This window comes from Clarias gariepinus, chromosome 9 (genome assembly GCF_024256425.1).
Source record: "Clarias gariepinus isolate MV-2021 ecotype Netherlands chromosome 9, CGAR_prim_01v2, whole genome shotgun sequence".
NCBI classification, from domain to species: Eukaryota; Metazoa; Chordata; class Actinopteri; order Siluriformes; family Clariidae; genus Clarias; species Clarias gariepinus.
The window spans coordinates 3,904,893-4,023,880 of record NC_071108.1 but is presented as its reverse complement, the minus strand read 5'-3'; the positions used below and the strand labels follow the sequence as shown (position 1 = coordinate 4,023,880).

The 118,988-nt window shown below is 39.0% G+C and overlaps 6 protein-coding genes and 1 long non-coding RNA gene across 10 annotated transcripts in view; 3 read left to right on the top strand and 4 right to left on the bottom strand.

Moving 5' to 3' along the window:
• Nucleotides 1-269: 269 nt before the first annotated feature.
• On the top strand, nt 270-10,063 carry fzr1a (fizzy/cell division cycle 20 related 1a). 2 transcript variants are annotated; one of them, XM_053504365.1, is made up of 14 exons: nt 270-474; nt 2,354-2,481; nt 3,364-3,492; nt 3,613-3,676; nt 3,756-3,886; nt 4,692-4,774; nt 4,870-5,053; nt 5,152-5,217; nt 5,321-5,423; nt 5,822-6,006; nt 6,109-6,342; nt 7,951-8,055; nt 9,329-9,421; nt 9,530-10,063. In XM_053504365.1, the coding sequence occupies exons 2-14, from the start codon at nt 2,413-2,415 to the stop codon at nt 9,569-9,571; spliced, it is 1,488 nt and encodes a 495-aa protein (XP_053360340.1). In that variant the 5' UTR covers nt 270-474; nt 2,354-2,412; the 3' UTR covers nt 9,572-10,063. The 2 variants fall into 2 exon arrangements, with proteins under 2 accessions (XP_053360340.1, XP_053360339.1); XM_053504364.1 differs by having other exon boundaries at nt 3,753-3,886.
• Nucleotides 9,931-22,118, bottom strand: haus5 (HAUS augmin-like complex, subunit 5). Its single transcript, XM_053504363.1, has 20 exons — nt 21,837-22,118; nt 21,600-21,736; nt 21,444-21,506; nt 21,296-21,328; nt 20,204-20,228; nt 19,955-20,087; nt 19,611-19,770; nt 19,182-19,257; nt 17,866-17,948; nt 17,702-17,756; nt 16,675-16,802; nt 16,143-16,224; nt 15,505-15,653; nt 15,070-15,232; nt 13,455-13,535; nt 12,216-12,361; nt 12,034-12,127; nt 11,134-11,272; nt 10,867-10,999; nt 9,931-10,428 (listed from the first exon to the last, which is right to left on the bottom strand). The coding sequence occupies exons 2-20, from the start codon at nt 21,689-21,691 to the stop codon at nt 10,326-10,328; spliced, it is 1,938 nt and encodes a 645-aa protein (XP_053360338.1). The 5' UTR covers nt 21,692-21,736; nt 21,837-22,118; the 3' UTR covers nt 9,931-10,325.
• A 1,675-nt stretch (nt 22,119-23,793) lies between these two features.
• Nucleotides 23,794-36,541, bottom strand: wdr13 (WD repeat domain 13). Of its 2 annotated transcripts, none has more exons than XM_053503444.1 (10): nt 36,423-36,541; nt 35,905-35,966; nt 33,377-33,608; nt 32,367-32,476; nt 30,625-30,755; nt 30,217-30,524; nt 28,849-29,029; nt 26,291-26,432; nt 26,015-26,133; nt 23,794-24,400 (listed from the first exon to the last, which is right to left on the bottom strand). In XM_053503444.1, the coding sequence occupies exons 1-10, from the start codon at nt 36,528-36,530 to the stop codon at nt 24,216-24,218; spliced, it is 1,578 nt and encodes a 525-aa protein (XP_053359419.1). In that variant the 5' UTR covers nt 36,531-36,541; the 3' UTR covers nt 23,794-24,215. The 2 variants fall into 2 exon arrangements, with proteins under 2 accessions (XP_053359419.1, XP_053359420.1); XM_053503445.1 differs by lacking the exon at nt 36,423-36,541 and adding an exon at nt 36,133-36,275.
• Nucleotides 36,542-41,601: 5,060 nt separating this feature from the next.
• On the top strand, nt 41,602-89,256 carry asic1a (acid-sensing (proton-gated) ion channel 1a). Of its 2 annotated transcripts, none has more exons than XM_053503448.1 (10): nt 41,602-41,613; nt 62,317-62,512; nt 79,554-79,701; nt 79,923-80,050; nt 80,412-80,562; nt 81,534-81,590; nt 81,898-82,051; nt 82,399-82,490; nt 84,596-84,675; nt 87,799-89,256. In XM_053503448.1, exons 2-10 carry the CDS (start codon nt 62,414-62,416, stop codon nt 87,913-87,915), a joined length of 1,026 nt encoding a protein of 341 aa, XP_053359423.1. In that variant the 5' UTR covers nt 41,602-41,613; nt 62,317-62,413; the 3' UTR covers nt 87,916-89,256. The 2 variants fall into 2 exon arrangements, with proteins under 2 accessions (XP_053359423.1, XP_053359422.1); XM_053503447.1 differs by lacking the exon at nt 41,602-41,613 and adding an exon at nt 57,362-58,696.
• LOC128529878 (uncharacterized) lies at nt 49,002-50,233 on the bottom strand. The gene is made up of 3 exons (XR_008361090.1): nt 50,088-50,233; nt 49,803-49,970; nt 49,002-49,279 (listed from the first exon to the last, which is right to left on the bottom strand). It is a non-coding gene; the product is annotated as an uncharacterized LOC128529878 (long non-coding RNA).
• An 8,899-nt stretch (nt 89,257-98,155) lies between the features above and the next one.
• On the top strand, nt 98,156-109,490 carry gpd1a (glycerol-3-phosphate dehydrogenase 1a). The gene is made up of 8 exons (XM_053503450.1): nt 98,156-98,231; nt 101,244-101,421; nt 101,530-101,670; nt 102,001-102,139; nt 104,472-104,584; nt 106,326-106,562; nt 107,980-108,086; nt 108,261-109,490. Exons 1-8 carry the CDS (start codon nt 98,188-98,190, stop codon nt 108,355-108,357), a joined length of 1,056 nt encoding a protein of 351 aa, XP_053359425.1. The 5' UTR covers nt 98,156-98,187; the 3' UTR covers nt 108,358-109,490.
• An 8,965-nt stretch (nt 109,491-118,455) lies between these two features.
• Nucleotides 118,456-118,988, bottom strand: part of mknk2b (MAPK interacting serine/threonine kinase 2b) — a 15,319-nt gene continuing 14,786 nt past the window's right edge. The window contains exon 14 of the mRNA XM_053503449.1: nt 118,456-118,988. This exon is cut by the window's right edge and continues 3,470 nt beyond it. The gene's annotated coding sequence lies outside the window, so the exon portion shown is untranslated.

Genomic DNA, 118,988 nt, shown 5'->3' with positions numbered 1-118,988 from the left:
TCTGTAAGAACCGATTCAGTGAACCGAACGCCCCTGAAATGATTCACACATTAAACATTACATTTAAACTTCGCTTTTACGCAGTTTTAATGCTCATCATCAGGTTCAAAACCGCCTTTAAATAAATGTCCTTTTTACATTTTATATAATATGTAAAGAAAAGTAAAGAGAAGTTTAGTGCAGTATCCATGGTAACGCGACATCCTTTGTTTTGTTTCAAAATTTCGTGACGTCACCATTTCAAATTCTGCTGACCCACAATCCTTCGCGACGGCGTCAGTGAGAAAAAAAAAACACAGAGCTAGCAGAGCTAGCGAGATGCAAAGCGAGCTTTTCTAGCTTGGTAGCAAATTCATAATTTTTTAAAAATATATATATTTAAGAAACGAAATTCTTTGGAGGAAGAAAATATTTTCTGTGAATATTAATCGAATTGAGAGAGAGAGAGAAAGAAAAAGAAAGAGAGCGCGCGAGGTGAGTTGTGTAAAATGATTAGCTGAATAGATTTAGCGTTTAGCTTAGCGGATTGATTAGCATTAGCACTAGTTTGTGTTTAATTATCTATATAACTGTTCATTTAATTATTTTATGGTTGTTTAGAATTATTTAGCTGAATAAATAAATACAATTCCCAAAATGTCTTAGCATTGCTAATAACCCTGAGCTAGCCCAGTAAGAAAACCGGTTTTAACAAAAGAGCCGCCGGGGTTCGAGCTATTTAAAGGGCTATCTTAGCTATTCAACACTAATTCGAGTTGTTTAGTCATTTCTGATGATAACATAAGATTTAACAGCACACGATCTGATTTATTTATTTTCTAACCGGAAACAGCTGTAGTAGAGAAAACATTTCCTTATATGGCACACATTAATCAGCTTCACACTCCTGCTGTCAGTTTGTTTCTGCTTCATTTCTTATACACTGCATCCATTTCAGCTTCGTCCTGAAACAAACAGCTCTTTTATGTATTTTAATTCATAATCCATATCAGTGAGTGATTTGAAGCAGCCAGGCTGAACAGTTGTTTTTACACTGTTTATAGCCTGCTGGAACAGGTGTATGTGTGTGTGTGTGTATGTTCGTGAGAAAGAGAGATTGTAGCTTGGGTTTGCTTTATAGCTCAGAGCTCAATTTAACCCTCCATATGTATTTCATATGCACAAGAATAGTTCTTACTGACAGCGAAAACCAGCTTTGTGAATTAAGGTCAGATGTAAAACCTGTCATATGATTTTTTGTTTTTTTGTTTGTTTGTTAATAGGTGAGATCTTAAAGTTGAACAACTCCATAAGACACATTCAAAATATTATTATTTCTGGTGCTAATTTGACGTTTCTATGTAGGTGATTAAAGCATTAATTAAGACAAAGTCTCATTTAGGTTCTTTTCATGAATCTTCATTTAAGAGCTTGTTATACTGACATCTAGTGGACAACCTTTGTATAGCAAATATCCCTAACGTTGAAAGAAACTTAATTAACATAGACAGCTGCAAGTGGCGAGACGGTGGCAAAGTGGTTAGCACAGTGGTCTCAAAATCTACAGTGTCAAGGGTTTGATTCCTGCCTCGTGGTCTATTTGCGTGGAATTTTCATGTTATCTCCTTGCTTGGTGGGTTTCCTTCGGGTACTCGGGGTTCCTCCCACAGTCCAAAGACATGCAGGTTAGGTTAATCAGCGGTCCCAAATTTACCGCAGTGTATATGTGTGCATAAGATGGATTGGCACCCTGTCCAGAGTGTGTCCTGCCCCGTGCTCTAAGTCTCCTGGGATAGGTTTTGTACCAATAATTGGTATAGACGATGGATTAATGCCTGAATGTTAAAGCTATGCTGTGCAAAGTTCAAAAAACAAAAGCGAGGTTCAGGAGTATCATAGTGGTTTACGCACTAAGGCCCTCAGTCATTAACTGCTCAATGTATAATGAGATAAAATGCAAGTCGCTCTGGATAAAGACATCTGTCAAACGCCGTTAATGGAAAAAGAAATAAAACCTTTGACTTCTTTTAATGTTTTTGTTGTTGTTGTTTTTTAAGTTCATGACTCGCGTCACTTTAAGTTTACAACTTATGTGCAACTTGCTTCCATCTACTCTCATGTATGACTCATGACATCACTTTGCTCACCATGATGAGCGTCATATTAATGAGAAATCCGGCGTAGAACTGGGGGAAACGTCAAACTCCCAGAATGCAAGTGGGCAAGCATTGAGCATGAGGGTTGAAGTGAGCTGATGAGGGAGTTCATAAAGATTAATCCTCATGATGTTCAATACAATGTGAATGCCTTCATCCAGTGTTACTTGCAGATCTTAATGATGATTATTTATTATGTATTTTAAATCCAAATACAGTTCGGTACCAGAACCACAGCTGACCTCCTTCTTCTTCTCCTCCCTGACGGATCTCCTAAATGGATCAGGACTACGAGCGCCGCCTTCTGCGGCAGATCAACGTCCAGAATGACAACTCCAGCCCCATCGTGAGTGTCATGTTTTTTTTTTTTTTTAGTTTTTTTTACATCCCTTCAGATTCGACACAATCTTTTTAACGATAGTTAATCAGCAAAAATGCATGGCTCAGGTTGTTTTAAGTTTTCCAAGCAACCCTGTTTACGTGGTTTCTGATACTTTGTACCGCAGTGGTATTGAATTCCTTAATCTGATTGGTCAGAAGGTGCTGACATTGTTACAACTAAAGCTTTTACAAATATTGGGTTTATATGAATGTGCTTGTTTAGCTGCATCTTAACCACGGATAAACAAGAATGTGTTCAGGGCGGACAAATTTCTGCACCCCCACCAACCCCCCCCCCAAAAACAAACAAAGAAAACACCCATTACACTTGCATGAAGTTTACTGAAAAACTGCAGTCGTATGAGAAGAATAAATAATTTGCTGTAATAATATAATCAGCTTTCCGGGTATGTAGCAGTATCTCTGCTTCTTCACACCATCACATTGTTGGTTAATTTTCTATAAAACTTCTAAAATCCTGTTTTCTTTCCTGATTTTTAAACACACTAATCTATAACAATGGGCACAGCGAGGCAAAATTAACGTGTTCAACTCAAAGCCAGTGTAGATTTTTTTTCTTTTTTAAAACCAAACATGTTTTCCTTCCTATAGACGCGAGTGTGTGGTTTAGATTTTTGTGTTTCTTGTTTGTTATAAATAAATTAAAGTCTACAATTTTCTCCCAAGCGTATGTGTTGGCTTCTTGCCCTAGGAGAAAATTGTGGACTATAATTTATTTATTATATTAGATTTATAATATATATGTTATTACATATTTTAGATATTAGATAAAGGTTACATATTATTGTAATTTCTCATGGTATCATCTTATTCAAAACACATATAGAAAGTCACAGACGTGATCCGTCACCTTACACCCACAAAGTCACCGATGTCGTCGCCGAGCAAGCACGGAGATCGGTTCATCCCGTCGCGAGCAGGAGCCAACTGGAGCATCAACTTTCACAGGATCAATGTAAATGCTTGGTTTCTTTTCTTTTTTTTAAATAGATTATTCTTGAGTTGAAAAAGAACTCAAAAAGCTTTTTCCGGTATCTCTTTTAAATTTAAATTTTTTCTTTCATCTTTGTTGCAGGAAAACGAGAAGTCCCCAAGCCAGAATAAGAAAACCAAGGACGCAACGTCAGATACCGGCAAGGGTGAGTATTTTGAACGGCCTGACGTCGAATCCCGATTTTAAATTAGATCCGTTATTGAGTTTCGGCGTCTTTTTAGCAGCGGACGGTTTGGCATACTCGGCGCTCCTGAAGAACGAGCTGCTCGGGGCCGGGATCGAGAAAGTGCAGGACCCTCAGACTGAAGACCGGAGGCTGCAGCCTTCAACACCAGAGAAAAGAAGTCTCTTTAGCGTAAGTCTCTTTTAACCTTTTATTCTTATTAGTTTTCTAAACATGCAAAGTGTACGATTTCATTATGATGGTTTCTGAAATGTAGGTTATTACTAAAATAAGCTCCATTGACTATCCTTATAAGCTAAAATCTCTGCTATTATGCTTTAAATATTGTGTAAAGCAGTGCAGATGTTTTCTAGCAGGCTAACAGTAAAAACTTTGTTTGTTAGATGATCTTAGGCAGGATCTTGTGGTAAATTAACTCACCAGAGGATGATGTGAATTTGGAAGGAGTCACCAGTGTTACAGCTTTGTAAAACCCCTTTTTTAGGAACGGCTGGCGATGAATTGTGTTGCTTTAAAAGGATCTTGGAAAATATTGGAGTGAAATAATCTTACAATATCTTATAATATTACAAATTTCAGCAGATTTATTATATTCTGAGTATGAATTGTTATCATCAGACAGGAGATGTAGAGCTTTTAAATGTGAGACCAGTCGTCTTTCGAAGCGTTTCTTTGTTCCTCCCTTGATAAGGGTGCTAAATAAATAATGCATCTTATATGCAATAGTATCATGGACAAAGCAATCAGGATGTCCTGTACAAATATTTCTACTTTTTTACATCTGTTTTTGCTATTTGCTGTTTAAAAAAAAAAAAAAATTATTATTATTCTCAATACCGTCATTAATGATTACAGTTCTATGAATTCTATGGCTTCTCCAAAACTTATTTCTCCTCTGGGACAATAAAGTATATTTTATCTTATATCATCTTGGGAAGATCTCAGAGATTTTATTTTATTTTTGTTCTGTTTGCAGTATACACTCAGCGCCAAGAGAGCCACGCCCGACGATGGAAACAACGTCTCTCCTTACTCCCTGTCTCCCGTCAGCAGCAAAAGGTGACCTTCCAAACACCACCCGAGAAAACTAATAAAGCATAACGGAGTCCTGGCTGTTTAAATTAATCCTCCCTCTTTTTTTTCTTTTCCTGTAGCCAAAAGCTGCTCCGATCCCCGAGAAAGCCGACTCGCAAAATCTCCAAGATCCCTTTCAAGGTCTTGGATGCGCCAGAGCTGCAAGACGATTTCTACCTCAACCTGGTGGACTGGTCGTCTTTAAACGTGCTCAGCGTTGGACTGGGGACCTGCGTCTACCTGTGGAGCGCCTGCACAAGCCAGGTATGTCGTCTCGTCACGGAGGATTTCTTTCCGAAACCTTACCGTCTGTCTCTGAACCGAGTTCGTTTTCGGGAGTATTAAAAGCGTTCTCTGCGCAGGTGACGCGGCTGTGCGACCTGTCTATAGAGGGAGACTCGGTGACGTCTGTCGGCTGGTCAGAGAGGGTAAGCAGAACTGTGAGAACTCCTTCCTGATAGAATTCATATGGTGACCGTTCCGAGGTATTTGTGTTTGCGGGCGTCTCACCGGGGTTTTTTTCCGCTTCAGGGAAATCACGTGGCTGTGGGAACGCACAAAGGGTTCGTGCAGATCTGGGACGCAGCGGCTGGGAAGAAGCTGTTCACACTGGAGGGACACACAGCCCGAGTCGGTAAGATCAAACAGATCAAAACCCGTGAAATACCCCAGAGTTACGTTTCTAGAGCATCCATGAAATGTGGAAAAAAATGCAAATTTAGGATGTGGTAAACAAACAAAAAAAGAATTGTTTTTAGTAAACAGCGTAATACATTATTTTAAAAACAAAAAAACAGACTATAAAGGTAAGCCCTTGTACTGTACTTTTTTTTTTTTTTTTACAGTTTTTTTACAAATTTAATATTGCAGATTAAATTTAATGCATTTATTCTTTGGCAGAGGCTCATTCTGTTGAATATAAGATTCGAATGAGTTGCGTATGTGTTGTCTGAAGAAAAGTTTACATTTTACAGAGTTTAACAGATCTGCTTACGACGGTGTGGTAATATCCCCCCCCTTTGTTGTCGTCAGGTGCGTTGGCGTGGAACGCAGACCAGCTTTCCTCAGGCAGTCGGGACCGCATGATCCTACAGAGGGACATCAGGACCCCGCCGCTGCAGTCCGAGCGCAGACTGCAAGGTCACAGGCAGGAAGTGTGTGGCCTCAAATGGAGCACCGACCACCAGCTGCTCGCCTCTGGGGGAAACGATAACAAGGTAGCAGACGTGAATGAAGTGTAAGAAAAACATGTCGACGCTGTCTCTCTGAATGCGTTTTTAAACACACACACACTCTCTCCTTCTCTCTCTTTCACCCAGCTGCTGGTGTGGAATCACTCGAGCGTGGCGCCTGTTCAGCAGTACACTGAGCATTTAGCAGCGGTGAAGGCCATCGCGTGGTCTCCCCACCAACACGGCCTCCTGGCGTCCGGAGGAGGAACAGCCGACCGCTGCATCCGCTTCTGGAACACGCTCACGGCTCAGCCGCTCCAGTGCATCGACACCGGCTCACAGGTCTGCAACCTGGCCTGGTCCAAACACACCAACGAGCTGGTAAGATTGCACACACCAAGGCACACATACACACATGTCATCTTCAAAAAAAAAAAAAAAAATGTAATGAGTCATTTGTGTACTGATGCCAAGGTTTAGTGACTACAGGAATCAGTCATGTTATTGCAGTTGTTGTCATTTGGTGTGGGGTCTGTGCATATTTTGTTTTTAATTCTAAATGCTCAGCTAGACTGTGTCGCGTCCTCCTTGCTGTTTTCTTTTGCTTTTACTCAAACAGCAAACAGCAGGCCCGTTTGTCGAGCTGGATACAAACACACTCGTTCTTAAAGCACGTACTATATATGATCTTTTAGATAAGAAATGTAGCATTCATGCAAGTCTTGTAACTTCCAAAAGTCTTTAGATCTTGCTCATGCTCCTGAGTGTATGTGTGTAACTTTACACATAAAGATGACTAACTAATCTTCTGAAATCTTCTGAAAATCTAAATCTTGACTTGATCCATTTCAATTTATATCAAACCGGTTATGATGATGATTATGATGTGTACAGTGTTTAGCATTAGATCAGGAGGAGCATCTGTAGCCTTTTTTGTAAGGAAAAAAAAACTGTTTATATTATTGGTTTTAAATAAGGAATAAGGAAAAGAGAGAAGCCAACACAGACTCAATAAATTAAAATAGAAATAGTTATTTATCATTGATAGGACTAAACACTTTGTGCTCCTGGTCAAACATGCATCTGCAGCTGTCTAAGTTTCTTAGCTCTTCATAAGTATTATTAATATTATACAATATATGTTATAAATTATATGTGTACGTAAGTCTAAAAATGTTTCCTTCTTTGAATGGTCTCACTGTCTGTTGTTTTTTCGACTGATCAGTTAAGGAATATGATGTTAATGGACAGTATTGGGGGACGTAACTAATTACATTACAAAATTACTGTCATTAAAAGGTAATCAGTTACATTACAGCGTTACCTTTTGGTAAAAGTAACTAGTTCGAGGACTTTTTCATTGCAGAAAATGTAAACTCCTTTGTGATTCCTCATGCATGTTGTTTTAGTCAGGACCTTTTATAATTATTCTACCATCATCACTCCGTGAAGTTTGGCCCATAATCTGTACTAATACCCCTATCTCACCTATGCGGTTTTGCGCGGTGGCCGTAAGTACGGGTCATCATGATTCACCGCGAGTTTTGCCGCTGTGATTGTTTCCATCTTTCCGCGTGTCGGTCCTCAAATAGTCAAATCGCATAGGTGAGATAGGGGTATAACAGCAGGAATAACAGAGGGGGGCGGGTTATCGGGGGCGGGCTTGTAGGACGACACACACACACACACACACACACACACACACACACACACTAGGGGATTGGGAATGACTGATGTCCGGCTCATTGATTACATAAATTGTCTGAATAATTACAAAAATACATTTAAAAAAAACTAAATAACTGAGTACTTAAATGGCGGACCTAATGCGTTAGATTACTCGTTACGTCAAAAGTAATCCAGGAACTCTAACGCGTTACACTCAACACTGTTAATGCAGTACAAACAGAACTTTTCCTAAGATGGTTTACTCATTCTTCAGTAAGAGTGTGATGATTTATTAATGTGTGTGTTTGTGATCCTCTTTAGGTTAGCACACATGGCTACTCACAGAACCAGATCCTAGTGTGGAAATACCCATCTCTCACTCAGATAGCCAAACTGACTGGTCACTCGTACAGAGTTCTCTATCTGGTAAGTATCTTCTCCATCGACTGTGGATTAAGAAGATGTAGGAGTTTGTTTTAATCAACATTTGCAATTGAAAGAGTCTCTTTGTTTTATTTATCAGTTATAATTTTTTTCTTCTTCAAAAGAAAGTATGTTTAGAATGTTTATAAGGCTTTATGCTTTTTTTAATTGGTTGTGACATGAAAAAAAAAAACATGAAGATCCAGACTGACTTTGGTGTAGAAATAAAACGTGTTATGACGAGATGTTCTAAGAAAATAACACGATGGTGTGGTGTGACCCAGTCCAGTACGAAGCAGTGTCAGTCCTTAAATCTAGGACTAATTACAGAAAACTTCACACCACATCAACAAATTACACCTACAAATCCTTGTGCAAGTCGTTACTATGGAAACGCGTGCATTAGCTGTGATTTCTAGCCACACTGCTGTACTGTTAGAGCCACTGTTATACCCTGCCAGGACAAAAATAAAGAAATATCTCCTTTAGATTTTATTACAGCATGCCGTGGGGTGGCTAACTCGTGTGAAAATGATTCTTCATGCTCCCAGAATCACTCTTTCACAATTGAAGTCCTGGACCGATTAAAAACCACAATCGCTTATATGGGAGGTCCTGTGTGGGTTAACAAGGAGGCTTCAGACATCACACTGTGCATTCTGGGTTTTTGATATGTCATGTAGAACCAAAGTCATCATTACTTTTAAATTGTGCTGCTGCAGGAGTATGGGAATGACGCCGCAAAAATGTTGAACTAAAAATGCGCATATTATTATTATTATTATTAGGTCACAGAAACAACTAAAATATACCATAAAATCTCACGATCTTATGAATGTGCTTTTTCTTTGCCTATGCAACATTAAAAAAAATTTTTTTTTTTTTTTTACTAAGTCATGTATGTATTGTTGGTCAAAATTATTTGAGGTTATGCTGAACAAAAAAAAAAAGGATATGCCACAATTTACAATGTTTCAGACCTGCGGAAAACACTGACAAAGTTTCTTCTAGCTGTGTTTTTTATTTTTTTTTAGAATGCGACTTCACCAGTCATTTAAGTTCTTTCTTCAATGTCGACAGTTCAGCTTTATCCTTCCAGAGTTTTATAATGTGTTGGACAGTTCTTAACCCAATTCCAGTCATTTTAATGTTTTATTTGTTAGATGCAGGGGAATGTTTTTTTTTTTTTTAAGCAGTATATAAAGTGTATTAACACCTTTTAAATAAACAGACTTGAATTCAGTAGCTCAGATTGAGGTTTCTGTTCCTTTTCTAGGCGATGTCCCCAGACGGTGAGGCCATCGTGACCGGAGCGGGGGATGAGACACTGCGTTTCTGGAACGTGTTCAGCAAAACCCGATCAACAAAGGTAACAATTCAATTCCAAGAACATGTTTACGTAAAAACACTGAACTAACGCATAGCAAGTATGTAATCAGTTAAAGCTTTGCTTAAACAAAATTCTGTTTGCCTTCAGGAGTCGGTGTCCGTCTTAAACCTGTTCACCAGAATACGATAAAGGCATCGCCGCATCACATCGTTACATCCTCTTCACAGAAGGAACTTTTTTTTTTCTCCCCTCCTCCAGCGCGGGAACCGCAGAAAGCCGAGGAGGCCGTGTAAATCTATCATTTGTACAGTTTGGGACTTTCAGAACTCGCTGCGGCACTGCCATCTCTACCGATCTCTGTGTCGTCACCATCGTGTTTTAGTTTTATGTTCGTTGTACAGTTTAGTTCCTGTTTTTATGTTACCATGAAGTGTCTAACGATGCAAGGCCTTAAGATCATTACATACTTTAACTAAATGTCCATGAGGAAAAGGGTGTAAAGGAAATAGCATTTGAATCACTTAAAAAAATCAGCATCTCAAAGAATGTCTAGTGAATTTCATGATCGTTGTTTATTGAGCAGGAACATTGTAAAAATGTGTATTAAAAAAAAAATCATGACTGTACAGTAAGATGATGCTGGTAATAATTAACAACAATACAAGACACCCTGAAAGAGCACTAGTGCTGCGTGTGTGATTATTTTCCTTTAACACCACAACCCACAATGTGTTACATAAGCCTACTTCTTTTCCAGCCCCGCCTTCTTTTTCCTAAAAAGGAAATTGACAATACAGAAAAAAGGAAACAAAACCGAAACACAAGATTAAAAATAATTACAACATGGTGGTATACTTTAATGTCGTTTAAAAATTACTCTTAAAAAGGGTACACAGGTTCGGATTAAGGTGTGTAGTGATGTAGATCAGGAACCGGCATGAAGTTAAAGTTCCTTCGTGGCCAGTTTCCATCTCTGCAGCCACTGCTGGAACGTCAGTCCGTCCTGCTGCATGTCTGGCAGAGCAAACTGAGCCGGCTGCTCCCACCTACAACACACACAATTACTAAGGCTGTTCACACTGGAAGAAAGCTGTTCTCACACCTATTTTCAACACCTCGGAAGAGAACTCGTCAACTCGTGCTAATTACAATCTGACGCTTGGAGAAGCTATAAGTGTTTTAACAGCTCATCAGTGCAGGAAGTCAATCTGCTCCTGTTACTTCCTGTATACATTTAACGATCCAGATACAAGATGTGTGAAGATGACTGTTATATTTAAATCGTGGATAGTTATTGCTAACTTTGTACACAGTTTCACACCACGGGAGAAGAAAAACTGGAATAAAAATGCATTTATTATTTACAGATTATTCAAAGAAAATAATGCAGTGGCATTATATCATTCCTGTCTCTCAGCTTTAACGTACCACAGATATAGACGAGTGTTAAACATTTAGTGTTTGAGTGGCGGTTGTTTCCTCACCAGTGTGTGATGGCGGTGTCGACCTGCTTGGTGTAGGCCACGCCCTTAGAACATCTCTGTGTGAGCTCCTGGACACGGGGCAACAGAGACTGCAGCAGCTCCGCATCCTCTGCCTTCACACGCTGCAGCAGAGCTGTTACACACACACACACACAATTTTAATGTACTATCCAGTCATCACTTAAAAAAAAAAAACGTGTTTCACTAATACAAGGGCAGTTAACAGTTATAAATATAGTGCAGAGAAAGGTGTGTGTGTGATGTTACCCTGCTGGTTAGGAGCAGGCAGCTGCGCTGTTCGGTTCTGCACGTCTGTTAGACAGTCCGTGCGCAGCTGCAGGAGGCGACGGAGGAAACGCAGCTGCAGCTTCTGAGACACCGCCTGAGAGAACAACGACTCCGCAGCCTGTGGGACACAAACACAACCGTTACCAGTTGTTTTTTGTTATAAAATACAACGACGAAAAAAAACACGCATTGTAGAGACAACTTAAATCATAAAATAATCCAAATATGATCAATTTAAGTAAATATGAATATTGCTTTTCATGATGTGGAAACTGATGTGCTTCAAGTTTTGCTGTAGTAACTATATGAGAGTGTCTACAAAAAATAAAGAAAATTACAATGTTGTCTGTACGTTGGTCAGAACTTGCTCTTTTAATCATCTCTTTATGTTTCATACGTTGGAGGACCAGAAAAATTTTTGTTTGACAGAATGTAAGGAAACTTTTGCAGTCCTTAGATATCTGTCTGAAGTTTAACCTGCACCGTAAGTGAAATATAAATGTTTATGTTATGAACAGTTGTGTGTGTTAAACACCTGCACCAATAGATATTAATTAGAAAAGATAAAGTGAATATTTTTGACTGGGATTAGTTCATATCTTCACTTTGGCTGAAATAACAGCGCTGAAGTGGTATAAGTGAATTTTAACACGCTGGAGTGGTTTTAAGACATGATGTGCGTGATTTCTTTGTTAAATAAGTTAGACAGAGAGTTCCGACGTATAGAAAGACAGACAAACATGTACGTGTGGCTTCAACCTGAAATAATAATATCAGTGACTACATTAAAGCTCATCAGATTATTTTTAGCTTTAACCTTTTAATATAATCCCGGGTAAAGAGTTTGTAGAAAGAGTTAAACTAGTATAAGAGACTCGCCATATAGAGCGGAGTGGACAGGCTCTGATGGATGGCGTGCAGTGCCGGAGCGTTCCCGCGGTACATGGAGAGCTGATCTACAGGCGTTCTCTCGCTGTAACACACAATAACGTAGGATAAATGAGGAGTATTCCAGTGTGAGTGATGATAATATAAAGTAGTGCAGCATCTGGGACGTGTACCCTTCTATAATCCTGCGGTCCAGGGCAGCAAGACACACCGAGTTGAACAGCTTGGCTTCCTGGGACACGGAGTTTCGGAGTTCGCCGGCGGCCCGGATCACGGCCCCGAACTGTGGGCTGAGCTTCTCTCCTACAAACGCTCTCAGCTGAGATGCAATGAGAAAGGAAAGAAAGAAAGAAAACAATCACAGCATTCTGTTTGTACAGAACTTTTAACAATAAACACCGTCAAAGGCAACTCAACTTAACACACAGTGCTATTATCAGGGATTGGTAAAATATACAAACCCTGTACAAAATCTATGCTAAAGTAGAGATTCCCTGGAGCAAATAAGACTCAAGTAGAAGTCTTACATTTTAGCACAAAAGTCTTCACCTTCAAATATTAAAAGGTACAACACTTTTTGTTTTTTGTGAGTATTAGCTCACAATAGTGTTTCTCTATCTCTCTCTCGTCTTGTAAACATGCTGTTTAAAATCACCTACACCCATTTTAAACACCTGCTGCTTTATCAGGTGTGTCTCCAAGGGAAGGCAAGTCACGCAAATCCACATAACAGTCAGCAGATGGAGGAATCGCCGCTTTACACGAAAATGTAGTGAAGTAAAAGTAGATATTGTATATTTGCTGTAAATTTAGGTGGAGTTAAAGTAATAAAAGTATCCTCTAATAATAGAACTACTCATGTAAATAACAGATACATGAAATATATATTTAAGTACAGAAACCTAAGGCTATTATGAATCATTCCCCTTTTTTAAAATGTTTAAAATAGTGCGACTGTGCAGTTGAGTTAACTGCAAGTTTACATTAAAGGAAGAAGAATTATTTCTTGACGCGTCCCCCAGGCCTAAATACACTTGAGTATTGATGAGTGATAAGACCACGGCTTAATCTGTTATGTTTTTATGATTCGTTTGAAGTTTGAATAAAAATAAATAAATAAATCTTGATTTCGTTGATTTAAATGCAGTTTGTTAACAACCCTTTACGATCACTAGGCATATCATAGAAAAATATCGCGAAATGATCTTCTAGGTCAGATTGCCCCGGCCCTAGACTGATCCAGGATCCACTATTGGTTCCTTCTTCATAAATACATCAACGTTCTTTAAAAAGCTGTGCAGCCGCTTGCAATTTTTGTAGTGAACCTGAAAGAATGTATTTGATTCGAGGACCTATGCCTGTAAGTAAAGAAACGTTTCAGTAAAGAGAGGAAAGCATGCGGGCGGGCGTACCTCTGAGTGAACACGCGTGAGTTCGGTCTTCATACTGGAGTTTCCTACAATCAGACTCCGTATCTGTTCCTGTCTGACATCCTGCATCACACAGAGAACACAATCAGAGGCGTCTGGAGTCATGAAGACAGCAAGCGTGGCAAGATCTTTTCTTCCTCAGCTACATTTCTTACAGGATTTTAAAGTATTAAGAACTACTTAAATCAATCTTCTGCTCCGCACTCCAGTACAGTAGGTGGTGGCAATGCACCCACCATACACAAACTCAAAAGAAGAAGAAAAAAAATTATAATCTTACACATTTAAAGTACAAAATCTGTTGCATATTTTCAAGGAATTCAGCAAATTTAACCTTTGGGACACTCGGAAGTAGGACACCCTGTACTATCGTAAAAAAAGACAGCGCAGACTCTGCAGTAGGATAGGCTCCAGTAGGACACTCTATAGTACTGTAGTAGGACACCCTGTGGGACTCAAGTAGGTCACCCTGTAGTACAACTATGCAGTAAAACAGAACATGATACCATATTAGGAGACCTTGTAGAAGGACACTCTACAAGTAGTAGGACACCCAACAGTGAAACACACTTTAGTAAGACGCCTTCTAGTAGACAACCTGTAGCAGAAAAACCCTCTAGTAATACATCCTGATATAAGACACCCTCACAGTAGGACACCCTATACAGTGGAACCTCGGATTACGAGCATAATTCGTTCTGTAAGCGTGCTCATATTCCAAAACTTAACGCAATATAAATTTTCCCATAAGACATAATGGAAATTCAAATTATTTGTTCCACAGCCCCAAAAAATTGAAACATAAACAAAAATACATACACAAAAATAATTAACAAAATATAAAGTAAAAATAAAACAAATTAACCTGAACTTTACCTTTAAAAAAAGTTAAACTAAATCCCAACAGATACAAAAGTCAAACTAAATCCCAACTGATACGCGTTTCCTTTTATGCGGTGTTATAATGAACAGTACACGCATGCACGGATGTTGATTATAACAGCAAGAGACGCACACTAAGTCCGAACTGGGGAGAAGATTACCCACAATTCCATAGCAAAAGAGAGACAAAAACTGTTGGGTTAGTTGTGATCAACTTAGCCAACTTGAAAACAAGAAGCCCATGCGTGATACATGATACTCGATACCTCGTAAACCAAGACTTGCTTGTTTTTCAAGTCAAAATTTATTAAAAATCTTTCCTCGTCTTGAGAAACACTCGCAAACCGCATTACTCGCAATCCGAGGTTTCGCTGTAGTACGATTTACCACCCAGAAATGCTACATTGTTCACCTTAATAAAAAAAAAAGAAAAAAAGAAAGAAGAAGAGGAGACGTGTGAATCGTCACGTGAATCTGGCGGGAAAATTAACATTAGCTCTTCAAAATATAATGGAGCCAGAGCTGCGTCCTGCTTTAATGCAAAACACTACAGCTTTAACACCAGCACCAGGTCCTAGATACTCGAGTGGATCGTCTACAACGTGATAAAAGAGCAGTGTTGTTTGTAAACGCACTCCTGTTCTCCTGCCCTCTCCCTCGTCCCGCTTTTGAGTTATTACGGACACGGCTGGGTTTTGCTGTCGCTGCCACGTACCACGAGCTGCCTGAAGTCCATGATGCTCTGCCACTGCGTGTGGAGGCTGCGCAGAGCCTCACGTTTCTCTCGGTTCTCCTGCTGGAGCAGCGTGACCTGCTCTCGCACGCTGTCTCTCACCGCAGTCTGTCGCACCGCCTGCATCTCCAATTCAAACACACTCCTAAAAATTTTTTTAAAACGCACACGCACAAAGCACGACAGAAAACATCAGTCACACCTGAGTGGTTTTATAGCTATACATACTTCATCATGCTCGATCCTGATTGGTCAGAAAGATGCTCCAGAATGTTAACTGTAACTATACATGTATGAGCTTTCATTTCAGCACACCTACGTCTGAGTGTTTTTATTCTTTACATGAGAATACGTCACTCTTTTACTGCTGACATCATCACAGAGTCAGTGTTTGAGTGCCGGGGAGTGTGGACGCACCGGGCTGTGGGGTTGACGAGATCATCCTGTCCCAGAATTCTTAGCTGGACCTCCTTGGTGAGCGCGCTGAGCTCAGCGTGCCGTCTCCGAGCTGTACTCCGTGCCTCTGCCAGGCGCACGTAACACTGTTCCACCTCCTCCCACACGGACTGTACAGGATTCACACAAATTTAAAACACATTTAAAACCTTTAACATTTTAAAAGAAGGTGTTTATTTAGCATTTAAGAATTTTTCTCATTTACGTTTCATAATTGAAAACAAGACAAAGATTTCGTTTAGAGTTCTTTAATCTATAGGATGTTAGTGTTTGCTGATTGCTTCGGTATAAGTTAAAGTTAAATTAATCAGCGCTGTTAAGCTAAATACTTATAATAAACAGGACGACCTCAAGTGTTTTATTTTTTAAATAATGAAGACTCAACATTACTGTCCATTCTGATTTTAGTCCCCACTGGATTAACTCTCTCCCATGTTTATACCCATGCTGTATACGTGTGAAATGTTCAATGAGGCTTTTCGGAGGAGTCGAGCTAGCATAGCAAGAAAATCAGCGCAAAAATAAAGCTTCAGTACAGAAGCTCTGAGGAGCATACGAGGCGATCATCTTTACAGTGCTGCCTACTCACTCCTGCTCACCTGTAACAGACTGCGAACTGGCGGCAAGTCCTCCTCTTCCTCCATGGACACGTCCAGCAGGTGATGGCTCTCGTACCGGAACCTAGTGCCGTCAAAAAAAAAAGAAGAAAAAAAACCCTGATAAAAAAAAAAAAAGTGTCTCCAGAGTGTGTGTGTGTATGTGAGTGTGCGCGCGTAAGTGCGTGTATGTGCATAAAGCAATAACCAGAGAGAAAAAATATTCACCCTTTTTTTTTCCTTGCCATTTTTCTATTTTTTCTATTTCTATTTTTTTTCCCTATTGTAACCTCATATAAGAAACTGCCCCTCCCCCGGCTCTTTGCTCAGCACTGCTTTTCTTTTTTCTGGTGACAGAAATGCTGAAGGAGAGTGTAATGGAAGGACTTAGTATGAGGTAAGAAAAAAATAAATTCATTATCTAAGACTGGTTTTAGCTAAAAGCATTAACACACACACACACACACACACACAAACACAAGAAGCTCTAAGATCTAGAATAGTCAAATACAGGTCCTTTAACTAGTTGTCATACCCAAGAGCAGAAACGTCACGTTCGACATCCAGAGCTGCGGTTTTCTCCTCCAGCGCCACCTGCTGTTTGGAGGCCAAAGCCTGCAGAGCTGACAGGACCTGATTCGGAGGGTGAGATCGCAGCACATCCTGAAACACCCAAGAAAGAAGCGGATTATAAATAATCTGAGACCTTAAAAATAAAGTTTTACATCTACATCAACAATCTGTTTATCCAAAAAATAGTGCCAAAACACAGTAAAAAAATTAAATAAAATCATCACCAATAATGTTGTACATATTTTACAAAGAATGTGTGTTGGCCAAACAAGCTACTTCTGAAGTTTATGCAACATGGAAGTGACCAATCTTGTTTCCCTGAAAAAAAGTTGCTACCTTCAGCCGTTTTGGAGAGATGATTTTATATGTTCTGCAAAAACGGCCATTTTTCAGCGTCTCACTTCAAACAATAACCATTTAAAAGGCAATTGATTAATATTTCTTTGAGTAGTGATACTGAAATTAGTGTAAGCGTCTGTAAAATTGTTGCTTAAATTGAAGATTTATTGTTTTCTGGTAAAAGTTTAAAAAGCAAAAAAGTTGTAGTGTCAAATTCATGATGCATTATCTTAATTTTGCATTTGAGTATAATAAACTTTTTCACTTCATGTAAAATCTACATGAAGTAGATGAAATCTATGTTCCATCTGATTGACAACTAAGATCATTGAGTAATTTTTTTTTTTTTTTAAAAAGTTACGAACACTACAGACATAAAATGGCATAAAATTGTGTTTCCAGTTCCAGCTAAATACAGACATCGCGTTTGCGGCACAGGGGCGTGTCAGGGGCGTGGTTTTGCAGTAGCGGGGTCTGGCTCAGCGATTAACGGGCCATGGTTTGGCAGTAGCTTATTTACCTGGAGTATTAACACACACACACACACACACACACACACACACTTTAGGGGATCTCTTTGGAAGCTTTAAGTTTGAAACGCAGATTGATCTGGAACAAAACGCTCAAACACGCATACGTGCATGCCTCACCTCCACAGCACTAATCCAGTGCCTATAAGCTGCGTTCCTCTGCTCAGGAGTAAATCTGATGAGAAATAAACAGTCAGTGTTATTTAACAGAAAAATAAAAAAATTATCTACAAGAAGAGGGACATTCTTGCTGTGGACTTTTGTTGACGTGACGTTGCTCTTACTCCGGAGTTGTGGACTTCAGCATGCTGTCCTGCAGAGACTGGAAGAACAACACTCGCTCCATGCAGAGATCACGGACGTTCCTCTGGAGAGGGAAAAGACAGAAGTGACTCAAACACGTAGACTAAAGAAACTCAGCATGTTTTAATATAACACCTGGCTTTTTACTGAAACGGTGTTCCAGCTGTTAACCTGCACACATTAAAATACTTTTAACACACACAAGGACATGCCTATTTGGTGTGTGGTTAAAATGTAGGTTTCTAAAAAGGTTGTGTGAACAATATCCTGCAAGTCCGCGACTTACAAACTTGCTCCTGGAACGGAACTCATTCATAAGTCAGATTTGTTCTTAAGTCTAACAAAGTGAGTCTTATATGCCCTTGACGCTAATATACTATGTAAAGCACACCAATTTGCTTGACTAAATCTCTGTCCACTTTTCCAACACCGCCATCACATGGCCAAAAACCATAACTGCATGTAAACCTTTTTAAACATGCCTAATTAGTACTTAATCTCACATACGTGAAATGTAACGGTGTTGTCTGTGCGCTTAAACCAACGCCATTTTGTCTCGGAGTGGTTTTCCACTGTATTGGACTGTCAACTCTGTTTTGTTAAGTATTTTCTGAAATTAGGATTATTCACCATCAGGACAGCTTTAAAGCACAGATATTTTCTATCATCGTGCTCCTGGACTGATTCATTGAAACCGGTGAGGCCGACTCATTTCTCCTGCACCCCTCCACACACATGCACACATACAATACATCGGACATTCTATAATTTTTACATTCACTTCCACATTGAGAATATTGTATATAATTGTAAATATTGCTATCTGGTGCATTTTATGTACAACACATGAGCTCCTTACATGATTTGTTCACATCTACAAATGTTCGATTTTGTTCGCATCTATGGAAGTTCGTAACTTGAACGTTTGTAAGTCATGGACTCTGTATAAACAGATTACACAATTGTCTACGAGCTGTCAGACTTCACAGTAAACTATAATTACTGGTAAACTGCTGCGGGGGAATAAAACACTCTAGCAAGTGCAGTTAGAGAAACGTAATGAACTTTAATCATTCTCAGTGATTATTTAGCAATTCTTTTCCAAGAAAACAGAGTATCTAGGATTCTAGGAAAAATAGGAGAGTATTTTAGTCCATATTAAACAGTCGAAGCCAGAAATCCTGATGTATTCCGCAATCCTGAATAACACACTGTTAGAATAATCTCACAGGCTTTGACTTTTTTCGGGAGTCAGATCTGGCACAAAGGATTAGTCACGCAGCGCATGAGTTCTTACTAAGACCAGAGGCTCCGTGGATGTGCCGCTGTCTCCGTCGTCAGATCCCCCGAACTCTACCTTCACCTCAGCTTTCCTGTAAAAACAAGGACGAAACTAAATCAGAATGATTGAACGTTTCAATCAACATCTAAAGCAACAGAAATTATGGATCCTAAAACACCATAAAAATCAGATTGATTTTTTTTAACATTGCCTTCTTACCTCTTTTATAAAGATGAATCATATGTTTACAACTATTTTTTTTTGTATTAACAGCACAAGTAATTTTGGGTTTTGGGGGAAAAAAAAAGTGCTGCAGGTAAAAATAAAAAATATCAGTATCAGTACGTGAAATCGTTTCATGTTTAATGCCAGAATCCAGCGCCGGCTCTCTCTGTGTGACGCCGTACTGATGTTTGTCAGATGTGCGAGATGAAGTGGGCGTACCTGGCGAGCCGTTCTAAAGCCTGCCTCTGGCTGCTGATGGTCTGCGTGTCATGTGTGAGAGCGTCTCTTTCATCAGAGCAGCGCAGCCTGAACGAGTCCAGCATCAGCTCCCGAAGTCTGCTCTCCTCATACTGAGCGCAGTGTCTGTTCACACTCAGCTCTACTCCACAAACACACACGGAGAGACAGATCATGGCATGGTGAATGGACATGTTCAAAAAATTCGGGGCGAATACTTATGCAATGCATCACTTAAAAATATAAAAAAGTGTGAGAGATGTGGAACAGTTCTTCTGCACTGATTGACTACATGTGATGTAAGCTAAGAAAAAATAAATCCTCACCTTCGTTCGCGAGCTGCTCCTCGGCCGTGCTGATTTTCTGCTCGATGTGACCGAGTTCGTTCTGCAGCTCAGAGATCTCTCTCTGCAGCTCCACACGCCGGGCGTCTTTGTTTTGTCCCTCCACCTGCTTCAGCTGCATGGGCACGCGCGCATACATATACACACACACACAGGTCACTTAATCTCACTGCAATCTAATGCATTGAAAAGTCCAAGATACAACAACCAAGCATTTATTTCAAACCTTACCTCTTTATCCTGTAGAATTTTGTACCTTAGGGATTGCAGCGTCAAGGAAAACTGATAATTAAGTTTGTGTACGATACATCACGTACACACAAAGGATTCATCATCAGTGCTAAAGCTAGGAGGAAAAAACTGATCAAAATACTAATGACCCGATTCCTGTTCACTCGTTGCACCCTGACGTCCACGTCTAACGTACGAGGGTGAGTCAAAAATAATTCGCACTCTGGCTGTAGGATTTATAATACACATTCATGCTTTTCGATACACACTATTCACACTATTTTCACACTATTTTCGAGACACTATAAGAGCGTCTGCCAAATGCGTAAATGTAAATAAAAAAAGTTTTAAACCGAGCTGTGAGCCACGAATGCACCGCCGTCTTCAATTCATCATAGGACTTCATCAGGGAATCAAACAAGTGAAAGTCTGACGGAGTGAGATCAGGACTACGCTTTAACATCTCAAAACAGAGTTGACAGTGTGGGCAGATGTGTGCGGGCGTTCATCATCATCCAAGATCACGACAAAACCCTTAACAGCAGTCATAAAGTATGCATTTAAAACCAAGTTTAGGCTTCAGCTCTTCTTTAACGAGCACTGCTGATTGTTGAACCTTTTTCCTGATGATGTTCCAATACTTCTGGCCCTTGAGAATCTCAGAAAACTGTAAGCATTGATGAACGTTTTGACTTTTGAACTTTTTCTCAGTCGGCGATGGAGGATGTTTCTGTTCCGTACTCTAGTCGTTTACTCAGACTCCTAGTGATGGATCCGTGTCTCGTCATCGGTAATGATTCTCTTTAAGAAACTTTCACCTTCCTCAAGAAAATTTAAATCCAAATTCTGTTTGCAGATATCCAAATGCTTTTCATGACTTGTTTCGACACCAGGTACACCCCTCAGACCACAAAAAAACCAGGGGGCAAATGGGGCGTCCGTTTTTGCTCGCACCACAGTTGCAAACAAACGATGTAACACGTTCACACCTGGGGACATCGACCGCAGAGACAGCAGACTTTAAAGAATTGACTCAATGAAAAGCTTCAAATCTTGAATCATTAAAAATGAAAAGAAGTGCAAAAAGGATACCACTGAAGATTTCCCCGCATGAGTCGCACCTTCCTGTAGAAGGAAATTAATAATAAATCACATGTATATACAGTAGTAACGTGGAGGTGAAAGTGTGGTTGTGATATGAGAAGACATTTACATTAACATTACAGTAACATTACATTACCTCTCACTGTAAACATGCTGGATGACATATTTCCAGATTGAGGCTCCTGTACCAACACATAACCTTAAAACAACAATTACAGCACCGTTAAGTAATACTACTATAAATCTTATCAGATACAATAACCCTGAGTTATAATAAAGACATTTTATTCACGTTTTAATGTAGCTGTCGTGTGGGAGGCTGTGAGGAGGCAGGTCCAGCTCTTCTGTGGCCCAGCGCTTCACCTCCTGCACCAAACTGCCCATCTGCTCAGCTAATACCTGCACTAACAAACACCTCTCACCCCAAACCTTTATGAATTATAAATGAGAAGAGAACTGTAATTAACGTTAATCCGAAAAAGCAGGACAAACGAGTCGCTTAGCTGTAGCAAACGTTATCCTTGAGCACCCGTATTCTGACGAAATCCCGCCTCTAGAAAGCGCTGATTGGCTAGAACCGAATCAATTCGCGCGCGAAACCACGACAACCAGCCTATCAGAACAGCCTACCAGATCGAATTATCCAATCACGAACCATTCGTCGGTATACGGGTAGGAAATATATAATAATAATAAAAAAGTTAGCTAACGGCTAAACGAGTTCTAATACGAAATGTTAATTCAAATGTTAACCAAACTAAAATCATGAAATAGCATCTTATTTAAATATGGAGCGTATTCGGAAGTTAATTTTTTTTTTCCCCACTGGACGTTCGATTCAATTTTATGTTTCAAATTCGCACTGCGTCCCGGGTTTATTTTGACTTCCGCCTACGTCATACACGTCATCGGTTAAACAATTAAATTGACTTAAAATACAATTTAGTCTCGTATATATAGTTATATAATATAATGTCAAAGATTCGAATTGCAATTTTATTTTCCAAAAAAAATAAAATAAAAAAAATACACAGTCATCCGGCTATCCACAAATCCCGCCTCTTTAAAGCTCCTATTGGCTAGAAGTTCGTGCTTAAAAACCAGCCAGCCTATCAGAATGTGTAGGAAATACATCATTTAAAAGTTAGCTAGAGCTAAAAAGTTAAGTCAACGAGCTCTAATACGAAATGTTAACAAAAAACAAGCATCAAATATATCAAATATAGAATCAAATATATAACATATTCCAATTTGTATTTATAAATGTTTATACTCAGTCATTGGAATTGACGAATAAATTGACTTCAAATAAATTGTATTTGTGGAAAGAAATAATTATAATTTTATTTTACAATCTTTTGTGTTCAGATATTATAATTTTATTATAATGTGATTAAGAATCTTTTCTTCTAAAAAAATGCCTTGTTATCCGTCCATTCTGATTGGACGAATATAAAACATGAGTAGAAAATATACGAAGAAAAACCACATGGAAAGTTTACAGTACACTGATCAGAAGCTTATATGAGACTGGTATAGCAGAAATGTATTATTATTATTATTATTATTTTCGTCAAGCTACTGTTCTACACTTCAGTCCAGCAGGTGGCGGTAATGCACCTATAAACTCAAAAACCTCAAAGAAGAAGAAATGAGAAATTAGTTTATTTTGACCCGAGTGGCCTGGCACCTCCAGGGTCCGGTTTCGATTCCCACATCGAGGTCTGTGTGTATGGAGTTTTCATGTTCTCCCCGAGCTTAACAGGTTTCCTCCTACTGTCCAAAGACATACAGATTAGACTAATTGGCATTCACAAGTTGGCCATAGTATGTGAATAAGCGTCTACGTGAGTGTATGTGTGTGTCCTAACTCTCCTGGGATAGGCTCCAGGCCCCTCATGATCCCGTATGCAGGATAAAGTGGTTATATCTGATGGGTGAGTGAGTGAGTGAGTACGTAAGTGTGTTTTAGTTCACCAAAAACATCTTAAGTTGTTAGAAAATTAAAAAGTGTAAAGAAGAACAAATAAATTTAGTGTCAATACATGAAGTGGTTGTTTTACTTGCACAACCAACTTTGTTACCTTATTTCAAAATACTGCGCAACCAGATTATTTACCCACATACTTGCTTACTATCAAGTCAACTCAATTAAACAAATAAAACTTCAGACTAATTGTAGCCCTTCTGTTTTTGTGCATGTGTTAGCTCTAATCCCTTTTACCGCATTTATCCAAAAATAAAGCTTAATTTCACATTAATGTTCGAAATGAGTTATCGTTTCCATAGAAAGAACTTGTTCACTGAGACTAATACTTAAATCATCCACTTTATGACGCCATCCCTATCGTTGATGATTTTCCTCTAACAGCATGACCAAGAGTGTTTTATTATTATGTGAAGTCATCACACAACCGTTACTTCTTCTTACTTCAAGTAAATTGTATCATTAACGACAAAATATATAAATAAGAAACAGAATCAGATTGTGGGACAATGAAATTATTTACTTCATAACAAGGCATAAATACAGTAGTGTCATTTTGTAAGCTAGCATAAGCTCATCAGTGTTAAACATTAATTTAATTTCTCTTTCACATACACACACATCACATCCACAGCATACCAGTATTAAATACTCGCTCTCTCTCTCTCACACACGTTGATCTCTTCATCCATACATTCTGAAACTTTTTCCTCAAGCAAGTGTCCCACTCAGTCTAATCTAAAAGTGTCACACAGGGATGACGAATAATGAAACATCAGACGCAGAGAAAAAGCTTGGTTTCGTTTTTTAACAATTCAGCACAAGACGAGACAGCAGACCGACTCTGTAATGGCCGGGTATTACATTTCTACATTGCACACACACGACTGAAGCAGCTGTTGCACTTGGAAGCTTCTGCAGTTATTTCTGCTCGCGTCTCCAGATGATGACCATGCCCGTGGCGTCGGAGGAGGCCAGCAGGCTCTCGTCACAGTTGAAGCTGACGTCGAGCACGGGGCCGCTGTGACCTTGCAGCTTGTTTACGATGGCCTTAGTGTTGCGCTCCACGTCGAAGAAGTAAACGCAGGCATCCTCGCTGCCGGTCACTGCGTCGAGAAGAGAATAATTAACGTGTAAAAGTTGAGCACAGAATGTAATGGCGTAGTATACGGTTCCTTTATTATCAAGAGAATTCAGCTTAGAGGTACACATCGCTCCTCCAGAGCACATTAGGTGATAAAATTTGTTTAACCCTCATGTTCACATATCATCATTATGGCTTACACTCAATGTTCCCGGTCACTTTTGACCGGAGCATTTTATGTCACTATAAATCGACAATAATGCATATGTTATCATATAATGTTATAATAGATTTTTTTTTTTTATCAACTTCAGCTCTTGTGAACATTACAAGTTTTGAACTTGTATTTGCTCTGTGTGCCCTGAAGGCCTCATTTGCCTGAACTCATACCAATTGTTTTTTAGGGGGGGAAAAACCTTATATAAATAATATTTTGATTAAAACAAATACTCGGATGGAACCTATTTACCTGTTTATTACAGAGCACTTCACTGAAATGTTTGCCCTGTATAACAACTTTTGTGCTCCTGGTCAAAACTGACTGATGTGATTTATTTATTGAAAACAAAAGCCCGAATGTACACAGAGAAAACTTAACTACATTACAAATATAATGCTTAACCAATGCACTGTATTTACAATTTTAAAAGTAACCTCGCTGTCATTTCTAGGACCCTCCCACAGCCGGTTTGTCTGCGTACACTCGCATGTTCCAGGCATACCATGACTTCACATCACATGCTGCTGTGCATACTTATATGGCACCGCACAAAATCAACACACCCACGTAGGCTTCCATATTCACAGGGTCTACCTCTTTCCAGGTGTTTCCATAAACCCCTCCCCCCTCCAGGATTGCCACGATCATGTCAATGGTTACAATGGAGTCTGTGAGGTAAAGTTAAAAACCGGACTTGATGTCACCCACTCGGGATACGGCATATCGGGTTAGAGTTTGGTTCCATTTTTTCCAAAACTTCAGCTGGGTCTTCCTCCTCGGGTTAGACTCTGTGTCATCCTCAACCTCGGACTCTTCCTCCTCTAAACCCTCCTCACTGTCAGCCTGGCTTCTCTCCTCCTCATCACTATCGTTGTCAAATATAATCCAACAGCTTCATGTGCAGTTTATCTCTTGAATGCAGGTTGCCATAGTGTGTGTGTGCGTGTGTGTGCGTTTTTTTGGTGGCAATTTTTATTAAAATAGTTTAAATGTATTTTATGTATCAAATGCCATGTGTGTCATCGAGCCTCATGAAAATGGATGAAATGTACTGCACATTTTTAGAGTGGAAACATGTAAATCGGTCAGACTTGACCGGAACACAGCATGAGGGCTAAAGAAAATGGAAATCTGTCTCATCCAAAGTCCTTTCTGCAAATAAACCTTGTCGAGTTCTTAAAGTATTCTATAAACATGAGCCAAACTTCATCATCTGTTCAGCCACTTGAACATTATGGAGGCTAAGCTGGAATGTCATCCATTATGCCAAGATCTTACCAACGAAACAGAAGCATGTGTTTGAGTGCAAGTGTAAATAAAATCCCGATGGAAGGACACAGCTAAAGTGCTCCAGTAACTGGACAGCAGAACGTGTGTGTGTATTGAGAGAGCTAATAAAGGTACTTTAGTCCTTACCGACGCAGGCGCCCTGCCTGAAGGACATGAGAGGACAGAAGATGCTGTGGAGATGCTGCGAGCCATGCTGGATGGGGAAACTCCTCTTCATCTGAAGAGTGCCTTCATTATCCACGACCCTGCAGAGCCAGAACCACATCTGTCATCCCAACAAACACCACCGCTACGCTGTTTTATTTTATTATATGCAGAATTCTCTGTGTGGATAATTATTTTGTTATTTCTGGTTTAGAGGACTAAATGTGTGAATAAGTGTCTGAGTGTGTGTGATCTGACCTGTAGAGCAGCAGCTTGTTGACGCAGGCGTTGATGAGCAGAGACGGGTCACGAGCCTCCCGGCTGATCCACGAGCGTGCAGAGATGCTGGAGATGGGGCTCCCTTCACTCACCACCAGCCTCTTCGCTTTAGTCAGCTTCCCTGAAAGACAACATCATATGACTTCAGCACACACACGCACACTGAACAGATAACATGCAACTAACTCGCTATCAGGTGACTCATTTTATATTTGTAAAGCCATCGCCACTTTACTTAATGACATTTTTAATTACTTCACTTCATTTACTTTAATTAATTTAATTTAATCTACTGTCACAATTTCTTCTTTAGCCCTCTGAAATAGCTCACAAGATACAAGATAATAGTCAATCTTATAGATTATAGATAATAATAGATCTTCGTCCTGTAAATATAATTTGGTTGGCTTCAAATCATGTACATAACTACGTAGTTCCTTTTAATATGTAACATATAACACAGAAATTTAATAAACATTTAGTGAAACATGACCATTCCACATTAATGACTTAAAAGAAAGAGAACCCAAAGACAAAACAGATCCAGATCCATAAATTTAGACAAATAAGAAAGCCTAACTAATTAGGACAAAAGTAAAATCTTCTAAACAGTAGCTCTTCTATTGAATCGGACTACCCCGGTCAGCCTTCAGTTCCTTCCTCAGAACGCTTTTGGTAGGTCTTGATCACTGAAGACCAGACTCTTGTCAAATCCTCACGCTTGCCCATTTGTTCTGTTTCCAACACTTCAGCTTTAGGGACAAAATATATTGTATCCCACCCTCTTACAGGTGCCAATGGTACAAAACCATCACCGTTACTCAATTCACCTCTCAGTGGTCATAATGTTATGGCTGATCGGGGTTTATACACACACAGTATATACTGAATACGCACAATGACTGTATCAACAACACAAGTGATGCAGCGTTCCAAAGTACTTTAGTAGATTTAAACACTTCAAAACCTTCAACACATATTAGACATTTATAATGACTTCACCTTACTTTAATTAATTTAATTTAATCTACTGTGATTCACAGCTCTAGAGATTATAGGAGCCGATTCAGTGCAATGGCCGAGTTGCGTTAATGAAGACATAGGCTATGTTCGCACTGGCTGAAGACACTCTTATGATTTTTTTTAACCCAAATGTGATTTTTTTTTTTGTTTGTTTTGGGCTGCCTGACTGCATACGGTTTTGACGATTCGTTTCGTATGTGGTCGTAGATCAGACACATATCTGATACGCGGTGATACGACTTAAATGAGAAAAGGCTGATCAGCGCATGTGTGGGATGCTGACGTTCACAGTCACCCCCAAAGTTTTATAGCAGCGCTAGCAATAAAACCGCTGAAGCGAGGTGTCTTCTTTCTTCTGGACCTCAACAAAGACAGACACGTCCACATTAGAGTCCATTTATAGCATTAAGCAGACCCCGTTATTTCACTATACATCAGAGCACTTGAGGGTTAAGGGCATTGCTCAAGGCCCACACAGGGACAACTTAGTGGTGGTGGGGTTTAAACCTGTACTACTAACCGATCAGTAGTTTAATGCCTTAACTACTCAGCTACAGATAAAAGTCACTTGTAATTATGAATGTGAATCATCATGACATGCAAATCCGATCTGACCAAAATAAATAAATAAAAACAGAATTGAGTGATGTGAAATTAACTTGGTAGATTTTGCCCCTTTTGTCCTGGTGAGCTTTGTTTTTCATGGCATGTTATGGGTGTGACTATAGGTAAAAAATCTGAAGTGCTACCCTATGACATCAACATATACACACGCAAAAAATTAAATTCAGTAAAGCCTTCACGAACATGGCAATATTTTTCACTTGTTTTAACCCGAACTTTACTTAATGATCAGTAAACAAAATCCACGGTAAAGATCCTCTCGATGTTTGTCTCCTTTCTGAGTGCGGATTTCATACTGTTCCGTCCTGCAGAGACATTATTGACAGTTCTCAAAGAGCTGAGACACTCTGGGTTTAGGAGCGTGGCTCACGGCTGTTATTAAACCCCCGACATCCTGCGTGTGTCACTGGCTGTTTCAAGGATTTAATCTCGCTCGAGATGCCAAAATCCAATCGCAAACTTGAAGAGTTTGTCCTAGAGGATGTTACCAGGAACTTTCATTTTCTATGAAAGAAATATAACCTGTCAGAAAGGAATGGAGTCCTAAATCATTTCCTTCCGGCGATAACCTGGGAGTTATTACCGAGCTCTGCAGAGACTCCGGATCTTATACAAGACAGTATCACTGTAGCTATAGCACACTGCAGAGAGAGAATAAATACAAATCCTTACAAGATCTGAAGAAAACGAGTGTAAGAAATGTTAATATCCCTAAAACACTTGTACATATTTATAAACACTAGTTGTTAAAATATTAACAATGAGTTTGAATTTGTTTCAATTCACTCTTTTTCATACCACACTGAATTCTACCTACATTTACAGTGCTGCATAAAAAGAAAATGTCTGGATCACCAAAATCATGACGCTTAAAGATCAGGTGTCGCTACCTGTGGCCATGTCGAAGAGGAAGGAGAATATGCTCCCTCTGTCATCGCCGGCCCACAGGATCCTCCCCGGGGCGTCGAACGACAGCGACAGCACGCGGCCGGTCAGTTTACTCGAGCCCCCTTTGACCTTTTTTCCCGTGGAGATGTTTACCACCTGCAGCAGGTGCTTGCTGTTTCCGACCTACACAGAAAACACAAGCGTGTGTAGACTTTTGCACACACACACATGGGCCACAGCTTTAGCAAGTCGTAGGAAAAAAGAAAGTACACCCTCCTTTAAATCCAGGTTTAAACTAGGTTTACGACTATCCTACTTCTACAGTAATTCTCAGACAGGTTTTTCTAAAGAAATGCACAGGATTGGTTGGAGGTGCGAGTACCTCAATAAACCATTTAAAGACTCTTAGGGCGTTTTTCACATTAGGCATGATTGATTTGTATCGAGCCCAGGAACGATTGTTTCCGAACGTTCACATTATGTTTGTTCTGATTTACACTTCAATACAGCAGGTGGCAGGATGCACCTACTTGGTTTGTGAGCCGCCAAGAGAAGAAGAGGACGATGAAGTTAACCTTTGCGCTGTGTCTGACATAATTGATAGTCTGGGAAACAAAAATGTATAGATTAACAATCTCGTGCCTTCTTACTTTATCAGCTATGGCTGTGGAGGTCAGATGATGGAGATTGGCGCGTGCTACGTGAACACTGAGATTTCGGAGGGCACTGATGCTGACGTTGTATTTAAACAGCGACTTCTACTTCTGTTCTTATATACGACTGGCTTCAATATCCGATTCGATCTGTCCCTGCTGTAACGTTCTCGAAACCAACTCTTCGAGTTCCGGTTCTCCAGCGCTGGACGACTGTGTTCTCACTGAGGAAAACGAACCAAAATTTTGTGGTCAAGTATTGCCGGAAAGCACTGCGGGACGTTAATGTGAAAACGCCCATAATGCTCAGCGATATTAAGGAGAACCCAAGAAGTACATCTCTGAACTATAGTTCTATGTTAGCTTGTTAAACGTTCATGTAGTCCAGACCTCAAGCCTAGAGATGCTGTGGCAGGATTGTAAGAAAGCTGTGCATAAAGCGTGTATCCCTACATTTTCCCAAAAACGAGTTTAGGGACTAATAAACATTTACTTCAAGTCATTGACTAAATTATAGGGTGTACTTACTTTTTATAGGGTGTTAGACCATACAATTGTTATTTCGGCCTTGCTAAATAAAAACAAAGTGAACTGAAAGAGGGTGTAATTTCTTTTTTTTTTTTACATGACTGTAAATTGTAGCAAGCTAAAACAGACTATTTCCTTTATCGCGGAATCCATACAGCTAAAAGCTCGCGCCTGAACTTGGGCACGCACCACGGTGAGGTTGTTATTCATGGGCTGGAAGGTGCAGCACAGGAGCTCGCTCGATTCCGGGTCGGCGACCTCGCGGATACATCGACCGTCCTCCGTGTTCCAGATACGCAGTGTGCCGTCCAGTGACGTCGACACGATGATGTCGTTGCTGAGCGACCAGGCGAAGTCAGTCACGGGACCGGCGTGCCCTCTCAGCGTCACTTTTACGGTCGGCGGAGGCGGGGACAGCGTCATGATCGACAGGGTCCCGTCCAATGAGCAGCAAGCAAGGAGATGCTTGTCGTCGTTGGCGAACTGCAAGCGAGGGACTGAGGAGGCAAAGCGGGAGCGGACGTCAATAAACGTTATAAAATAAACAGTTTATGAATCAGGGTAAGATACGACTCCGACACGTCTGGGGTTATTTACCAGCGGAGTCGACGTGTTGGTCGAAGATGTGATGCATGCCTGCGAAGGCGTAATTCTCGCTCAGAGTGGTGTCGCCTGCCATGGCACGACTCGCCTCTGCCACAGAGGTGGGCACCAGGCTGCCTGGAGGCCTGAAAAACAAACAAAAAAAAAAAGAATTGAGAAGGTTCTGTAGTTTATGTAACAGTGATAAGCAATGTGATGATATTCACTTCAACTTCAAGAATGAAGACAAAAGAAAAGACACTGGGTGCATAGCAGGGTTGCAAATCTCATACACTTTTCCTAAGCTATCAGTTAGAAAAAAAAAAGTCTCTCTTTAAGTATTATTTAAACAGCTCTATCAGCACAATCCAACAACTTGGTTATGTGAGACACATTTATAAAGGGCTTAAAATAATACTTCTCTGGTCCCTCTGTCTTCATTTAAAAACCAGTCCAATGCCAAAGTGTAATTCAGTGAAACCTCGGATTGCAAGTAACGCGGTTTGCGAGCGTTCCGCAAGACCAGCAAAGATTTTTAATACATTTTGACTTGGAAAACGAACAAGTCTTGGCTTACGAGTACCGAGTATCATGTATCACACATGCACTTTTTGTTTTGATGCTGAGCGTCACGTGATCATAACTGAGCCAATGGTTTTTTTCTCTCTTGCGCTGCGGAATTGTGGGTAATTGTCTCCCCTGCTGGGTCTTAGTGCTCCTCTCTCACTGGGTTAATCAACATCCGTGCACGCATGTACTGTTTACTATAACACTGTGACCACGTGCGTGTGTGTAAAACATATTTTATTTTGTGTTTGTAAGCGTGTGTGTACAGAGGGCGTGTACTGTTTCTTATAACACGTGTGCGCGCGTGTAAAGCAAAAAAAAGTCTCATTAGAAGATTAAAAATCCATTTTCTGCCTTTCTGTTTCAGCCAATCATTATGTGCGTATGCATGTGTAATTTGACACACTCACTTACACACACACACACACATACACACACTCTCGCCTTCAATTCTAAATAGCAATTAATCATTAACATGTCTAGTGCATAGCAGGTGAAAACGAGAATAGCCAATAAACAGAACCTGTAAGTCTAACTTTTAATCATGTGTAAATTGTTTGTAAACTCTGACCATTGACACTTTTTTTTTTATCATTTTGAGCTGAAACTCTTCAGTGGCCAACATTTTTTGATCATCCCTAAAAATATACAGTAATTAAATATAATCTTGTCTAATTTTAGCTGACATGAACATTAGGAACACTCGAAAATAAGCCTCTTTCAAGCAGGAAGATCGAGTCGAGACGATTGGCGGGGGGTGGAGCTTATACAGGGCTTACCTGTAGTTTTTGTTGCTGAAAAAAAAGAACAAAGATTCACGAAGAGAAGTGTATATTTGAGTGACTTCTCTGTAGCTGAATACAAAATACAGAGCTCATGTATCCCTGGTTATTATTATTCCTTATTATTCCTAGGTTTTAAAGTTTAATTTCATTTGGATTTTTTTTATCTTCTTGATACAAAAAAAAAACCCCATAAGAATACAATTATTTAAGGATACTGTACAATACAATGCAATTTAAGACTATAACTTTTTTGTTGAAAGGTCTTTATGCATCCATGGTATGATTTTTTTCCCCACATCACCTATTTTTCTCATACATACGGTATATCATACCGTTCTTAGATAAATTTTGCTACGTTCCAGTGAAGGCAGAACTCATTCAGGACACATTAGAACAGGACCGTACCTCTCCTCATACACTGCTCTGTTCATCTGGGCCTGGAGCTGATAGGAACCACGGCTCACTGATCGACGGTGACCTCGAGCGCCCTGAGCCCGGGAGTCTTCCTCAAAGTCCTGAAGTTACGATACAGAGAGAGAGAGAGAGCGAGAGAGAGAGCGAGAGAGAGAGAAAGTAAAGAGAGAAACAAACAGACATGGAAAGTGTAGATATGCAAATAATAAATAAGCTAGCAGACTAGGCTGGGTGGAAAGAGAAGCTTCATAACATTAGGGGAAAAAAAAGGTTTTCCTATTTGCTTGTTTATTTTACTGCTTCATTCTCAAAGAGCAGAATTCTAGAAAGCAAGTTGAAAAAAATATTCATAAAAAATTCTGTGGCACATAATATTTACGTTAACTTGATAGATAGCAAATGATAGAAATGTTACTCACTACACCAGAGCTAAAACTGCTAATGACAAACACATACACAACCCATGCAAAATCCCAGAGCGTAAAGGGGACCAGTCGCGCTTGGCTAATAGCTTTGTGTTTCATTGGGGTAAGGCTTTCAATCTTGACATTCATATTAAATGAATGCTTGGGAACAAATCTGTAAAAGGAGTAAATGCCAAAAAACATCAACTATCATGGTGTGCTCTGTTGATCCCTCTTTTGTCCTCCATCCCTCAATTGTTGCAGTTCTCAGACTCTTCTCTCCCTAGTCAGTCTGTATAACAGCTCAGGGACACTGACAGTAATGCGTGCCAGGTTTGTAAATGCATCCGTCAGTGTGGTTTCATCATCAGCGTGACTGTTCCCCTTTAATGAGGTTACACTGGACAATCATGGACAAGCTGCTGCACTTTTCGCTCAATAATTGAATCAATGTAATTTAACTGGCTGAAAGAAAAATTCTGACACCGAATTGACTGTGTTAATTAGATCGTATGTGTTGGATTGAATCTTTTTTTTGTTTTGTTTTCCTGAATGAATGCTTTGACGGGTTCTCAGTGAGACCCTGAGGAGCCTAACCTCCATGCGGTCCAGTGTGGTGCGGGAGCTGCGCACGCTGCTGGCTCTGAAGCTGCTTTGCTCGGAGAGCGGGCCGTAGCGCAGGGCGAGCAGCTGGCTGCGCAGACGCAGGTACTGCCTGCGCAGCACCGGCTCAAAGCCACACTTAGCGTTCTCACGGAGCAGCTGGCTACGCCGGCGGATGTACTGCGTGCGGAACTGGGGGAACGTAGGAGTGCGGTAAGCATTGTACCTATATTGGGGAAGACCGAGAAAGAGAAAAAAAGAAAGAAAGAGAGAAAGAATGTAAGCAATATATTTTTTATATTAGTGTATTTCCAATTTATACTCATAATAAATATTTCAATACATGTAGTGTGTCTCAAGGTACAAGTTTTCTCCAGATGAATGTTTTGGTGATGTCATGTAAATTTAGTCCAACTAAAGACTCCAGTAGAGTTAAACGTCACTGAATGTAGTCATTAATTAAACTAGAATTTAGACTTTTAGAGCTTTATTTTGGAAAATGTTTGAGCAGATTTTAGCAACTGTCTTGCAATCAATAGGGCTTTCAGTTTACATTACAGCTGAGTGGAGAATCAGTGGACTCGCCAACAGCGAGACAGGTGTAAAGCCTGATATGTTGTGCCCACAAGAGACTACATTCCCATTCAACAATCCCTCAACTATCATTCCTTCAATTCACCACGCCGTGATTTATTATTTTTCCAACTAACAAATCATTGATCTACGAGGGTGAATCCAAATTTATCCACAGTCATGTCAGTAAAAATAATTTTTCAACAGGCTTTAGTAAACAAGCGTTCGTATTCCCTCATTAAATTTTTTTTATTCTGAGCTGTGAGCCACAAATGCACCGCTATCTTCACTTCTTCATCAGAAGTAAGTCTTCATCGTCGTAGGGCTGCTTTTAGGGGACCTGATTGAGTGAGATCAGGACTATAGGGAGGAGGCCTCCAAACAAAGATTGTCGACAGTGTGGCCAGATGTGCATTGTCATGAAAGTTCACGGCGCTATTTTGGTTAGCGGTCCTCCGCGTTTAATCCAAAGTTTAAGCATCAGCTCTTCAATAAGCGTCTCACTGTAACGAGCATTGTCGATTGTTGAACCTTTTCTTCCTGAAGGTAATTTGATACTTCTGGCCTTTGAGAATCCTGGAAAACTGGAAGCGTTTCAACTTTTTCTCAGTTGGCGTTCCATACTCTGATGTTTACTCTCAGACTCGTGATGATAAATCCGTGTCTCGTCACCAATAATGACTCTCTTCAAAAAACTTTCACCTTCCTTAGAGTATCAAAATCCAGATTTTGTTTGCAGATATCCAAACACTTCTGTTTATGCTCTTCCGTGAGTTGTTTCGGCACCAGGTACACCCTCAGACCACAAAAAAAATAATCACTGCTTCTTTTTGTTTTCTGCAGATCACAAGCCGGGAATAAATTTTTGCTTGCACTGCAGTTACAAATGAACTGATGTAACACGATCACGCCTATATCAGTGACTGAGGAGACAGGAGCCTTGAACGTAAAGCGCTGATAAGACAGCGCGGCTGGGAGAAGTTTGAATAAAACTGGAGTGCGGATTATTTTTGACTCACCCTCCTATCATTCATTCCACTGACCAATCCCTGGCCCTAATTCCTCGCCTTGACAAATCTCTGATCACTGCTGATTGAGCTGCCCTCGTATTTTTTTTGGTTTTCCATTTAAATGTATTTTTATGATTAAGTAATCTCTGTCTATTTATCTATCTACTGTGGTACCTCGGCATATGAACACCCCACCATATGAAATCCTGCAAGAAATTCGCTTCTGCGTATGAAGCATTCGGGGGTACGTCCGGGAGCCGTTTAAAACTTGTTTGCATCAGTGGAAAGCCAAGTGAGTTTACATGTTTTTTTCATGGGTGTATTTGCATTTTTGGCAAGATTTCGTCAAGACATACTGTAGCTCCATGGGTCCCAAGAATGTTAGCAGGGAAGATAACAAGAAGAAAAGAGAGCTGCTTTCAGTTTCATTTTTAAAGCAGCAGGTGCCGGATCGTAAATTAAGGTTAAATGAGGTTTAATGTCTATTTATTTCATATTTTCATATTTATTTCATTTGCATTTCTTTTCTAAATGTTTTGATTGTTTTTATATGCAAAAATATGTTCATAGTGTTGAAAAATGGTAATATAGTTAATACTTTTGGGTGGCTGTAACGAATTATCAGCATTTACATTATTTCCTATGGGAAAATGCGTTTAGCAATATTAAATTTTTAGCCTTAAGAAATATTAATGTGTAATTATGTTTGTAAACAAAAAATTTTACATATCTTATCTGCATTCTTCTTTTGTAAACATGTACAAGATTTCTTCTATTGTTATTGATCAAACGTTTGCATCTAATCTTTGGAAATCATCATCCTCTTCCTCCGTCATTCATCCTGATCAGTTACTTGATGTGCAAATAATCAGGATTTTATCTGGTTTTGTATCAAATTCCAGTTATTCCACCCTGATGATAATGATGATGTCATCTCACCTTGCGTCCACAGCCAGCACCTGCTGCCACACTGCAGCCATTCCACACACACTCAGGGGCACCTGGAGACAAACAGGACACACACAAGCTCATAAAAAGACATACTGACTGCAATAAATAATAAACAGGCTAACTGTTTCTACATGTCTTCCGAATAGGGCAGGGCAGCTAACGCAGTCTAGCACAGTTTATCTCAGACATAAAGAAGTAGCTTTAGTTTGGTCATACACATTGCAGTACAGGTGAGTCACCCATGCTGAAGGAGTAATTCATCCCACTGACGCTGTTTTAATTCGTCTGAGAATCTCATAAACAAACCCAGCGATGCTCTGAAGCTAGTCTTAGCACAATGCTAAGGAAAGCTAACTAGCGTTAGCCGCTGTTTCAGACGGAAGCCAGGCGACTACATGATGTCAGCACGGCAAACACACACCATGACATCACTGCGGTTTTTAGAGATACTTTACTCCCCACGAACCTGAAAAACATCCATTTATTCCGTGCTAATAAACACCTACCTTCAAATTCCTTACCGGAACATTTTTCCCTTCCGGAAAGGAACTACCGGAGGAGGTCACGTGACGCGGACGGACCTTCCTTACGCCTGGAATTACGCCGGTCACCATGGCAACGTCCACTCTCGCGCACTGCCGTGCTAAGGCGGAGTGTTGCTTTACACATGCGCACTGATTGTTATTATTATTATTACTATTATTATTATAACTGCGCGTTAAATATGTAATATTGTAAATAGGAAATTGCGTGAAAAATATTACAAAACTACTTGAAAAAGATAAAAATCTTAAATAATAATAATAATTATTATGATTATTAATAATATTATTATTAATGATAATAATAATAATTATTATTATAAGTGTGCATTAAATATATATAGCGTAGAGAATATAACCAAAAAATCTGAAGAAAGTGCTTGAAAAATATTACAGAAATATTTTAAAAAGATAAAAAAATAATAATAATTTATAATAATAATAACAATCATAATAATTATTAATATTATTATTATTATTATTGATGATAATTATTATTTTTATAAGTGTGCATTAAATATATATGGCGTAGAGAATATAACCAAAAAATCTGAAGAAATTGCGTGGGAAATATTACAGAAAATTTTGAAAAAGATACAAATCTTTAGAAAATAATAATAATAATAATAATAACAAAAATGATAATAATAGTAATTATTATTATTCTAAGTGCGCATGAAATATATATAGCGTAGAAAATATAACCAAAAAATCAGAAGAAATTGCGTGGAAAATTTTACAGAAAATTTTGAAAAAGATAAAAATCTTTAGAAAATAATAATAATAATAATAACAATAATAATAATAATAATAACAAAAATGATAATAATAGTAATTATTATTATTCTAAGTGCGGATGAAATATATATAGCGTAGAAAATATAACCAGAAAAAACAGAAGAAATTGCGTGGAAAATTTTACAGAAAATTTTTAAAAAGATAAAAATCTTTAGAAAATAATAATAATAATAATTATTATAATTATAATTATTATTATTATTATTATTATTATTATTATAAGCGCGCATTAAATATATATATAGCGTAGAAAATATAACCAAAAAATCAAGAAATTGCATGGAAAATTTTACAGAAAAATTCAGAAAAAATGTGAAATGTTTAAAATTGTATGTTTTGTTTTTATTATAAATGCATGTTAAATATATAGTGTGGAAATAGTACAGACAAATTCAGAAGACATCATTATAAAATTTAAATGAAATAAAATTAATTTTTTTATTATAAGTGGGCATTAAATATATTGCGAGGAAATATTAAGTACAAATTCAGACAAAAATTTTAATCTTTAAAATGTATTATTTTTTTCCTGATAATGAGAAAAGATCTAGCTCATTACTCATTTACACACTCATCATCATCATCATCATCTATCCTGCTTTATTCTATAAGATCATGGAGGGCCTGGAGCCTATCCCAGGAGACGTAGGGCACAAGGCAGGGTACACATTGGACAAGGTGCCAATCCATCACAGGGCAAACACATACACACTTATTCACATACTATGGGCAATTCGGGAATGCCAATTAGCCTAATCTGCATGTCTTTGGACTGTGGCCCCAAGAAAACCCACCAAGCATGGAAGAACATGCAAACTCCATGCACACTGACCCTGAGGCGGGAATCAAACCTGGAACCTGGAGATGCAATATGACAGTGCTAACCACTAAGCCACAGACCTAGCACATTACTATTTGTAAAATAGAAAGTACACTTTTTAGCAATTTTACTTCAGGTATTCCCTATATACTGTATATATAAGGTCTTTATATATACACATATGGTACTTAAATTTTTATTATTATTATTATTATTATTATTATTATTATTATTATATAAACATTAAAATAAGAGATCTACAGCAGCTGATACGAAAAAATCAACCAATAAATAATTGTTTATTATGGAGTTTCATTTTCATAAAAAAATGTTTACTTTAGTATTTTCAGTACAATATATATGACTTAATACTGTATTGTGTAGTTTAATTAAATATTAATACCATATTCCTTAAATAGTAAAATAAATCAAATTAAATTAAGAGGTTAAAAATCTGGTATTAAATTACAAATCCTTTTCCAAAATTATGTATAATAATAATAATAATAATAATAATAATATTTATTATTATTATTATTATTATTATTATTTTTAATTTTTATTATTGTTGTTGTTGAAATATTTATGCTCCAATCTTGCTTTAAACTAACTAGGGGGAAATGTTAAATAAGCACTAAAACACACTACACACATACCATTTTTGTTATGTTCATGTATTTGTACAGAACTGCACTGCAGGTTCTTTTTTGCATAAATATGACCAAAAACCTATGAATTATATGAGAAACATTAAATGAGTCATTAAAGCCTACAAGTGATTAAAGGAGCAGTGACAGATGATTTGATGTTATTATGCAGGTCTGATAGAAAATAAAGAAGATTTAGAAAGGGAGCAGCAGTTATAAAATTATAAAGCCTGAATCACCCCGAACCCCCCCAAACATCTACATTTATTGCCCCATTACACTGCAGTTACTCGCTGGATCACTCCGTAAATTTGTCACCAGCAGGCTGTTAAACAAGCTGTAAATGAAGGAGGGAAAAAACAATAATGTGAATAAACACTACAAGCTCAAAGCATAAATATCAAGAAGGAAAATCTAAAAAGGAGAGAATCTTGGTTATTAATGATTGTCCGAGGATAAGCCAGACATTTTATGGCTGCTTTTAACAGTGTTTACTATCCGGTTTGAGCACGATGTTTATCATCCAGTGTCATGTTTTTTCTTTGTGCTGGTTACATATGAAATGTTTTCTGGGTAAAAATGTACATTTTAATTGGTTAGTTTACCATAAAATGGAATTCAGTGATTAAAAAAAAAGGCCAATTGTTTGGCTGATTTCTTGGAGACAAATAACAATATATTTTTTCTTTTAATATAATTAAAATGTATGTCTGTTTATACTGTAGATATTAAATAAAGATAAAGTACCATGCATTATTTCTTTTTAGTTTCTGTAGTCTAATTAGATTTTTATTTAATCCTAGAAATTAATTACATCACTGCTAATTCCTGCATTTTTTGTAGCTAAACTTCTTCTTCTAAACCTCTTTCGGCTGTTCCCTTTCAGGGGTCGCCACAGCGAATCATCAGGTCGTCCCTCTGATGAACTTATTCTTGATCCTATCATGAGTACTATACACACGGGTGAAAGTAGGTCTGTACAGTCCGCAAGTACTGGAAAGAAGAGACAGCAGCTGCCTAAGTAATTCCGAATTGCCTCAGAAGCACTTGCATTGTGTTTCGAATTTTCATTTCATAGTTAGAGTCCGAGCTTCGGCCAGCGTGCTGCCGGGTTCATTAGTCCGCTCACAGGTTTGTGCAAAGCTAACATGAGCTACAAGACCAAAACTAACTAACCTCTAATACAAGGCTGAATCCCCAATCCCTCTCTAACCCCTGATTAAGGGCACTACTTGGTGTGTGGAACAAGGGAGTTGGATACACCCTATATACTGCACTAGCTTTACATTTAAAGAAATTTGGGATTCAACCTCGGAAACATAAAAGTTTCTAAAAGTGATATTCCAAAGTGGAATAAGTGGAAATATAAAGCAAATCTTGTAAGTTTCTCAGGACTGTCCACCACCTTTTGGCTGCATAGTAGGCGACCATTAAGAATATACGTAGCTCTTAAAACCCAGACCATTTTAGCCTTTTTTTGTTTTTTAAATTTAATTTTAATAAGCATACAGTATATACGGCTCAGGATTGTGCAGTATAGAGTGACATATGCCTTTTTCCAGCACAACCTTGGCAAAATGATAAACTGAATTTTATTACATTTTAACCAACCATACAAACATGACTGAGCAAAAAATTTAAAAATGGGTCACATAGGCAAAAAAATAGGACAGATACACACGATCACGTTTTTATGGTTGTTTCCGGTTGTTTCTATGAGCAAAAATATTCCAGAAATGGTAAAATTGACACGTTATGAAAGTAATGGAACCTTCCGTTCGACATATCCGAAAACCCAAATGCACAGTTTGATGTCTAAAGCCTCCACACTAGCAAGGCTTCTATATCAGCACATATTTTTTAATCGTCATTGACCAAAGCTATGCAGAATGTGTACAAAACAAGCTACTTTCTGTTATTACTGGAGTTACAGCAGCTATAAATATTATAGTAGTATAAGGTTTACAGCTTTCACCTTTAAAACCGGAGACTCCAGTAAAAAGTTATCACTATAGAAACGCTATTATACTGGAACAAGTGAATTAATCTAACATTTGCAGTTGGAGTTGTGGAGATCGATATTTTGTGCTCTGTTTTGTTTTTTCAGTACAATGTGAGCGATAAGAACAAAAACATCCGTCATCTTAATAACAATAAAAGAGATTAAGTCTACAATAGTTGGCTGGCCGTGCAAGGTTTCACCTGAGCTCAGCAGAGGAAAGAGCCAGGGCCTTTCGTGCCTCAGCTGACAGAGCTCTTTGATTTTTTTCCCCTGTGCTTTTTCCCGAAGGGGCCCCTGGAGCGGAGCCATTCACCGTCCGAAGCAATAAATGTGCAAAGCAGGTCAGGACTGGTACTGCATTTTCAAAGAGGACGTGCGATCATTGGAGTAGAGCCAAAATGCCCAAGAAAGGTACACTGGGAGATCATTTTATTTATAGCACGAGAAAACTCTTTAAAACGTTTTATACGCATTTGTATATTTTACCCCGATTATGATTAACAATCTGAGATCGGGGCCGTTCTTTTTGTTTTTTATATTCTTTCCAGGTAACAAGTCAGACAAGAAATCCACCACCAAGGTAAACAGCTCCAGGCTCTTAAACCTCTCTGCTCACGCAGCAAATTCTCTCTAATAGTTCATCACCACTATAGTGTTAAATTAATCCCCAGACCGCTTTAGAAGGCATCTGTTCAGAGTCAGCTCTTTTCAGCCAGCCATGCTAAACACCCCCATGTTAATTCTGCATAATTATATAACAGAAAAGTTTATTGGAGACACTAAATAGCAGCGTGCGTGTCGTTATTTTCACTGCATAGCCACCTCCGAGCCCTAAAGATCAGCCGAAGAAAGGTGATCAGAAAGGAGATGAGAACAAGAAGCAAGGAGGTGAGTATTGGCTGCTCTACAGCACATCCGTACTAACTGAATCTGTTTCATTTTATTTCACTTCATTGATAATATAATATGAACAAAGTCACACAATAAACAAGAACGTTGCAGATCATTCTAGGAAAATATGAAGCCCATAGGTTTTCAGGAGAGTCAGACTATTTAATGCAGATCACCAATAAGAGTTGACTCACTAGACTCAACAAATGATTTGCAGCTAATTTGCGATAACAAAGACGATGCAATTTCGTTATTTCGTGACCAAAGAGGAAACAAATGTGCTGTCTGGGCAGAAAAAGCAGAAAAGAAACAAAAGTGACATCAAACATTAAACTAAAAGTGAATGAATTGGCTTTAACAAACATTTCAGATGTTAGAAAGAGGTTTTCTGTGCCAGCATTTGGATTTAATTACCCTCCAAGAACAACAGATTTGCCTACATCTACAAAAAAACAAGAAGAAAAGGATGGAACTCATACCATTTCAGCATTGTTATGTCAGCCGTGAAAGTATAAACTTATCCCAGTAAAAATTTATATCTAATTAATATCTATTGGTGCAGGTGTTTGTTTACATTGAACAAGTCGCTTATATATAGTATAGTAGCTTATTTATTAAGTAGATTATTAAATCCGCCACATAACTGTTCATAACACCGCTTTTAGATTTAGATTTTTTAGAATTTAGATTTCACTTACTTGAGGCAGATATCTAGTTACTGCAAAAGTCCGGTGGTCGCTTTAAGACGCGCCCACAGTTTGACGCATGCAAAGTATACTGTCAAAGCTCCAATCCAAAAATGGGTCACATAGGCAAAAAAATAGGACAGATACACACGATCACATGTTTTTATGGTTGTTTTCGGTTGTTTCTATGAGCAAAAATATTCCAAAAATGGTAAAATTGACACATTATGAAAGTAATGGAAGCTTCCGTTCTTCCTTGATATATCCGAAAACCCAAATGCACAGTTTGATGTCTAAAGCCTCCACACCGGCAAGGCTTCTATATCAGCACATACATATTTTTTAATCGTCATTGACCAAAGCTATGCAGAATGTGTACAAAACAAGCTACTTTCTGTTTTTACTGGAGTTACAGCAGCTATAAATATTATAGTAGTGTGGCGTGGGCGGGGCGGCGGCTGACGACCAGCATGCCTTGCGGGGATGTCGGTGTGTGTTCACCATGTTGGGGAAAGGTGTTTGGGTTGGTGGCTTCGGCCCTGTTTGTGTGAGGGGTGGGTAACGTGTGAAATGTGCTCCAGTTCAAGCTAGTGGTGAATTGGATGTAGGCTCCTGAGTGAAGGTGCTGCTCATGCCTTACATGCTGTGTGCTTAATAAAGTACTCCCAGCCATTGCATTGGGTAGCAAATAAGCTCACTCGTCTCTCCAGCATTCTTCTCGGCGTAAAAACGCTACAGTAGTATAAGGTTTACAGCTTTAAAACCGGAGACTCCAGTAAAAAGTTATCACTATAGAAACGCTATTATACTGGAACAATTGAATTAATCTAACATTTGCAGTTGGAGTTGTGCAGCGGTCCAGCGGTTGCTTTAAGACACGCCAATAGTTGCGCATGCAAAGTATACTGTCAAAACTTGCGGTTTTTAATCTGGAACAAAACTGCTAATGACTCCAGTTCTACTCTGCATTTTGAGTTTAATTATGGTGCAGGTTTAAATTCAGGCAAATACCTAAAGACTGGCAAAGTTTTATTAAATTCTGTCTAGCCAGGTTTGTGTGATGCTGTGACAAATTCTGGCTGGACAGACATACAGACAGACAGACAGACAGACAAAAAGGTTTCTGAGATTGGTTTCAGGCCCTGCAATGTATAAAATATAAAGATATCATTGAAAGAGCGAGTTCTGACCAATGTACAGACAAAAACTTGTGAAGTTGCGAAGTATAATACCATTTTTTTAATTTCTCATTTTGGGTGTTTAGACAGCTAGTAGTAACCTCGGAACTAGCTACAAACTATTCATGCTAAGTTAGATAACTAGCTAACTTGTTGGTTATATACAAAATTGTGATTATTATGGTACTGAATGCTTTAGATTTAGCAGTGTAGCTACTGATAAATAGATTTCTGGCACTATAATGATACCAATAGAGACTTCCTCTAATAAGTTTATTAGCATCGAACTAGCTAGCTAATTCCATGCTAATGTTACATGCTTTAAATTTAAGGTGTTTATTATTCATATATTGTTAAACACTGTAGTAAAGGTAAATAACTGGACGCCCCCTTTAAAATACATTAAAAAATTTAACGATTTTGTTAAATCCATGGCATCAGAAGCTTCTAATTTATAGTTTCTCAATTGATATGCATCAATATTTCTTTGAGAAGCCAAGAAGTAGTGGAAGATGGACGATGCAAACCAGCAATGCAATATCTCAGCCGAAATTTTCTCAAGCTGTCAGTGATGCAGCGATTATTTTTTTTCTTCGCACCTGCTTTGTGTTTCCAGTGAAGGTATCTGTCTTCACGTCTTCTCTCACAGGACAGCTGAAAGGAGAGAAGCAATAACTTCCAGGCCTTCGTGAAGCTGGCCTTGGAGACGCCTTTGGGTTCCTGTAACCGCAAACACTGAGGCCCTCGGGGTAGACAAAGCTGAAGCGACAAAATAAGAACTGCATTTCCTACACATTTCAGCTCTTAATTGGACCCTCTCGGTCCCACAATGCCTGCTGTCATGGGTTTCAGAGTTGAACATTCATACGGTGTTGACACCATCCGAGATTCTACACTTTTCTAGCCGCTTTCCCGTCTCATCATTTCACACTCCGCCCACGTGATGGTCCTTTGTTTTGTATATAAATATAATGAATTACCTGACTTAATAAACATTATTAAATTATAATATCATACAGAGGTTTGTGTGCTTATTTGCTGGTTTGAACTGCTCTGAGAAGTCATATCACATATCTGATCTCATTGCTCAACATTTATTGCTTGCTCAATGTATAGATTATATAGTTAACCACTCACGAGAACCTCAGCATGGACGGAGCAGGAATGGATTGTTCTCAGCAGGGCAGAGATAGAACCTTGCGGTCTTTATCTATTCATGACCAGAAGCTTGTTGTTGGAGCAATAGTTTATAAGCATTGGGTTGGTAGGTGCAATGCCTCAGGATATTGGGTGGAGGAACCGATGGCCTTGAAGATGGTAGGTGGGCCGGGGGTAGCTCAGTGGTTAAGGCATTGGATTACAGTTTGGAAGATCCCAGGTTCAAACCCCACAACCACCAAGTTGCCACTCTTGGAGCCTTGAGCAAGACCCTTAACCCTCAACTGCTCAGATGTGTAATGAGATAAAAATGTAAGTCGCTCTGGATAAGAGTGTCTGCTAAATGTAAATGATCAAGTTTGTGTGTTTTAGAATGAAAGGATTAGAAGTTTGTGGGCCTACGGATTGTATAACTTGAATCTCATGGTTTAGGATGGCATTAGCAGGAGCTTGTGGGTCTCAGGGTAGAAATTTAAGGGGCCTGAAGGTGGTGGGAACGAGAGCATGTGGGCTTCACAGTGACATGATTAAGAGGTTGTTAGCCTCATAATGGTGGAAGCAAAGATGTAGCAGGTTATTATAGATAGAAGAACTTGTGGGTCTGAAGATGGTAGCAGCAGAAGCTGGTGAGCTTTGGAATGTTTTTGTTGACCTTGTAATAGAAGTAGTTAGTGTGCCACAGGATGGTATGAGATAGGACGTTATGGTCCTCACTTGCAGAGACAAGAGTGTGTGGGCTTGAGCAGGTGTTTGTGGGGGACTCAGTTGAGAATGTGTAGAAAGTTGAAGGCCTGAAGATTACAAGACCAAAAGCATGTGTGCCTCAGAGACTTTTGGCCTTATAAGGGTAGAAGCAAAACGCTATTTCTTTCTGGGTGGAAGAAACATCAAGATCTTCATGATCAGGTACATCAGAAATATAACTTTTCGGTATGAAGACAGTACGTGCTGGAGCTTGTGGGCTTCAGGATGGGAAGATAGGTGTTTGTTTACACCTATGATGGTACACAAAGTGATTTCTATGCATTAACTGATGGGTGTCAGGATGGAACGAAACCAGGGGTCAGGGGCCAGTGGTAGCTCAGTGCTTAAGGCATTGGACTACGGTTCAGAAGATCACAGGTTCAAACCCCACAACCTCCAAGTTGCCACTGTTGGGCCCTTGAGCAAGGCCCTTAACCCTCAGATGTGTAATGAGATAAAAAATGTAAGTTGCTCTGGATAAGAGCGTCTGCTAAATGTAAATAAATGAGCTGGAAATGTTTTTTTGTTTTTTTAGGATGATATGAACCGGCCTTCATTGGCCTCTTAGTGGCAGGACAGGTGTGTGTGGAAATGTGAGTAGTAAAAGCAGATGTTTATGCACCTCTGGATGGTAAGATGGTGGGATTTTGCACGCACAGTGACAGAAGCAGAATCTGGTTGTAACATATGGGACTCAAAGGGAAAACATGGATCCATGTGCAAAGATCTAGATACAGGAACAGAGAAGATGAATGCAAAAAAAATGAGGTTCAATGGTGAGACACGCAAGCAGCAACACAATCAAGGCCAAATGATAATCCAAAGGGTTAATCAACAAAAATAAAACATGGCACGTATGGCAAGACTTCACAATGAGTCATAAGTCAAAAGCACAAAAGTGATAGCTGGGGTTGTACTGGGAATCCAGTGACTGCGACCTACAGTATGAGCATGGGGCAGGAAGGTCTCCCGGGTTTGTTCAGCTGTTTGAAATTCTCATACTTGTGGTAGTAAGAGATGAAAAGCAGCGAAATCGTTCCCTGGCAGGACCACCTCTGTTTGACAACCCTCTGTTTGCATTATGTAAAGGCAATCTAATCTTTACTCAGACAATTTAGTTTATTCTATAAAGCAATTTTTTAGACAGTTTTATCACTGATTCTGTAACTAAAGATAAGCACACACTGTATCCTCCTTCCTTTCTGTACTGCGCTGACATTTCAGATGTCCTTTGTGTGTTTGTTTGTTTGTGTGTGTGTGTGTGTGTGTGTGTGTCTGAATACGTTACCCTAAATCATGTGCTTGTGATGCAAGGGCTCGTCCCGATTTTGCATTTAAAGGCAGTTAGCATAAAAATTTAATGAGACTTAATGAATATTTCCTAACACTGCTAAAGGCTGAGCTAGTTTATCATGCTCAGTGACAAAAAGTTATGCGAGGTTAAATGGAAAAGGGAATAGGATAGAAGGCTCATGAAGCAAAAGTCAGTTAAAATATTGGAATAGCTCCAGATGGGATGCGTAATTTGAGCATAAGTACAAGAGAATGCATGAAACACACACATACTGTATACACCCACACTACCAATCAAAAGTTTGGACCCAGCTTCTAAATTCCATGGTCTTTCTTGATTTTTATTTCTTTCCGCACTGTAAAATTATGCTCAAGATGTGCAATAATCTGGTGGTTAATTGGTGATCTCTGAGGCTGGTGACTCTACATTTACATTTACATTTACATTTAGGCATTTGGCAGACGCTCTTATCCAGAGCGACTTACAAAAAGTGCTTTAATGTTTACAACATTGGATACATACTTACACTGGGTTAACTAGGTTAATAACTAAGTACCATTAGTCCAACACAACTGAGTAGTTTTTTTTTTTTTTTGTTTTTTTTCGGGGGGAGGGGGGTTAGTCCAAGTACTGGAGAAACAGATGCGTCTTGAGTCGTCGTTTAAAGATAGTCAAAGTCTCTGATGTACGGACATCTAGAGGAAGTTCATTCCACCATCTAGGTGCCAGAACAGAAAAGAGCCTGGATGAATGCCGCCCTCGATCCCTGAGAGATGGTGGGATGAGGCGAGCAGTGCTGGAGGATCGGAGGCAACGTGGTGCAGTGCGTGGTGTAATTAGCGCAGAGAGGTAAGTGGGTGCTGGGCCATTTTTGGCTTTGTAGGCAAGCATCAGTGTTTTGAATTTGATGCGGGCAGCTACAGGAAGCCAGTGCAGGGAGCGGAGGAGTGGGGTGGTGTGGGAGAACTTGGGAAGGTTAAAAACGAGTCGTGCTGCTGCATTCTGGATCAGTTGCAGAGGACGAATCGTGGACAGAGGCAGGCCTGCCAGGAGTGAGTTGCAGTAGTCCAGTCTTGAAATAACAAGGGACTGAACAAGCACCTGAGTAGCCTGTGAAGAAAGAAATGGGCGAATTCTTCTGATATTGTAAAGAAGAAATCGACAAGAGCGAGTAAGGTTAGCGATGTGTGGGGAAAATGACAGATGATTGTCCACGGTTACCCCAAGATTGCGGGTGGTGGTTGAGGGAGTGATTTGGTTGTTGTCCATGGATATCACAAGGTCTTGACCTGGAGATGAGTCACAAGGGATAAACAACAGTTCGGTTTTACTGAGATTGAGCTTCAGCTGATGAGCAGCCATCCAAAATGAGATGTCTGCCAGACATGCTGAGATCCGGGTGGAAACCTGAGTGTCAGAGGGAGGAAAGGAGAGGACAAGTTGGGTGTCGTCTGCATAACAGTGGTATGAGAATCCATGCGATGATATGACCTTACCAAGAGACCGGGTATAGAGGGAGAACAGAAGAGGACCAAGTACTGAGCCCTGCGGGACACCAGTAGAGAGTCTACGTGGGGCAGATGTAGATCCCCTCCATGTTACCTCATATGACCTATCTTTAAGGTAAGAAGCAAACCATTGCCACGCTGTTCCACAAATTCCAAGGCTTGTAAGAATAGATAATAGAATCTTGTGGTTCACGGTGTCAAATGCAGCTGACAGGTCCAGGAGGATGAGGACAGATGAAAGTTTAGCAGATCTAGCAGCATGGAGCTTCTCAGTGACTGACAGAAGGGCAGTCTCTGTGGAATGTGCCACTTTGAATCCAGATTGGTTTGGGTCGTTAAGGTTGTTCTGTGAGAGATAAAGAGACATTTGATTATAAACCGTTCTTTCAAGAATTTTGGAAATAAAAAAGAGCAGTGACACCGGGCGATAGTTGTTAACTTCTGATGGGTCCAGGCAGGGTTTCTTGAGGATGGGAATAACCCTCGCCTTCTTAAAAGCGGCAGGAACATGACCAGATGATATGGATTGGTTGATGATGGCTGTGGTGAAGGGAAGGAGGTCTCGTGAGATGGCCTGGAGCATTGTGGAAGGGATTGGGTCTAATGAACAGGTGGTGGGGTTAGATGACGAGATGATCTGTTGAATCTCGTCAGATGACAAGTTGGAAAATTCTGCTAAAGGAGGGAAGGAAAGGTCCTGAGGTTCTGCCGTAGGACTTTGGTTGAGAGCGAAGGACTGGCGGATTGCTACAATCTTCCCATCGTAGAATGTGGCAAAATCGTCGGCAGTCAGAGAGGAAGGGGCAGGAGGAGTCGGTGGGTTGAGTAGTGAGGAGAAGATGTTGTGGAGTTTGCCAGGATCATGTGCAGACGCTTCCAACTTTTGTCTGAAGAAGGTAGTTTTGGCAGAAGTCACATCACATGAGAATTTGGAAAGAAGAGTCTGGTAAGAGATGAGATCTGCATCAAGCTGTGATTTCTTCCATCTTCTCTCCGCAGTTCTTAATTCTCTCCTGTTGTTGCGCAGTACATCAGATAGCCAAGGAGCAGGACAAGATTTCTTCCTTGGTTTAGATGACAGCGGGCAAAGGAGATCTATGGATGAGGAGAGAGAGGAGAGGAAAGTTTCAGTCGCAGTCTCTAGTGGTAAAGAGGAGAAGGAGTCTGGGTCTGGGAGGAATGATAGGGTGTATGAAGACACAGAGGAAGGGGAGACAGAGTGAAGGTTTTTGCGGGTAAAAGAGACATTTTGGTGGTTAGGTTTACATAGAATGGGAAGGGTTATAGTGAAGGATACCAGGTAATGATCAGATTTATGAAGAGGAATAGTAGTGATATCTGTGACTGGGGAAGGGCGGCAGAAAACAAGGTCGAGAGAATTTCCTGCCTTGTGTGTAGGAGGGCAGCTGTTTAGGGTTAAAGAGAAGGAGTTAAGGAGAGGGAGAAGGAAAGAGGATTGGAGTTTATCAGATGGAAGGTTGAAATCTCCTAGAACAGTGAGAGGAGTGTTAGCAGAAGGAAAAAGACTAAGAAGTATGTCCATTTCATCTAGAAAGTTTCCTAGAGAGCCAGGAGGACGGTAAATAACCAAGATGTGGAGGTTAATTGGAGAGGTTACCTTAACTGCATGAAATTCAAATGATGAAAAACTGAGATGAGACAGGGTGATGGGCGAGAAGGACCACCTCTTGGACAACAGGAGACCCGTACCACCACCTCTGCCAGTTTCTCGTGGAGTGTGAGAGAATACATAGGCAGAGGATAGGGCAGCCGGTGTAGCTGAGTTCTGAGGAGATATCCAGGTCTCAGTTAGTGCCAGAAAGTCAAAAGAGTAATGAGTAGCTAGGGCAGAGATAAAGTCTGCTTTATTTACAGCAGATTGGCAGTTCCAGAGCCCACCTACCACCAGTGCAGGACAATGAGACAGTACTGGAGGGTAGATGAGGTTTCTGGGAGATCTGCCTCTGCTGTGTGAGTAAAAGCATCTTGGTCTGTGAGAACTGACAGAGATAGGTTGAAGACACATGCTAGACTGAGGTAACTGTCTATAAAAACTTGTAACTTCTTGGCAAACAAGAGTTTAAATCAACTCTCTGTGCACTACCTTTGTTGCAGGATATTCTTATTAACCTTCAATATATGTAGCTAAGCCCTGCCCACAATTCACACCTTAAGGAAGCCTGAAACTACTCTTGATTAATTACCTGAGAACTAATTGCTTTAGACCTACTTCAATCACACTGCAATCAACACTACCAAACAGCAAAAACTAGGTACAGTATACAGTATGAACCAATTGTGTTTTCAAAAACAGTACAAAAGTTAAAAACCTACCTTACCAGTGGAGAAGAATCCAATTTAGAAAACTAAAGCACACTCATACAATACATGAACGTCTCCTCTGCAGCAGTGGTAGATTTTGGTCTCGCTTTCCTGGGAAGGTCTTCATGAGAGATAGTTTCATCATGGTGCTTGGTGGGTTTCGCAAATGCACTCGACACAATACTGTTCTTGCAAGAAGCTTTCCAGAACAGCCGACGTTTGTGTATTAATATAGCAACTTACTGTCGTGCCTAATGTCATTGTTTTGACAAAACCCAGTCTTGTCCTAGAATGTGAAAAATTGGAATGGAGCGACTCGGGCAAACCCGCTAGCTAAAGAACCTGGACCGGTCCAGGATCCTGATTGGTTGATCTGGTTCATTACATGAATCACGAATCTTGATGATGATTTATCATTATAGCAGCATCGCATTAATTTACAAGGCAAGACGAAATTCTATCAAACTTACAGAATGCTTGTAACTGTATAAATAAAACTTTATGTTTACAAATGCTTTAAAAAAGAAATAACTAATTATATAAAGTGGATATCTTGTTTTTTTTTTTCCTTAGACAATTGTTACTGTACATTGTGAATTTATTCCACTAATTGATGATGTCATTCCACATGAGACTGATTTAATAATTATTTTGCTTGGGCTTGTCTGGCCTTTTTTATCCTAGGGGTCGCCACATCGGATCTTTTGATCCGCACGATCTGGCACAGTTTTTACACCAGATGCCCTTCCTGTCACATCCCTCCCGGTTTCTAAACGGGCTTGGGATCAGTGCTACATGCTGGTAGCTGGGTTGTGAGACCCATGTAGGGTTAAGGGTCTTGCCCGAGAACCCAACAGGGGCGACCCGGCTGTCAGCGGCACTCAAACTACCAAGCCCCTGGTTAGCGAACCAGAGCCTCAACCACCTGAACCACCTCTGCCCCTGTGTTAAATGATTTCAGTATATAATAAAGACAATAATTAAATGTCACCCACTCATTGAGCACTTTTACTAAATGAGGCATGTCTTCGTGTGGGGATGAAAGGGGAATTTCGTGCATCATTATTCCCCGGTAATGGGCCTATTCCATCCTAATATTCTCCTTCTATGGATTTGTTGATGGCTTTGGCACACACACACACACACAGACACAGACTGAACGTCAAGGTTTATAGTCATTTTGTTCAATAGCATTCACTGTCTCGTACAAAGAGCATGTAATGTCCTTCAGGCTGTCTGTGTGGGGAGGCTAAGAGAGAGAGAGAGAGAGAGAGAGAGAGATGATACACCTGCGACTGCCATATGTCCAGTCATTTCTAACCCATATTCACAAAGAGAGAGAGACAGAGGGGTAGAGGGAGAAGGAAGAACAGCTTGAAAGGGAGGGACAGGAATATATTACATCCACATTGCACTCTTCACATGTTCACATGTCGGTCAGAAGCCGTTCATCAGTCATCGCTAACAAGCATGTTCATGCAATATTCCTAATACTTATATTAACTTAATATTAATACTTATTATTAATACTTATATTAATATTAATTAATACTGTAGAGTGCACGGATATTTTTTTCAAATATGATATCATATCATTAATAAGTCATTAAGAAGACTGCATGTTATTTAGCGTGGCATCAAAGGTGTCGGAAATTCTTTATAGGAAGTTTTATTTAGATACACCCAACGTCATTAAATATAAAAGATGATCATCAGCCAATCAGCAGTGAGAGAAGAAGAAAGAGGCTAAAAACAAATCAAACAGGATTCCACTGTACGAAGTGGTAATGTCAGTACAATGTTGATCTCTTGTCATTGTTCTGTGGTTCAGACTAACCTGTGCGTTTATTAAACAAACCCGTGCATGTAAAGTGGTTTTCCACCAGAATGGGCGAAATCCCAAATCATCCTTACATCATGTAGAGTTCAACTGTTTCCATGGTAGCGACAGATTTATCGGTAATTGTAGCTGTAAGGACGAAGCATGCTCATCATCAGTGCTTCATAAGTGGAAATGAGAATAACATGGCTTTGGGGTATTTTAGGGATTTTTTAAAAAGTGTCGTATTTATAATTACTCATTTTTTTCAGAGCCCTGCTGTGGTCATAAAGAGAATATCACGGCTAGGTTTTATTTAAAGCTCTCATAAATGTTGATAAATCCAAGCTACTACTCCTAGTGAGTTGTGAGTTTATATTTAGTATTGAAAGTTTTTTAATAGATGGATAATGTTCAATTAATGTATTAGAAATTGCTATTCAGAAACTGTACCCTATATATATATATATATATGTCCAGAATATATATATATATATATATATATTTTTTTTTTTTTTTTTTTCTGGACATTTTAGCAAAGTAGAAAAAAATACCCATTATGCCAAAACCCTCTAATATCTCCAGGCTTATAACTGGGACTAAGGATGTGCAGTATCTCCACTGGCTGGGCATAGGGTTAAGTTTAGGGTCTAGAGTTTAGAGTATTCCCAGATTTTGAGTTAAATCTTGTCTGTGAATATGTACAGCTTGTAGAAACTATCTATCAAGTCAGTCTTTCGGCTGCTCCCATCAAGGGGTCGCCACAGTGGACCATCAGATCTGCACAACAACCCTCCAGTGGCTGGGGTTTGAGCATTGAACCTGGAACTTTCACATAGCAGGTGAGACACCTCTCACGTGTATCGAGTACATGATTTGGAAAATGGATCATGAATCCATCAAGGATCCATTCATTTACCATATTGTGTATCCTGTGTGGGGTCTTGTGGACCTGGAGCCCATGTCCCAAGGCACAAGACAGAGACCCCCTTCAATGTGGTGGCAACCCATCGAAAGGGCTGTAGCTATATTTATACATTTTATTACATTCAGGACAAGAAGCAACCTGACACTGAGAAAGCACTTATTCTTCCATTTGTTTCGAAGAATTTGAGAATATGATTTATTTATTTATTCATTTGTTTGTTTATTTTATTCCCATCCTTTCAGTATGTTGTGTGTACAGTTTTAAATATTGTATGTGCACGTTATTTCATTGTGCGTAGAATTAAGTAAAAACGAGCGAACAAACAAAAATAAAAGCAGGATCTGATCACCTCTGTAATATTATTAGGATTTCTGATTGGATTGCTTTGCTGCGTCTGTACTTAGGCTACTCTGTACTCAGGCACTATTCAGGCTTGTCATGTTTGCATCAAAAGTAATAGGGATGATGTATGTGATGCAGCAGAGTTTGTATACTCAGGGAACGTAGAGAGTGTTTTTTTGTTGTTAGTTTTTTTGCCCATAGCGCTCCATTGTGAGATTTACATTAGCTGTTTGTAGTCAGTCACTGTCATAGCTGTAACATTTTATTATTTAATATGCTGAACTGCAGCAAGTCTCATCGATGATCTGCTTACTGAACAGCAGCAGGAATACAAACTCTTTGTTTAACAAGAGGTATCGATTTTTTCCTGTCTCTTCTTAAGCTGTCTCCGTCCTCTGTGAAAAACTCTGGACTTTTTTTTTTTTTTTTACTCTTTAAAAGCTCTTTAACATATGGGAATTTTTCATCATTTATAAATTGGCAAGAAAACTGCAATATTTTTTATGGAAAGAGAGCTAGGTGTCTTGGTGATAATTAAATGTACAGCTGTTTTTTTTTTTCATGAGACAGAAAAAACAGCAAGCAGACAGCGGGGACTAAAGCTGCTGCTGACTTTGTGGATGTTCCACAACCATAAATCTAACTTATAAAGGGGAGAATATTATGATAGCGAGAGAGGAGTGTGCAGGAGATATAGCTACCGTAAGTAAGAGACAAAGAAAGAGCCGAGTGACCGAGTGGGACAGGGATAAAAGAGAAAGAAGACAACGAGACAGTGAGGAAGAAAAGAACAATGAAGAGAGTGATAGAGGGAGAAGAGATATGGGGAAAAAGGAAATGAGGACAAAAGAGACAGACAGAACGAGACAGAGTGAGTGGCTGTAAGAGAAAGAGGAGCAAAAGACAGAAACATAGCAAGGGAGGCAAAAAGAAAGATACTAATGAATAGACAGAGAGAAGGAAAAGAAAGAGAAGAGACAGAGAGAAAGAAAAAAAGAGAAGAGGGTGAAAGAGAGACAGAGAGGGAAAAGAGAGAGTATATGTCAGTGTGAAAGAGATGGGAATGGAAAGAGAGACAGATAATGAGAAAGAGATGAGAAAGTGAGTGAAGGAAAGAGTTAGCAAGAGAATGGTAGAGAGAATGAAAAAAAAAGACTGACAAAGAGAAGGGAGGAAAAGAGAGACAGAGAGAGGCAGAAAGAAAGAGTGGATGTTAGAGTGAGAAAGAGAAGAGGAAGGGAGAGAGAGAGTAACAAGAGCCAGACAATGAGAAAGAGTGAGAAGGAAAGAGAAGAGTGAGACAGTGAGATTATATTCTCACATTGATGAAGTAATGATAAGCAAGAGAAAGAGAAATCAGAAATAGAGATGGAGAGAAAAAAACAGTGAGTGCATGAGTGAGTGTGAGAAATAGTGAGAAAGAAAAGAGCAAAATACAGAGCTTTTATAAGAGAGAACAAAATAAAGATATTAAGAAAGAAATAGTGAGAGAGAGATAGACTGAAATGACTTAGAAAAAAGAAAGTGAGAAAGAAGTGATAGAGAACAAGGCTGATAAAGAGAGAATAGATAGATAGAACATAGAAAAAAGAAAACAGAAAGCAAGATACAGAATGAGAAAGAGCAAGTGAGGACAGCAAGAAAGAAAAGAGCAAGAGAGACATGAGAGAGAAAAAAAGAGAAAGGGAAGACAATGAGAAAGAAAGTAGAAGATAAGACAGGGGACAGAAGAGCGAGAGATGGTCAAGAGACAAGAAACAAGAAATGAGAAAGAAATGAAAGAAGGAAAGAAAAAAAAGGAGTAAAAGACTAAAAAAGCGAGAGTAAGAAAGAGAGAAACAATGAGAAAAAAATAAGCAAGATAGAGTGGGACAAGAGACAAGCAATGAGAAAGAGATGAGAAGAAAAGTATAAGACAAGACAGTGAGGGGAAAAGAATAGAGAGGGACAAGAGACAAGCAATGAGAAAGACATGAGAGAGGGAAAAAGAAATGGAAAAGACTGAGAAAGTGAGATTAAGAAAGAGAGATACAATGAGAAAGAAAAGTGAAAGAGGGACAGGAGATAATCAAAGAGAAAGACATGAGAGACAAAAGAAAGAAAGAAAGAAAGTAAGAAAGGATGGTCAGATAGAGGACAGATAAATGTGAGATAGAGAATAATAGAAAGACAGAGTGTGTGTGTTTGTAAAAGCGCAAGCAAGAGAGACCGAGTGAAGAGAGAGAGAGAGAGAGAGAGAGAGAGAGCTCCATCCTCAGTTTTCTGTGCTCGGAGGAGAGGAGAGGAGAGCAGGCTCGTGCACGCACGCGCTCCAGTGGACATCACGACACGTTTCGCTGCTGTATTGAACACGTTTTTTTCCGTTAGCATGTGAGGATCTGGGAGGCGGAGGAGGAGGAAGAGGAGGAAGAGGAGGAGGACGCACGCACCCAGGCAGGAGATCAGACAGGTCGGCGGATTCGCTCGTGCAAATAAAAAGACACATCACAGGATCTGGACGCTTTGATGTTGTTTTTCCAGCAGCTGCCACTCGCGCTCGCGCTGCGTCTTCATTAAGTCCGTGTGAAGTGACACGAGCGGCGGGCGCGCGCGCCCTCCACACTCGCGCTCGGGGTGAAGAGCAACATCCTCGTGGCGGAAACAGCCTCCAGGTCCTTCCTCTCTGATTTACTGTCTGTAGGGAACTCTCTCTCTCTCTCTCTCTCTCTCTCTCTCACTCACTCCGCATCTCCACATTCTAACAAGTGCTCATGATCTCCACAGGAATCCTCCAACTCTTCTTATATCACTTGTGTCATTTTCCATCCTAGATTTTAAGTATGGTCAAGGGCAGTTTCATTATCAGACTTAGCTCTAGCACCATAATGGTTCTCTATTTTATCTCCTAAAGGTTCTCTAGATAATAATCTAAAGATTCTGTAGACCATCTCCCAAAGCTCATCTATTCCATCTCCTAAAGCTTCTGTAGACCATCTCCCAAAGCTCATCTATTTCATCTCCTAAAGGTTCTCTAGATCATCTCCTAACGGTTCTCTAGATCATCTCCTAAACGATCTCTAGATCATCTCCTGATGGTTCTCTAGATCATATCCTAACGGTTCCTAAAGCTTAGATCATCTTCTAAATGTTCTCTAGATAACCACCTAAAGGTTCTCTACATAATTACCTAAATGTTCATCTAGCTCATCTCCTAAAGCTTCTCTACTATATCTTCTAATGGTTCTCGAGATAATCTCCTAAAAGTTCTCTAGTTCATCTCCTAAAGGCTCCATAGTTCATGTCCTAACGGTTCTCTAGATCATCTCCTAAATGTTCTCTACATAATAAATAACCTAAATTTTCATCTAGCTAACCTCCTAAAGCTTCTCTACGTTATCTCTTTAAGGTTCTCTAGTTAATCTTCTAAAAGTTCTCTTTTTCATCTCTTAAATGTTCTCTAGATCTCTGTGATAAAAGTTATTTTTTCTGTTTAACCAGCAAGAAGCAAAAGAAAACCAAAAACTGAGCTGCATGCTGCACTTTAATTGCACTTTTCTCCAAAAAACAAGGCAACATTTTTTTTCCGTAACATAAAATTGTATTTCTGACGTGATCGTTTATATATGTAAACGTCTAACCTTCTGACAGAAGTTACAAAATCTTACAAAACCTTTAGACAAAATCTTGTCTAAAGGTTCTCTAAAGGCCTAAACCTAAAATTGTAGCTGTAGTTGTGGGATCTTCAATACCTTTGAATATCTTCAAAACACGCCTGGTGTACTAGGAACAGTTGTATTCATTTATAACATAAAACAAATAGTGACATGTTTTAATACTAACAATACAATTTAATAGCATTTAATAGTTTCTCTAAAACATAAGACATCATTTTTATTCCCAATGCTTTTACTACAAAACTACGACTTGTGTGTGAGTATAAGCAAAGAGAGTTTCTTTTTGTTGTTTTAGCGTTGCCCACAAGGTGTTGAGAAACAACCGTGATCTTAAATTAGTTCTAGCAAAATCCTAAATACTTTATTGGCATTTTTAACCATTGCTGAGTTCTGTGATCTTTGGGCCTGTAAATTTGAAAATATTAGAAACTAGCATATCGAGATGTGACGCTGTTGAAGTTGTAGTAAAAAAAAAAAAATCACAAAACAAAATACAATCTATCAAAAACTACAGTGTCTGTTTATTTTGTATATTTCATTGTAACTCTCTGAATGTATGCCAAGCGTAACTGTGACTCATAAAGTCATAAATAAGGATTTACACGAGGACTGAATTACAGTGTTATGCATTTCTCTCTGGATACTGTGATATTTTTTCCCCTTTTTCGCGTAGGCAGGAAATTGCTACTTAAAACGTAATTCAAATTTAGACTTTTAGACCCAAGCGCTGATCCATATCGAGTGGCTCTTATTGTTGAGAGCATCCGTGAAATTATACCGTCTATGAGTGAGGCTCCAATTAGCAGCTTCCAGAACCCTGAACAGATCCACAAGCCTGAGTCTGAAATGCAAAAAATGAAAATACTATCACTCCTAATACATTAAAGAGATACACAGCTCAGTTGTTGTTTGAATGGCTCTCAGAGTATTCCACCTGACACTGACTGTGTGAAGCTGTTCATACGGGAATACCGCTGGTTGGCATTCTGGACCATGTGCACCCTGTAGGCACGTTAAAGTCGTTCGAGTAGTTTAGGTGCGCGAGAGCAGCAGGGATCACTCGGAATGAACGCCGGCACAAAGATGGATGTGAAAGTGGAGCCGGCTGCAGAGACAGACGGCGATCATCCGCCTCCTCTCCAGGTGTTCGCACTCACGTCCACGCTGCACGGCATCGCTCACATCTTCTCCAACGAGAGAGTGACAGTGAGATGCTGCCTGTGGCTGCTCTTCTTCCTCGGCTCTTTAGGCTTCCTGATGTACGTCTGCATGGACCGAGTTCAGTTCTACCTGGAGTTTCCCTACGTCACCAAAGTGGACGAGATGGTGGCTCCGGCCATGCTGTTTCCCGCCGTCACCATCTGCAACCTCAACGCTTTCCGTTTCAGCAAGGTCACACGCAACGACCTGTACCACGCCGGGGAGCTGCTTGCCATGCTCAACTCCAGGTGACTTCATTCTATTCTATTCTATTCTATTCTATTCTATTCTTTAACAGGTATTTTATTCTACTTTATATTCTGTTCTACTGTGTATTATATTCTACTACTTTCCTAAAGCTATACTCTTTTTTAATATTTTTCTACTTTACTCTAATCTACTCTCATAAACCTCTATTCTATTCTGTACCTATTTTACACTACTCAGTTTAAAACTTTAGATAGATAGATAGATTAGAAATATTAAACTATTTTATTCAGCTCTATTCTACTCTCAAAAACTCTTATTCTATTCCATTCTACTTTGCTCTATTGTATTATATGTTTTATTTTACTTTCATAAAATATTATTTTACTGTACTTTAATATATTATCAACTCTATTTTGAATATATTATAAATATTTTGCTCAACTCCATTCATTCTATTCTTGTCTAATTCTTTTACAGCTATTTTATTCTACTCTTATAAAGCTGTATTCTACATTGTTTAACATTGTACTGCTCTATTCTATTCTATTCTATTCTATTCTATTTCACCCTACTAGATAGATAGATAGATAGATAGATAGAGTAGATACATTAGATAGATAGATAGATAGATAGATAGATAGATAGATAGATAGATAGATAGATATTGATCCTCAAGGAAATTTCTAAATGTATTGTCTATTACTCTATTTAAAAAAAAAACTTTCATATAAGGTTAAGGGTATTGCCCAAAGACCCAACAATAGGGAACTCGTGGTCTCTCGAACCCTCAACTCTCCAATCAGCACCCAAAGCCTCAACCACCTGATAAGGGTTTATTTTATTTACCATTGAATAGATTTTGCATGTATAGAGCACTATCTGTTTTATTTATTTTTTGTCTGACAACGCTTTAGTCTATACTAAGCATCTACTAATTTTTTTTTTCTTCCTACAAATTTTTCTATTCTATTCCATCCTGTTGATTTCTCACAAACCATTATCCGACTATTCTTTTTTATTTTGCTCTCATAAAATTACATTATTTTAAAAAGAATTATACTTTTTAATTCTAATTTTGTCCTGTCTTGTCTATTCTGTTTAAATAATTTTATATAATTCTATTCTTTACAGACTTTACTTTTATACAATTAAATTGTTTTATATTCTCACGAATCCTCATCATAGTTAAATAGTTAATAATTAATTCTAAAGCATAATTATATCTGCTTTTTTCCCAACAAAGCTCTATTCTATTCTATTCTATTCTATTCTCTTCCTTACACACAATTATTCTTTTCCGTTCCTAAAACATTGTGTTCTATTCCATTCTTCCCAATAAAACACTATATTTTACTTTATTTTCTTTCATTTCTATTTAATCTTGTTGCATTTATTCACATCAAACATTATTTTATTCTATTTCACTTTACTCTCATGAAACTATACAATTCTAGTCTCGCAAAGCTTTGATCTATTTTATTTTTCTAAAACAGAAGTATATTTAATTTCATTCAATTTATGTACTTTTTTTTTACAAAGCTTTTTTAAAAAAATAATTTTAAAATACCACTGATTACAAGGACTTTCATGAACACGCAGACTATTTGAGCCTGTGCTGCATAAAAAAAGAAAAAAACCTGACAAGCATGATTAAGTGTGTGTGTGCCTCCCCGTGAGGAAGGTGTGAGATTAACACTGCAGCCTGATTGCGGTCATGTCCAACACCGACTATATGAGAAGCTTCCAGCATCGGCGTGCAGCTACAGCATGGCGTGTGTATGTGTATGTGTGTGTGTGTGTGTGGGTGTGTGGGTGTGTGTGTGTAAGTGCATCTCTAACAGAGTGATATATGCAATGTGAGTCGAGCCAGTCGGGTTTCGCTGCTGTTCTGTTGAACAGAGAAGCAAACGGTCATCAGAAAGCAAGTTCTCCAGTTTTTTTCTAGATAAAGCCCACAGGATGGCTCGACAGGGCCTCACGGTTGCTAAAGTGAAACTTTTTTCCCTACAGAATCTTGGGATTAGATGTTATTTTTGGCTCTGGATTTAACATCAGCTGCCATTTGGCAGTTAGATATGGAGCGCTTGGTTTTCCCTACTGCAGTGTTGCGGTACGCTGGAGCTACGGTGTGACTGGAGTTCAGATTTGACTTTATTCATGCCTCTAGCTGTAGTCTGGTTCACAGATACACGTACACACACTCTTCTATTCTCTATATTTCCTCTAATGGTTTATGAATTTTTTATTCGTCTCTATTAACCCTTCAGAAAAAAAAGGACTGGGTGAACGTGGTGTTTTAATTGCTGTTATATGGTCATGTTGTCAGAGGCATCAATCACCATAATTACTGCTAATTTCTCCCAGGATTTGAATTTTATGTATCTGAGTGAAAATCTCGTTTCTTCTTTTGATTCATGCATTCATTCACTAATTCAGACACTTTTCTGTATTTTGTATTAGATAAAAATGTTAATACCTTTAGGACAACTCTAAATCTGATTTACACTACTTAAAAAAAAAGGTTATTTCTACACAACCAGAGGCTTTCTGCTCAATCATTGCTGCTCATTCCCACCGACCCTTAGGTGCCCCTCTTGGCACTACCTGGTACGGCAAATCCCTGCCCACTCTGATGCTTCTTACCCAAACTAGGACTCCTTCATACAATGTAAAGGACAGTTATGAGTTCCATTCCTTCCCAGTTTTAGCCTCATTGCTAATTCCTACCCACTCTGAGACTTCTGGTCCAACCAGGCGCTTTGGACAAACCTCAGGCTCATCCCTGTCCAGATTGGGGCTTCTTGCCCAACCTGTAGCTTTCTCCCCAGGATGAGACCTTCTTATCTATCTAACCTAATGCTTTCTGCTCAAATAAAGGGTTTCCTACCAAGTTCGAAGCTGTCCCTTACCACACTTAAGCTAATTCCTAGTTTCTTTCAGACTTTCAGGTTCTCAAACCAGGTTCCTAATTCACTCTTATCCAGAGTGACTTACATTTTTATCTCATTATACATCTGAGCAGGTGAGGGTTAAGGGCCTTGCTCAAGGGCCCAACAGTGGCAACTTGGTGGTTGTGGGGTTTGAACCTGGGATCTTCCGAACCGTAGTCCAATGCCTTAACCACTGAGCTACCCCTAGCCCCCAGAAATGCTCAACCTGACTAACCTCTGGGACATTCCTTGGTTTCTTGCTCAACCAGGGGCTTCTGACTGACCTCAGGCTCATTGTTGCCCACAATGAGGCTTCTTAGTCAGCTTGCAGCTTTTGCCCCAGCTTGAGGCTTCTTCATACCAACCATGAAGCTTCTTGCCCAACTAAGGGACTTCCTGCCGAATTTGAAGGTGATCCCTTCTAAAGCTTAGGCTTATTTCTGCTAATCCCACCTGGACTAACCTGAGACTCATTTCTACCCACGATAAGGCATTTTCCTCAACTAGGGGATTCCCACCTAAGTTGAGGCGTTCAGACTAACTTGACACTTCTTCATGCCCACACTGAGACTTCATACCCAGACTAAGTCAACCTGGGGCTTTGCGTATCCAATCCTGGGATTCTGGTCAAACCTGGAGCTTCTATTTGGCCCAACATGAGGCTAATTCCTCAATAACAAAAATACAGTAACATAACTTCATCATTTTTCTCTCTCTCTCTGTTTCAGATACGAGATTCGCGATGTTCACCTGGTGGAGGAGAGCGTCCTGGAGGCTCTAAAGGTCAAAGCTGACTTCCAGAACTTTAAGCCTCGTCCCTTTAACATGCTGGAGTTCTATAACCGAACGGGGCATGACATCAGAGACATGCTTCTCTCGTGCCACTTCAGGGGGAAGCCGTGTCGGCCCGAAGACTTCAAAGTGGTGAGTGCGTCTCCGTTCGCTGGGGCTAGCTGTGGCTTTATTGTATTTCACCCCTGAGCTGTTTACAGCGGCATGAGTGGTGCTGAATAACAGGGTAACAGGACACAACAGAACAGAATTTCAAGGCTGGCAGGCGGTGAGGCTCACACTCAGGCTTCGCTTGAGTATTTGCCAGGATTAATCCTCAGTGATGCTTGAAGCAAGGCTTGGACGGGACCACCTGCTGACTGAGTAATAGCACTGTAGAGTAATAATATTTGATGTATCATGTCGTCATGGAGGAGGAGGGAAAATGTTTTGCTGCCAAGTTGGAGGTGACGGTGCATTCCGGCACAATTATACACCTCTTTGAGGTTGCTATGGTGATTGTCTTCTCCTTGGGTTAATATGAATGAATGCCCCATTATGCACACCCATGGTCTCAAACAAGCTATTCTTTGCACGGCAGTGTGCTGGTGTGTGTCGCTGTGTCCTACTTCCTTGAGCTTCCTACATCACAACAGGCTGCTTTTTCTTCCTTTCCTGTTTATTTAATTTCCAATAAGGTTCGCAGATGTGTTCCTTAAGGCTGAAGGTCTGCTCTGTACTATATGACTCTCCTAATTATCCCTGCCATTTTTCTTTCTTTTTTTCTTTTTTTCCTTACATATGAGCGCTTTAAGAGAATGGTACAGTCAATCTCAGCCTCCTGTAGTTTTTTTTTTTTTTCTTTTTTCCTCGGGCTACTTTAAGCTCCCTGAGCAGAACTAAAATACCCTACCCTACAGCTTTTAAAAATAGGTCAGCGTTAAATATTAAATCCAGTGAGAGAGGTGTGCTGGGAGATTTCAGAGCTTCCTCAGGCTCTTGTTCTTTCCTGATACTGATACAATGGGAAATATGGTTCTGAGAAACACACTAGAGTTTGCATTGATTTCTCCAAAAGTTCTTTGATTTAAATCCTCACAGAAGCAAGTCTATGAATTATGACAATCAATCATTTTTTTTAAACAATAATACTTTTTAGAATTTTGAGAAAAATGTATAAGAAACTGTGCTGGAAGCATCGCCTCAAGCCATTAGCACAAGTCCGGCTGCATTTATGTCTGTGGTCCTAAACGTGGGGTTCAACTTTATAAAATTATTATGACTATAAATAATCTCAATTATTTTAAATAAAAACTGCTTTACAGTTCATAAAAAGTAAAAAGAAAAAAAAAAAACATCTGTCGCCAATAAATGACTGTACATAATAAAAATAATTAGGGGTCCAAGCACCAGTGGTTGTAGTTAATGTATTATTATTATTATTATTATTATTATTATTATTATTATACATGTGTCAAGTTTAAGCGAGACTCATGATGAACGTATTGATGAATGAAGGTGTAATGAAGGTGTAAAATACTCAACATTTGCATTGTGACGCTGTTGAGGCATGTTTGTAAATTTTTTTTAAAGTTCTTTTAAGTTTTTACTTTTAAATACAATCTATCAAAAACTACAGTGTCTGTTTATTTTGTATATTTCATTGTAACTCTCTGAATGTATGCCAAGCGTAACCGTGACTCATAAAGTCATAAATAAGGATTTACACGAGGACTGAATTACAGTGTTATGCATTTCTCTCTGGATACTGTGATATTTTTTCCCCTTTACGCGTAGGCAGGAAATCGCTACTTAAATCATAGCACAGAAAAACATTTGGATGGTGGAAATGCTTTTAAAAAAAGACCACAATACGTCTTTAGGCTCGGAGATCACTGCAGTCGTTCCCGTGAAGATTCCGCGGGTGGAGCGCCTGATCAGTGAAAATCGATGGATAACTTGTCTTTAACTTGTGAAAGAGACACACAATCATTCAGCATGTTTGGGATAATAAAGGAGTTCCTGGGAGGCCGGGGTTTCAGAAGGGACGCAGATGTTAAAACAAAACATTAGTTAGTGTAGAGGGGGAAATAATGGGAGTTTTGACTCTCATACAGTGACTGTTCTGTTATTCTTCACAATCAAAAGTCCTGCTTTGACTCGAACTTGAGAGTGAGAGCGACAGAGCATAGTCTCAGCTAAATTTGGACATTCGTTAGCAATAATGATTCCACAGAGTGCTGGAGGAATGCTGCAGAAATAAGGTGTTGGAAATTTCCTCTGGTTCTTGGGGTTCTGCTGGGTTTGGGTTTGGCAGATACCATGATGTTGAAGCACTCAACAGGCAGCTCTTTGTTTAAGGCATTGGGTTACTGTGAGTTCAAATCCTGCACCACCAAACTGCCACGTGTGTGTGTGTGTCCCTCACCTGCTCAGCTGCATATTCATTTATGAATTATACACCACTTTGGATAAAATCATTATCATCATGATATTTAGATTCTGTCCTGTCTTTACAAAATCGCTAGAGTTTTACGTAAAGTATCATTCCTATGAAATAAATCTGTGTTGAAAAACAAACAAACTCTGGACTGTAGAAAAGTTTGTGAACCCCTGATTTACGACACGCAAAAGTAAAACTCTGTAGACTCTCATACAGTCAGCGATTCGAGCAAGGGCGGATAAATTTAGCACTTCCAGCTCTTCCCATCTGTGTTTTCCTTCAAAGCCATGCTCCAAAACACATCCCAGGGCTAGAATCTGCAAAAGTGAGTGCAAAAAGCAAAGCTTTCAGTGATGACATGAACACCTACATGTTCTCATTAGGTAGAAGGTATATTGCTTGTGTGTGTTTTATTTATTTATTTATTTATTTATCTTGAAACTAGGAATTCTTTGATGAACAGAAATCTGGTCCGGAATTTGACTCTTCCATATTGATAAACGCTTTTCTTTTTTCAGTTCTCACTATGGGCTGTTTTACCTTTGCAGGTCATTTAGAAGAATAAACGTAGATTAGTTGAGTGTGAACAGTTGAGTGTGTCGATACTGTATGGTTTATGGTGAATATGTAATAATTAAAAATAAAACATACCAGTGTGTTCTGTTCCCTGAATACAGTATGGTGAAGTCAATTAAATCGAAGTAAACAAACATCTACGCATTGATATGCTGAATGAATGTGTGTGTGTGTGTGTGTGTGTGTTTGCAAACAGAGGTGACCTTTAATATCAGACTTATTATAAACAAGCCTGCAGAACAGCTGGTGTGTAGTGTTTGTGAACCTCTATGGTCTTTTCAAAGCCATAACGAAGCATGGAGCAGAGCTCACAGCTTCACGGTCCTCAGTTTGTTCATGAGCTGGTGTTACTGTCAGTGTGGAGTTTCATGATGTGCATCGTCATGAAAGATCACACCATCCTTGGATCCTCTCCTAAAAGTTAAATCTTCAGCTCCTCAATAAACGTCTCACCGTAACGAGAACCGTTGATTGTTGAGCCTTTTTCCTGATGGTGTTCCAATACTTCTGGCCCTTGAGAATCCCAGACAACTGTAAGCGTTGATGAATTCTCCAGCTGAGGATGTTTCCGTACTCTGCCGTTTACTCTCAGGCTCGTAGTGATGAATCCGTGTCTCGTCACCAGTAATGATTCTCTTTTAAACACTGAACACGGTTGCTGTCTAGATATCTAGATAAAGTCTTACGTTACATGTACAAATACATGTTTGCACTTTTACACTACAGTGATCTTGTAGCTAATGTCATACTGATGCTATCACCTTACAAATCCCTTTATACTCACAACTTCAGAACATTTACATTAGTAAATATAGTACATGGATGTATATTATATACAGTATTTGGATATATATTTGCACCTTATGTATATTGGTCCTTCGGATGCATATTTATATATTAACAAAAGTCACTGTTTACTGTTTTATAGATTCAGACGTTTATAAGATATATCCACTTGTTTATTTATATCTATTTATTACAAGTACACTGCTGTTAAAAGATTGCACCGACTGCTGATATTTTCCATATTGCATAGACGAAGAGAGAAAGAAGAGAATTTCGATTCCTCTGTGGTGTCTATATGGTGGCGCTGACAAATAAAAACCTTGAATCTTGGAATCAGACTATGAGATGCACTGCTAAGCATTTTAGCCGGACAGACAGATCAGAGAGAGATGTACTGCGAGCTAGAACATCAAACCCTTAATTTCACTTGCTGACTTTACATTTACCGAGGAGAAAACACAACCAAGTTACAACCACAAACGTAACTGTATTTTATTGGGATTTTATGTGACAGATCAACAAAAAGTTGCACATAATTGTTATGCAGAAGGACAATGATAAATGGTTTTTCAAAAGTGTGGCATGCATTTGCATTCACCCCCTTTACTCTGATACCCCTAACGAAAATCCAGTGGAAATAATTGCCTTCAGAAGTCTCCTAATTAGTAAAGAGAGTCCACCTGTGTTTTTGTTGGTCTGTCACATAAAATCCCAGTATAACCCATTTACCTTTTGTGGTTGTAACGTGACAAAATGTGAAAAAGTTCAAGGGGTATGAATACTTTTGCAAGGCACTGTACGTCAAAGTTTTCAGATTGGAACTAACAACGACTGGATGACTAAAAGCTTTTTAACCTTTACTAAATTTGAACTTTTTTCACCATCGTTCCCCAGGCTACACTTTCTCCCTAGATCCCCAGCCCACCTCTGCCTAAGATGTCACATCAAACAGCACTTTTTCCACTTGACTGTCCACGATAATTCCTTACATATCAGGTAATAATCTTACCTGGCAGGGGGCCATAATTAGAGCTGCCATTATTTCACCCACGCATGCCATCTACAAAGCTTTAGACAAGACTAAGAGATTAACACTTTTGTTCAAATAGTTCCTAGCAGAATGAGTGGTATAGGGAGAAACATTTAGCGTCTGGTAAACCCATATCATCATGGGTCCTTATAGACGATGCCTTAAAAGCTTTTTCTCAAACCAAAATGCCATTCTAAATGTCATTCTCATCAGGAGCAGAGCAAAGCAAGAGTCTGGTTAGAGAGCTTCTCAGTCTGCTGTAAACCTCGAGATCTTCAGCAACCTCCTGATGTGATTTAGGACGCAGTGGGACAGAAAGTAATCTCCTGCATTGACACGAACAATTTGTCGTAATGTTATTGAAATCATCATGTTCTTTGTTCCAATATTGGTTTGTCCTTTCAAGCAGCTGATAGAGTTTACGTCAGGGTGAGTAAGTGGTGTCACTTGGTCATTGTTTTGGTATATTAAACAATGTTTTTTTGGAATGAAAAGCACTTTAGAATGTCTCTTTTGGTCTGGACACCATGGGGGTGCCATTTTTAAATATACAAACATGCATTTAGGGAGAAAATATCTAACAGGCAGAATAAATACCCAATCTAATCATGACATTGTGTTCCACAAAGCCTGGTCAATAAAACAGGCCATTTGGGACGGATCAATTTTTTGGGGGCTGAATCAAGGTGTCTGGCCATAAGAAAACCACAAAGATTAGATTTTGGAGTGATGAAAAAAGGTCATGTGACCTGATGAGTCCAGATTGAGCCTATTCCAGAGTGATGGGCGTGTCAGGGTAAGAAGAAAAGCGCATAAAGTGATGCTCCTATCATGCATTGTGTCCACTGTACAAGCCTCTGGAGACAGTGTTATGATCTGGAGTTGATCAGTTGCTCAGGTCTAGACTCAGCAACGTTATGTGGCAATAAAATGAAGTGTGTGCTGCAATCAAAGCTAAAGCTAAACTTTTTTTTTTTTTTTGTCCAGACAGTATTTCTGCTTTTAACCACTTTTTTCAGACGGTTCCAGCCTTAAACAAGAGAATTACTTAAACTAGAAAAACTAAACAACAAAAAAAGTCCATATTTTCACTATTAAGCCAGATGAACTTCATTACCCAGGGATAATACTTCAGATCTTTAAACAGATGAATCCACCGAGTTTTCTAATCAGTGCCTCATGAGTAATCAAGCGATAATGAAAGCGAGTGCTGATTCCCCACATTTTTTCATAAGAGCGCTGGTGAGATGGCACTACAGCTTGGAGTAGACGTGTAACAGTTAGGTGTTTTAAATGAACAAATCAGTATCATCACTAACACAGTGTCATTTCTATAATTCAGTTTATGCCTCCTGTACAAAGTGGAGCACTACGTTTCCAAACAAATTCATAAATGATGCTACATGCTAATCAGACAGCGCTGATGTTGATCTGTTCCTGAAGGAAATGTACTCGCGACTGACGGCGTCCCAAAACTGATTAGCACTTATTGAGTCTGTGAATCTTGTTCAGAGGTTCAGGGTATTATTGAATCACTGAATTGTTTCTGTCGAGACTAAGATTCACTCCTAGTTCAGTTGAATCACAGAGTGTAGTAAGTGTATGTGTATTTCAGTGTTTACATTACTCAAGCTGGGTTTTTTTTTCTGGCTGCACAATTGAACAAAACCTGCATGTATAAAAATAATTATATATATATATATATATATATATATATATATATATATATATATATATAGTGTGTATATATATATATATATATATATACATTCAGAAAAAGAAAATTAGTATAATATATATTATATTAATTAAAATATTCATGATATTATTATTATATATATATATCAATATATAATGTACAGGAATTAATTTAGTATTTATTTATTTATACAATATAATTTTCAATATACAATATAATTTTCTTTTCCTAAAGTGTGTATACATTGTTTTGCCTGACTCTGTATATGTACACAGGATACTTTAAATATACTGTATAACTTATACTGATAACATTTTCTGAATAGTCTATTATTTCACAAAACAATATAAATCCACCTCCCACAGTTTGGTCACAATGGAATCAATCAGCCAGCAATTTTGTTTAATACAAAACATAACTGTTTGATTTGCATTGATTGCTTTAATCATACTGGTAGCAAATTGCAACAAAAAATGGGTTTGGTGCTCCAAAAATATTTTTTAATTACAAAGAATGTTGTGGAATGTAAGAAACATTAAAAACTGTACAAATGTTCAATGTCTAATGCATCAGACTCCTCCTCCTTTTCCTCTACCAGTTTCAGTGTCACTTCAGTTGTTGTAGTTCAGTAGCACAATACTATAGAAGTCCATGACTGCTGGGGAAACTGCAGCGACAGTAACATACTGTAAAAGTATTTTTTCTTGACCTCAGCATTCTGCTAAAGTCTATCAGATACATTTAGTTGATTCACAGGCGCTGCTGTTTTGCCCAGCTGTTCGTGCACCAAACCTGGTCACATGACCAATGAAAGTGATGTGATTGGCTCTTTATCGATGTCACACGTTTTGCAATAAAACATAGCCATGCAAGATCAAAGCCTCCAAAAGATAGATATGTACAGTAGCAGATTTTAAATTGCAGGTTTTTTTATAGACAGCCTTGTGTGCCTGAGGAAAAAAAAGGAATGAAAGTCTGAAAATTTATTGCATTTTGCAGTCAAACCCTTATACCGTATATGTGATGGGTATATATGGGAAAGCACTGACATATGAGGCTGGAATATAAAATATATTATATTTATATTAGAAAAAAAGAAAATCTACTTTTCACTTTTTTTTTTTTTTTAAAAAGGGAAGCTGACAGATGTGGTATTTCAGCTCTAAATGTTAGCATTGAGATGTCACATCATGACATTTATCACTGTAGCATTTTTCCCTTTCGCCATATATTGCAGTGCTCTTTCTATCCTGCACACTTTCTCTCCATCTCTCCCTCTCTCCCTCCATCTCTCTCTGTTATTCTGTCTCCTGATGGATTGCCATAATGACTGCTCTCTCTACAGTTCACCCTGTTTTTTTAATCTGCTTTCTCAGCCAAGTGGACCTGTTCCATGCGGAGCTTTCTTAGTCAGGCAGCCCTAAGTATCAAGGGAGCTTTGTTAGATGAGCTCTTAGACAGTTGAAGGATCGAATTCATTGTCACTGTAGACTTCAGGAGCAGAGTTTACCCGAGAAAACATCGCGATCTGACACAATTTTCGTTTTTTTTTTTTTTATTATTATTGGAACTGTAGATGGAGCACCTGGTAAAGGTGAGAATTGAAAAACTGAATGTTTCAAACGCACACTGGGACATGATGTTCTGTCATAGGAAAATAATCAACATGCTGGTGAGATACGAGTTACTAAGAATTACAGTTATTCTTTATGAAAGTACAACATTGTGTGTTTTATCTGTTTAAAGCCACCAGTAATGTTGAAATCACAGCTGGCGGATTTTCAGCGCCAGCTCGTTGGCCACACCCTTTTCCCTTTGTCCTACGAGTAGACACCGGTGTGATGATGGAGGTGATGCGCACTGATGCACGGTGAGATGGCAATGATGGTGCTTTAAAAGCAGAGATTTTGACACAGACAAGCTGCTCGGATCGATCAGAGGGGAGGGACAACCCAGCGGCTCAGTGCACACAGACTGATGCACCTCTATAGTATTTCTGTCACAATCTTCAGGCAGAGCAATCGGAAAAAATGTCTGCAAATCTCCTGCAGAGGAGCAACGAGCCTTATGACATTAGCGAGGCAGGGCAAAAAAGAGTTATGGGCTTTGTTGTGGGCTTTGTGTCCTTTACAATAGGTGTAATCTCTAAATGTACTGTCATATATCATGTCCTTGAAAGCTTTGCACACACACACACACACACACACACACATGCTCTGTGGGGAGTAGCAGAGAAGGTGACCTTACTGATGGAGATCTGCTTTACATAAAGTCAGAGTGAAAGAGTGCACCAACTGTGTGATTAAATGTAATTAAAGGTGCAGTGTGTCATTTTTTAAAGGGTCCCTAGACTACTACTTGTCTAAGGGACTAATAATAATAATAATAATAATAATAGTAATAATAATAAACATTTTAAGCTGTTTCTTTTTTTTTTTTTTAAATCGACTGTGTGATTAAGTGGTTAGTAGACAACTACTGTACCACCACCAATACCTGCTACGATTATTATGAATAATAATAATAACAATAATAATAATAATAACATGGCACGGTGGTGTAGTGGTTAGCACTGTCGACTTGCACCTCCAGGTTCCGTGTTCAATTCCCGCCTCTGTGTCTATGTGCATGGAGTTTGCATGTTCTCTCCCCGTGCTTGGTGGGGTTTCCTCCGGGTACTCCGGTTTCCTCCCACAGTCCAAAGACATGCAGATTAGGCTGATTGGCGTTCCCAAATTGCCCAAGTGTGTGGATAAACGTTTGAGTGTGTGTATGTGTGTGTGTGTGCCCTGCGACAGATTGTCCTGGGTGTTCCCCGCCTTGTGCCCTAAGTCTCCTGGGATGGACTCCATGTCCCCGTGTATACAGAATAAAGCAGTATAGACAATGAGTAAGTTATAAGATGCACTAAATAAATGATATTTTATTGTTTTTCAGCTGAATGTATTTGCCTTATGTGTTTATACTGTATATGTGATAGAGTGTGTATTTATTATATTTGTTACTTAGTAATCAGTATAAAGCAGCTTTATGTGTTTTTAAAAGTGCTGTATTTGTTAATATGTATTTGCTGTATGTATTATTGATATTATTATTAGTACTAGAAGCAAAAGTGTTTATTTTTATTTTGGATTATTTACAGATCAACATGCACTTTTTCCAGTTACATTTAAACTTTTTTAGGGTATTCATTAAATTTTTAAAGAGATTCTCTTTCTTTTTTTTTTTTTAAATTTTTTTGGTTGTTTTAAAAACGTTTCAGTTTTGTTGTTTTTATGTTGCAAATCAAGGTCTATGAAGTTACCATATACGGTATGTGTTCAACACCCATCTAGGGTAATAATATGTCAATTCAATTCAATGCAGTTTTATTTATGTAGCGCTTTTAACAATCGTCATTGTTGCAAAGCAGCTTTACAGTATAAAAAATATAATGAAAATAAGTAAAATAAAAATTTTTTATCAGTTTGTCCCTGATGAAGAACAATGATAAAGTTAAAGGAACATTTATTTAAACACAAAAATGTGCAAAAATACCTAAATGTTTCTTTATCTTCTTTTTCTTGAGGTACTGATACTGGTACTGATCCGGTTACTGAATGTGGTTCTTCTTCACCAGATTAACAGTTTAATGTTAAACCGTGATCACATAATGATTTATTTTGCTTTAAGACTATTAACAACTTCTTTCACAAGTCTCTCTTCATTTCTTTCTTAAAGTTGTTTCGCACTCAATTAAAACAGCAAAAAAATTATTTTCCTGGCCTGCAGGATTTTAACCAGATCTGAGTGTTATAAAGCACTGACACTTAAGACTATATAAACTAATGTAATTCTAATTTAATATTAATCAACACCTTCTGATCAATTAGACTGGAGAATTAAACAGGACTGTGATTTTAAAAAAAAGTTAGTGAATAAAGGCTTCTTGTAGCCACAGAGAAAAATAAACAAAATATGAAACAAAAATTCATTAAACTAATTAAAAAATAAATATTAAATAATAATAAAACTAAATCAAATATAAATAAATAATAAAAATACAATTATTACTTAATTCCTTGATATAAATTTCTTATTAACACAAAACCGTGCTGTTGTACTGAATATCCGTGTGGCCGCGTGTCTAAAGCCCAAACACCTTCTTGCTGATATTCAGTGTAGCAGCGCTCTGGCTCTGTAATATGACTGAATGTCCTGTCTATAATGTGCCCTGAGCGTAGTGGGAAAAAACCTCGCACAGCTGTAAGAACATCTGCTCCATCGGCTAATTTAATAAATGATCGACTCCTTAACACGCTCATACTGATAATGTGCGACTCGTAGAGCCGACAGTCCAGACGTGAAACAACTTGGTGAAATTGTTCATTCTAATTAAAGACATTGATTTCTATTAGTTAATGAAGATAAATGTTGGTTAATCGGCTTGTTATAGCCAGTGTGTATGCGTGTGTGTAAGTGTGTGAGAGAGACACTGCAGCAGTGGTGGGTCTGCTGGAAAGGTCCAACATTAAGGAATCCGTTCCTCAGCATGAGGTCTGATTGTGTGGTGGTTTAGTGTTTATGTAAGTATCATTCGTAAAGCTTTAATCAAAAATCTATCAGATGATATTAATAGTTGATCATGACTTGACCTTGCTTTCGCTTGGGCTCGATCTGGTCTTGGACCCAACTGATTTAAGACTCTGGGTAGGGTTCTAGGGATTAAATTGGCCATGTTTTTGGTGCAGACTGAGGTCATCCAGGCAGAGAAGAAGGACAGTGATATATATATGGTGTTATACTATGCCTATATATTAGTATTTGCCCCTTACTGAATTAACCATCAAATTCATTTTAACATTACACAAAGATAACCAGAGTAAATAAAAAGGCTGTTTTTTAAGGATGATTTCATTTAATAAGGAAAAAAAAATAATCCAATCCTACCTGCAAGATATTTTTTTGGCAAATATGAGAAAGGCCTTTGTGTTCTTTTTGATCAGCAGTGGCTTTCGCCTAGAAACTCTATTTTTGCCCCCAGTCTCTTCCTTTTCGTTGAATCATAAACACTGACCTTAACTGAGGCCTGCAATACTTTAGATGTTCTTCTGGGTTCTCGTATGAGCTCCTGGATGAGCTGTCGTTGTGTTCGTCGCTTGGTATGCCCGCCACTCGTGGCAAGGGTTACCACTGTTCGTTCCATGGTTCACTGGAGTCCCAAAGCTTTAGAAATGGTTTTATAACTCTTTCCATATCGATACAGTACGTCAGTTACTTTGCTTCTCATATCTTCTTAAAATTCTTTAGATCATGTTGCTTTTTACAATCTTTTAACGTTTAGCATGCCAGACAGGTTCTTTTTAAGCGATTTTTTAATTCAACAGGTGTGGCAGTAATCAGGCCTGGGTGCGGCAAGGCAATTGAAAATGAACTCAGCTTTAAAACACAGTCCATTCATGATTTAGAAAGGGGGGGGGGGGGGTTTCGGGGTCAGTGGGTAGGGCAATTACCTTTTCACATGGGACCAGGCAGTTTTCCCCTTGAAATCATCATTTAAAAACTGCATTTTGTAGCACCTTGGTCCTGGAGGAACAGTGTTTTGTTTCATTGTGTGCTGAACTGTACAGTATATAATGGAAATGACAATAAAAGCCTCTTTGACTTGACTTGGTCCTCCACTGTACTGTATGAAACATAAAGATATACTGTAATTGAAAGAGCGAGTTCCGACCAATGCTCAGACGAAAAACTTTCCTATAAACTTAGTCTAGTCTAGACTCTGGACTTGATCCTGGCTAATCCTGGCCTTGGCTTTGAATACAGCCTTTCTAAATTGATGTGTCAGTAAAGGTTCCATAATATCCCCTGGGTTTTGAGCTTTTTCCTCAGCTTTTATCTCTCCAGGAAGCACTTGTGAACTCGCTCACTCTCTCTTTTCTATGGTCTCCCACCGAAACCGAATCTAGTTGGTTTAAAATGCAGAACAAGTACTATAGATATAAGAAATATAGAAGCTTTTCTTTAAAGATAGTCATAGAGAAAGTACAATAGTAATGGCCACGTGACCTACTAATGACCAAGGAGAAACAAGGCCAAAACAGGCATTAGGTATTAGCATTACGGATTAAATAAGATGATGTGTAGATCATGCAGACACTCCTATCCGTGATCTTTGTATTGGCATCATAGTTACTCCAGTGACATTACCGAACAGAAGTTCTTATACCGTCTGAGCAGAAACCAGTCTAACCAGACTATAAAGAAAGTATTCTCATTCAGATTTGGAATTAAGATGCTATAAATAACTACAGCAACGTTGGCACCCTTTTTTTGAGAAAGCACTTAGATTATTGTATAAAAAGAACAATACACACAATACAGTAATTTGATAGTTTCATTCAAAAACTGGAGAAGCACCATCTATCTTTTCAGTATTGTTTTTATGCATTGCACACAATTCCAATTGATCCCACTATTTATGTGGCTTTTAGTGCTAGATCATGGTTTTATCCATAACTTTTGTGTTCTGCTTTTGTTTTCATTTCAGAGTCTGTTTAACCAAGTCATGTCTGTGTAAAATATCGAAAAGTGCAGTGGGAACAGTGTCAAACTGGAAAAATGTGCATTGATTAAGTTATGTCTATTATGTTGTCACTAATGCAAACGATCACACGCTCACCATGTGCAATGTAACTGGACTGAGTTATCACAGTGCCTGATCAGATCACACCACATTCTTACTAGATGCTTATCACACGCTTACCGTGTTGTCATCGTGTCTGGGATAGGTGATGAACGGAACGTCAACGTCACCAGGCAACGGATATACATCCGCCGTTTCTGGGGTCGTGTCGCCAGCTTAATGTCCGATCGCATCTGAGCACTTGGGGGTGAAGGACCCTGCTCAAGGGTCCAACAGTGGTGACCTGGTGGCGTCAGTGATCGAATCGTTAACCACCAAGCCACCCCTGACCCATTGCCTCCGGGAGGTTGGTTTAAATAACAAGTGATTGTGTGAGAAATCGGATCCAGTAATTACACTAACTTCTCCGAACATAACCTGCTGCATGCCCTCCAGAAACATGGTTAACACCAGAAGAACGTGATATGAACTTAATGTGGTCTTTTACACTGTACAAGCCTGAAGAACTCCATTGATGTATCACATCCCAGTAACTGGTCAATGCCGCCGTTACTTCGAGATCATTAAGTTCTTGCTTCAACCATGTCTTTTTTTTTAACATTTAGCTTCATGTCAAGGGAGACAATACTGCGTAAACGTACCAGTTTTTAGCGCCAGGGGTAGCTCAGTGGGTACTACCGCCAAACTGCCACTGTTGGGTGCTTGAGCAAGGTCCTTAACCATCAACTGCTCAGATGTATAATGAGGTAAAATGTAATTCGAGAGTCTGCCAAATTCTGTAAATGTAATGGAACTGTCTTCCCGCCAAGTTGTGCAAGCTCTTACTGTGTTCACTCAGTTTTTTGGGTGATGTAGTGGGAACATTGCTCAGTGTCACGGGTTTTGTGGGGGGTCTCCTGAGCCGTTGGCAATCATCTTGGCATCATGAATTCCACAAAAAAAACCAAAACCTGATTGTCTCTGCCAGGAGGTTTAAAATGTCGGCACAGAACAAATGTCCCAAAGATGCGTCCCAGTCATACCGCATGTGTGTTGGACACAAGACAAAAAAACTGTCATCAGACATTTTCAGAAAAAGCCTGTTATCCTCTCCGAGGAGGCGTCAGTGAGTGTTGATTACGAGCAGGGGTGGACTGGACATCAGGAAGCCTGGGAAGTCTTCCAGAGCGCCGTTCCATTTCTGCATCTCTTGGGCCGAACATCGTTTTTATTGCTTTTTGTTTTCCGTCTCTAATGACTCACCATTAACATAATTATTACCATGGATCGTTCATCTTGTTCTCTAAACCCAACCTTAACTTCAGTTAATAGAACACAATTTTCTTTCTCGAACTTTCAGTTTTTTTAATTAAACCTACAGATTTTATTATATTATTTTTCTTCATGAGAGTCAAACACACACACACACACACACACACACACACATAAGATACACAGGCCACCAGTGCTGTTTCATTCAGTCACACCCACACAGTGGCTCGAGCATTCACACACTAACACTTACACATATTGAGTGCTCGATAACTTAATATAATAACTGATACGGAGACTGTTTCATGAACCTCTTTTACACCCCAGAACACACACACACACACACACACACACACACACTGCAGAAAACAACTAATGCCTAAAGCGATGTTACTTCAAAAAGCTTTAATAATTTATAAGTATATGAAAGAAATAAATGGACAACAACCTTATGCTGTGCTGGTGTATGTGTGTGTGTGTGTTTCTTTGTTTCTCTTTATGGATGGTGTTACCATAGAAACCAAAGCTCTCTAATAACTCAGCAGGTCTAAATGGTACTCTCTCTCTCTCTCTCTCTCTCTTTCTCTCGCTCTCTTTTTTTCGCTCTCTTTCTCTTATCAGCATTCGCATGTACTGTAAATCTGTTTTATTCACAAAAACTCGTAAGCGTGACAAAATGACTGAGCTGGTAAACAATCCGCCACCATCTGCAGACATACTGAGGACTCTTGCATGCTTAAAAATGTGTGCGTGTATCTGTGTGTGTGTGTGTGTGTGTGTCATCTCTCTTGACAATAGCAGTCTGCTGGCTAAGCTGTTAAACAGCAGACTCAACTTCCCTGAAGATGGTGGCAGCAGCTCAATGTCTAGACCAGTGATGGGAGTCAGTAACTCAAGGAGTCAGTAACCATTCCATACAAATCGATCATCGGTTTAAATAAACCAATTGATGACTGATTAATAATTGGTGTAACCGCACAGGTTAAGTTTAAGTCTATCAATAAAGTCAGTGGTAGCTCAATGGTTGAGGCATTGGACTACAGGTCAGAAGATTCCAGATTCAAACCCCATGACCACCAAGTTGCCCCGTGAGCAAGGGCATTAACCCTCAACTGCTCAGATTATAATGATATAAAAATGTAAGTCGCTCTGGATAAGAACGTCTGTCAAATGTCATCAATGTAATTAAAAACAAATTAAAGTTATGTACATCACTATATAGGTCTTGGTCGGTCTAAGCTTAACCAACCGACCGAGAGGTTTGTCACCCGGAGAGCAAGCGGGTACGACATAAGTAATCCCCGTTCTGGTCAAAAACCCATTCGAAAGTTTACCTGAGACTCATGTGAAGCTTCTGCAGTCCCGCTGAGCTAGATATCTCATTGTGGTTGTATGTTTAATGCACATTTGAATGTTTTCTTAGCCAGCATATTGAAAAACAGCATGTCATGTAAAGTGTGTAATGACAATAACCCCCCCCAATAACCCCCCCCCCCAACCCCCCACAAACATCTGTTCACCCCTATTACATTTATGCAGTTTTGACAGATCCTCTTATCCAGTTCAAAATCCAAAATTGCTTAGGTCCTTATATTGCTTAGTTGCTTATTGATAGATCCTTACACTGGGTTACTATATTACTAACCAAGTGCCATGGGTAGAAGAGTTTTTTTTTTTTGGGAGGATTAACCCAAGTACCCCAGAGATGCACAGACCATAAAAACACGCAGAAATCATAAAAGACTCATAGAAACACATAAAAAAAACACATAAAAGCCACTAAAACCTCATGTCAGCCCATAGAAATCCAAGAGATGCTCATGGAAACCAGTTAAAGCCCATAGATGCCAATACAATCACAGAGGTCCCATAGAAAGGTCCCATAGAAACTCATATAGTACAATAACGCCCACGGACACTCACAGAAGCCCATAGAGATCCACATAAAACCCTATAAGCACATAAAATTCTATAATAGCCTTGAGATACCCATAGATACCCATATACAGTACCCACACACACACATTTCAGTTTACCCCAGGGATGCACAGATCATAAAAACACACAGAAACCCAAAATAGCCAATAAGAGCCACAGAAGCCCATGAAAAATCTAAGGGGGCCAGGGGTAGCTCAGTGGTTAAGGCATTGGATTATGGTTCTGGAGGTCCCAGGTTCCCTTGAGCAAGGCCCTTAACCCGCTCAGATTATAATGAGATAAAAATGTAAGTCACTCTGGATAAAAGCGTCTGCCAAATGCCTAAATCTAAGCTTATTGAAACCCGTAAAAGCCTATAGATGCCAATAATATCATAGAGAAGCTCACTGAGAACCCTTCAGGTAAATAGATGGCTGTAGAAGCTCATAGCATCCAATAAAACCCCACAGACACTCACAGTGACGCAAAGAAATCCACAGAAGCCTTTAAACACCCCAGGAAAACCATATAAGTCCATAGAATCCTAAAGAAACCAATATATACCCATACACACAGAAATCTACATGCACCCACTGAACCCATAAACCCCCAGAGTTCTACTCAGTATATCAGGTCAGTGTTGGAGGTTTAAGAGTTTTTACATAAGCTGCACCAGAAAGAGTCGGCATTAAATGAACAAATGCATTTAATTGTTTAATTGACTAAACTATTGAATTTCACTGAGGGTGACAATAATATAGACTCTTTAAAACTTAAACACTTCCCCTTGCGCATTTTGTTGGTGCCTGAGGTTAATCTGTAATCTTAAAGCCTCGTGTGTGTGTGTGTGTGTGTGTGTGTTCTCAGGTTTTCACACGCTATGGGAAGTGCTACACATTTAACTCGGGGGACAGCGGGCCACCGCTGGTCAGTGTGAAGGGCGGGATGGGGAACGGACTGGAGCTCATGCTGGACATCCAACAGGATGAATATTTACCTGTGTGGGGAGAAACAGGTGCGAGACATCACACACACACACACACACACACATACACACCCACATACATGCACCATCACATAGAGGTGAAAAATAATACAAAGAAGAAGAATGCTGTGTCTGTGACTCACACGTCTCCCATGTATGACTCAATGATTTCATGTTCTCTCTCGCTCTCTGTCTCTGTGTGTGTGTGTGTGTGTGTGTGTGTCCGTCTCTCACTTCTCATCCTCGATCAGACGAGACGTCTTTTGAAGCTGGGATCAAAGTTCAGGTTCACAGCCAGTCCGAGCCGCCGTTCATCGATCAGCTGGGTTTTGGTGTCGCTCCAGGATTCCAGACCTTCGTGTCCTGCCAAGAGCAGCGAGTATGTCGTGTACTGGAAATGTCACATTACGTTAGAGATAACATTTTTTTACGCGTTCTACAGGAGTCCGGCACACACTTCCACATCCCGAAGGGTTTCGTATTCTCACTACAAAAGGTGTAACATAACAGTAACACTGTCAGAACTCAACACCAAAAATGTTGTTACCTTATAATGTGCCTGTTGGAGATGATTAAATAACATTTAAGGTACTGTATATTGTGGGATATTTTTTCGCATCATTTTAAACAAAGTATAAATTATTATTGACCAATTTCATTTTGTGTCAAACGTTCGAACATGGATTTTAAAAAATATATAATTATGCATCAGTACAATTTGTTGAATCTGTGTCTCTCAGCTGGTGTTCCTGCCACCTCCATGGGGGAACTGCAAGATGGATTCGCCGGACTCTGACTTCTTCAGCACTTACAGCCTCAGTGCATGTCGCATCGACTGCGAGACGCGCTACCTGGTGGAGAACTGCAACTGCCGCATGGTGCACATGCCTGGTAGGCAACTGCTGTCTTTATGTTTAGTTTATGGCTTCTTTATAAGAGAAAAATACAAGGGGCGTTCAATTCAAAGTGAGACTTTTCCCTTTATTTCTCTATATAATCCCCGGCTACAGTAATGCACTTATCCCAGTGTTTCACTAGTGCTTGGATACATCAAGGTAGAAAGTCTTCTCAGTACACCGGGGCCATTATCCGACTGAAACCCCGGCCTCCCGGGAACTCCTTTAATGGCCCGAACACGTGGAAATGACTAGGAGTGAGGTCAGGACTGTACGGGGGGTGGGGCAATAACTCCCAGTTCACAGATATACATTAAAACATCTCATCATCGTACCGTAAATGTCAATCGGTTTTACGCCTTCAATCACCAGAAAGTTCATCACAAGTCCCGGTTTGACTCGAACGCCCCTCGTATTTGTGTCAGCTTTAGTGAGTCTTCTGAAGACCTGCTACACATCCTCCAAGATGCACAGTAAAAACAGTTTGTTCATAAACCGGCACAGAGTGTACCTATCCTTAAAACCCTTCTTATTTACTGTAAGAAAGACAAAAAAGTATTTAGTCAGCCACCAATTGTGCAAGTTCTCACACTTAAAAAGATGAGAGACGCATGTAATTTTCATCATAGATATATTTTTTTCAATTTTGTATTGGTGTTTCATTAAAAACATCAGAACTGGCATATTGCTGTGGTTAAAGAGAATTTTATAAAATGCTGGATTCCAAGATAACTTTAAAGTGGTAACAGTAGCTGATATGTTCGGCTTTTTATCGTAGGTTTTCTTTTATTATTTCATTATATCTAAGCAAATAAAACATTCCATTTCAAAATGTTTAATGCATTTACGTTTTCGTGCACGTCTTTACACGTGCGTTAGATATTTGCACAGTACCGTAAATGACAAGATTTTACTTCGGTGTAAAACAGTGTGTTTTAAGAGATGTTCTCTGTACTGCCCCTTCAGGTGATGCCCCGTACTGCAGCCCTGAGCTCTATAAAGTGTGTGCAGACTCGGCACTCGGTAAAAACATAGCACACTCCGTATTGTTCATTAGTTCATTAAATCTATCATGTTTCATTTTAACCTACTTTAGATGTGTGTTTTGTACAGATTTTTCTCGACATCATTAGAGATTCTTATTCTTTAAATAGAACTGTACAGAATAGAATGCATTGATAATTACCTTTAACGCTGTCCAGCTTAATTAGAATTGATTAGTTTTAAATCAGAAACAAAGCTTATATTCGTATTCATACCAGAGCAGACCTATATAAACCTGTGCTCTATTTAACACCAAATAATTGACATTTTTTCTGTATCTCCTCAGCGTACCTGGTGGAGAGAGATAACGAGTACTGCATGTGTGAGACGCCGTGCAACACCACGCGCTACAGCAAGGAGCTCTCTTTTGTCAAGATCCCCAGTAAAGCTTCCGCAAAATACCTCGCCAAGAAGTTCAGCAAGTCCGAGAAATACATCGCGTGAGTGCCCAAGCCGATGATAAGGGTGCAGTTTAAAGCGGCGGTCTGTAGCGTTCACAAGCTTGTCTAGACCTGCTATGGCCTTATCGGTTATTAGATACTTTAGAAAAGCACCGTGATACACAATATCCTCATGCAATGGATTTAGCGTGTGCCGATTTCTTCGGCTCGTTTGTAGAAAAAAATTAATTCAGCATTACATTTCAAAGCTTTATTCAGGAATGAAAGTCAGTAGTGACCATCTATCAAACTTCACACATGTAATATCAAGCTTGCTATTGTTCCATCAAATGATTTAACTCCTTTGTTTATGCCTAAACAACGATTGTTCTTTTTTTCTTTTTCAGAGACAACATTCTCGTCCTCGACGTCTTTTTCGAAGCTCTGAACTACGAGACCATCGAGCAGAGGAAAGCCTATGAAGTCGCAGGCCTGCTGGGTGAGTTCATTACTCCCGAGAAAATCTCTTTAACCTCAGATTCGCCTCGTTTAATCATTCGGGGGGAAATAACCTCTGTGACGAGTGCCGAGATCGTTCTCAGGATGACATGAGAAAATGAAAGCAATTTGAGGTTTTCTGTATAGAGACAGATAATCATTTTTCACTTTAAATAACTCATTCATCTCTCCTCTCGTATTACGGCAACATCGCTCTCTCTCATCACTGTACATTACAGTTTCGATCATGGGAATATTGAATATCGTAGCTGCTGAAATGATTGGATATTAAAACTTTTTTGCGTATTTGAGTAAAATACAGTACATGGATACAGTACTATTTAAAGTTCCTCTTGTACCACAGCATGGTTAAATGCTCCATTCTGATTGGTCGAAAGGTGTGCATTATTGTTGTGTATAATAAACATGTTGTTCTTTTATATAATGTAATTCATGTAGCTGTTGAAGTGGTGAATTTTTATTAAAAATTTTTTTTAGAAATTCTCGTCCTTAGCTATCGTCACTCTGCCACGAAGACCATGAAGTTCCCACTTCCACAGTTGAGGGTTAAGGGCCTTGCTCAAAGGCCCGTGGCAGTGGGGTTCAAACCTGGGACCTTCAGATTACTAGTCCAATGCCTTAACCACTGACTAACCCCTGCATTCTCTGAATATGACATAGACACGATGATAACCGGTTGCACGCATGCAATAAACGTAGCAAGCACCAGAAGAACATAATATGAACTTCTCCACAGTGGCATGGACCTACCATGAGAATGTCACTGATGTAGCAATAATGCAGTGAGATTCCAATGACAGCTCAGTCAGAACGCCATCTAGTCTCGTGACACTAGACGTGTCTAGTGAAACGCCAATGAAGTCCATAAGAGGTGTTAGTTAATGTACATTGTTAACTGGTCAATGCCAAGTTCTTCCTGCGTCTTGCATATTGAAGGACTCAGCTATGATTTAGGTGATAATCGGTACTGACTTACGGTACTCTGCAAAAGCCTCTTATTTCTTAATATTCTGCTTCCAAAGAGTCAGACTTTCTTGTGATTCCTCTTTCAAACACACCGCCAATGCAGTCAACACATACTTCAATAGAGAGAGGGGAAAAAAATCACGATGCAACACCATCAGTCATGTTCTGGCCTCCTCAAAGCCTGGATCTCAAGCGGTGTAGGATCTTCTTGACAGAGAGCAGAACAAAAGGCAGCCAACGTCCAAAGACGAGCTTTGGAATGTCCTTTAAGGAGGCTGGAGAATTATTCCAAGAAATTACAAGAAAAGCTCGCCTAAGAGAGTCCAGGCTGTGTTGAAGAATAACGATGGTCTTAACCAAATACTGACTTTACAGCTCATTAGAATTTGACCCGCTCTCTTTGTGTTATATAGTGTACTTGTGTTTGAATATGCTGTAATAAATCAATGTACCTATTGTCTCCTTTTCCTTGCCAAATATAGAGAAATAAGGGTTGGCTCGAGACATTGGCACAGTGCTGTGTCTTTTTGGTTATATAGAACTGTATAGTTGGCGTGTCTGTACATTGAAGATGTTTGCGAAAAAATAATTTCGGGTCGTAAGATGAGTAATAGAGCACATCAAGATGGTTTTCGTCTGTCTGTTTGTCTGTTACTACGAAACTGAAGAAGATACGCTACTTTGAAATTTAAATGGAAAACATCCTTATATCAAAATTAGTTCCTCTCAAAATTCAACAGATGGCGCTGTACATTTTTTTATTGCGCACTTACAGTATGAGCGTGCAATTGAAATCTACCTAATAAACTCGATCTCTTTAAAAAAAAACTTGTTTATTTACAAATACATGCATTCTTCTCTTCATTTACTATAAACTCAGCATGTAAAGTACAAAATCGTGTATTTATTATTATTATTATTATTATTATTATTATTGTATTTATTATTATTGTATTTAGTATTTATTTTGTGCAGTGTGATGATGGTGTACACTTTAGGTGTCCAAAATGTATGAAAAGCAAAAACAACAATGCTTTAGCATCATGAATTTGTTCAAGGAGTCAAGGAGCATGTAATGAACCTATTTCAGTACGTATTGATATGTGTGTGTGTTTCCAGGTGATATTGGAGGACAGATGGGACTGTTCATCGGAGCGAGCATTCTCACCATTCTGGAGCTCTTTGATTATCTGTATGAGGTACGTCAATAGACTCTAAAGATTAATGTAAGGATTGAACTTCTCCAGAATGCTTCTGGTTGCTTGAAGTCCTGTTTGTTTAACTGAAACCAAACATCCCTTTGAAGAAGTGAGTTGTCCTAGCCAATCCAAACGCAGGGGTTGGAAATGTCCATGTTTGGGGTCTGATCATGTGTTTCCTGTCTCACAAAGTAAGGAGGAAAATATGTGGAAGATGGTTAATTCATGATAACGTCCGTAATATTTAGAAATTAGAATTAAAAGACAACTAAGAGCTGAAGGAGTTGAGCAGAGCTGGCTTTGTTTGTTTAAGATCCAGCAAATATTAGAATAAAAAGAGGGCAAAAGCGGGAATGTTTTTGTTTTTTGCACCGACCAGAGACTCATCTGAATGCGTAAAATGGGTCAAAAAGATTTTTGCATTAAAAGGTAATTAAAATGTCATTTTAACTGATTTGGCAACCTCATATACAAACCAATACCACTTACACACACACACACACACACACACACACACATATATATATATATATATGAGTCAGACAAAAAAATTTATACACATGAAAAAGAAAAACTTTTATAAATATTGTAATACTAAATATATGGCTATATATTATATATTGATATACAGTATATGATAGTATTATTAATATTCTATTAATATAAGATACATCATGCTATTTTCTTTTCCTGAAAAGTATATAATTTTTTTTGGCATTCAAGCAAAGTGTATATATATGTATATATATATATATATATATATATATATATATATATATATATATATATATACACACACACACACACACACACACACATACACACACACACATATATATAAAGTATGTATATGTACTGTATGTGTGTGTGTGTGTGTGTGTGTGTGTGGAATAAAAAATTAGAATTAAAGAAGAGTGTTCATTAACATACTGTAAGTATCAGACTTTTAAGGGCTTATATTATAATAATAATAATAATAATGAGGCATTTCTGTGTTATTCCTGAGCGTATATGAATTAACCTGAGCGATTTTTATAAACTCTAAAATTCAAGGCCTATTTGTATTTTTCTCTGCTCCTCCAACATTTCTTCCTGACACCCACAGTTATCATGAATATTCATTAGATTGCGAATCGCCTGCTAAACAAGAGGAGAAGCATGAGGGCTGATTTATTATTTAAGGTTATGAAAGCGTAGGTTAACTCAGTCGCCTACACTCGTACTGACCCGTGTGTATTTCTTACAGAGAAACCAGCAGTGGTGATTTGTCTTTTCTTCAACGCGTCAGCTCATTGAATTAACTCTTTTAGCAGAACATAGAGAGCTGACTCACAAATATAAACTGTTTCTCTCGGGTTGTTGTCGTATGCAGTGCGGTGTAGTGTAATGGAAATGCTTCCATGGAAACGTTGTGAACATGGGTGCTGTTTGATAGACAGAGCGAGGGGTGAGATGTGAGCTGTGTGGATGAAACGGCATGACAGGGACATGACATCGGACTGCATGATTGTTAAAATGCAACACAAGTGAATGCTTTTTTGATCGTTAAAATGTAGAGAAAGGTTTCATGAAACTATGTCAGCCATGTAACCCCCCCCTCCCTCCGCTGTGTTTGCATGTTCTCACTGGGCTTGGTGGGATTTTCACGAGGTACTCCGGTTTCCTCCCACAGACCAAAAACATGCACAGTAGGGTGATTGGCATTTCTAAATAGCCAGCAGTGTGTGCGTGCCGGTGCCCCGCAGTAGGTTGGCACTCCATCTCTGGAATAGGCTCCAGGCTCCCCATGACCCTGCACAGGATAAGCAGTGAAGATAATGAACACATTAACATTTGACATGCTTATGGCGGCTGATCAGCAACAACATACATCGCCAAGGATCAACACCCTGTTGTAATTTCACTTGCTTCCATTAGGGGTCATCATAGCAGATTGTCCAAAAATATTTTGGCACAGGTTTTACCCCAGATGCCCTTCCTGACACAACCCGCCCATTGGTTGCCATGCAGCCCCAGTGGCTGTAGTAACTGTGAACTCTAGCCATCCACATGGCAGAAAAAACAACACATTAGTCAAAATGACAAATAAAAACTAGAGCCTTTAAAAAAAATTCTTTTCAAGGATCTTTCAATTGCTCAGCCAAATCCGACAACAAACACACATGAACACATAAAAAAAAAACACACACACTTGTATTAGCTATAGGAAATTCCAGCTCTTTTCAGTAAATCTGATTATTTGGATCAGATCACCATCAGCTCAAGAGTCAAATCTTTTGGCGTCCAAATGGCTCGGTCTGTTCAACAGATTTAAACAGATTTTTTTTTTAACATTATTAGTTTGTTCCCGGTACAATGGGGCCAAAATCCCACAACCCTCATTCCGTGTAAAAATGCATTCCAAAGTTAACCTGAGACTCTTATGAAGTTTCTGCAGCCACACTGAGCTGAAGTTTAACGTTACGGTGTATTAAGTACGAATTTAACTCTTCTCTTTTCCTTCTCTTGTTCCGGTTAGAGAAAGAAAAAGTTTGATTTGTAAACGAGTTTACACCCGAATGGTGTATTACACAACACACTTGGAATAATTTCAATAAAAGACCTTAAATACTTTTAAAACACTGAATATACCAATATGAAGAACGAGCTCAGCCACATCCACTTTCTTTCTCGTTGCTGTTTTGGCAATACATCCCTATAAATTTGGTGGGGTGAAGCTCCTGAAAGATTGAGCGTGGTTTTGTTTAGCTGTTAAGTTTCTTCAGTATTTTTCGGTTTGTTAGCTGAGAGACTAATACCTACGACTGATAAGAGCTTTATGCTGTTGCATTGTGATATCATATCTTAAGCAGTGCTTCAGCCAGGGTTAAACTGGGGAAATAAAATCCAACAAATCCGAGCGTGAAAGCAGCCTACAGGTGCTTCAATCAAGTCAACCAGCGTTCCATGGAAACCTCTGATTGAAAAAAAAATGAAGTAACCCCGACAGTCTGCCTGATATGGCAGAAAACGCTCCGCTTAACTGAACCTAAATATCACGGAGCCTAAAATGAGGCATTTCTGAGAAATAAACTGCTCCACTCATCCTTGCTCTTTAATTTCCTCCATCTCTTTATTTTCCAGGTGGCGAAATACAAGCTGTGTCGCTGCTCAGACAAGAAACATCAAAGCAACAGCAGCGACCACGACACGGTGATGGGGCTCAACGACGTCAAATGTCACGTCAGCCAGTTTCATTAGCGAGGTTCATGCTATAAACCTGCGGTGCAGCTGTCAATAAACCGTCCTGTACATCATGTTTACCTGATGCATAATAGAGAATATATTTAGATCACTGGTATAATTCACTTTCATATGGACAGCACTGTGCAAAAGTCTTGACCCCCATAATTTTCCTTCAAAGTTGTTTTTTTTTTTAATGGAGTCTTCAGGAATAGTTCTCTAGGCTTCCTGTAGTGTTTTTTCCCCCCTTTCGTTCTTGTGTCTCAGAGCGAAAGAATCTGAGACATTTCAAAGGAATGTTTTTTGTTTGTTGAGCTGCACAGTGACCTATGACTCTTAAGTCTTAAGACATGAACCAGTGAGAAACAGGTGCAGATGATGAAAGATGATCAGGCCGGTGATTAGTTACAGTATACTGGTGATGTTAAATGCTGAGTGGTTGGAACAGACGAGAGGGGAAATGAGGCCGCTGCTGAGGCTGTTACATAAACAGCCAAGTTTTAAACTGTACCCTAAGGCAGCGTGTCGAAGTAAAGCATTTGTTTACTTTTTATTTACTCACTCGTTCATTGTCTATACCGCTTTATCCTGTATTCAGGGTCACAGGCGACGTGGAGCCTATTCCAGGAGACTTAAGCGTAGTACACCCTGGACAGGGTGCCAATCCATCACAGAGCACACAATGCACACCCACAACAGGCAATTTGGGAACGCCAATTAGCCTTAACTGCAGGACTTTGGAAGGAAACCGGAGTACCCAGAGGAAACCCACCAAACATGGGGAGAACATGCAAACTACATGCACACAGAGACGGGAATCAAGCCTGGCCGGGAATCGAACCCGGACCCTGGAGGTGCAAGACGACAGTGCTAACCACTACACCAGCCAGTTTAATCTACATTTAATTTAATTTAATATGTAAAAAATAAGGAGTGGCTCGAGGCTTTTGCACAATACTGTATAAATATATAAAATTAGAAGAAAAAAAATGATTTACTGTATAACCATGCAATCTGTGAGGATGATTCCATTTTCAATTTCATTCTCACAGGCTTTCCTAAAAGAAGTAGCTACAGTCATGAAGCGAAGTGAAATCAGAGTCGAACAATTAGCACTAGAGGTTTTTCGACTTAGCCATTGTGGTTAAGGTGGTTGGACTGCTGATCAGAAGGTCCCAGGTCCAAACCATAATACCATTGAGTTGCCACTGTCGGGCCCTTGAGCACGGCCCTTAACCCTCAACTGCTCAGATGTACAATGAGATAAAAACGTAAGTATCAGGAACATGATACAGGTTACCAGCTTGACACAGAGCTGGGGTTTATTAATGAAATCTAATCTTACACTAACATAACAAACTGTAAAAAAAAAAAAAAAAAAAAAAAAGGTATGTTGGTGTGTTGCTAACTTGGTAACTGTTTTCATTTCTTTTCATATTTTGTATTATTATTTTGTATTATTACCCAATCCTTTTTCTCATTCAGCTAGTTCTTCACTATCACACAACGAGAAGTAGTGCTCTGTTAATTTGAGATAACAACGTATTCCTGCTTACGTTCCGCATTAACTTTAAATTAGCTTTCATTTTCTAAGTAGTGCATTACTTAGAAACACTGTTGTCTCTTGATATATTTCGACAAATCTGTCAAATATAATATCCTGTAATTATAACACCTAGCATCTGTTCATCTTGAAACTTGGCTACGTACTGTAAGTTAGCTAGCTAGCTATCGAGCTCGGAGGTTCTGTTGATAGTAACTGTGTTTAGTGTACCATATTGTCGCACTTGAATGATTTATATATTGAACACGCGAGACCTAGCCGAATCTGTTATTTCGACCTGTTGTCATGGTTACATAGTGTTCAAGGTTTTAGACTGATCGAGAGAATATCCGACACCTACCAGCCAATCAGAAATGAGTATGCTCATGTGGATGATGTCATCATTTAGAAAACTGGAGACTCGGCCAGCAACTTTGCATGAAAGCTCTGGTGTGTGTGTGTGTGTGTGTGTGTGTGTGTCTTAGAATGCCAGCGTTCATGTGTGCTTATATGCATGTATAAGAATGCGTGTAAGTCCATGCATGTTTGTGTTGCATACTTGTGTTTGTGTATCAGTTACTCTATGTTCCAGATCAATATTTTAAAAAGACAAAACAAGTGCAAATGAGCTTTCAGATCTTGATGTCAAGCCATGCAGAACTGATCATCTGTTTTTGAAAGAAAGTGCCAAATGTCTGTATACAGGCTGCTCGTGATGTTTATCTACTATGGTAGCGTTGCATCCTTTTAGCTCTGGTGCTTGTAATGGTTTGGGTAATTGGGTACAGTGTGTGTTAGAGATGAGCGATATGACAAAAAAAAATCTTATAATGAAGATTTTTCTACAGAACTGAAAAGATTATTAAACTTAAAAAGAAAAGAAATAGAAGAACATATTTTAATATTTTACAATTTTAATTGAAATGGGGTTATAAAGCTTGTTTCAAAATATATACAGGTTTGTCTTAGGCACTATATGATATTCTGTACCAATTTTGTTATATATGTTTATCATGTCTGCAAAATCATTTAGTATTTTCATATATAACTTTAAAAAATAAATAAATAACATTATAGGAGAATATACGCATGACTGTAAAGAAAAAATATATAGTACAAGACAGACCAGTTTTCAGATGGAAACAAAAAGCCTAATGTACGCTCCTGGGATTTGCATAAAAAAAGAAAAGAGCGAGTGTGAAAAAGTTACCAGTAAAAACTAACAACATACATAACAAAATTGGTACAGCATATAATATGGTGCCTAAGACTTTTGCACAGTACTTTAGGTTTATTAAAATGCTGCCTGCAAAATATTTCTGTTATTTTAATAATAATTAAAGGGGTGGGGTGATCTCTATAAGCATTTTACAGATTTAAAGATTGCAATATGTTGAGTATATATTGAATTTAAAAAGCATGTAGTAGCATTTTTATAGAAGCATCCCTATGTTCCTTTGATCCTTGTTCCCTAGTTTATTTTTCTGTTAACACACATTAACTCTCTTCTCCTGTTCCCGACAAAAAAGATAAAATATTTCCACAATATTATCCAGTCTATTTTATTTGAACAAGGCTTCAAAACTTTTTAACACAATAAAACTAATGGTTATCATTTTATGTGGTTTCTGAGGTCTTTAGAGAGAATTTCATCAAATAAATAGAGAGCTTTGGTTTCCATTGTGTGCTATGAGGGAACACGAGACTCTGGGAACATAGTGATGACTGCTTTTGATGAGGAAAAAATGTGAAAATAATAATGCATAATTATATAACATTTAGATAAATCAGATCTCTGTTATATTGTCATATCGCCCAGCCTTTGTGTGTGTGTGTGTGTGTGTGTGTGTGCATAAAGTCAGACAGTGGAATACTGATAAATATATTTGTGTTATATTTGCTTTTAAAAACCTGAATGCTCAAAGCACAAGAGAACTGGCAAAGTGTACAGCGGATTCAGTAACTTGTATCTTATTATTATTATTATTATTATTATAAGCATTATTATTATTACCTATATTGATTTTATGCTTATTATGTTGTGAAGTGTTTCTCAGTCAGTGGTCTTTGCACAACCATTACACACCTAGATTATCTTCCATTTATAAAAAGCCTGAACTGGGCTGAACTGGAGAAAATCTTTAACATGTACAGGTGATGGGTATCCATGACCAGGAATGCGAAACACAGGATAAAGTATATGTGATATTTATTTCTTTTTTTAATAAACCAATAAATGTACTCGCTTGTTGAGTTTTATTTTGTGCTCATTTCCTGATTAATCCCCAATTAATTTTAGGTTCCTTTTATTGATTTAGTTTTACCATAAAATAGTTACATCTCAACATAAAAACAGCTCTTTTTTTGTCTTAATAATTACTGCATACACAGTCAGTTAAATCCTATGCTAGCAACTGTAACTGCACCAGACTCACTCACGCGCTATACGGCTTCTACTGTACAGGGTTGTGGGAGGCCTGGAGCCTATCCCAGGGGACTCAGGGCACAAAGCGGGGTACACACTGGACGTGGAGCCAGTGCTAGCCAGGGCAGACAAGCAAGGCACACACTCACTCACACACTAATCTACCTCTTTGGACTTTTTTGAAACCCACCAAACGTGGGGTCAACATGGGGGCAAACTCCACACATAGTACCAAAGCTACAGAGCTAACCACTACATTACCGTGCAGCCTACTGTACCAAACTTCACTAGCTAAAAATGGCATGTGAATGAAAAAAAAAAAAAAAAGCATACTGATAACTAGCAAAATCGTTTCAATCGTTTCAAGGCATGTCAGGTAAATTTTACACTAGCAGTAAACCACATGTATCACTCTATAGCCTAATAGCTAGCAAATCTCACTTTGTAATGTTGTGCATAGATTAGGTAGAATCTGCTATGACGCTTGTTATAGGCAAAATACCACCATGAAAGAAGTTATGTTTAACAAAAAAAGGTTTTCCATACAAAAAAAAAAAATAAGATCTTATGAATTATAGCAAGCTAGCAAGCACTGGCATGAGAAGACTAGCCAGCTAGCAAATAGACAGCTAAATTGTTCACTTTGACTTTGGAGAAAACCTCAATAAAAGTGCTAGCTAGCAAAAGTGAGATTTTGTTAATGCATTATGTTTTATACTAAAATTTCAAAAGTAAAAATTTTACCTGAAGACCCTAAAGGTGTGAGCCGTCAATGCTAACCACTTAGCCACTGTGCTGCCTGATTTGTGTCGGTAAGTATGTTAATTTAATTAGCTTATCATCAATTTTATTTATTTACAAATAATTTATTATCAAAAACCGACAAACATGTGTTTATAGGTTAGGAAGGTAAAGGAGTTATTTTCTATTTTGTAATTCACAAATTACAAGATAAAATTGAGTTTCTTGATCATATATTGATCTGAGGATATTAAATGGAAATCGTATTATTTAAGTAGTTAAATTAGTTGAATTAAAAAATAATGACTTGTTGCCCCATGAATGAAAACCAAAGTTCTAGCTTGAGGTTTATACCCACAACCACATGAGGGCTCCTTTACCACGCCAGAGCCTTTACCACTCATATCTACAACATAATTAAAAATCCTACCCTGGGGATATACATATTTATGGCTGTCTGGTTGCATAGAAGCACTATGAAGAGAACAGCCCATAGCTAAATTTTGTTGCTAAGAATGAGCTTTTTCTTGTCTCATGAGACTAAATTGAGCTGTCTCATTACAAGCTCGACCTTGTCTTTTCTATTTTTCCTAAACTCCACTTAGGAGAAGCAAAGAGACATAACTGAGACACAAAGCGAGGCATACTTTTGAGAAACATTTGAGAAATCTGAGATGAATATGAGAAACAGAACTGCATTTGAATGAGAAGCAAATGAGCCATATACAAGATCATAATGAGATTGAAATCAGATATAAATGGGATGCATGAAAGAAATTGAATTGAATTTGATATTGAACATATAAAAAATCCTCAGTTGACAGCATACAGTGTAATAAGTTTACAAATCACACAATATGACAGACACCAGCAAAATCTGACAAATCAAAAAGAAACTAAATGATACAAAATGTCATAAAATCTGACAAAGATATTAGGCGTCACACTGCTCAACTCAAAATATGATTTATACAGATTTATTTATTACTTAAACACCATCCAGCTACTCCATTCCCAACTTTTTGAAGGTGGAGAGATGGGCTCGAGCTCATGGGCTGGTGCTTACCTGACTGATGATGTGGTGCTGATGGAGAACATTCTGAACATTCTCCTGCATCCTTGGTCTCCTGCAGTGGCATGCTTCTGAAAAGAACCCAGTTAAAGTTATATAGATACCAAGATAACCTTTCCACAAACAAACATATTGGTCTTCATTTATAGAATATAATTAACCGATGTCTCTAAAGTCAAATGTTCTGGTAAATACTGTTAAATACTGAACACTCTATAATAAAACTACTGGTTTTCAAAACTTGATCATGCAGTAACATTAACGTACTATTTAAAAAAAAAAAAAAAAGCCTGATAATAATAATACTGTAGCCAGCTGACTGATTTTTACCCTTTAAAAAAAATAAAAACTTTCAACCTCACAAGTGTTAGTTACCTAGATATGCTAATCCACATGCTAAACCACCCACAGGTAGAATTTGAATTCCTTTTGCAATTTAAGAACAAACGTACAGTAAGCTGTGTAAATTTTAGCTAAGTATACCACAGTTTTTGTTTTGTTTACGGTACCGCCACCTAAATGGTCTGGATGAATAATGGATAAAGGCCTGGTGATGTCCTGCACATTTCTCGAACACACTGGACACTTAAACATTTGCAGGCTTGGAGCACGTGTGGGAGAAATTTTCTAAAACATTATCTCATTGCTTCACTTCACGATAAAAACTATTCTGTATATTATATTTTAGTTCTTTATTAGTAATGACATTTGTACAGAATGTAAAGTAAGTTTGCCATTTGCCAGTTTAATTTCAATGAATTCATTAAGGTGTACACATTTGTAAAAGGTTAGCCATGTTGATTAACTAGGGACACATAGACGTACTGTATAATAATATAACTGGTGGTTAAATAAACGAGCTAGATTTCGAAATAAAACATTTAAAACAATGCAATTTTGTAATTGACTTTAGTTGTTACCAACCTACAATCTACATATCTTCATTTCAAAAATCCAACCTACTAATCATCCCCTCCATCTACCCGTATGTGAAGAGTAAGGAGAAGTATATGAAAAAGTACTAAACACTCTTTAGTGTAGATGGCACTGTTTGTCAGAGAACCCTAGCCCATAAACTCCAAAGCATTTTTAGCCATTCTTCGCATTATGTTTTAATAAATATACTGTATATGAGTCAGGATTGTGCAATATAGAGTGATTTCAAGGTAATGAGCCACATTTGAGACACCTTTGAGAAGAAGCAGAAAACACCTAAATCTCCTTCAAGTCTCAAAGATGGCTCATTTCTGTCTAAGAGACAAAGAAGAGATTAACATGAGATCTCATCTTAGAGTTTCTTTGCTATGGGAGTGCGTCTGTTCGGTCAGCTTTTGTTTCCTTACTCTGTGTGATTAGCCTATACTCCTCCTCCCTGAGCTTTAATACACAGTAATACACTCTCAAACTGACTAGTACTGTTTCAAAGATCACTTCTGTCTGTGAGGCTTTCTCACAACGCCTGCTTTGTCGTAAAAACATTCCTAGGATCTCTGTCTTGTGGAACTTCAGGCAACAATAGGGAGAGTAAAATGGTAGTTTTATATGGCATTAGCGTGACTGAGCGTTCTGCGGTATGAGCTGATGAAATGTCATTCATTCCAGTGAAACATTCCTTGAAGAAAAATGGCGAAACTGTTCTTTTTTTTTACTTTCTTCAGTCAATTAGAACTTGCTATGAAATAAAAACACAGGTTATACTATATATCTGGTGAATTCTTCACTTTAGGAGGCCAGAAAATCTTAAATGAAGATATTATCCTTTCTATACTAACAGCATCTGTTATTTTCAGAGAAAGAAAAACATTAATTATATACTGCCCAGCTAATGCCTGGCTTAATTTCATTCAACCACCTTTAGCTTTAATATGCAGGATATGCCTGTGGTGTATCAGCGAAGAAAAACTCCAAAGATGTGATAACCTTGATGTAAGTCATTAATTACATTCAGGTCGTCAGCTGACTTTATTTTATTACCACATAATGTTGCTGAGTCTAGAACTAAGCTACTGAAGCAACCCCAAGGCCATAACAGAGCCTCCAGAGGCTTGTACAGTCAACACTATGCATGATGGGTCCATCGCTCTTCTCATGCTCTTCTCTTCTTACCCTGACACGCTCTGGACTCATCGGACCGCATTGCTCCAAAGTCAAATTTTTGTGCTCCCTATTAAACTTAAGCCTTTGGCTGTGATTAGTACAACTAACGAGTTTTTCTCATGCCTACGCAGCTGTTTAGTCCCAATCCTTTGAGTTCCCATCTCACTGTGTGTGAATGGGAATGCTCTTACTATCAGTATAAAAAAATAACTGATTATTACTGTTTACTGTTTTTCTAAAGCAAATTCATCAAGTGTTTAAGCAATCTGTATTAAAAAAATTTCCCCAGACCACATTTCTTTCATGAAGTTGACGATTCAGAACTATCCTCCCAGGTTTTAATAATGTGTTGCATTATTTCAGATCTCCATCATTGTTTTTGTTGCTTGACACAAGATGAGAATTATAGGTGCTATTTAAAAAAAAGTTGGTAATTAAAATTATAATGCAATCATAAAAGGATAAAATTATAATGTGTTTTTAATATATAAAACTACTGATACAGTATCAGACAAATAAAACACCTCTGTATATAGAACTGTAGGGAAAATCGAACTTTGTGGTAGCGACAGTAGCTCTGTATCTTCATACTTTATACTGTAACACCACACCCTGGTTGATTACTGTGAATTATTTTTAAGTACAATTAGAGAGCTAGATAGGGTGACAGAGTGTGTCTTATGCCTGATCTTAATTTAGTTCATTTAGTTAGAAGGTTTTGACAGCCCTGCTATGGTTTTAATTTGTTACATGTTCTTCATGGGCCAATATTACAAAACTAATATACTGTATAAATAGAGGAAATTTTCCTGTATTAACATGATAATAAAGTACAAATGTTGAAATTTGTCATACGGTAATCCATTCAAAGCGATTGTACAAAGGAACTAAAACAATTAAGGTTTTTGTGTAATCTAATTACCCTCAGATAAATATGCAAATTTGCCCCCGTCTATTGAAACGCAAGATCAGAGAAGGATCCCCGTCTGATTGCTACTTTGTTCTTTCTGATAAGATTACCCTTGGTAAATGAATCTGAATGGGAGTTTGTTCTCAGCCTTTGGGTTTATCTCTATTTGTTTACATTGAAGCATGGGCGATTTCAGGCCCCAGGACGACCTCGCTCAGCAGGATTAGTGGTTTTCATTCCAAATGGTTTATAACATTAATGGCACTCTCTCCGCTTAAAACAAATCCTCATCCTAGAGGCCTCTACAAAAAAGTACAGAAATGGAGAAGTATAAAAAAATTACATCACCTCATCGGCTTGAAAAATCATAACACTTCGAAATCAAACCCACAATTCTGTAACTACTGTACTGAAAAACTCTCTGCCTTGTTAGAAGTGATGCACATAATCCCTCTCACATTACAACACTTCCCTTCAAAGTAACAACTCTAACCCACTGTTCTGACTTTATTGCATTTGCAGCTTTATTAGCAAGAGTTCCCGTTCTTTTCACTTCCCTCTTTCTGGACTGGAGTTTTTTTTTTTTTCACTATAGTATTACTTAGGGACGTATTCAAGTGAACACCAGTGCTGCACTTTTTTAACCAAAGATCCAAAGTTGTAATTTGAGCTGAGCTCTGACTACTGAAAACTAAAGAGGACGCCAACTTGGAAATCCATGCCAGTCTCCTTAACAATTGCATTAGCAGTAATCAAACCTTATGCTCCATACAACCCAGCCACTGCTTGCAGTACTGGTCCCAGGCAACGAAAGGAGCATGTGGTGTAAAACCTGTGGCAGATCTTGCAGATCAAAAGATCTGATCTGAAAATGGTGCCAGTGTGCTTATGTTTCTGTCACAAAAGTATTTTTTTTTATTTAATTAAAGATAAAAGGTACATTATTGTGCCTGGAACCACTCCCTAGTAGAAGATCTACAAATGATGCAATCAATCCAAAAACAAAAAGTCTATTATTATTATTATTATTATTATTATTATTATTATTATTATATCAGATATTGATGTCACATCTAGGCTGCTTTTTGCTTTTTTGCATTCTTGTCTCTGATCCTCACACTTCTAGCTTAAAATGATTACAGCTTTATTCCACAAATCTCTCGTTGTTTACTGGATCTTATTTCTTTCCAATTTTGCCCAAAATGCACTAATCGGACTCAGGAAGAAAGTCAGAAAAGTTAAAAAGTAAACCATGATTATAATCAGAAAACAAATCAGAGCTCTTGAGCTGCAAGGACATTTCAGCACAAGCAGGATTTATGAGTAGAGTATTTATTTATAAGTAAACAATTCACTTCTATATATACACACACACACACACACACATACACACACACACACCAAAGGACAAATGTGGGCGGGGTTAGGATAGCCAATATGAGAACAGGGGGCGTAGTTTGTGTGTAGCACATGTCTTATGTCTCAGCTGCTCCAGTTTAAGGATGGCAGCTCAGAAGAAAGTGTGTATCGTCGGCTCAGGCAACTGGTAGGAGCTTAAAAAAAATCACTTTTTAGAGACTTAAAAAATCTTTTACATATCTGAGATTTGTTCCTGTGAAAAAGGGACAGCTTACGAGACAGAAAAATTATAAATATGAAAATAAACACAGTTTAAATAAAAAGCAGCTATCATTATTAAGAAGAGGATAAATGAAATAAATAATTAAAAAACAATGAATGAATAAAATATTCTTTAAATAAAATTAATATTTGTATAACAAACAAATTGTAATAATAACAATAATAATAATAATAATAATAATAACATATTTAATATTAATGTTAATAATATTTTTTTATAAAATAATAAAAAATACTAATAGTAATAATAATAATAATAATAACAAACTAATAGACTTTCTCTATTTATGATGTTTTCTGATTGAAAAAAAACTTTCTAGACTTTAAAACCTTCGAGCTTTGTGTCAATATGTCATTTTGCCCCCCCAAGTTTTAACCCCCATTCTTTTCCTATTTCAAGCACGAAAATGTAGTTTTTGGCCAAACATCCAGTATAAAATAATTTAAATTTATTTTATTTATTTTTTTAAATATTATTAAGACCAATGAAGGACAATAAGGTGTGCCATTGCATTTCGTTAGGGGTTTATGTGTTTTCTCTTTATGAGTGGTTAATTATTTCTAAATGCTTATAAAGATTAATTAAAGTATTTAATTATTTTTGTTATGTTTTATTAAATACAGTTCTATTATAGGCCGAATAAAAAAAAACATCTTGACCTTGTACAGAACTGGGATTCAATGTATAAACTGTTTATATATCCAGTATCTCTCTCTTCAGTTCTGTGCAAGTGTTCAAGGATATCTATTATTAAAGCAAAGGCACAACTAAAGAGTGAACAAGAAATATGGTCTCTGTGCAGTTTGTAAAATTCAAATCTAACAATAGGAGGCGAGTGGAAGTGTAATTTCTACTCGTTATTGTTCCATTATTAATATTCTTACATACAATTCTGGTCCTTTTTTGTGGCCTATAATAAAGGATAATGACAAAAGTCATAGAATCTATTTGAATAATTAACTAAGGGATGAAAACTCTACTAAGTGCACACAGTGTTCAGCACTGGAGCTCACGTTATCATTAGCCGAAAGTAACAGGTGTGTATGGTGTCGACCGTGAAGAGTTTGGCTTCGGCAGGTTCACAGCTTCTAAAAAATGTCCAGGGAGGTGCAAAAACTTGTGAAACACATGATCAAGTCTATCAGCAAGGTCTAGCACATGTCTACAGCCAGTCACATGTCACAAGTCTGTAGGACCTGAAGCATGAGACATGTAACTTAGCAGAAGTGAAATGCACTGAATATAGTGAAAGAAATGGCAGATTACTGAAAAGCCACATCATTTACCTGAGTTGTTTTCTCAGTACAGCTTGCTCAATGAGACACTTCCACCTGCTGTGAGTTGTCCTTGCTGTGATGAAGCGTTCTGTCGAGTGTAGTTTTATTTTACCTACTGAGGTCCAGATGGAACAATAACTAACCAAGCCACCTTCACAAAGCTCTTTGAGAAACCCAGCTCACTGGGAGCTTCACAAACGGCGAGGATTTTGAATTGATACTCCATACTGGTCATGGCTGAGACAGATTTATTCAGATGAGTATTAAGAGAACCGGTTAGGTTCAATAAAAACAGGTACGAGCAGCTTGTGTTACGATGCAAAATTACTAGTACCTGCACTTTTTTATTGAGAGCCACAGAAATGAGACACATTTTTCACTGAGACCGACAAGCAGAGAGGTCATGCAGAAAAGCCACGCCTCCTTTAGTGGGACTGAGAACTACAAAGGTTTTTTTTTTCTTTGATGAAACTGAGAGACACCGTCCAAAACTGCTTCACTTGGATTGACAGATAACGAAGCCACCCCTAATTCATTGACACTGACAGACACTGAGACCACTCCTAATATAGTGGGACTGACCGACATTGAAGCCACGCCTAATTTACTGAGACTGACAGACACAGGAGCCACGCCTAATTTACTGAGACTGACAGACACAGGAGCCACGCCTAATTTACTAAGACTAACAGACACAGGAGCCACGCCTAATTTACTAAAACTGACAGACACTTAGACCATGCCTAATTAACTGGGACTGACACACCCCAAGGCCACGCCTAATTTACTGAAACTAATAGACACTGAGACCACACCTAATTTACTGGGTTGACCGACCCCCAAGACCACGCCTAATTCAATGCGACTGATAGACCCCAAAGCCACACCTTCTTGTCTGGGACTATCAGACACTGAGTCCACACTTACTTTACTAGGACTGACAGACCCCAAGGCCACACTAATTCAGTTGGACTGACAGACACTTAGGCCACACCTTATATAGTGAGATTGACCGACACTAAAGCCACGCCTAATTTACTGGGACTGACAGACACTGAGGCCATCCCTAATTTACTGGGACTAACAGACACGGGAGCTACACCTAATTTACTGAGACTGACTGATACTGAAGCCTCACCTAATTTACTAAAACTGACAGGTGCTGAGATCACGCCTAATTCACTGGGACTGACACACCCCAAGGCCACGCCTAATTTACTGGGTTGACCAACCCCCAAGACCACGCCTAAATCAATGCGACTGATAGACCGCAAAGCACCACCTTCTTCTTTGGGACTAGCAGACACTGAGGCTATACCTCATTTACTGGGACTGATGGACCCCCAAGACCACACCCACTTCAATGGGACTGACACACCTTCTTCTCTGGGACTAACAGACCCTGAGGCCACACCTGATTCAGTGAAACTGGGAAATACCAAAGCCACACCCATTTCACTCAGGCTGACTGTTATCGAGGCCATGCCTACTTTAGATGAAAATGACGGATACTGAGGCCTCGTCTTCTTCTCTAGGACTGACAGATAATGGGATCATGCCGACATAAGACATTGACAAACAATGTATGCAAATCAATTTTTTTCCCTCTCTCTTTCTCTCTCTCTCTCTCTCTGTCCAGGGGTTCTGCCATTGCCAAGCTCGTTGGGCTGAATGCAGGACGGAACTCAAAGTTCGACCCGTCAGTGAGGATGTGGGTGTTTGAGGAGATGGTGGACGGGAGGAAACTCACGGAGATCATTAACACAGATCATGAGAACGTTAAATACCTGCCAGGACACAAACTGCCCGAGAACGTGGTGAGTGACAGGGTTCTGCGATTCACCTCACACACTCCAGTGAGCAGACGACTTCTGATGATCTACATCTCTCTCTCTCTCTCTCTCTCTCTCTTTGTCTCCTTCCAGGTAGCGGTGGCAGATCTCGTTGAGGCCGTCAGTGGTGCAGATATTCTGCTCTTTGTGATCCCTCATCAGTTCATCAGACGAGTGTGTGACACAATACGAGGGAAGATTAAACAAGGCGCTCTGGGAATGTCACTTATCAAGGTTCTCACACACACTTATAAACAAAAATAATATTTACATACAGTGACTTGTATACGAGGTTTATACAATTTTTTAAAAATAGGTTATGAACTTTTTAGACTTTTCAGACTTATTATTATTATTATTATTATTGCTGATCATGATTTTCTTACGGACTATTGGTATCTTAAGACTGCTGTCACATGTGTGTGTGTGTGTGTGTGTGTGCGCGCGTGTGGTTGTTTCTCATATTCAGCAGTGTGAACAGAGAAAAGGGGAACACTGTATTTCAAAATCACAAGATTAAAACATATGACCTGTGTGTGTATGTGTGTGTGTGTGTGTGTGTAGGGGGTGGATGAAGGTCCAGAGGGGCTGAAGCTAATCTCTGATGTAATTCGGGAGAAGCTAGGCATTAGCGTGAGTGTGCTAATGGGAGCAAACATTGCTAACGAGGTGGCAAACGAGCAGTTCTGTGAGACAACCATCGGTAAGACGAATTATATGTAAAGACATAAAAGACTTTGTGGCATACTGTTACTGGAAAATGATCAACAATAGGGTGGTGTGATGGAACAGAATTAGTGCTAATCACGTTGATTGAAATTCCATCTTTTACTACGCTTATACAACAGTACAGTGAAACGAGTGTTCCGCAAGACGAGCAAAGATTTTAAATAAATTTGGACTTGGAAAACGAGCATTGTCTTGGTTTACGAGCACCAAGTATTATGTATCATGCAAGCGCTTCTTGATTTGACACCGAGCGTCACGTGATCACAACTGAGCCAATGTTTTTTTCATTTTCTTGCGCTGCAGGTAATCATCTCCCCTGCTGGAAGTGTGTGTTATGCGTGTGCGTGCGCGTAATTTAACACCGCGCCCGTTCGCACACACTCTCTCTCTCGTCGTTAGTGCGTGTCAGTGTTTCAGTGTGTGTGTTATGTGTAATTTGACACCGTGCCGGTTCACTCTCTCTTTCTTTCTCGCCTTTAATGTGTTTGTGCGTGTGTGTGTGTGTGTGTGTGTGTGTGTGTGTGTGTGAAACAGAGAGGGGGTGCTTTACTCACACACAACCGGCATGGTGTCAAATTACGCGCACGCACACATATAACACACACTCAGCAGCGCAGGAGAGAGAAAAACACACACACAGCGCCTGTGCCCATAATTTTTTTACATTTTTTTAAAGGTAACGTGCAGGTTAATTCGTTTTATTTTTACTTTATATTTTGTGTTAATTATTTTTATGTATTTATTTTTTTGGGCTCTGGAACGAATTATTTTAATTTCCATTATTTCTTATGGGAAAATGATTTACGAGTGTTTTGGAATATGCTCGTAGTCTGAGGTTCCACTGTATAAGTAACTAGAGATCAATCCCTGGATAATAAGAGACGGTTCCTCACTTTTGCTGGAATGGTGAAAACGGCTTATTCGTACACCTTACAAAATTAAGCACGAATCAGCAGTGTAGATACATAGTTTTTTTTTTTTTTTGCTGACTCACTGTCTCTATACTGTAAATCCCTATTCATGTTCAATGTAGAGATTTCGTGCCGGTATTAAAGGGGTTAATTATTTTTAAATGATCTTTTTTTCATCATAGTAGAGATTTTCAAGCAGTTCGATGTGATGTGTCCAATAATGTAATTATGAGAATATACAGTAATTTAGTTTAATTCAATTTAATTTTATTTGTATAGTGCTTTTAACAATTGACATTATCGCAAAGCAGCTTTACACAATCAAAAGAATTATTTAAGTTTGTAGAAAAAATGTGATTGTATATGAATCACAGTGATAAGACTGTCCCTGATGAGCAAGTCGAGGATGACGGCGACAGTGGCAAGGAACAATTCCCTGAGATGATAATAGGAAGAAACCTTGAGAGGGACCAGACTCAATCAGGGAACCCATCCTCTTTTGGGTGAAACGGACAGCAGGGATCGATCTGCATCATACTGTGTGAGACTGGAAGTTCAGTATAACAGGAGATGTGTTTAAGTTAATATGGAGTCCAGTTCATTCCTTGAGGCTCAGGTAGACTGTAGGAAACTCCAGTCCTGAACTATCTAGCGACTAAAGTCACCAGTCCTCAGAGAACAGCTGTCTGCATCAGCCGAGGACGGGACCGTCTTCGTGGTCCCAGGCAGAGCACACGGGGCATCCATGTGACGAGATCTCCAACCAGAAGCAGGACACCAGGACGAGCTCCGGAGGGCAGAGGGGGTCTGGATAACTGGCAGCTCAGGAGCGACATGTACTGTATAGCCTGACAGAGAGACAGGTGGAGGGAAAAAGAGAGAGGGAGAGAGGGAGCAGAAGAGAAGAGAAGGAGAGATAACAGTTAGGTGTGGTCACTGTTACACGATATATAAAGTGAGTGTATATTTAGTGCAGAGCGCAAGCAAGGACTCCGGCAGGACTTACTATAACAGCATAACTAAAAGGAAGAGAAGGAAAAACAGACTTGATTTTAAAATCAAATTTCACAGGGAGCCAATGAAGTGAAGTGAAGATAAGATAGGTGTGATGTGAATGATAAACTGCATTCTATTTTATTTAAACCAACTATTAAAATATGACTGAGGGGGAAAAAAAGAAAAAAAAAAAGTCACATAGGAATAAGAAATAGTACAGATACACATGGTTGTGTATTTTTATTATTGCTTTCGGTTGTTTCTACTGTATGACAAAAAAAATCTATAATAATATGTTCATTTTGAGAGTTCTACATTTTTGTGACATCATTGTGTGTGCATGCATGTGTGTGTGTGTGTGTGTGTGCGTGCATGGGTGTGTGTGTGTGTGTGTGTTAGGCTCTAAAGACAAGGCCCAAGGAGCGCTCCTGAAGGAGCTGATGCAGACGGATCACTTCCGGGTCTCGGTGGTGGAGGAAGCAGACGTGGTGGAGATCTGTGGAGCTCTGAAGGTGAGCGGCGGCTCCTCTGACTCACACCTCAGACTGTCCTCTTGCCTTTTTTAAGTAAAGTATGTGTGTGTGTGGATCATGTACTCCCTCATCCTTAATGCTTCATACACAGTGAGTGTGCTGTGAGCGCTGTTATGGTTGTGCGGATCTGCTTACTGTAATATCCAGCAGTGTCATAGCACCGTGCAAAACAAGCATGGATACCAAGCAACAAATCACACACACAGAGAAACACACTTACAAATATTATCATTATATTGCCTTATTTTGGTACGCGAGATATTTTCCTGCAGATTAATACAAAACTCGGTGACAGTGTAGCGTGCGGTTATTGAAACAGGACGTGTTTACACTCAACGTGGTGTTTTTTTAGAGCCGATCTGTCAATCATTGTCAGGATTCTAGAGCACAAAAACCAACAGGGAAAAAAGTTTAGAGATTAGAGCGCCACATCTAGTCACTTTCACTGTGCCTCCTCACACAGACGCCTCAAAACCTGGCAGTGGAATCTGCTATTGGCGATCTGGCCCCTGGGGACAAATTCTTGATTCACAATGCTGCAACAGTCAGAAAAGACGATGAGCATGCACTCGGTCGAGCTGACGACCTCCCTCGTCTTTTTGGCCCGTGGAGATGACGTGCTCTTCCACTGTGAAGACTGTTGCTTCGTCTCAGGGTCGTACACGTGCACCCAAGTTTCGTCACCGGTGGACATGAGGGACAGGTCATCTGCGGCACGCTGGGGACAAACTTGGAAGAAACACGGCACGTGTTGAAGTCACACGTGAGGATGGCCTGGACTGTTCCGTGTGACACACCGACAACGGCAGCAATGTTGTTGATTGCTCTCTGACGATCATGTCAAACATGATGAAATATCAGACGCATGTAGTCAGAACAGCACCAGTTTTACAGGACGATGTCTTTTGGCACACTGACTTATGAAGTGCCTAAGTGACTATGATACGAGTTATCAAAGGAGAGGACCGTCCCTCTCATTCCGGTTGATCCTCCTGATGTTCTTCCGTTATACATTTTTATTCCGGTTGGGATATAATTCCGATCAGAAAAAGGCAGAATGATTAAGTTAGCGGCTCGTTACGAATGAGACTCTCTACACAAACAAGTATCCGATCTACACTAAATTTCCAATTTTGTGTTCGGATCTCAGGATCAGATATCAGGAAACTTGTTTATTATTTATTATTTGTTATTTAGACATACAAAACATTTGTTAAAATGAGGAAAGCATTATTTTCAAATGTCAAATTCATAGCTGCTTCAGAAATCTTGAAACTGTGTAAAAGTTCTGCCCTGATGGTTCGTTTTTCGCCTGCTCTTTGCCGTGACCTCGTGACAGCAGAATTCTCATCACATTATCGAAACACTGACAATCATTTGCATTTAGATTTGTTCATTTTGGCATGTTTTTTTAAGCCGCTTTTAATAACAGCATCTGCCAACTGATTGAGTGTAACACGTTATTATCCCGAACACAAAATCACAAGATCAAAATCGAGAGAGAGCGCGATCCGAGCATACAGATGAGCAGTTGATGGATGAGCGTGATTTTCTCAAAAAGCCCAGCAGCAGCTGTCTGATGATCTGAACTCACAACCTTACAATCACTAGTGTTAAGCATTGCAGCCCTGAGCTACCCAGTGCTTCACTTACAATTATTCCAGTTTTGTTCTGTTCATGTGTGTTGATGCAATATTACATTTGTATGCTCATGTTGTAGAACATCGTAGCAGTCGGCGCAGGATTCTGTGACGGCTTGTGTTTCGGTGACAACACCAAAGCTGCCGTGATCAGACTCGGCCTGATGGAGATGATCGCCTTCGCGCGGCTTTTCTGCTCCACTGGGTCCGTTTCCTCGGAAACCTTCCTGGAGAGCTGCGGCGTCGCCGATCTCATCACGACGTGCTACGGAGGGCGCAACCGCCGTGTGGCCGAGGCCTTCGCCAAAACCGGGAGGGTGAGAGAACAGGCTTGGGGAAACATCAGGATGTGATAAATACTCATCAGGAGCGCAAGTCTGCCCAATTAATCATCAGATGTATGAATAATGCGGTTACTAAGGACCCGGGGCCGAGTGCATTTTGTTTTTCATAAACAGCTGGAGCGAAGCCTTTAAGGAAACAGTGTGAATTTAGATGCACGTTATTAAGGAATAAAACACTGTGCTGCTATAGGACACTAATCAGTGGTGGTGTGAGGGGATGAAGCAGAGCTCCTGTTACCACCATGAAGTTGGTTATTTTCCTTTAATAGCACTTCCTGATGTGTTTTATTCTTCTTCAGCATTCCGTTAATATTTGTTTATTAAAGCAGCCTTTAGCACCGTAGCCTCACACCTCCAGGGTCGAGGTTCGATTCCCACCTCAGGGTCTGTGTGCATGGAGTTTGCATGTTCTCCCAGTGCTTGGTGGGTTTCCTCCGGGTACTCCGGTTTCCTTCCACAGTCCAAAGACATGTAGATGAGTCTAATTGTGAGTGTGTGTATGTGTGTGTGCCCTGCAATAGATTGGCATCCTGTTCAGGGTGTACCCCGTCTCGTGCCCTAAGTCTCCTGGGATAGGCTCTAACTGTTCATAACATCGCTTTTACTCAACATTTAGATTTCACTGATGGTGCAGGTTAAACTTCAGGCAGAGATCTAAAGACTGGCAAAGTTTCATTAAATTCTGTCCAGACAGTTTTGCGTGATGCTGTGACAAATTGTTGGACAGACATACAGACATACAGACAGACATGAAATGTAAAGATATCATTGAAAGAGAGTTCTGACCAATCTACAGACAAAACCTTTATTTTATTTATATAGATTAATAAATGTCAAAAATCTGATATTTACACTTACATCAATTATGTAATTAGGTTTGAATATTTAATGAACATTAAACTAATTAAACCAGGCTGTAGGATACGGAGAGGGAGTGAGTTACATGTGAGGTAACAAGACAGAAGTATTCGAGACACAAGTTATCTCATGTTCTCACTTGTGCTGTAGAAACCTTTTTTTTTCCATTACTCTTAAATTAAGACATAAAACACACCTTGTTGTGCTGCAGAGAAAATGCAAAGTAAAAACTCCTCTCTCATAAACATTCAAGCTTTAACTCTGACTGTTAAAAAGCCCTGAGACTGGAGACTGGAGACACGTCCCATTAACACTGAACGTGTCTCGGTTTCCACTTGAACATGCCGAGCGTCTGTCGTCTGTACGTCTGTACGTCTCCGCAGGAAGGACAAAGTCTTCAGAAAACAGCATTGCTATGGAGAAAGAAAGAAATCATAATGAGGTGTACTGTTATATATAATGATCAACAAAATGTTTATATGTGTGTGTGTGTGTGTGTGTGTGTGTGTGTGTGGGTGTGTGTGTGTGCTAGCCCCTGGAGGAGTTAGAGAAGGAGATGCTAAACGGTCAGAAGCTGCAGGGGCCGGCCACAGCGGCTGAGATCCATGTTATTCTTAAAAACAAAGATCTTCTGGACAGGTGCGACACACACACACACACACACATTGTTTAAACTTTTCATATAATCCATGTTGTGGTCTTACTTCCTCTTTACTAGCCCTTTTCTATAACACTCCTCTCTCTCTCTCTCTCTCTCTCACACACACACACACACACATACACACACTCTCTCTCTCTCTCTCTCTCTTACAGATTCCCGTTGTTCAGTGCAGTCTATGAGATCTGCTATGAGAGTCGTCCTGTTACAGAGTTCGTCAACCTGTTACAGAATCATCCGGCTCATCTGTGAGCTGTGAGATGACTGAGAGATGTCTGTATATATGTGTGTGTGTGTGTGTGTGTGTGTGTGTGTGTGTGTGTGTGAGAGAGAGAGAGAGAGAGAGAGAGAGTGATGGAGTCTGTGTTTGCTGATGTTTTGCGACTAATGTTTTCCATGACTAGTACTGTAACAGCTCGTTGGTGTTGTACGCTCCTGCACTGCTTTTGTAATGTTTTTCTCTCTGAAGCTCCGGCTGGAGATCTGCTTATTTTTCAGGATTCAATTAAATTCGATTCATTTTATTTGTAAAGCACTTTTAGCGATGCACACTATCATCCAACGGCTTTATAGAACTGTACCAATTCCAGATGTCTATTTTATATTTGTATGTTTATCCCTCTCCCCTCTCTCTTTTTTTTGGGGGAGGGAGTTCCCCAGTTTTTCTCCCTAATTTAGTCGTGGCCAATTCCTCCCCACCACTAGGGGGCTCCACATTAAGGCTGCTCAGTCGGGAGGGCCACAGACTATCAGGTGTTTCCTCCAAACCACGTGATGCCAGCCGACCCCATTTTTTCGAACTGCTCGCTCACGTACTGTTGGGGGCGGCGTAACACACTCGGAGGACAGCGTTATCCGCTCCTTTCGCTTGCCTGAGCTTACAGACGCCCCTGATTGGCTGTAGAGCCGTGATTAATGTGGGAGCACAAAGTACCTCTCATCCCTCCCCTCTGAGAGAGCTCGGCCAATCAGCTCTCTCCAGACCTCCGGCTGCGGGAGGTTACAGCCCCTCAGGGCGTGGTGCTGCGGGGCCTCTGTGGGTGTGCTGTGGCGTCTGGCACTGGAACGCTGACAGGGGATTCTTTGGGTGCCATGGGTTGTGGGGTGGAGCCTCTGTGGATCAGACTTGTTTGTCTGGTGCACAACACAGGTTCTCGATGGGGTTCTGGGGATCTGGGGAGTTTGAAGCCTGAGTCAGTGACACAGCCCCGCATGTGATGGGCTTTGGCACACTGGGTCCTCTGATGACTTTTTGTACTGCCTTGGGCTTTCTGTGTACTTGGACTGGACAGGCCGGTGTTTGGTTCCTAAGGGCATGGGTACGACTCGTGTGCCCGTGATCCCATTACCAATTTACGTCTACATACATTATTCCTTGTGGTTTGCTACAAGAGCGGCGAAAAATCTTGTCTTATTTCCTGAAGCGAAGAAAACACCCCATTAACTCGGAACGATCTTGACCAAAGATGTGAACACGGAGGCATCTGTGTTTTTTTTTTTTTTTTTTTTGCAAATATTTTTATTGAAAAAAGGAAAACAATACAGTAGTTGCAGTTACAGACATACAATTTACCTTTCTTCATTTTTCAATAAATATATATATTTATATATAATTAAAAAAAAAACTAAACAAAAACACTCAAAAAAAAAAACAAAAACAAAAAAAACACACACCCCCAGTAGACCCCCACCCCCCACCCCCGTCCCACACGGCTCAACACAACCACCAAACATATTACATAAATATAACAATAACAGTTATACAATTAATCAGGCAATACCTCCAGGCTAGTAAAATAAGAAATAAAAGGTTGCCAATTGTGGTAAAATTTGGCTGTACATCCTCTTAATGTATATTTAATTTTTTCAAGTTTTAAAAAAAACATGACATCCTTAAGCCACTGGGAGATAGTAGGATGTTTAGCAGACTTCCAGTGCAACAATAATAGCCGTCTCGCTAATAAGGATGTGAAAGCTATGATATCCATTTGTGTAGAGTTAAGTGTAAGTGAGCGATCAGGAATCCCAAATATAGCAATTAGAGGACAAGGTTGGAGAGTTACCCCAAGAACAGTTGACATAATAGCAAAATAACCCGTCCAGAAATCTTCTAGCTCAGGACATAGAAAAAACATGTGGCTAAGGTGACAGGGAGAGCCATGACATTTATCACATTTGTTTTCCACATTCGGATACATTTCAGAAAGTCTAGACTTAGAGAAATGTACCCTGTGTATGACCTTAAATTGAATAAGTCCAAGACGAGCACAAGAGGTGGAAGACCGTACCCTCGCTATAGCCTGTTCCCAGGACTCCTCATGTATTTGAATTCCCAGTTCCCCCTCCCATGTAGACTTAAGCTTAACATTTGAGTGGATACTAAGAGACAGAATAGAATCATAGAGTTTAGAAATGGTTCCTCTATGATGAGGAATAAATGATATCATAGTTTCCCACTGCTGTTCTGGAGGTAAAGAGGGGAAATTAGGGAAACACTTGGCAACAAAATTTCGAATTTGAAAATAGCGAAACAGGTGGGTAATGGGGAGATCATAACGAGATGACAAATTGGCAAAACCATCGAAGACACCATCCACATATAAATATTTAAACTGTTTTATACCCTTTTCACTCCACACTGAGAATGTCGAGTCCAAAAGTGATGGTGGAAACAAATGGTTATCGTTTAGAGGACCCGAGGAAGATGCCCTTACAAATTTATAGTGCCGTCTAAACTGAAACCAGATCTTAAGTGTGTTAAGAACCACCTGATTATCTGTATACATAGAGGGTTTTATAGGTAAAGAGGAATAAAGGAGAGCCGGTATAGAAGATCCCTTACAGGATGATAGCTCCAATTTACACCAAGAGGACCCAGAAGATTTTAACCAGTAGCAAAGTTTATGGATGTGAGCAGCCCAGTAGTAAGCTAGAAAATTAGGTAATGCAAGTCCTCCACTGAATTTGCATCTCTGCAGTAAAGTTTTACGAACCCTAGGTGGCTTCCCTCCCCAAATGAAAGAACCAACAATCTTGTCCAGTGAGACAAAAAAATGTTTTGGCAAAAATAAGGGAATCGACTGAAACAAAAATAAAAATTTTGGTAAGATATTCATTTTAACAACATTAATCTTACCGATTAATGAAAGGGGGAGATTACCCCATCTTTGAACATCAGCTGTAACCCTTGATATAAGGGGAGTAAAATTAGCTGATTTAAGGCCAGATAGAGAACGAGTCACATTAATCCCCAAGTATTTAAACCCCGATGGACTAAGATGAAAGGGTAGATCGGACTGTTGAAGATGACATGCAGACGTATTAATAGGAAAACACTCACTTTTCCCCAAATTTAATTTATAACCAGAAAACGAGCTAAAATTCTCCAGAATACCTAAAACAGCAGGGATGGAGAGTGCAGGATCGCTTATATATAACAACAAATCATCTGCATACAATGATAATTTATGTTCAATTCTATTACGAATGATTCCCTTGAATACAGAGGAAGATCTCAATGTGATGGACAGAGGCTCGATGACGATGGCAAAGAGTAAAGGTGACAAAGGGCAACCTTGACGACATCCACGACCCAGAGCAAAATAATCAGAATAAACATCATTAGTATGAACACTGGCTTTAGGGGACGAATAAAGAAGCCGAATCCAAGAAATAAATTTATCGCCAAATCCAAATTTCTTTAAAACTGCAAACAAGTACTCCCACTCCACCCTATCGAAAGCCTTTTCAGCATCCAAAGAGATCACAAATTCGGGAAGTTCAGATAGATTCTTTGAGTAAATAACATTAAAGAGTGTACGAGTATTAAAAAACAATTGACGTCCCTTTATAAAGCCGTTTTGCTCTTCAGATATAATACCAGGAAGCACATCCTCTAGGCGAGATGCAATCACTTTAGCCAACACCTTTGCATCGGCATTAAGCAGAGATAATGGCCTGTAGGAACCACAGGAGGTTGGATCTTTGTCATTTTTGAGAAGGAGTGCTATAGTGGCTTGTGTGAAAGTTGGTGGTAATGAACCCCTTTTCAAGGATTCATTAAACACAGATAAAAGCAATGGTGCCAGTTTACCAATAAATGTTTTATAAAATTCAATTGGAAACCCATCAGGGCCTGGGGCTTTATTAGACTGCATAGCTGTAACAGCATTTGACACTTCTTCAACGGAAATTGGGGAGTCCAATTGCCCGGCAATATTAGTATCAATAACAGGGTTTGAAAGATTATGAAGAAATTCGTTCATTTTAGCTTTGTCCGTAGGAAATTCTGACTTATATAAAGAAGCGTAATATGCTTTAAAGATGGAATTAATTTCCAAGGGATCTGTGGTAATCGTGTCATAAGTGTTTTTTAATACTAGGTATTAAACGCGAAGTGGCTTGTCGTCGTAACTGATGTGCCAACAAGCGACTTGCTTTGTCGCCATATTCATAATATGAGCCACGACTGCGTAGTAACAAGCGCTCTGCCTCTTTAGTTGACTTTAGATTAAATTCTGCTTGCAAATCAAGACGCTGCTTCAGTAATTCTGGAGAAGGGTTGAGTGCATAACTTTGATCAAGGTTACTAATCGCAGATGTAAGTTCTTTAAGCCTGGCATTATTCTTTTTATTAGCAAGAACAGAATAAGAAATAATTTGACCTCTCAGGTAGCATTTAAGTGTTTCCCAGAGCAGAGAATATGAGACTGAGTCGTTTTGATTAAAGGACAAGAACTCCTCAATAGAACTTAAAATGAATTCACAAAATTCTTTATCTGCCAGAAGAAGAGAGTTAAATCTCCAAAGTGGTGGGCTACGTTTATAGGTAGAAAGTTGGATATCCATTAGCAGAGGTGAATGATCAGATATTACAATACCAGAATAGTCAGAAGAATTAACACATGAATTAAGAGTTCTGTCAATAAAAAAGTAATCAATCCTGGAATAAGAATGGTGCACCTGAGAGAAAAAAGAAAATTTTTTGATCGAAGGGTTGCGAAATCTCCATGGATCAATAAGATCGTTCTCTTTCATAAAATCTGAGAATATTTTAGACATAGATGATAGAGTCAGATTACGAGGATTAGATCGATCCAAGATGGGATCAAAAACACAATTCAGATCTCCACCGAGGATCAGCAAATGGGAATCCAAGAAGGGGATGTTACTCAGCAATCTATTAGCAAATTTAGCATCATCAAAATTTGGGGCATATACATTTACCAACAGAACTTTTTTTTGCATTAGGGTACCGGCAACAATGATGTATCTACCATTCCTATCAGCGATAACGCATCTGTGTTTTTTATGAGGTTGAAAATGATGTCAGTAACTCAGCATTATTATTATTATTAGCATAAAAAACACAAGGGTTAAGATTTAAAGCACTTCATACCGTATAGGCACGAAACTATTCCTCTTGTACAGAAAAAGCCTTTTATTCGAACCTGGGAACTCCAATGTTTGTGTAATTTGTACTTTGATATAATAAGGTTTTATAAACTTGTACGTGCTTCTTATTTCTCTTCTAAAGGCAAAAATTAATCAAGAAGTAATCCACTTGGCTTATACGCACACTATTGCACATGCACCTTCCCAATCCCTGGTGAGACCGAGTCAGCGGAAATGTAACGAAATGCATTAACCCTGATCAATCCTAGGTGGGCGTGTCGTACTGTATAATCAATCACCTGACATGACTGGGGATCATGTAAAAGATGCAAGACTTTATACTCTGGACTAGAAACACAATAACTCCGGCCTCTGCTTTAAAAACATGACAAATTTCAATGCTTTGTCGAATAGGGAAGGACTCTACATCACTGAATGTAACTGGAAATGGATCAAAAGTCCTAAGATTCGCTCATTAATAAAATGAATCGTTGTGGTTTAAGAGCCATAAAACACTGTTCTAACAATGTGCTTTATCATATCACATGTCATTGATTCTTTTTCCCATAACAGCGTGGCACAGAGTGTTTTATTTCTTGCATGGTGCGTGCCCAGTCGAAAGGAACACACACCGAGGATTTCAAACGTCTTCCTGAGTGAATCTGTCAGAAGTTTGTGCTCTGATTAGGTTTAAATCTTATGATTTTTTTTTTGTACTCTTGTGATTGATTTTTTTGATGGAGTTTAAATCAGGACTTGGGCAGAACCAGAAACATTCAGTCATTTTCCTGAAGCCTCTCCAGGGTGGTTCTGGCCCTGTGCTGTGGATCAATGTCCGACTGATGCTTTTCCTTTTCTGCTGCCGTTTCTTTTCCTTCCTTTTCTTGCTTTTACAGTCTGTTGTCTACACAGGGCTGTACCGAAAGTATCACAAAAACAGGCATAAATTTGTTTATTAATTGACATAGACTGCTTAAATTGCACATGTTGGTGGAGTAACTATGCCTCTGTACAAAGGTACGACTCAACATGGTCTCCGTTACACGCCATGCATTTGCACCATTGTTGAATCAAACTCTCAAATCCTATTTTTTTCTTTTGAAAATCCCCTTTTTGTCACAGTTGATGGTCTCCCGCAGAGAGGTTTGTCTTTAATGCTGTACTGTATTTATTTTTCCTATTCTTATTCTTTAACATTAAAGTATAATAGAAAGACAATCTACAGACATAATAATAATAATAATAATAATAATAATAATAATAATAATGATGATGATAATGATGATGATGATGAAATCCTACAAGATGTAGATCTGATGTAGATGTGTTATGAACTATGATGTGCTGCCCTCTGGTGGTGGTTTTGCAGCTACACTTTCAACATGTCAGGAAATCATCAGAAAACTTGTAGATTAAAAAGATTTTAAAAAGTAGATTTTAAAAGATTACAGCTAAATTCATTTTATAAAGTTCATCAAAGTTTCAAGAGTTGGATTACACCGGAATACAGCGGAATCATTATTGTTTAAAAAATAATTTTAATACCACAGAACTACTGAATTGTAAATTGTGTGAATTTAGTCAGGTGTTAATTAATTTTCCGTAACAGCAGCTCTGACAATAATGTAAATATAGATCACAGATTCGTATTTAAAGCTTTCATTCTAATTAATATGCTGTTCTTTCTATAGTAACAGCTAACTCACAAGTTACAAGAAGTTTCATTATTATAGGAGGGGCCTTTAAGCCCCAACTGAATATTATGTTCTGTTATTTGATAATAATAATAATAATAATAATAAAATAAAATAATTTTAATGCATTAAAATGCACTTGACAATACTGTTCTTGCAAGAACTATTACAGAAAGGCTGACCTCTGTGTCTTACAACTAACTGTTGTTTTTTTTGTTGTTATGTAATTACCTAATTCCATATGTGTTACAGTATTTTATACAGTTTATAAGATATAGTTTTACAGTTTTAATATAAAGTTTTGATATCCCCGGTATTGAAGAAAAGAAATTTGCAAGTGACCCCAAACTTTTGAACGGTAGTGTATAGACAGTATATATATATATATATATATATATATATATATATATATATAGTGATTTATGGAAGGCCGTCCACAAGATTCTGTTGTGTTTCTGTAGGAATTCTTGCCCATTCATTCTGTAGAGTATTTATGAAGATCTCTTGGTATAACACTGAAGCATTAAGATTGCCCTTCACTGGGGAGAAGGGCCCTGATTTAAAATACTCTCTCATTTTTTGCTAAGAAATTTCTGAAAACTTCATAATTCTAAGCATCAGAATTTCTTTATCAACAGGAACTAAAGGTTTTTTTGCACAAATTAAATTATTAATTGAAATCATTTAAGAGGAAAATTAATAATTATAGAGTTCAAACAGATTGGATAAAAGAAGTTTAAGTATTGAATATGACTTACAATTGACAAGCTCTGCAGTTTAATGCACGCACACACACACACACACACACACCAGCTAACACAGCAAATAAAAGCAGTGTTACCATTTCGATTAATGATTAAATTACACCGAATCAGGTGCATCCAATCATGACTGTTGGGTCTGTTGGTTTTCTATTACTCCTCTACACCTACAAGTAAAGTATTTACCATGAAGAAATAGAATTTCTCCCAAAAACAATTATTGATCTGGTTACTGATGTTGGACTGTTATTATTTTGAACACAACTGTATAATTTGTGTTATAACAGCAGCTCATACATTGATGTGCTACATGCAATAATCCATGGGCTCATAATAAATAGATTTTTCAAACTGCTTTTGTTTTAACAAAGAAAAAATATTCTCATTACTATGGTATTGTATGTAAAAATTTATTTCGTTTTAAAAAGTTATGCAAGGAGTCTCTTCAGTGCTTTTAAATCTTCCAGACAGAAGGGATTACACTTTATGGTTTCTCAGTAACATGACAAGCTTTTTTATTTTTTGTCTTATTAACTTCACTGGGGAACAGGGTGGTGGTGATGAAAGAACTGTTTACGGCTGATATAATGTAAAAGCATTACATTATTCACTAGCTTAATTTGTGGACTCTTCTTTAACATGAAACAGAAATACAGTATGACATGACATGGCTTTTTTTTTTGCTATCTCAGAGGCCTCGCACCTCCACGGTCCGTGCTTGGTGGGTTTCCTCCGGGTTCTCCGGTTTCTTCCAACAATCCAAAAACATGCAGATTAGGCTAATTAGGCTAATGCCGTAAGTATGTGTAAAGCAGTATAGAAGATGAATGAATGAATGCACTCTCGGACAAACTAGCGTGGTATATGAGAAATGTACTGTAAGTCTTATGGGTGTGCTGTATTTAAAAAATAATTGTTTTTGGATTGTTTTTCTTTAAGAGCAAAGTGTTTATTACATGGTATTGATTTTTGATTTTTTTTTTTTATGCATTAATTTGACTAGACATGCCTCTGGGATGATTTTTGGTGGATTTTAAAAACAAAGTTTTGCATTTGATCTAGTTGTTGCAAAAAATCGAATGACCGCTAGAGGGAGACAGAGACACGTGGCAGATGTGAAACTCTGCAGTACAAAATGAAGGAAATTGAAACTTGTGACTCTGATTAAAATGGCTGGAATGAAAGTTGTTAGAAATAGATAGCACCATATATAGAGTATATAGGCAGCATATAGTGCTGTATATGTGTAAATATAGCTGTGACACAGAGCTGATCACATGGTTTCTGGGTGAGGTGGCCTGAAAGCTCATGACTCATTTCCTTGCTGGTGTTTTAAACCTGAGCGATACTACAGTGAGTGTTTACACTGGCCTTACATCAGCTAGAAAAAGAGAAAGAGTGAGAAAGAGCGAGCAATACACACCGCTCGAGCTTGCATTGTGTGAAAGCTGCTGCTGTTTGCTCAAGGTAAAAGACACGGCATGTGTTTTGATCTCAGGTGACTGGCTCGGGCTCGATAAGGTGCGATCTGGAACAGACTCATGGCCTTGAGATAAAAGTTTACAGGAAGTGAGTGTGTGTTTGCTGTGATAGCGCTTGTGAACCTGGAAATTACTGCAAGATGTTACAGAAAATAGTGTTATTGTAATATGGGACAATATGACGACTTAACTAAGCAATAATACACCCAGGGTCGTGCTGTCTCCCACTCACCCATCGTCCGTACGATTTATCTTGTATACAGGGTCACAGGAGGACTGGAGCCAATCCCATTGATCATAGGGCACAAGGTGGGGTACACCCTGAATGGAGTGCCAATCCATTGCAGGGCACACACTCATTCACACACTACAGGCAATTTGGGAACGCCAATCAGCCTAATCTGTATGTCTTTGGACTGAGGGAGGAAACCCACCAAAGACGGGGAGAACATGCAAAGTCCATGCATACCAAAAAAGTATAAATTAAAATGAGTCCAGCTCTTTTACAGTGAACATCGCCGAGGGCGACGGTGGCCAGGAACTCCCGGAGTTGGAATATAACACCAGTTCTTTTGCGCTGCGATTCATTTATCATCACAATGACTCCGAAATCTATTTTTTAAATAATGTTTTTTTATTTATATGTTTGCATTTGAGGTGGTAAAATGTTTTTATTTTTCTTTATAATCCTGTAGGCTCTAAAAGCATCCTTTGTGATAGGAGTGAACCGTTTGTCTAAAATTGTAAGAAAATCTTTTTAAAAAGAGAAAGAAATAAGGATATTTATAAAATCCTGATACAAATCGAATGGACGTCTAAGTATCATTATATCGTGGTGATTCCCATCCCTTTTGAGGTACTAAAAAGTACATGAGACTCTACACCTTCCCTCAATCTTTTCATCCCTCCTCTGATCAGTAGTAGTCTCTTAGCAGTTCTGAGATCTAGAGGATGAAAACTTTTACACCATCTTTAAATACACACCAGATTGATACGACACACAAAATCAGACAAGCATAGTTGTGGTTCAAAGTGTTTTTTTTATTGTTGCTTTTCATTAGAAAACAATACAAAATCTTGCAACAACGAGTCGTATGTCTTGCTTTGAGTGAACTGAAATCAGCCACATGGTACAGTAAAGTGCTTCTACGGTTTGTCATCGTCCCGGGGGAAAACCCCTGGGGCTGCGGGTCATTTGAGGAAGTGAGCTTTCTCAGTTAAACGAGACTGACCAATGGAGAAGAGAGGTTGGGGACAGTCCCGCTCGGCTAACCGAGAAATCCCACTTTGTGAAGGGGAAAAAAAAAAAAAACCCTTGCAGTTTGGATTTTTCTTCCCAAAAGTGACTTGGATTGTGGGTGGGAAAAATTAGAAATCAGACAGTGCTGAATACACACAAGAGTTTTAACCTTCAGGTGACATTGACATGAAGAAAAAAAAAAGCTGTTATACAGAAGGGGAAAAAATAAAAGCATCTCAACCCCTTAGAATAACAAATTCACTTGGGAAATTGAGGTTGAACTCAGCCATCCCACTGCTACAAGTACAGCATT

Coding starts and splice junctions, on each gene's coding strand:
- haus5 (XM_053504363.1), bottom strand. CDS start 21,691: ATGGGCAGTTTGGTGCAGGAGGTGAAGCGCTGGGCCACAGAAGAGCTG. Junction 15,654..16,142: donor CAGTTCGCAGTCTGTTACAG/GTGAGCAGGAGT, acceptor AATCCTGTACAG/TCCGTGTGGGAGGAGGTGGA. Junction 12,128..12,215: donor GACCGCAGGATTATAGAAGG/GTACACGTCCCA, acceptor TGTGTGTTACAG/CGAGAGAACGCCTGTAGATC.
- gpd1a (XM_053503450.1), top strand. CDS start 98,188: ATGGCAGCTCAGAAGAAAGTGTGTATCGTCGGCTCAGGCAACTG. Junction 98,232..101,243: donor ATCGTCGGCTCAGGCAACTG/GTAGGAGCTTAA, acceptor CTCTCTGTCCAG/GGGTTCTGCCATTGCCAAGC. Junction 108,087..108,260: donor AACAAAGATCTTCTGGACAG/GTGCGACACACA, acceptor TCTCTCTTACAG/ATTCCCGTTGTTCAGTGCAG.
- fzr1a (XM_053504364.1), top strand. CDS start 2,413: ATGGATCAGGACTACGAGCGCCGCCTTCTGCGGCAGATCAACGTCCAG. Junction 3,887..4,691: donor AGAAAAGAAGTCTCTTTAGC/GTAAGTCTCTTT, acceptor TTCTGTTTGCAG/TATACACTCAGCGCCAAGAG. Junction 5,424..5,821: donor GGGACACACAGCCCGAGTCG/GTAAGATCAAAC, acceptor TGTTGTCGTCAG/GTGCGTTGGCGTGGAACGCA.
- wdr13 (XM_053503444.1), bottom strand. CDS start 36,530: ATGGTGACCGGCGTAATTCCAGGCGTAAGGAAGGTCCGTCCGCGTCAC. Junction 30,525..30,624: donor CCAACACGTCGACTCCGCTG/GTAAATAACCCC, acceptor TTGCCTCCTCAG/TCCCTCGCTTGCAGTTCGCC. Junction 26,134..26,290: donor AACAAGCTGCTGCTCTACAG/GTCAGATCACAC, acceptor CTGGCTCTGCAG/GGTCGTGGATAATGAAGGCA.
- asic1a (XM_053503447.1), top strand. CDS start 58,314: ATGAACGCCGGCACAAAGATGGATGTGAAAGTGGAGCCGGCTGCAGAG. Junction 80,563..81,533: donor CCGCATGGTGCACATGCCTG/GTAGGCAACTGC, acceptor CTGCCCCTTCAG/GTGATGCCCCGTACTGCAGC. Junction 82,052..82,398: donor AAGTCCGAGAAATACATCGC/GTGAGTGCCCAA, acceptor TTTCTTTTTCAG/AGACAACATTCTCGTCCTCG.